Source organism: Peromyscus eremicus, chromosome 4 (genome assembly GCF_949786415.1).
Source record: "Peromyscus eremicus chromosome 4, PerEre_H2_v1, whole genome shotgun sequence".
Lineage (NCBI taxonomy): Eukaryota > Metazoa > Chordata > Mammalia > Rodentia > Cricetidae > Peromyscus > Peromyscus eremicus.
The window spans coordinates 101,164,781-101,304,848 of NC_081419.1; the positions used below are offsets into that span (position 1 = coordinate 101,164,781).

Consider the following 140,068-nt stretch of genomic DNA (forward strand, 5'->3'; position numbering starts at 1 on the left):
CTCTTTTGTTAGCCTGTCCCCTGCAGCTCCTGCTAGCTCTGCAGATCAAACCTTTTCTTCCCCCCGGGTGATCTCATTTCTCCTGGAGTCTCTATGCTCTGGTCCAAAGCTCAAGCCACTGTTTCCTGCTCATTTTCCAAAGACACAGCCCTCTCGCCCATTTTCTGTAGTCGGCACCCTGCTCTGCGTCCATCTGAGTCTTTAGAGGCAGAATGTTCCAGAAACAGCCTTTTAAATTCCCTTCTTGGTCTGTGCATATTCCACAGGGGCTCTTCCCCCCTCAACCAAGCAAGATCCCACCTTTCCCCCAAAACCAACACCCCCAGACCTTCTTGCCCCCTGTGGCTAAGCTCTGGGCTTCGTTGGGAGTGGCCTTGTGCCCACAGAGGAGTCTGATTAGAACTCAGTTCTCAGGATCAGCAGGAGTCACAGATGCACCTGCTGCTACCCCACAGCCAGAGGTTCAGACACTGTGCTACTGGCCACTGGGATACTCAGTAACTCTACAGGGTCATGAGAACAGGGGACACCCTGAGTGTAAAATGAGCAGCTGCTGCCTCCCAAGTCCAAGGCCAAGCTAACAGGACATAGTTTGACTCTATTGCAAAAAAAAAAAACAAAAGCAATGATTGCAAATGATTCACTGGTGTCTTTCTACCATCCCCTGACACCCTCCTAGGGCATGAGTCCACTGGCTGCCTGCCTCTCTTCACAGTCAAAAGAGCCTTGGGATTGCTGCGGTCCCCATGGTTGATCCAGGATAACCTGTCTCTGGGTCTGCACTGTGCGTGTGTGAAGCTGCCATGCTCTCCCACACTACAATGTCCCTCCACATCTGTTTTGTTGTCCTGTTCCTACTAGTCGGATCTTGGAGGTGACTGGTTTGGAGACATGGTTTGTTCTCCCTTCTCTTGCCCTATAGGGTCCTGGAATTCGTATGAGGGTCATGTTAGCAGGAATGGGCCAGAGGCCTGATGGAAAAGGGTGCACTCAAGACCTCACCAAGCCAGTCTAAAACCTGCCCTCAAGGTCCCACACTGCAGAAAGTGATTTTTTCCCTTGAGAGACCAGGTGACAAACACCCGCCAATCAGAACAAGCAGAAGCTTGGGACTTCACAGGCATCTGGGAATGAAAGGGCTCCTTGTGGGGTACATGTTGAAGGCTCTAGAAACAGTGGTGGCTACTTTTGACACCCAGGGACAGCCATCCTGAAATAGCTGACTTGCAGAGGAGTGGAGATTAAAACAAACCTGACTTGCTGAGAACACACTGCAGAGAAACAGTGCCAGCTCCCTCTGCAGTTCTGGTGTCTGGGCAGGCCGACCAGTTCCAGCTCCCTTTATGGGCCAACCCATTTGAACTAGACTTTTTGCTACTTAGAAAATGGAGATCTGAGAGGTCCCAGGGTGAATTTACAATAGTACTTGATCAGAGCATGGAACACTCAGCATCCGTTCCAGCTGGCCACCCCTTGCCTCCAGTTCCGAGGAGCAGGCCCACAAAGGCCAACACCATCCTGATTCCAAAGAGGCCTCCTGCCTCAGCCCTCCCAGTGAGGAGCTGATATCCAGGCTGGCACCAGTCCCAGCTAACCCTTTTACCTAAGGTCTAATTGACTATCCAAGACGGTACTAGGACACATACCTCTCTTAGGAATCTAGGAAAGCACTTTGTCTCCAGAGGGAAGGCTGCTCAGGTGTGGAGAGGATAGAAGCTGGGGGAGCCAGAGGGAGCATACATCTCCCAGGCCTGGGGTGGAGGCCTCCTGAGGGACCACTTTCTTCTTGCCCAGTGGAACTGAAACAAAGAAATCCATCCATAGTCTTTGTTTCCCTAGAGATAACTTGGTGATGTGTTGTAGAATATTATTTTAAGATGTGTTACATTTGTTTATGCTGTGGAACATTTGTTTAATGATGCAAGGATGTGTTGCATTTGATTATGATGCATTTGTTTAACTCTGTGAAGCTGTGTTACTTTGCCTGTCTGAAACACCCGATGGTCTAATAAAGAGCGGGACGGCCAATAGCGAGAGAAAGATAGGTGGGGCTGGCAGGCAGGGAGAATAAATAGAAAGAGAAATCTGGGAGGAAAAGAAGAGCAAGAGAACAAAGAGAGGAAGATGTTAGGGGACAGCCACCCAGCCACCCAGCCACCCAGCCACCCAGCCACCCAGACAGCCATGGAGTAAGAGTGAAAGTTAGACTTACAGAAGTAAGAAAAGGAAAAACCCCAGAGGCAAAAGGTAGACGAGATAAGTTAACAAAAGCTGGCTAGAAATAAGCCAAGCTAAGGCTGGGCATTTATAATTAAGAATAAGCCTCCATTTGTGATTTATTTGGAAGCTGGGTGGCGGGCCCCCTAAAAGAGCAAGAGCAACCAACAACAGTGATGTCCTACCACCTGAGATCAAAGGAGGCTGAAATAAATCCCAGCTCCCACAATACCACAGAGCACACTGCCTCTAATGGACTTTGCACATCTCATGTCCCCAAAGCTTTGATCCTCAGGGCAACACCATTGAGATGCAGAGGGACATTAAAAGGCAGGGGCAGGGTCTGGTCTCTTTGGGTCACTGAGGATGTGTCCTTGAAAGGAGTTGGGGTTCTGGTTTCTCCCCTTTTTTCTTTTCTTCCCCCTGCCCATGAAGGGGGTGGCTTGGTGCTCCTACCTTGCAGACTTGGTTCCACAGTCTCAAAGATGGAAAGTTTGTCCCATTAGCAACTGGGACCTTGGAAATCAAGGCCAAAGACCTTCTCCCTTCTCTAAGCCACCTCAGGGGTTTGTTATGATGACAGAGGGAGAGGCCATATCGTCACCTGGCATTCCTGGGACCCTCATGCAGGGGTTCTATTCTCATCCTGGCCCCAGTGAGACATGGCAGAAAAGAAGTATCCAGAAAGAGGTAGTGTCTGCTAGCTGATGACTCGACCTGAGGCAGCCATCCTGTAATCATGAGGGAAATTGGTCTGAGCTGGTCCACTCGGGAGGGCAACATGGACCCCTGCTGATGTCACTGCAGCACTGGACCAGCCCTGGGCCATCCTACCTCTGGACTGCCTGGCACAGGAGACACATCTCCTTTCTTGTTTAAGCACCTTTGAGTTCGGCTTTCCTGCAGCAGGAAGCATTGTATCCAATCCCCCTATTTCTGCTCTGCTGAGCCTCCGCTCCAGTACACCAGCATGGACTAGCACCCAACTCTGGGGAAAAGCAACACTCCAGCTCCCTTCCACAAGCCCTCAGGAGCTCAGCCTCGTGCGGCTGGCTGTTCGTTACATAACCACTGCAGCCCTAGAGAAGCTGAGGGCTGTGTTCAAAACCCCAGGTTGCAGAGGGCTGGGGAAGCTGTTATGAAAACTGCCTAGACCAGTGGTCCTCAACCTTCCTAATGCCATGACCCTTTAATACAGTTCCTCATGTTGTGGACCCCCAGCCCATAAAATTATTTTTGTTGCTACTGTAATTTTGCTACTGTTATGAATTGTAATGTAAACATCTGTGTTTTCCGATGGTCTTAGATGACCCCTGTGAAAAATTCATTGCGACCCACAGGTTGAGAACTGCTGGCCTAGAGGAGGGTCATTCCCACACCCTCAGAGCCAGTACCCCCTCCCTGCCAATGCCCAGCCCAGCTTGCCTAGTGTTCTAACAAGGTAGGCAAGGGAGGATGGAGGCAGGGACTGGGCTGGGCCAGAAGGCCCTCATGAAGGGAGTAGGCTGTTCTGTGCTACTGCTCACAGGCCCATTGTGGGGCAAAAGCAACAACTGATTATAGATATTTGCTTCTGAGCAAGTGCTCTCTTATAATGCCCCAGGGCCCCATGAAGGCCCTCTCCAGAGTTATTGTGTTTAAAACATACTGCTTTGATCCTGGGTGTTACTAAGGATAAAAACCAAACCAAAAGAACTCCCAGGACCCAAACAATCAAACCTACCCACCCTGCAAGCTTGTTGCTCTCTAGGAAAGGACTGGGGGTCAGGAGAAGGGCCTGGAAGGGAACACTAGGGGCCTGTATCACTGGACCCCAAGGCCACCTTCCACAATGCTAAGTGGAGGGTCCTGGAAGTCCCTAGGACTGTCTTTCCTGAGCTAAGCAGACAAGGAATGTCCTTTGTGTCCTGTCCCACTTCCCCACCCAGAGCTCTTAACTCTGAATGTCTTTCTCAGTGTTGAGTCCTCTGGCTGTGACCCATGTAGAGACACTGGGCATGGTGACATGTGGTCATCATCCCAGTGAAGGGAAGCAGAGATCAGTGGAACCTTGGGGCTCACTGGCCAGTCATCCTGGCTAACTGGGTAAGCTCCAGGCTAGAGATCCTGTCTCAAAATACAAGGAGGGCCTCTCTAGAGGAGCAACACATGAGGTGGATGTTAGGATTCTGCTGTGCTCCAGGTGCATGACCACACATGCGCAGTTCAGGAGTTAAGCAAAAGGTCTTGCATCTTATGTCATCAGTGTACGCTGGTGTGGTCACACAATCAGTGCATGCGTGGTGTAGCTCCGTAAGCCTGCCTGTGCATGTTCACCGGGAACCCTTAAAAGGTCAGACGCAGACCCCACCCTCTCTCTCTGTTCTGCTCTCTCTCTCCCCACCCCACCACCTTTCTCTCTGCTCTCCGAACATGCTCCTTCCCAGGCCCGGTTCTCTTGTACCACCCCCCCTTTCTCCTAATAAAGCTCTGAAACTGATACTGGGTTCTGTCATGACCATGACCTTTCCTCGCGGTAACCAGCGCCAGTAACCAGCGCCATTTATCATTCATTTCAGTGGACTGCTAGCCTCCACACACATTAATAGACATCCACACTTGCACTCACATATGCAGCCACATGAACATGCACAGAACACATACGCACACAGATACACACACAGATTCTCTCTCTCTCTCTCTCTCTCTCTCTCTCTCTCTCTCTCTCTCTCTCTCTCCTTCCCTGCCCCAGCCTCTAAAGAACGAAGTGTGACCAGGAGAAAGTGGCCAGGGTGGTAGACACTATGAGCTGCTCTTGGCATTAATTCTCCCACCCTTTCCCACCAGCACCCAAACTGTTGAGCCCTTCATTCTCATCTATGGATTGCCACAACGTTTAACAAGACCACATGGAATGTTCTGGAATGAAGGAAGGTGTCTACATCATAGAGGCCAAGCCCAAGCAATGGCTACCCCATCAGGGTGGCTGTCCTCAGAGCTCCTGGCATAGGAGCAGAGGAATACATACGTCACATTGTTAGTGAGGTGAAGGTAGGTATACTGATTCAAGACCAGATGGCTGATAAATCCACCCTTCCTCTGCCTCGTCTCAACCCTTGGTGGATCGGGTGGCCTGTGTACATGGGTGAGAGCAACTGTTCTTCCACCTGCTCACACAATGCTCATCTCTTCCAGAAACACCCAAAAGTCAGATGTGAATGTGTGCCCCACCATAGGGAGGGAGGGCCTTTGTCCTTTTGAGCCCTAGGAGTCAGGACCTTTGGGGTAGTACCTATGTCCAGAGAGGGGTTTCCTAAGTTCATTCATGGTTGGGTGACTCCTAGGATCCTGTCAGGCTATCAGTCTGCCTAGCACTTGGCCTGCAGGTCTCACCACACTGGTGTAGCTCTGGATCTGCTACAGACCGCTGACAGGATCTTCAGCACCAAACCCTGGTCCATGTCTACGGTGCATGCGTCTTTCTATGCCCAAATTACAGCTCACAGCCATAGCCACCATGGCCACCCAACCTGTTTATTCCTTCTAAAGCAGCAGTAGAGCTGAGGCCAGAACAAGGACAGAACTCTGCTAGATACAGCCCTGGACCCTCTGCTGTCCCTACCCGAGGAACTTTCCAGTCTGGAGCAGCTAGCTGCCTTGGGCTCTTCCTCCTCAGCATGAGGTCTCTCTAAGAGGGTGAGGGGATGCCTGCAAACAACCATAAAACTCACCTTTCTGTCTGGATGGTGACTCTGGAAGACGTCCAGACCTGCGCCTGGGGCCACTTGCTACTTCTAAATAAAGGGGTTCCCCTTGCTTGCCTTTTTCTTGTTTGTTTTAGAGTCTTGGAGTTGTCTTGCTGTGGCTTGTGCACGTTGACACAAAACAGCAGTTAACACGGGAGCCAGGTACAACTCAAGCTGGTAATCCTGGCACTGAGGAGGCCAAGACAAAAGGATCAGGAGTTCAAGGCCAGCCTCTGCTGCAGTAGCAAATTTGAGGACAGCCTCGGGGGTGGGGGTGGGGGAGACAGGGCACAAATGTACTAGAAGAACATCCATAAACTGGTTGAAGTGAGTGGACACGGATTTAGGCCTCAGAGGACACGAAGTGGCACAAAGGAGGAGGCAGAGTGGCTATGTCCTCAAGGACAGATGGAGGACAGATAAGCAGGAATGGGAGCCAGCTCTCAGGGCCCAGCTGGGCTTCTATGTGGCTTTGCCTCTGTGGCATCCCAGGTTCTGTAACTGGAACCCAGTGAGCCGTCCTGTGGGCTGGGGGTGGGGTGGGGCAGGGAACACCTTCCCCTTATCTATTCAATATTGTACCACCTTTTAAAGTTATTTTAAGATTACGTGTATGTGTGTGGGTAGGTGCCTGTGAGTACAGTCACCTGAGAGGACCAGAAGAGGGTGTTGGATCCCATAGGGTTGGAGTTATGGGCAGCTGTGAGCCACCTGAGGCAGGTGCTGAGCATTGAACTCCGGTTCTCTGGAACTGCTGAGTCACCTTTCCAGTCCTGTGTAGACCTTCCAGCTGTTGGTCTCTTTCTGGGCTGCTGGTGACGATGAAATGGTGATGGAACCCCTATGGTCTCTGTGCCTTGACTGTTCAGAGTTGACCCAAAAGCCGAGAATTACCCAGATGGCCTCATGATGAAGACAGTGGTCACAGGCTGCGTGCGGTCTTTATATACTTTGCCTGTTGCTGCATCCACACACCCGACAGAAAGCAACTTAAGGAAAGACGGTTTGTTTTGGCTCACAGTTGGAGGGGACTGGGAAGGCGTGGCACCAAGAGCATGAGGCAGCTGGCCACACCACATCCAGGAAACAGAGAATCCTAAGTGTTGGTGCTCGGCTGGATTTCTCCTTTAAAAACGTTACATCTGTTTATTTTGTGTGTGTATGTGGAGGTCAGAGGACAAGTTTGGGGAGTTGGTTCATGCCTTTTATTATGGGTCTGGCATTTTGGTTCCCAGCACCCATGAGGGGCTACTGGGGGCTGTAACTCTGGCTGCAGGGGACAGGATGCTCTCTTCTGGCATGCACATTATATATATTATATAATTTGAAACAAGTCTCACTATGTAGTTTGGGCCGATTTGGAACTTGGTATGTAGACCAGGCTGGCCCTGAACTCAAAAAGATCCACTTGCCTCTGCCTTCGGAGCACTGGGATGAGAGGTGTGTGCCACCTCGCTCCTCCCCATTTTTTTAAAGACTCCCTCTCCAGCCCTTGGGTCCTCTGCACCCTTCGCTTCCAGACCGGGAGATCAACAGTGACCCTCAGCACCGCCAGAAAGGCCTCTCCCCACATACTCTTAAACACCGGCATGGGCAGCTGGGATCACGTGGTACAGGCAGCGAGGCAAGCTGCGCGTGCCCGACGTCCAGGGGATGGGGCTTCCGGCCCAGAGTGTCATGATTGGCAGTCGAGGCAGCTTCTGAGGCGCATGCGCAGGCCGGCTCTTCCGGCTTCTCTGGCCCAGTCACGCGGCTGTTTTGGCGGGAGTTGGCGGCGGGTGTGAGGTGAGCTTCGTGGGACCCGGGTGCTGGCTTGGGTCGAGCTCGCTGGGCTGTGCGGGGCTTTGGGTCCGGCAGGGACTGTTATCCCGTGTGGGGAACTCGGGCGGGCGGGCGGGCGGTCCTGTTGCTGGGCCTGTCACCCAGACCGAGCGTCACGGGCACGCGGCCTGCCTGGTGGCTCCGGAGAGGCCCATGTCGCCCTCTGCCTGGCTTCCGGCACCTGAGACCCGGAGGACAGCGGCAGGGATGGACTTCCGGTGCTGCCCCTGAGACAGGCCTTGCCCTCCATCTTGGGTTTGGCCAGGGGCTTCCTTGCAGGCTCCGTAGGGGTAGTGGGCCCCAGGAGTGAAGTTCTGTGGTGCTTAGGAGGGCAGGAATCGTCTACCTTGTGGGGGCGGGTTTGCATTTTAGCCTTTGGGCAAGAGCTACACAGGAGTCAGGCACCAAGTGTCACCTGTGCAGGGCGGGTAGCAGGACTGGCCGAGTGAGTGAAAGGGACAGTGGCCTCTGGGCTCCCTCCCCGCAGCTGAGGCCCTGTGGGGTATTTGCTCCGAGATGCCACCTCTCGAGGTTATTTTTACAGCAGCAGCTGGAAACCCCCGCTCTTTATATAACGAGTTCTCTGCTTTTAAATGTTGGCCTTAACGCTTAACGTTTTAGCACGTCATATAGCCAGTGGGAAGGTACATCATCATATAGCCAGTGGGAAGGTACATGTGAACTGTGTTTGGTCCCGGTGAAGGGTGCTCATCTATGCAGACTGCCAGCGGCCCGCACTTAGGGAAGCTGGGTGCCAGACACATCTGTATCCTGGTGCTGGAGAAACTGAGGAGGGGGATGGAGAATTCAAAGCCAGTCTGGGCAACATAGCCAGACCCTGCTTTAATGAAAGTGAGGCGTGTCCCCAAACTGACCTGGATTGTGCGAGCTGAGTATTTGACTTAACTGGCTCGTGAGAACTGCTCATTGCCTTGTGTTTTACTCTGTTCTTTAGGGCTAGCATCGGGGTCAGAATTTGAGGTTGGGAGTGGTCTGAGGCTGAGGAATATCAACTTCCTTGCGAACGAGGCAGGACCCGTTACGTTGCAGCGTTGATTTGGGGCCTCCCTGTGTTTAGGGTCTGAATGGGCCTGAGAGAACATTTTTCAAAATAGGGAATGTATTTGAAGTGAGTTCTCCAGAGCCTGTGTGTACATGAATCAGGATCCGTTTACTGCTTGGCTTCCTGGTGCTAAAGAGCACCAAGGGGAGAGAAGGAGACCCCGAGGAATTCCTGGGAACTACTGAGTCACGGGCATCGGGCTCTCCAGGTCCTCTCCATGCCCCTGAATTGCTGGGTCTACACATGAATGTTTTGCAGCTCTTGCCTTCAGGACAACTTTCAGATGATACAGAGGAAGTGAGATGGGAACCCTGGAGGCCTCTATGAGGCTGCTTTTCTGGCAGCCTTGGGCCCTGGAACTCACAGAAAAAAAATAATCATGACTTACAGCCCCAGAAGACTTTCTAGGCTCAATAATCAATTAAGAAGGCACTCTCAGGCTGACATGCAGTTAGTGTGACTGAGTGGAAAAAAGAATGTAAATAATTAGGCCAGTCTGCGCATCATGGACATGGTGGGAGATCAGGGTAGGGGGACCTTCTTGGGCAGGAGTCCCTCTTCTATAGACAGATAACAATCTGGTCTTCTGTAAGAGAGCAGCTGAGCAGGACCTGGTGGGTGTGTAGAGAGAGTGTCCTGTTTCTTGTGGCTCCTCTTGCTGGTATAGCCCAGTCCAACCAGTCTTTTCCTTCTGCACCGAGAGTCTTAAATTGCCATTACAACCCAAGTTGGTGTTAGGAGACATTTGGATGTGTGGATGGAAGATGGTTACTCCTCATGTCAGCCTCAGGGAGCCCCTGGTGACGCTGCTGGTGTCAGGGACAGGGACTTGATGGGCCTGAGTCTCCAGTTTCCTGTCACTTGTCCTCATTGCTGCTGGCCTGGCTGTTATCTGTCTTGGGGTGGACTGTGGGTCACCTCACAAGCCCTTGGATTATGGCTCAGATTCCATGTAGTTCCACCTTTTACTCTTTTTTAGGTCAGGTTCATGTGGAGAGAGGCAGAGTGCTTAGTTCACAAATCTCACAGACTTCATGGATACCATGTTGAAATCCAATCCCCAAACCCAGCAGAGGAGTAACCACAGTGATCAGGAGGTAGTGTGGGAATTCTCACACCCTTTGTCCTACTTGCCCTCTTGGGACCTCCACTCCTGATGTGCCCCTCCCTCTGTCAATGACCCTGTGTTCCCTCACCTCTCCTGTGGCCCTTTTCCAGACCAGCCTTTGGTCCTCAGGCTTTGGGATGAAGTTGGAGGCCATCACCCCATTCCTGGGGAAGTATCGCCCCTTTATGGGCCGCTGCTGCCAGACCTGTACTCCTAAGAGCTGGGTAAGTGATGGTAGGGATGGGCTCTCCCTTGCAAAGCTTAGGCTGGCTTAGTTCTGGGAGTGAGGATACTGGGAAACTGCCTCCTTCATGGCTTTCCAAGTTTGATCTTTCAACTGCACCACGCCTTTGCCTTTCAGAGGAATGGATGCACAGGGGTCTGTTGTTGGGATGTGGCTTGGGAGAATTGGGTAGGAAGCCTCAGGAGAGCTAGGCTGGAATATACCTGGGTCTGCACTAGTTCTGTTCAGTTTGGGGACACTGTCCACTCAGACTTCATAGCACTCAGCATCTCTTACATGTCCATATCATGTGCTGCTGCCAAGAGGGCCCAGCATTCTAATGGAGATTCAGGTTACGGTTCTCTGCTCTTGACAAGTGAAAACCCTACTCAGAGGATTTTAATGTGCTTATCTCTAAGGGGGCAACTCCAAACAGGGGGCAGTGGTTTCATTTTAAGCATGAAGCTTTTTTCTTTCTGAGCCAACATTGTGATCTGGGGTCAGACATCTGGGAGATGTACTCTATACTTTCCTTCTGGTAGACTCAAAGGCCATCAGGCAGAGGCTAGATGGGCAGGGTACAGACTTGGCTCTCAAAGACCCTCCGGGACATGCTGTCCTTTCCCTCTTGGGTAGGAGTCCCTCTTCCACAGAAGCATAATGGATCTGGGCTTCTGCAATGTGATCCTTGTGAAGGAAGAGAACACCAGGTAGCCAGAGCTAGGGGTGCAGGGTGGTGGGTTACAAGGGCCCTTTGTGGTGTCATTTTCTTTCTGCAATGGAAAAAAGAAGGGCCTCTGTCCTCTCCTGCAAAACCACAGCAAACTGAGGCAAGCTTTACTCTCCTCAAGTTTCCCCCATAGGCATGTACGGGTTGCCCACTGGCTGTCAAACCACTGTGCCCCCTCAGTGGGGAAGAGGGGTGGGACTAGGGTCCAGATAAGCAAGTGGTCCCCCCCTTTTTTTTCCTCTGTGGTGGAGCTTGGTCCTGGGGCATGAGATGGGTGCAAACCCTTCCTGATGAATAGACCTCTGTAGACCCTGAGGAGGCCTCTCTGAACTGTCTTCCCCCAGGTTTCGGGGCTGGCTGGTTCGCAGGCTCTGCTATTTCCTGTGGTCCCTGGAGCAGCACATACCCACCAGCTCTGATGCATCCCAGAAGATCATGGAAAACACTGGGTGAGGAGGCAGGATCAGAGTCTGGCACTTGTAGGATACTTAAAAGGGTGACAAAGGGTCTGGGTCAGGATGGCCAAGGCTGGCTGAGGCAAGGCTTCTGGAATGTTATCCTGGCTATGCACTGGGGAAGTGACTGGAGAGACCATTGGTATCTAGCCCAACACTGTTCTCCTAACCCCAACAGGGTGCAGAGCCTCCTCGCAGGGAGGGTTCCAGGAGGGTCTGGAGAAGGCCAGGCACCTGACCTACTGATGAAAGAGGCGCAGCGCATCCTGGGCCACATTCAGGCCACACTGTGCCCCTTCCTGCTCAGGTAACGATGGTGAGGGGCATGTCCTTAGATGGAGGCCTCTGCCCCTCTGGAGAGTGGATGTTAGCTGGGCTTGGAAAAGAACCAAATATTATTCCATAGTAGCTGGATGGTAGCCTGCTGCAGCCCCTCCCTGGGTTCATACAGTACAGGTCTGCACATTTAGATACAGGGGATTAGGAGGTGGACAGGGATACAGCTGCTCAAAGAAAGGAACAAGGGCTGAGCCAGAATACCCAAGAAGAGGGTGAGTATTATAGTTGGAGCCAGAAGTAAAGAAAGCCAGCCCTGGAGGGCACAGGAGTAAAAGTGGAACAAACGGTTTCTTTAGAGGGGGGAGCCTGAGTCAGGGTCCTGAGCAGGAGGGGGCCAGTGCACAGAAAATAGTGACATGGTTAGAAGCTGATGGGTGAAGCAGAGAGCAGCTGGAGAAGAATCTGAGGTAAAAGGAACCAGATCAGAGCCATCTAGTTCAGGCTGCTCTAAGGGCAGCAAAACCAGTAGTAAAGTTTCAAGTGTAAAGGGGCAGCATGATGAACTGTGATCAAGAGCAGAGACAGCGTATCTGCAGAGCTGTTAGTGCCATTGAGAGATGATTGACAGGCACTGAGAAGAGACTGGGAGGTTGAGGTAGTAATATTGGGACTCATGAATAGATTGGGTGTTGGGAGGAAAAGAGAAAAAACACAGGAAATCCCTGTTTCTGGCCTGGTATCTGGGGATGTATACAGAGAGGGACAGGCTTGGTCAGAAGGGAATTGGCTCTGGAAAGATGTTTGGATTGAGAGTTCCAGTAACTGACTTGAGGACTTGGTTGTCTGTAGGTCTGGGAGCTCAGAAGAAAGGACATAGATTTGCAGAGCTAGTATACAGTTTATGTTTAAAGCTAGGGGATGAGTTAAGCTGCTGAAGGGGTCTTAGGGTTATGTCAGGCTCAGCTGCTGGTGATCTTGACCAGTCCTCCATTGTGACAGTTCTTGACTCTGCTGAGGCTTTCAGGCCCTTGGCCTTCATGGTGCCCTTGTGTCGAGTCCCAAGCACAAGTCTAGCAGGTTGCCTGCTTCCTCTACGCACCTAAGTAGTCGGGTGGTCTTAGAGCACAGCGTTTATAGGTGTATGGTCTTCCCCAGCGTGCCCACATATCGCTGCTTCTTAGAATTGCCCCCATTTAATGCTTCCATTGGATGTGGACTTGCTGCTTGTCTACACGTTTTCCTCTACCTACTTTGGTAGCAAGATGGTCCCCTACTGGGCAACTGAGCAAATGGAGTGAGCCCTGCTCTCCTTGTATGTCTCTCTTTTCCATTTTTCCTGGTAGGTGGTAAATAGAAGCTGACTGGGTCCTGTCTGGAAAGGGTCTGAGTCCTCTGGTCTCCCTTTAGATGAATAGAGGCAGACACGTGTCTGATGTGAACCAGCTGCATCATGAGGCCATGATGGACGGGTCAGGGCCTCACAGGTGTGGCCTGTGGCATCAGGACCTCTGCAGCTGCAGCACCTTTAGCATTTGCTGTCTGCTGTTAAGCAGGTTGTGACCTCTCCTGATCAGTGTGGGCAGTAAGGCTGCTTGCCTTAGGGTAGTTCTGGGCAACCTGGGGTACTGTGGGGCTGAACCTTGTGGAAGGTGACCCTGCTGCACCTCAAGCTGGCATTGCTTCTAAGGTTGTTCAGCTGGGCACTGCTGTGGTTCCTGAACCGCCTCTTCCTGAATGTGCAGCTTCACAAGGGGCAGATGAAGATGGTCCATAAAGCTGTCCAGGAGGTAAGCCAGACCATACTGGATAGGTTTGGAAGGCCTGAGCAGAGGCAAACCCAGGCCCTATCAGCTGTTAGAAAAATCCACAGCTCTTAGCCTTGCTGCCATGCCTCATAGTCCTGCTCCTACAGGGTTTCCTGCCTTTCCCTCAGTTTCAACAACTGTTACACCTTGCATTACCTTAAAAGTTGTGGGAAGGGCTGGGCTGTGGTGGCACACGCCTTTAATCCCAGCACTTGGGAGGCAGAGATGCGTGGATCTCCATGAGTTTGAGGCCAGCCTGGTCTACAAATCGAGTGCCAGGACAGCCAGGACTGTTACACAGAGAAACCTTGTCTCGAAAAACAAAAAACAAAAAGTTTTAGGCATGCTGCTCTACCTTTGGGAAATGTGCAGGGGAAACACTCCCCCCCCCCCCCCCATGCTGCCCTGGGACTTGGAGGTGCTGGGGTTTGGCTGTGTTTTTATGGTGGGTCTCCTTCTGGCTGTCTCTGGAGCAGGGCTCGCCGCTTGTTTTCCTTTCTACACACAAGTCACTCTTGGATGGGTTCCTGCTGCCTTTTGTACTGTTCTCCCAGGGCCTGGGTGTGGTCCGTGTGGCTTTGGACCCCCGCACCTGCTCTCCTGCTCTCAGGTATGACAGGAGGGAAATCCCAGGCTGGAGCAGGGGGATGGAAGTTACTTTGCCGCCTTAGTCTGTTTTCAGCCATATGACAGGCCAGCTTGTAGACCCGCATGGTTGGCTATGGGTCCCTGGGCCATGGCTGCTTCACGTGTCTAGACGCCTGGGAGGGGCCAGTCTCTCCTCCAGAGCCCCTGCTCACTGTGCTGTCCTGTACTCACAGAGCTCTCCTGAGGAAACTTGGGGGACTTTTCCTGCCCCCCGAGGCCAACCTCTCCTTGGACAGCTCAGACGGCATCCTTGCGAGGACCGTGGTCCGTGCAGTGAGTGTTCTTCCCAGTGGTTGTGTGTGGGGTGGGCCAAGCATACAGGGGTCTGCCTCTGACCCTGCCACCCTTCCTCTCCCCTTCTAGACTGTGGAGCAGCTGCTTGCCAGTGGGCAGCCTCTGCTCATCTTCCTTGAAGAGCCCCCTGGATACCCAGGGCCCAGGCTTTCAGCCCTGGGCCAGGCTTGGCTAGGACTGGTGGTCCAAGTGGTCCAGGAAGGCATCATCCCAGATGCCACACTGGTACCAGTTGCCATTGCCTATGACCTGGTTCCAGATGCACCATGTGACATGAACCACGTGAGACCCTCTTGTTCCTGGGGACCCCAAGTGGACACCACTTCTGGGTGGCACAATATGTTGTATGATCGGACTCCTTTAGGACTGAAGTCAAATTGGGATATGAAGTGTGTAAAGGAACTGTCCCTACAGTCACCATCCTGCAGTATCACCCAAGGTCTTTGCCATCACCAGACCCTACAAGAGAGGTCATGGGTGAAAAGATAGCTTGGAGAAGACCAGTGAGCAGTCTGGAGGGCAAAATGAGTAGCAGCCCTGAGACTTGGCCAAGAATACATGTGCGGCCTCTCCTTTCCTGCAGGACTTGGCTCCCCTGGGGCTATGGACAGGAGCCTTGGCTGTCTTTCGGAAACTCTGTAACTGCTGGGGCTGCAATCGTAGAGCCTGTGTCCGGGTGCACCTTGCCCAGCCATTTTCCCTCCAGGTATAAAAGCAGTTGGGAAAGGCTGGGAAAGTCTCTGTGGTGGTTTGTTTGGCCTTCAAAGCCATTGTAGGGATAGTATTTCCTGTCTTAGATGGTCTGTGTGCAGGTTTCCTGGGGGGCAAGAACAGACCACACGTCTTTATCCTGGGCAGGAATACGCCATCAATGCTAGAAGCTGCTGGGGTAGCAGGCAGACCCTGGAACACTTGTTACAGCCCATTGTGCTAGGTGAATGGTAAGGAGCACAGATGTGTGGGTCTCAGAAGGGAGGCAGGCGGCTCTTCAACTAGAGACCACTCCAGCCATCCCAGAACATCAGCCCCAGACACTCCCTTCCCTATAGTCTAAGTGCAGGATGGCACGTAGGCCTGGGAGGGGAGAGGGTTCTGAGTTCTCCCAGGACTTGGGGGAAACAGCTAGAGCTTTGGAAAGCTTTAGACTGACGTTTTAGTCTGGTTTCATTCTTTGATGTGTCTCTATCCCAGTGGTGTTGTTCCAGACACTGAGAAGGAGCAGGAGTGGACCCCATCAACTGGCCTCCTCTTGACCCTCAAAGAGGAGGACCAGCTCCTGGTCAGAAGACTGAGCCGGCATGTCCTGAGTGGTGAGGGAAACCCAGATCTGCACCTTTGGGGTGTGGTTTATGTGGATTATATAGGGCCAGTTACCAGGACCCCATGGTTTTCAGCACCTGACCTCCGACCTCCTCTGTGGCACACTTAGGACACGGGAAGAGTGGGGTGTTTAGGGAGAGGGGGAGCAGATGAACTCAGTGTCTGAGCCAAAGGCATGTGCAGGAGACCATGTCAGGTCCAACCCAGCCCCACCTCAGATGCCCCTCAGCCGGTGTCCTTAGCTGTAAGTGGGATGTGACTGTGGAGTAGCACCGTGTGCCTGCAGAGGCACCCGCTTAAGTGTCTGTTAATGCCTTCTCAGATGTCACTAGCACTGTTTCGAGTGGGTCTGGTTCACAGCACATGTAATAACTACCTCCTGGAACCTGCTCTCTCCTGCTGGGGTGGAGTTGGGGCTGTGCAGCTGGGAAGATCTGTCAAATGGTAGAGGAGAGATTAAGCCTCTCTAGGCCTGACAGCATCCTACACCTCCACCTTCCCCTCCTCCCCAGCCAGTGTGGCCAGCTCAGCAGTGATGAGCACAGCCATCATGGCAACACTCCTACTGCTGAAGCACCAAAAGGTAGGGTACTGTGTGGTGGGGCCCAAGGAAGGGCAGCGCTTGGCCCTCTGCTCAGGCCTGTTTTGCTGCAGGGTGTGGTCCTGTCACAGCTCCTGGGGGAGTTTTCGTGGCTGACGGAGGAGACACTGCTGCGTGGCTTTGATGTGGGCTTCTCTGGGCAACTGCGGTGCCTGGCCCAACATACACTGAGCCTGCTGAGGGCACACGTGGTTCTGCTGCGTGTCCACCAGGGGGACTTGGTGGTGGTGCCACGGCCTGGCCCAGGCCTCACCCATCTAGCACGTCTGAGTATGGAATTGCTGCCCACCTTCCTGAGCGAAGCTGTGGGTGGTGAGTCAGTGGGCTCTGCAGGGTTGGGATGAATGTGCAGGGGAGAAGGGAATGGTTCCCTCCTTAAGTAGGCCTCCTTCTCTGCCAGCCTGTGCAGTGCGGGGGTTGCTGGCCGGCAGAGTACCACCTGAGGGGCCCTGGGAGCTGCAGGGCATAGAGCTGCTGAGTCAGAATGAACTGTACCGCCAGATCCTACTGTTGCTGCACCTACTACCCCAAGACCTACTGCTGCCCCAGGTCAGATCCCCCAGCTCAGCAGGGCCCTGGGCCTTGTCATCATGACCTCCAACTGCCTCTGGTCAGGAATCTGCCAGCTCCCACCCCCAGTTCTCTGAAGGGCGTTGGTGCTTCTCTTCCTACAGCCCTGCCAGTCTTCCTACTGCTACTGTCAGGAAGTGCTGGACCGGCTCATCCAGTGTGGGCTCCTGGTTGCTGAGGAGGTATGCTCCCACCCTAAGTGCCAATGCCCTGGGCTGCTCCTCTGGCCCAGCACATGGAAGCCTGTCTCCACTACCCTGGGCGTACGTGTGTCATGCCAGTTTGCATGTGTAGCTCTAAGAGTCTCTTCACACCTCCTGCCTCCACATTTCCTAGTATCTTGAGTACTTGGCCCAAGTAGCTCTGGGCATCCTTTTGGGCTTCCCAGACCTACTTTCACCTGCTAGAGCCAGGACCAGGTCTGAGGGTTGTAGAGCTGACTCCTGCCCAGCCTTACCAAGGAAGGGCCAATAACTCTCCCAACTCGTAGACGCCAGGCTCCCGGCCAGCCTGTGACACGGGAAGACAGCACCTGAGTGCAAAGCTGCTGTGGAAACCAAGCGGGGACTTCACTGACAGTGAGAGCGATGACTTTGAGGAGCCAGGGGGCCGGTGCTTCAGGGTGTGTTGGGAGGAGCTACCTGGGGAGGCAGTGGAGGTGGTAAGGTACCTGGGAGCCTACCTTCCTCACTCTGGCCTGCCCCTCTCCAGCTTAGCCAGCAGTCTCGCTGCCCTGACTTCTTCCTCTTCCTCTGCCGCCTGCTCAGTCCGATACTCAAAGCCTTCGCACAGGCTGCCGCCTTCCTCCACTTGGGGCGGCTACCAGATTCAGGTAAGCCTTACCCTTTACCCCCTGGCAGTAAGGAAGTACCCCCTTCAGGGTAAGGCTCAGTCCCACAGAGCTGGGGGCTAGCTCTAATCTCTCCTGCAGAGGTGGGCTACTCGGAGCAGTTGTTCGAGTTTTTACAGGCCTGTGCCCAAGAAGAAGGGATCTTTGGTGAGTTCCAAGCCCCATCCCAGGGTCCCTGGAGGGGACAGGTTTGCTGGTGACTGCTGCCCCCTGCTGGGCAATGGCTGCATGACACCATGGAAGAGAGCTAACATACAGGGGGCTTCAGTTACATGCAAGCCCTAGGTGGTTCTCCTTTAAGAGGAGGAAAGCCCTGCCCAGTGGCTCCTTGGCTTGCCTCAGGGCTTTCACTCTTTCTCTTCCTTCCAGAGTGTGCAGACCCAAACCTTGCTATCAGTGCCATCTGGACGTTCAAAGACCTGGGGGTAAGAGAGGCATTATCACCAGCCTGTCACTGACCCCAGCCCCAAGGGCTGCTAGAACTTCACACTCAGGCGCTGAGGCATCACTACAAGTTTTTTTTTTTTTTTTTTTTTTTGGGGAGGGAGGCAGTGTCCCCTCAGCAAGGGTTACAAGGTGCTTACAGTCCGTCTTGTGGTTTAGGTACTGCAGCAGATGCCTAGCCCTGCAGGACCCCAGCTCCACCTGTCCCCTACATTTGCCAGCCGGGACAACCAGGACAAGCTGGAACAATTTATCCGACAGTTCATCTGCAGTTAGAACCAGAAAGTGGAACCTGGTGGGACTTGTCAGCCTAGAACTTAAGTGTGCCTCCTGATCAGGACACAGCTAACCTGGACTTAGAAAAGCCATGTTTACTCTTCATTTGGTGTGATAAATAAAGACACTAGGTTAGTTTCTTCCCTAAGCCTGAAGTATGTGTCCAATATCTACTCCCTCCTTACTCAGCCCTGTGAAAATGGCGCACCTTCAGGAGCGGGGAAGAGTGTGGGGGGGGGGGGAACTAAAAGACAGGAGAAGCTGAGCTGCAACTCTGAGAAAGTTTATTTCCAAGGTCTACCTAAGAGCACCTCAAGTGGGCAGGGCCAGCGGTGAGCTTTATGGGAGTGAAAGTCCAGTGCTTACAGGCATGCCATCACACCACCTTGTTGATGATGACACCGATGTCTTCAATCTCACACTGGACTTCATCACCCTTCTGTAAGACAGCAGTTCACCAGGATGTCAGCCTTTGGCTCCTGAACAGTCTCTCCCCATTTCACTCCTGTAGGCTGCTCCAAACCTGCCAGGCCTCCCTAGCTCTCTTTCTTACCATTTCCTCTTTTAAACTAACTTACCTTGAGAAAGACGGGAGGTTTCCTAAACACACCAACCCCTGGAGGAGTCCCAGTCAGGATGATGTCCCCCGGATAAAGAGTGACAAACCTAGGGGAAGCAGAGGGCCAGGTAAGACCGTGGGCTGAGAGGGGCTCAGTTTCCAGGTGTGCCATGGTGGGACTGGCCGTGATAGGCTCCACCCACTTACTGGGAAACCCAGGCTATCAGGTCTTCAGTCTTGAACACCATCTGGTTGGTGTTGCTGCTCTGGACTTCCTCCCCATTCACTCGGCAGCAGATCTTTAAATTGTGTGGATCTGGAATTCAAAATAATACTGTGAGGTTATCCACCCCCTACACCCAGCCCCAAAGGAAAGAGGGAACTGTAGGGAGCATGTCTGCCCACCTTGGCTTAGCACTTTACATTGGGACTTCCTGTACAGACTGGAATTCCCTGAATTCCTCCATCAACAGCTGTAGCCCTTTAAGTGAGGAGAGGAGGGACATTCTAGACTCTGAACAGGGAGAAAAACAGCTAAGGAATTTGCCTTTAAAAAATGGGCATGCAGGCCAGGCAAGATGGCTCAGCAGGTAGAGGCACTTACTGCCAAGCCTGGGGGCCTGAGTTTGATCCCTGGAACCCACAGCAGAAGAAGAGAACCAACTCCCGAAAATCTGACCTCTATCTAAGTACCATGGCATGCACATATACATACACAAAAATACATGTAATAAAGTGTTTTAAATAGTGCAGTCATGGTTATCAATTATACTATCTTATCTACATATTTAAAATGGCTCACAATAAAATAAAATAGAAAAAAATCAAAAATAAAAAAAATAAAATAGAAAAAAAGGGCATCAATCCCCAGCAGAGGCTGGTAACTAGATCTGAAATGACTTAACGTCTCCAAAGCAACAGGGATGACAGAGCAGCAGATAATGGGTCTACCCAAACTATCTTACACCCCTCTCAGAGCTGGAATACAGCTTCTGAGGCACTGCTGTGCTGAGGGGCTCACCCACATAGCCATGCCAATCCTCACGGATGAGTGCACAGTGGATGGGCACGGTCCTATGGGTGCTCTCCCATCTCCCTTAGGAAAACCAGGCTTCATTATAGCCACTCTCCACCACGCTCAAGAGCCAGCCTTGCTTCCTTCAGCTTAAGGACTGACTGTTCCAGATAGGGAAGCTGGAGAAGCCCCCACCAAGCACAGTGCTCTCTGCAGTTCTTTCTGTGGATGTAATTTCACAGCAGCTGCGGCTGTGTTCCCTCTAAGGGGTTCTGGAAGAAGTTCCACATGTACTTGTAACCACAGTCCTTGCCGGAGCACTGTTTTCTCCTGACACTCGGGTATTGCACACGGGGGTAAAAGTGGCAAAGACTAGCAACCTACCTGCTATGCTGTCCCTGGTAACCAAGGCAGGGCCCAGGGGGCAGAAAGTATCAAAGGTTTTTCCCAGTAACCACTGCTTTCCATTGCGTCTCATCTGCCAGTCCCGAGCACTCACATCATGAGCCACAGTGAAGCCAGCCACGTGAGCCATGGCATCTGTGGCCTGTTGGGGCAGGAGATTTGGCTAGACAGGTTACATCACAGGTGACAATCCCTAGAACGAAGAATCTCAAAGCCATTATCACACACTAGCACCAGCGCTAGCCAAAGGCAGGGGAGTGAAAGTGCCAAACACGTCCCAGTGTAAGACAGCTGGCACCACCGGAGTGGTCAGTACCAGCAAGGGCAGGGTCGGGACTGTTGCTCCTCCCTGGCCGGGAGCTCCCTTCCACCTCACCTTGATGTGCTTGCCTTTCTTTCCAATGATCACAGCCAGTTCCACCTCCCAGTCCACCTCCTGCAAAGTGGGAGAGGACAAGGAGCTGTGGTGCTGTACGGCAGGCCCCAGCTTCCAGGACCAGGGTGAAGTGAATGCCATGTGGGTGTGACTGGCTGACCCGTAAGCTCTGGGCAGTGACAAGCGGCACCACTGGAGGTGACTAGGAGATCAACAACGTCTGGGGTTTAAAAGTCACCCTTGACACGTGGGATGAAGAGTGATGCCAAGTAGTAACAGCAGTATGTAACTCTGCTGTGTGCCTGACACTACGTATGTGTTATAATGTGTTAACTCGTTTTAATAAGCTTGAGATCCCAGAATAAATTATTTAAGGGCCTTAAATAAGCAATTCACAAGGAAGAAATGCATGTGGCTACAAAACGTGAACTAATGCCAGCCTCTCCCCAGTGAGCAAAATGCAACTGAAAAGAACTTAGAATGTAGTCTTTTCAGCTGTTTTTAATGGTAATGGCAAGACTTGACAGAAGTTCACCTGAACCCAGGTGCTACCCTGAGCTACCGATGCACTAAAAGAAGCAGGCTCCTAGGGAATGGCTGACTAGTGTAGGAGACAACACAAAAGAGCCTTCAGTGAAGGCCACAACGTAAGGACATGCTCAAGTGGGGTGGAAAGCACGAGGATGGTCCGCTGGCCGAAGTGGGTTCCTCCAAACTGAGTAAGAAGAAAAACGAAGACTTCAAGGGAAAACTAAAAGCACAAGGCGGGGCAGGGAGATGGCTCAGCAGGTAAGGGTGCTAGCCACATACGCCTGAAACCCAAGTTCAGTCCCTAGGACACATGTGAGAGGCTGGATGCAGCAGCACACATTTGTAATCCGAGCACTCCTACAGTGAGACAGGAGGCAGAGAGGAGAATCATCTAGAAGCTTAGGAGCCAGCTAGCCTGGTATGCAGCATAGAAACAAGAGGTGAGAGCCAACAGTGTGAGTGAGTGAGTGAGTGAGAGAGAGAGAGAGAGAGAGAGAGAGAGAGAGAGAGAGAGAGAGAGAGAGAGAGAGAGGAAGGGAGGGAGAGATCTACTGACTAGAGGCTGGGCAGGCTGCTCAGTTCTTTCGGGACCCAGCTTTGGTTCCCAGCACCCACATCAGATGCACACAGTATCTGTAACTCTAGTTCCAGGGACTGCTACCTCCTCTTCTGGCCTCCACAGGCCAGCTATGGCTGAGAGAATAAATGACCATCACAAGGAAATAAGGCAAACTGAGCACAGGCACCCTAGGAGGAAACAGTTCTTCAGAAATGTCAGGAAAGGAAACGATGTGGCACCCTCAAATGTGTCAGGGAGAAGACGGATGAAAAGGTGTTCTTGGTGGAGTCCAGGAAAAGGCGCACGTGTGGCAGAAATACAGCTGAACAGGTAACTGGGAAAACGTGCAGCCAAATGGGAACACCAGAGCATGGGCAGCAGTGTACAGACGGCTTTACCTAGACTATTAATACACTTTCACTGCAGAAAATGACCTTTGTGATTGGGAAAAGATGTCAGTTAATTCCTCCTGTCACCCACACTGGGCTGTGTTAGTACAGTACAGTCCTCTCTAGCTTCTGTGTAGGGCACTACTGACTAATGCTGTGACCCTTTAATCCAGTTCCTCATGTTATGATGACCCTCAACCATAAAATTACTTCGTTGCTACTTCATAACTGCAATTTTTCAACTGTTACGAATCGTAATGTGGATATCTGATATGTGATCTCCGTGAAAGAGTCATTTGACCCCAAAGGGGCCGTGACCCACAGGTTGAGAAACATCGCTCTAGGGGCCTGACCCTTATGCTGGACCACAGCCACCCGGGTGGTGGGAAGCACTGACCTCGCTCTCTGGTGGGAGGATGATCTCATCATAGGGCCCCACAATAGAACTGGAGAACTTGCTGAAGATGATGGGTTCCTTGGGCACCCTCACGTTCTGTTCTTTGCAGTGGTCTGCATAATTCATGCCCACACACACCACCTTGTCTGGCCGGGTGACAGGGGCCAGGAAGGTCACCTGCGACCGAGGGAGGATTGGCAGCTGGGTAGCCAGGGCTCTGTAGAGACCAAGCAGGAGAAGGGCTAGCAGGGAACAGATTGGGAATCCCAGGGCAGCTGGGAAGGGCCCACAGCAGTTATGACTTGCTTTTTGTATTTTCTAGATCTTTCACCCATCAGTGTAAGACTCAAAGCCAGCTACATACAGTCCTTTTACAGCAAAGCATGGTGGTACTCATCAAGTGTTTATTTCCTGAGTAATTCTTGTTCATTTAGAAGTATATGAAAGGTACAGGCGGGGTTAAGTGGAAAGGTCTCTCTCACCCCTTCTGGTCACTCATGTCCTTCTCTGGAGACAACTCCTGTGTGTCCTGGATAGCTTGTACCAGCCGCAGTGGAATGCCTGTCTCATGTCATTGTTTTGCGTATGAACGATAGAGTACAATATGGAGTTTAACAATTGGCCATTTGGTGTCCCCTAGAACAGAGTCCCCCCTCCTCATGGCTGCTCTCCTACACTGCTGACACTCTTGGTTCCTAGTAACAGGAAAGGAAGCGGTTCCTCATTTTTAAGAAAATGACCATTTCGAACCATAGTGACCCCGACACTGGGCTGTCAAACATTTCTATTTCTGCCACTCTACTGGGTAAACTCCTTCTTAAAGTACTTTTAATCTACTGCTCTTTGAGCTGGATGGTGGTGGCACACGCCTTTAATCCTGGCACTCGGGAGGCAGAGCCAGGCGGATCTCTGTGAGTTTGAGGCCAGCCTGGGCTACAGAGAGAGATCTAGGACAGGCTCCAAAACTACACAGAGAAACCTTGTTTCGAAAAACCAAAAAATAAATAAATAAAAATAAATAAAATAAAATAAATAAATAAATAATCTACTGTTCTTTGACTCTTAGACCGATTCCATAGCTGGTTTCAGGGCCACTCCCAGTTAATCTAGCACAAACTTGGAATCTCTGTCCTCTGAGGGTCTGAATCACACCCGAATCTTCCCAAGAAGCCTTTCTTGGGACCTTGTTGCAGGCCCCTCCAGTGGGAGGAACTTAGCTTCTCAGGAAGGCAGATAATGAGGTAAGGTCCTAGCTCCACAACCAAATGAATTCATCATCCTCCCTGAGCCTCAGTTTCCCTCTCTGTAAATTGAGGGTGTTGTCATACAAGACTTTCAAGGAGAGAGTTGGGAGGAGGGAGAGGACCAGGTCAACACGGCCTACTGACTTACCTTTTTGCCACTGAGAGGGTAGTCTCTCCCTGCTCCAAGAACTGCATCATTGTCTTGGGGAGTGTGGGGTCAAAAGTGTTTAGGTCTACAAGTCCCCCACCAATCCCTAACTCCAGGCCCAGGTGAGGCTCCTCCAGGTGGGGTGTCTGGAACTGTACCAGTCTCATATCTCTAGAGGGTTGACAAGGCATCTTCTGAACTTGCAGCAGAGCTGAGAACAGCCTCCTCCTACCAGAGCTCAGCATCAAAGCCTAAAAGGAAAGAAACCAGCCCCAGGAGACAGAAGGACTTTAGAACCATTATGAAGATCCCTTAGTTCTTTTGCCCCATCAACCATTCCCAGCATGCCACTTGGGAGGTGCTCACATAGGTCATTTTACCCTGTTATACTTCAAAAAGTCAGAGTACAGATGACCACGCCGGGCTTCAAGCTAGCCCCAGGGATCCCAGCCTTTCCTCAACCAGTGTTTCCTGAGGGGTCCTACTGCTGGCAAGTGGGGGACACAGAAGGCCAACTCGGCCCTGCCATCTTGCATGCTGGGGAGACAGATACCAGCGACTGATGTACGCAAGCCTGATATTGAGAGGATGCTATGAAGATGGCCAGGCCGCCCCTCTACCTAGCTTTGAGAGGAAGCCCTCCAACTGAGGGCTAAAATGTACAGGACTAGGAATCAGCCCCAAATTGGGCAAATAACTACTCCTAGAAATGGTTTCACAGCTGCTTCATGCAACTTTTAAAAGTACTAACTCGATCCTGTTGCCCTCTGACTTAAACACTTTCCACTGCTCATGTGCTCAAGCTAGAACCCCTGCCAGTTTGCTCTAGCCTAGGAGCCCTCCACCTCCCCCAATAGGCACCCGTTTTCTACTGCTGGAGCACAGGGAGACTTGGGGTTACCTAGAGGCTGGAGACCTGGTCTTTCCACATTGCTCAGCTATCTCCCTGGGTTCAACAGCTGTGTCTGTTTCTTTCACTACTGGGCCCAAGTGCTGCTGCTGCTGTATGTGGAGCACAAGCTTGCACTGATCTGTTCAAGGAAGATGCAAGGGGCTTGACTTTGCACTTCCTGGAAGAACCTAGTGATCATCAACTTTGGGAAGTGGCTGGCCATGCCTGCCTTCCTCAGATCCAGATCTCTTGGAAAATAACCAGGTTCAGAGCTTATTTTGAGTTTTAAGCTCCACCTAAAGATAAGTCTCATTCTTATGTTTCTTTTGTTTTTATGATATGGGTGCTAGGCCAGAAGGGCACATGCTAAATTGACCTATACCTCAGCTAAACCACACTCCATCCCCACCCATTCTTATTTTTGTCTTAATCTAGGTCTGGTCTTCATTCCTTATCACACAGTCCTTCTCCTTCAGGGTATCTTGCTTTTAAAACCAGCATGGGGCTAGGAAGCCAGCCCGGCTGGTAAGTGCTTCCCTTGAACGCATGAGTTACATCTCCAGAATCCACGTGAAAGTGTGTACACAGTGGTCCATGCTTGTAATTCCAGTACTGGGGAGGTGGAGACAGGTAGATTCCTGGGCTCGATAGCCAGCCAGTCTAGCCTCACTGTTGAGTTCTAGGCCAACGTAAAATCCTGTCTCAAAAACTAAGGTGATGGCACCTGAGGAACACTCAAGGCCCAAATGTGCATGCCCTGTCTTTATGGGAACAAATGTAGAAGCCGCTCTCTCAGTCCTGGGCTCTTGGTCCTCACCTGGTCAAGTCAACCTACCCTGCTCAGGATCACCACAGTGCCAGCTGGCAAGTCTGGCCAGAAAACCAAAGGCTTTCCATTTTACCCTCTGTTGTCTTATACAAGCACCACCATGCCACACTCCAAAGGCTGTCCCAGCACATGTGGTCAGTCACACGACACACTAAAATGACAGTAACTGTCCCCAGGAAAGGAAAGCCAAGTGTTCCACCTGCGATGTCTGATTTAATTCTCTTGACTATGGCTGGCAGGTACTGCCGGGCAATTTTACAGATGAACAAGCCAAGGCTTAGATAGGGTAAAGGGTTTGCTTACGGTCCAAGGGTCATACAACTAAAAGAAAGCACTAGTGTTTGACTCCATATCTAGATGCTACTGAAGCAAGGTACTTCCCAAGCAAGACAATCAGGTTTCATCTTGCCTAGTCCCCTCAGGCCCTAACTGCTACCAGCCTATGGTTATCATTCATGCCTCAGGGCTGCCAGTGACTGTGACCTTAGAGATAGGGCTGGGCGGCTGCTCTCTGATAACCCCAAACCTCACGGATTGTGCTAGTCCCTCGTGACAGCGCGCTCAGGTTCTTTCCATCTTTGTAACAATCCCCACTGAACAGAAGGCAGCACTGAGGTAAAGCCACCCAGGTGGCGCTGGTGATTTTGTAATCATCACTGTGCCTCACAGCACAAGGGTCCCTTAGCAAACAGCACAGGAATGGGCAGCTTGAAGCGCAGGACCGTGTGTGCGACCCTGCCAATCTCCACTCTCCAGGAACCGAGGTCAGCTGCTTGGTTTCCCAACGCCCGGTCCACCTCCCTCCCGCGCTGGTCTAGCTTCAGCTTACCTGGCTGCTGCAGCCGGACCCGCCCGGCGCCTTACGCTGTCACCTGACACCTGCGAGGCCGCAGGTCAAAAGCAGCAGGCGGAGAAGCCACAGTCACAGCTGCAAGTACCCAGAGGTTAGGGGAACTAGGGACCGCGGTCGCGGTGTGATGGCGTCACTAAATCACCGCCAATGGGAGGACTCCTGCTTCCCCCGGAAGTTCCCAGCTCCGGTTGCTAGGTACTTCTTGTAGCGGGCGCCTAGTGTCTGCGTTTAAGGAGATCCTCGCTGGCTCCAGGGTGATCCCGGGCTTAGCCAGACCCGGAGAGAGCCCATCCGAGCTTTGAGCTTCTGCCTCCGGTCCAGGCACCCCATAGTGGTACAGAAAGCACTCTGGTGAACGGTAACCAACAGTTTTTGTCCTCTGCCCTTGACATCAAGGAGAGGGATGGCTATATTTGTTGTATTCGTGAGGAAAGCCTAAAGGCTGGGAGTGGTTTTGCCCAAGATGACCCTCGTACCGGTAGGAGCAGTCCAGCCACTTAACTGTCCTGGCAGATGTGAAGATACTCTGTAGAAAGACACGTGTCCTCTTCAGCTATGGGGCTTTTCTCCAGGAATCTTGGGCTGGGGGAAGGAAAAAGCTGAAGCCTGTGCCAGCCGGAGGAGGAGTTTGTCTCCCCGGAAGAGATATCACACAGTTCTACCATCAGTCTGGCAACTGGTCAGACTACCTTGTAGTAGAGACTGGAACTGAGGTAATGGTGGATTAGTAATGGGCAGGACCATACCCCGACCAGGACTGCCTAGGTACGCATACCACTTGCCTTCTGCTTGAGAACCTAAACCTCACGGGGAGTCACTGGACATTTTATTTGTTCTTCCTCCCAGTGTGGTCACATTGGAGAAGTCTTACTCCGCATTTCACTGTTACTTGTTTCTTTAATTGACACAGTCAGGGCAGATGGTGGACAACTCTAGCTTGTTAGGCGTGCCAGGGCTCAGGCTCCGACCTTAACAACTCCGGTACCAATTTCACCTTCTCTCAGCAGCACCTTTATCTTCCCATGCCCTGTCAGGAAAAAGAAGGGGGTGGGGTAGGCACGATGGGGTAGTGAGGCATAATCTCAAGTCCCTCGAGCAGGCATTTAGATGGAAATGTTCACACAACCACGCCCCGAGTCCTCTGGCATATGAAGACATAAAAGGCTCTGAGAAAGAGGTTCCTAAATTAATTAAGGTCCAAACAGATCATCAGAGGCTTTAGTTGTCCCAGGAAGAAGTACTATGGGGTTTGTTTTAGTTATGTTTTCTTTACAGATTTTTTTTTCCCACTGAGGCATTTTATTTATATGAAAGTTTTACACCCCCAGAAAAAGAACCTGAGGGTTTTCCTTCCTGTGTGATTTCTTGTCTTGTTTCTTCACAGTCCATGGCGCTGGCTGAGGTTGTCAGTGCAATGGAGCCAAACTGACAGGATGCGAGCAGATTGTTCTGCCATGTTCCAGGTCTTTGAGCTGCACATCAAGTCTGGAGCTGACTACTCCATATTTGTTTAGCCTGCTTGTGAGGCTGACAACATTCCTTCTAGCTCTGTGATCATCATCAATTCCAAATTCTCGGGTATAACCGGGCTCCATCGTCACAGTTAGAAACCAGACAATAACTTGGGAGCATGCTGACAAGGCTCCATCGTCACAGTTAGAAACCAGACAATAACTTGGGAGCATGCTGACAAGGAACTGGCATTAGCTTCTCTCTTCAGGTTGTTGGTGCTCTTTGTTGTGCCCAGATCGCAGGGACCCTCAAAAGATCACCATGGAGACCAAATCTCAAATGTAAAAGCGAAGAGCCTTTATTTCAAGCTCAGAGCTTTGTCTCTCTGTCTGACAAAGCAGTGAGAGCAGAGAGCCCCAAGCCTGGGCAAGGTAGGTTTTTTAATTAATTAATTAATTAATTAATTAATTAATTAATTTATCATAGCAGAGGTTCGGGCGAGGGGATTTCCAGGGTTCAGGACCCTGATTGGCTGACATTTATCTAGGATTATAGAGGGGTGTGCTGGGAATATTTGGAATATCAGGTATTTCCCCTTAGATTCAGGCCCTCCCTGGATGAGGTCAGCATATGGCTTTTCCTGGATCCGGGTGTTACCTGCCAGTAAGCCTGTCACAGAAGCTGTGTCTGGGCCTCTAAGTCTGTCATGGCAGCTGTGTGGTCAAGCTGTTTTGCGCCCCCCCCCTCTTGAATGTATCATCCAGGACATTCATGTGTACTGTTGTGGTGGTATGGAAGAATGGCAGAAAGGGAAGAGGAGGAGGTGGGCAGAGAGATGCTTCACTGGTTAAGAGCAACTACTGCTCTTTCAGCAGACCTGGATTTGAGTTTCCACACCCACACGGTATCTCACGGCCAGCCACCTGTAACTCTGGTTCTGGGAGCTCTGATGCCTTCTCTGCCCTCTCTAGGTACCAAGCATGCATGTAGTGCGTAGACATACAGGCAACCAAAACACCTATAATAGGTTTTCAGCAATGAGATAATAGGTTTCTCCACTGACACAGTGAGCCAGATCAAGCCAACTGAAAAAGTAAAAGAACAGGTTTATTTGATCAAAGCAACTCCTGGGTGAGTCCTCCAGTCCTGAGAAATCACATGCCCGAACTAAAGCAGGGAGCTTATGTACCTTGTTGGTGAGGGGGTGATGACGTGTCCTCCACAAGCTGGGTTTTGCCCACGTATGGTCAAAAGCTGACCACTTTAGGTGGGGTCTTGGGGCTGCTGGCAACTTCAGGGGAACAGCTGCCACAGCCATCAAGAATGAGGAACTGGGCTTTTTGGTGCCTTTGTTGGAGATTCTTTGAGAGGGTGGGTTTGGAGAGAGGAATGGGGCTTTCTGGATCAAGCAGGAGTGAGCTAGAGGTTCCAGCTGAACAACCTACACATGTAAAATAAAATAAAAATAAAAGTCTGCGAAGAGAGACTGGGAGGGATGAGTTCATCGAATGTCCTAGTTGCTTTTCTCACTGCTACAGCAAACTAGCTGACATGAAACTCAGGCAGGAGGGGACACTTTAGATCACCATCTGAGGACACTGGTCACCACGGCGGGGAAAGCACGGTGGCAGAAACCCGAGAAAGCTGGTCACACTGTGTCAGCAATCAAGCAGAGAGATGACGGCGGGTCCTCACCTTGCTTTCTCATTTTTATGTAGTCCAGGGCCTCAGGCCATGGCATGGCATCACCCACAGTTAGAGTGGGTCTAATGACCCTGATTAACTAACTTGATCTTGATAATCCCTGACACACTTGCCAGAAGTTTGTCTTTTCAGTGACTCTAGAGCCTGTCAGACCGACTCTCAAGATCTACCACCCAGGCCTTATCTAAACACACACGGAGCCATTGGAAGGAACTCAGCTGAGGTGTCTCGAGCAGGCTTGCATTGGAGAAATCTGAATCAAGGAAGGTTGTCTGGGCAAGTGTAGAGCAGGGAAGAGCAATGGGGCGGGGCTGTGCTGTGTGGTGGGGACAGCAAGGGTCCAGGAATGTTTGGGAGGAAGAACTGGCAGTCCTCAATGACAAGAAGTCGACCTGAGAGGGAAGACAGTGTCATTCTGATTCTTGGGTTTTAGCTGGTGGAGCCTCTGCCATCTGTGGAGATGCAGCTTCTGTGGGGGCTGGGGTTGGGGAGAGGATGATGAGCCCAGTTTTGGATAGGCTGTCCATCATATACCTGAGGGACACCCAAAGACACTTCAGGATTGTGGTTCAAGACTGGAATCTAGAACAAGGCATTTCAGCCTTTAAGCTTAGCTTAAAGAAGCTAAGCCTAGTTATAAATGGAACCTGTGGAGGTATTTGAGATTGCCTGTGTGAACAGAACCGCATACAAACCTCATACAAACTCTTGGCCCAAAAGATTCTGAAAATACAAACTGCGGAACAGAAGGAAACATTTGCAAATCAAATATCAGACAAAAGCCTTGTCTCCTGACTATACAAAGACCTTTGAAAAGTCAGTGAATGAGAAAAGTCAAATTGAACCAATTATTGGACAAAAGACTTATACAGATAACTTCACCAAAGAGGACACACAGAAAATTAGGATGGAAAAGATATCGAAACACACTGACCATCATGAAAATGTAAAGTACGGTCACAGTATGACATCACCATGCACCTACTAAAATAACCAAGAATCCTTTTCAAGTGTCCACAGGATTTGGAAGGACTGGGACCCTCATGTACTGCTGATGACATTATAAACTCATACAAGATCTCTTTCTGTTTGTTTGAGACAAGCTCTCGCCATGTAATCCTGGCTGTCCTCGAGCTCACAGAGACCCAATTCCCTGAAACTCCCAGTGCTGGCATTAGAGGCATGCACCAGCACACCTTGCTCCATAGAAAGACTTGTGAAGAACACACCTTTTTCCCTCCAGGGTACTCTTGAGGAGTGAAGTGTAAGAGACTTAGATAGAAATATAGAGGGGAGAGAGACAGAAACACAGGATAGCCTCAGGAGGGCCTGGATCCTAATACACGGGCCCTTCTGTCTCTTCTAAAGGACTTTCTAAAGAAATGCCAAGGGGTGGGACAAAAGACCTCCCCTAGCACAGCCAAGTGCAGACCCTTCCAAACACCTAGTAACAATGCATGTGGTCAACCCATCCCCTTATGCAGCCCTGCTGGGTAAAGCAAGCTCAGCTCTCACTAGGAAACCTCTGTGGGCTCCCACACCATCACACTTGAATAAGACTCCCCATGCTCTTGTTTACCTGGGACAAGGGTAGACACAGACCTTCCAGATTCCCATTGCTGCCTCACGGATGATCAGCTGACTCACTTGTCCCTACTGTCAGTCAGAGCAAAATGCCTGGTGGGCCTTGGGTCAGTGCCTCTTCTTCCCCAAACCATCCCCCAGTCCCCAGGAAGGGGGGCCCTGTGCTGCTCCTCCCATTCCTAGCCCCGTGCACCATTTGTGTCCTTTACATTAAGTCAGTAATGTGCTCCCCTCGACTCTGTGAGCCACTCCAGCAAACTGATCAAATCTCAGGAGAGAATCAAGGGTCCTTTGGTCAGCTGTGTAAGTAAAACCAGCTTGGGCTCATGATTAGCATGGGAAGTTAAGAGGGAATTCTTGGGAACCAAGACCCCAACCTCTAGGGTCTGGTGCTATCTTCAGATCGTGTCAGATTGAATGAGGATCCCCTGGATGGTGTCCACTACTGCAAACTTGCTTGCTTGTTCGATGTGTGAGAAGATCCTCCACAGACCAGAAGTGATCTGTGTTGTGTAGCAGGAGAAACTGAATCAGAGTTTCTTTTCTCATGATAACATCAGTCCCCAGAATAGGTTGTTGCCAAAAATATTTCATGAGGTCATAACAGCTTGTATATAAAATCAACGTGGGAAGGAGAGAAGTAAACAGCATCATATCCAAATAAAACATATACTGCAAACAATCCAGCCTCCACCTTCCAGCTGCTGGGATCATAGGTGTACATCGCCACACCTGGTTTATGTGGTGCTGGGGATTGAACTCAGGCCTTTGTGCACACTAGGTAAGCACGCTACCAACTGAGCTACATCCCAAGCCCAGAGATACTATTTTCTTTTAATACATGAATGAAGCAATGTGCCAGAGTGGGACCTGGAGTAATGAGCTCTGCAGTGGAGATGCCTCCTGTTCAACCAATATCCTGTTGCTTTCCCACATATACAGGGACAGAGTGGACAGGGAAATAAGTCTGAGACCTCCACGTCAACCCCCCCCCCCCCCCGCCCAATCTCTCTCTCCTCAAACCCTGCCTCATCTCAGAAAACCCACCTCCCCAGAGATGTTCAAGCCGACTCCCACAGGGTACTTAAACTGCCCCCTAGAAAACAGACACGTGGTTTTTTGGTCTCTCTTCCCTGTCTCCTCTCTGGGGGTCTGGAAAATCATCCGAGAGTGTTTTACCCATCAAACCTGGGCTTTTCTTAATTCCGTTTTATTTGGTCTGACCTTGATTGCTGCATTGGCGGAGAGGCTTACCGGGGTGTAGAAACTTTTCAAGACCAGCCCCCTTCCCTCTGGACCCAGGAGAAACTTCCGCTCAGGGCCGGGAAAGTTTGTCAACAAAGCAGGGGACTCCAGGGCTTCAAAACTCGGTTGGCTGTCAGGAACTAAATGATGATCTGCTCTTCAGGGGCCTTATTTTTAGTTTCTGGAGGTTTTACTGTATTTGGTGATTTTTCAAAACTGGGAAAAAGTGATGCCTCATGAGTGAGCTGTGTACTGGAGAGGAAGGGCAGGGAGGAGGGCTGGACTGGGCTTCCAGGGGAGGGTGCTGAAGCAGCTAAGCCCAGCTGTAGACGCAGCCCACCAGTGGGCTTTCAGACTTGATTCTGCACAACCTCATAGCTAGTCCTATGACCTGAAAACTTCCAGGCCGGAGCAGCTGGGCCTCACCCTGGAACTCTGCCCGGGGCTCCCTGGGCCCAGTGCACAGTGCGGCCTCCCCCCCCCCCCCCCCCCCGCCCAGTCCCACCCCCAAGCTTCAGGTGTGCAGCATTCACTGCCTCTGGGGTGTGTCCACGCCACGCTGGTAGTCCTAGACCCCCCTCCTACTTGTAAGGCATTCCATCAGCAGAATAGCTGGTCTGATCCTCCCCCTCTCGAGTCGGGCTGCAGGAGTCTGGAAAACACATTGACCTTGACATTAGCAGTTGAAAAGTTTCCAGCTAAGAGCTGAACGTCCAGTTCCAAGAGGCTGTGTCGCAGGGTGGGTATTGGGAACACTTTTAGGGGCTTTTATAAGTGGAAAGTCCAGACACTGAGAACAAGCACTGAAGGTACAGTTTGAACTTTACCTCAAAGGGTTAGGCACCCCCTTTCCTTCCTCTCCTCCGCTCCCCCCGGGACAGTACCTCTTTCCTCACGGGCTCCGTTCCCACTGGTGGGAAGATGGAATGGCATGATCCGCTATAGCAATAGCTTCCTTTCCCAGCATTCCAGCTGAGGGTTACCTGGGCCTCAGCAGCTGTGGTCCCTCCAAGCACTCATCCCTCAACCAATCACAACGGCCCAGGAAAGAATGCATTGATTGGCGTAGGCCGGACCTTGTTCTCCCTTGGAACGTGTCCTACAGCGGAAGGGATTCCCCTGTGCTCTGAGCTTGCGCCACAAATACTTCCTGTGCTGAGGGAGGCTCCACTGTCTCTAACTTTGAGCTATTTACTGATTTTATTTTTGTATATACGTGTATGGTGCACGCATCCATGTGCCTGGGGACACCAGTGGTTGGCATCAGGTCTTCCTCTACCACTTTCCATCTTATTTGTGTGTGTGTGTGTGTGTGTGTGTGTGTGTGTGTGTGTGTGTGTGTGTGTAGCTTTGGAGCCTTTCCTGGAACTCACTCTGTAGCCCAGGCTGGCCTCAAACTCAGAGATCTGCCTGGCTCTGCCTCCTGAGTGCTGGGATTAGAGGCGTGCGCCACCACCGCCCGGCAAGTGTTTTTTTTTTTTTTTTTTTCTAACGTACAAGAAATTGGCTGTGTCAAACAAATCAGTGTTCAGGTCCCAGTAACTGGAAAAGCGAAGTGAGAACTCAGGGCTTTCAGCCCTCGAAGTCCACATGCTCTACTCCTGCCCCGTCGCATATGGCCGCTGTGACTGTAATTAAATAAATCTTCATTCAGACAAACGCTCTGACTGAGGCAGGTTATACAATTTTAGAAACCTAAGTTCCAAGCTTCACAAACATGTGAAAAATTTAAATTCCCCTTTTCTTACAGTATTGCTTCAGTGAAACTCCCGGATTACCTGAAAGAGCATGATCCTGGTGCTTGTCACAGAGATGCTTTGCCTGAGGGGAGGGGACAGTCAGAACTTGGTGCCGTTCCTTTTCCCTTTTCCTAGGACTTAGTTGGCCCATCAGGAAACACACTTACGTTTCCTCTCACTTCTGACTTTTAGAGCTGGGTATGCTCAACAGTGGACTTATAAAACTAACACAGTCTCAGTTACAGGATGCTCGTTCTTGGTGGAGGACAAGGGCCATTCACAGAGGAAAGACTGTGGACAGTGTCTTCAGTGTCCTTTAGATGTGTCCTTTTTTAAACATGAAGGTGTTTGTTATATAAATGTCCCAAGCACAAAGATCTGGCAGAATAGTCACTTGAGAATGTGCTCTGCTGGTAGAGAGGTGTATGAATTAGAAGCAAATGGGACGTGAAGTTCCTGGGACATTGTAGTCAAGCAGAGTGATGTCTAAGACCTACGAGGAGGCAGTAGCTGTTATGACTATGGAGAGAATTTTCAAATCAATGTTTATGAGTTAGTTTTGAATATCTAGTTTTATTGGAAATTAGGAAGAGAGAGAATCAAGCACAGTTTCTAGGTGACTTGGTTAAATGTCACGCTGACTGCAAGAGTCCCAAGAGTGACAGAATACCTGAGGACAAGTTTGGGGATCTACTTATTTTTTTGAGACAAGGTCTCGCACTGAACCTGGATCTCACTGATTGGCCAGTGAGCTCTCGCTATCCTCCTGCACTGGGGTCACATGTGTGTGCACCATGACACTTTTTATGTGGGTGTTGGGGATCCGAACCCAGGTCTTCATGTTCGCACAGCAAACTCTTTACCTTTAGAACCATCTTCCGGGTGCCTGCTCTTGTTTAGACATGGCTCTTTGGGAAGGCAGGACTCCTTGGATCCTCCCTCACACTTGTCCTCTCCACCCTGTGGCCCGGGTACCATGCCCATCCCCAGAAGCCTTGCACTTCTTTCCTGCTTTCCGGTCCTGGTGGCAGAGAGTGCAGCGCACTCACCCTGGTTTCCTCAGGCTGTGGCCTCGTTTGTGTGTGTGTGTGTGTGTGTGTGTGTGTGTGTGTGGTCGGGAAACTAGCTCAGTGTCTCCCTTAATTTAGGTTTGGGAACGGCAGCTTGACAGGGCAGGGAAGGAGGCACGGGGAGGAAGGAAGTAGAAGCCAGGCAGAGCAGACCAGCAGTGGAGGGACACAAAGAGCAAGCGGCCCTGCTGCTGCAGAGCCCCTGAGGGTGGCCACGGCGGCCTGGGTTTGGAGGACAAAGGCTGGTGCTGATGTCTCTGAAGGTTCCAGGTCACCGAACAATGTAGATCAGACTCGAGAGTCCTGAGATCGCACAAAGAACTCTGCCTCCAAGGGGGAGCGTGCGGATGTTCTGAAGTTCAGTCCCATGAGAAACGGCCTTTCAGCTCTTCCACACTCCTTCCCAGGGTTCCCGCAGACCTGCCTCCTGAGGCTCATAGGGGGTCAGCTGGCAGCCATGAGGGAGAGTCTTGAGATATTTTTCCCCCAAGGTAAGAGAAGGCCAAGTGGTTTTGTGTGTGAGGGGTTCTCTGTGTCCTGGCTAATAAAACAGGACACAGCTAGGTGTCCCCCCCCCCCCCCCCAGGTTGGTTTACTCTGGGTGCATTTATGGAATTCTTTCTTGATACACTCCATGAGTGGCGCTTTTTATTTTTTTTAAACCCCAAGAAGGATGAAGTAGAAACAGGAAAATGTCTTTGGTCCTTTGAAGGAAATGACAATTTTCCTTCCAAGTCTTCCCCTGGGACCTTGAGTCAGAGCTGTTGAAAAGAGACATGGCGCCGTCTCCCCCTGGTGGTCAGTAGAGGGCACAGCACTAGGATGTGCAACCAGATTGCAGGTTGTGTGAACAATCACCGAGGAGAAGCCCCTAAAAGGCTGACTGGCCATTTCTTTGGGAAGCTGTGTGGCTGAGTGCCATGGGGGTGGGGGATGACGTTCCCCAATACTGTGTTATTAAGGTCATGAGAGGTCTACTTCATGGGCCATGGTGGCAGGGAGGTGACAGGCATCAGAGATTGCTCTGGGCCCTCTTTATGTTGGGGTCATATGGTGGGGTGGGTGGTACAAGGGACCGGACATGTGGATATTAGATCACTGGCTATGGTCTTACTGGTATAGACTTTCTCACCTTAGCAGACTGGGGTGACCAGGGAAACTGGAGACCGTCACAATGTCCTTTATCTGATGACTTATCAGTGTGAGTTGTGCTACTATAGAATGGGAAATAATATACAAAAATGTCAGTGTGTAGGAAGGCCACTGAAGAGGTGGCCAGACTGAGCTACGTAGTGAGACCCTGTCTCAAAAGAGACAGACAACCCTCAATTGCCAAAGTATGAATCAAGGATTTTTTTTTTCCAGATAAGGAAATTGAGGTTCAGTGACATTATATTCAGAATGAGGCAGAAAGTTCCTGAGTGGAAGCATGGGACCTCTGCCCATGACAAAGATGTCAAAGGCCTTCAGAGACATGGTACCGTGTTAGGAATTACTGGAACTGTGTGTTGGAGACATTATCCTTCTCTACTTTCAGGGTAGGCTTGCAGGGATAAGATGCTTTTGTTCAGCGGCCCACAATCACCTCCTTCTTGTCCAAATCCTGTGCTGGCCAGTGAGTGGGGACTGCTACCCAGAGCTGCTTGGGTCAGCCTTGACATCTGTCCCAAGGAGCCGCCAATCCACAGGCTGGTAAGAAACTGGGCAGAGGACAGCCCAACTGAGCCGGAAGGACAGTTTTTGTCTTCCTGTCTGAGACAGGTCTCATTGAATAGCCCAGGCTGACCTGGAAGTCAGTGTAGCCCAGACTGTCCACAGACACGTGGATTAATCCTCTTGTCTCAGCATCCTAGGGGCTGAGATTACATGTGCTAACTAGCACACCCAGAAGGAAGTGCTTAGAGCAGTTGGTTCCTCTAGGGAGTGTGTCCTTCAGAGACAAAGAAGGTCCCACAGGGGCAGGAGGACACAGCTCACGACAGAGGGCAGAGGCAGGGAGGAGCCACATTTCATGGAAGCAGCCTTTGGAGCCCCTGTGTTCCAGCTTACAGAGAGGCCTGAACCCACTGTCAGACTGAACACCCTTGGGCTCGTGTAAGCCTGAACCTGCAGTGCGGCACAGTCTCTGTCTCTGATTCTCTGTCTCTCTGTCTCTCTGACTCTGTCTGTCTCTGTCTCTCTCTTCCTGTGCCGTTTCACGAGGGAGGAAAGTGAAGCACTAAGATTGTGTGACTTGTCCGGGTCATACAACCGACTGACTCTATACCTGTTGTTCCCAATGAATGCCATGGGGTGCTACTGGCTGCCTTGTGTGGTTAAGAACGGCTCAGGACCCTCGGGGATTATCTTACAGTCCTCATCTTGTTCTGCCACCCATTCATCAATCTTCTGTCCAGTGGGGCCACTTGCGAGGCACTATATCGCCCCCCCCCCCCCATCACCTCCCTGCTCCAAGCATCTGGCTTTTCGGTCACAAACAACCACCTGACCACCATGCTCCAACCACCCCCGGGCAGGAGCGAGTCCTCTCTCTGCTATGCTACACACAAATATACAAAGTCTCATGTAGCCCAGGCTGGGCTCAAACTGACCATGCAGCTGATCCTGGATCCTTCTGCCTCTACCTCCTGAGGGCTGGGATTACAAGCATGTGGTACCATGCCCAGTTTGCGTGGTGTTAGGGATCAAATTGAGGGCTCTATGAGTGCCAGGTAAGTGCTCTACAGTCCAAGCTACTGCCATCTCTTTCCTGCTTCCTTTCCACATGACCTGCCTTCCCTTGCCAAAGGACACCCAGGAGTAACTTTCTGGAATTGGGAAGAAAAATGATCTGGAGATGAAATATAAATGACATCGCAGAAAGCCGCTGTGTCCTACAGTCTTTCGTGTTCCCAGCTCCAGCGCTGGAACAGATATCCATCGGAGGTCCCCAGGGTCCTTGGTGTGTGCCTTTTCCCCTCTCCTGATGTCACATTGGGAGTCTGAGGGTTTCTGGATATTTCCTCCCTCAAAGCCATCTGTCAGTGTTCACCATCAAGCTACTGGGCAGGAACTGTAGTTAACAGCAGCAGGGAGGGACCGACTGATTGACAGTTCAGATAAACCCGAAGAGAATCCATCTCCTTTATCAAGTTTATTTTATTAAAATATATAGGACTGGATATTGGTGGGCGCTGAGACAGGAACCACTCTCCCAGGCTGCACCCAAGGGAGACACTTCTGCCATGCAGACATGCGGCCAGTCTATGTCCCTGCCAGGGGGACAGACCCCTCCTAGTTGGGCGTGCAGCCAGAGGCTAGGGGGTGGGGTCAGTTAGAGTGGTAACCTTCTCCTGTGGCCTTGGCTTCTCACCAGCACAGGAACCCCATTGGGAAGGGCCAGGCTGGGGTAGGGGAGGTCCCTGAGCCAGGGAAAGCTGATAGTCTCTAGATGGGGTAATGGGAGCCCCCAGTCAGGATGGAGATGGGGTCAGTGCAGCCCTGAGATGGGGGTCCACCTGTGTATGGGGGCCACTGTCACCCTGCCTTTCCTCTAAGGACCTCCCTTATCCTGGGGCTGGCCTTCTGGGGGAACACCCACTGACTCTCAGAGCTGGGCCTGAGCAGAGACTGGGCTACAGCTGATGGAATGTATTTTGTGGGAATGTTCCATTGGGGGAACATGCTACCTGGGACATGGTCCCTTATGGGGGAGGCCTGGGCAGGCAGGAGCAGCTCTCTCCTCCCGAGGGTCTGTGGACCTGCTGCCTGGTCACAGGTCCCCATCCCTTATGGCTAGCTTCAGCTTAGAGCTGATGGGGGCTCCCATCCCCGGGGTGCAGCCCAGGCGAGCACGGTCCTCGGGTTTGTGCTTTAGAATGTTGGCGAGCCAGGCTGGGAAAGAGCTGTGAGACCCCAAGGCTCTGAGGCACAGGATGGATTCTGAGCGTCTTCCTCAGGCCATTGAGTCAGGGCTGTGGAGACCCAGGCCTCCCCCAACCTGCTTCCCCTTGTGGGCATGGCCTGATCTGTTAGGGTGTTTGTGCTTTTTGTATGGGTTGGGATGAGCCTGTTCAAGGGCCGCCACAGAGCTATGGCCGATCCACTGTGCCAAGGAACCTGGCAAGTGGCCAGGGAAGAGGAGGGGGCTGCCCCCTACTAGGCCTTTCCCATTACAGTCCAGCTCCCTAGTTATCAGTCCCTGAGCCAGGTGACCTCCCCCTAGAACCAAAGAGAACCTTGGAGAGGCCAGCCTGGTGCTGGGAGTTGGGAGACCTCTGTCCACCACATTCCCATTGGCCAGTTGATGGTCTGGTCCATCACCCAATAGTGTGGACAAATTGTTCCCCCAGCTTCTCCAAAAATCTCAACCCTGCCCCGCTCTTAAAGGACATAGCCCAGTGGCCTCTCACGATCTATGCTCACCCCACAATAGGTGGCCTGGCACTGGGGTTCTGGGACCCCAGACGAGCATAGCATGAAGTTGCAGGCTCAGCTTCTATCATTATTTCTCCCCTCCTCAGACCTCTTCTCTCTTGGCCCCTGTAAGGTTTCTGGGAACTTTCTAGGGACGTGGGTCCATGGGCAGTGAGTAGCCTGGTCTCCCAAGTGGTAGAAAGGACACAAAGGACCTTTGCTTTGTAGATCAGGCACTCTTGGACTCTGAGCTCCTTCTGGGTAACATCCAAGGCTGGCCACCCCAGAGGCAGCCTCACCTATTGACCTGGGAATAGCCGAGGGTGCCTTCTGGCTGCCACCTCCTCTGCCAAGCCAGAGGAACCGTGTGTGTGTGTGTGTGTGTGTGTGTGTGTGTGTGTGTGTGTGTGTGTGATGGAGAGACTGTGTCTGTGTGTCTGTCTTGGGAGTAAACTGCTCAGTTTTTGCAAATATATTAGAAAAATGTTTCTCATAGAGGCTGCTCATATGAGGCAGGATTGAGGCTTCTCCAGGCTGAGAAGCAATGACCACCCAGGGTCCCTCCCATATGTCCTAGATGACGTTCTCAAACAGCTGCATGGAGCTCATGATGTTCTCATCCTGTGTGAAGAAAGGAGAGGAGAGGCTGGTCAGGATCTGGGGCAGGGCAGTGGTATTCCCCAACCCTGACTGACTGCAGATTCCTGTCAGGGACTATGTCTCACTAGGTAGATGGAATACCGAGGAGCAGAGAAGTGGGGAGCAGCTGGTCCCAGAGTCCAAGTGGCAGGATGCAGCTTGTCATCCCTAGGGATGGATGGCAGGGTCTGGTCATCACTGATGCACAAAACCCTCCTGGCTCCAAATCAGGTCAGGGACCAGAGCCAAGAAAGCGCTAGGTACCTTTCCCTTAGTGTGATTCTGTCTGGGGGACGGGCACTGGGCTAATCACCCTCCTGCTGACCCCACATTTGCTCTCTGATTGGAGATACCATGAGAAAAGCTGAGAGAGGGGAGTCAGGGCTGGGTGAAGGAGGGGACGCGAGGAGATGGACTCAGGAAAGATGGAAGTTTCCCAGTAAGTGGGGCCTGAGGACAGCTAATGGCATCCACCATGCACCCTGGCAGGAACAGGATCCTGTGTGTGAGGAGGGAGGGAGGGGAAGAGAGAGAAACACACACACACACACACACACACACACACACACACACACACACACAGAGAGAGAGAGAGAGAGAGAGAGAGAGAGAGAGAGAGAGAGAGAGAGAGAGAGAGAGAGAGAGAGACAGACGGGGGGGGAGAGAGAGAGAGAGAGAGAGAGAGAGAGAGAGAGAGAGAGAGAGAGAGACGGAGAGACGGAGAGACACAGAAAGAGACAGAGACAGAGACCACAGCGGCTCCAAGCACAACATCTGAAGCCACCTACCTTCTGACAGGTCTCCAGAAACTCGTCAATGGTCACCACTCCATCCTGGTTCCTGTCCATTTTCTGCAAACCATGTCCAAGGTGAGCCTATCTCCCTTAGGGCCTTCCCCTAGTCCAGCCTGAGCACACTGCGGGGGTGGGGTGAATGCCTTCCTCCAATTCTCCTGGCCCCTCTATTTCCCACCCTTTCCAGGGAACCTTACCCTTGGTGACTCCTCAGGTGGCCTGCTTAGGGGGCTCCCTGCTGGCTCACCTTAGCTTAGCTTCCCAGCATTCCCTCTGTGCCTGCCTAATCCCTCAACTTTGGAACAGAAGCCAGCACTTCAGAGGCACTGGATGACCCCGATAAAATGGAAACCATTGGTTCCTCCAGCCCCTTCAGAACGGAGGCAACTTCAATACTACTCAGGTAGGGTGGGAGGAGGGAGCTTGCTCTAAAACACTGGACCCTGTGTGGGTGCCAGCTGCCTCTGCACCTAGGAGCCCAGAGTGCCTCCTTTTCCAGAGGAAGTTCACTGGGAGAGGGCCTGGGCTTCATTCACTCCCCAAGGGACTCTGACCATCAGCTAAGGTGGGGAGCCCAACCCCATCTCTTCACTGGCATTGGCTGAAGGCTCAACCAGGGTAAGAGGCTCACTAGGGTTGTCCGTCCCCCCCCCATCAAAGATCAGGGCTCACATACCTGGAAGAACCTCTCCACATGCTCCAGGGGCGCGTCTTCCCGCAGGATGGGGTAGGTGTGGCGGCCCATCATGTCGTAGATGGATTTCATGATGGCCAGCATCTCCTGGAGGACAGAGGGATGCATGAGCTGCTTCCACTGCAGGGATGCCTCCCTCCAAGGGCCAAGCTACCACCAGGGCAGTGGTGAGTGCATTTGAGGTGCCTGGGAGCTACAGAGAGTGAGCTGGCTCCTCCTCTCCAGTGACTCCCAAGAGAAACTGGAGATAGATTTTTTTTTTTTTTTTTTAATGCACCTGTCTCCCAAACAAGAAGCTATAGTGACTGTTTAAGGTAAAACTGTTTGGGCCAAACCAGACTGTCTGTGGGACTGGGTGGCAAGGTCACAAGGCAGGGCTGAGAATCACCAGGCTAGTGGCGTCAGGAGAGGAGGGAAAGGCAGATCTGCCAACCCAGTACCTCTTTGGTGATGTAACCATCCTTGTTAATGTCGTAGAGATTGAAGGCCCACTTGAGCTTCTCATGGACTGTCCCTCGGAGCAAGATGGAGAGCCCGACCACAAAGTCCTGTAGAGGAGAGGGAGGGTGAGGAGCAGCGGCCATGGCTGGGGTTCCCTTTCCAGCTCACCATGTGACTCCCACTGAAAGTCACCTTCCTTCAAACGAGGGTCTTCCACAGTCGAGTGGCAGATGTGTCCCTTCAGGTGGTCAGCATGTGGGTGTGTGTGCATGTGTGTGAGGTTGTGTGTCCTTATGTGTGTGAGCACATGCATAACTGTGCCTCTGTGTGTGTGTGTGTGTGTGTGTGTGTGTGTGTGTGTGTGTGTGTGTGCATGGAAGTCAACATTGAGTCAAGCAGAGACTTAACTGTTAGTTTGGTGGCCTGTGCTCATTTCATGTATTTCTGCTGTCTGGGGTGATCCTTCAGCACAGGGGAGTGTTCTACTTTAGTCCACGAAGCGTCTACAAGTCAAAGGTCCTTGAACCCTTTTAGCTTAACAAGCTAAGTGCACAGTGTTCAGTCTGGTTGGCTACTGTCACCTGTGGGATGTGACAGATAACATGACAAGACTCGAATGTTCACACAGTTGCTGTGTACAAATTCCAGCTGGAAGGCATGAGAAGCAAGCCCTCTTCCCCTCCCCACCACGGGGTCCTCTTTGGCTGTTCTGAAAGGAAGGGGATATCCTGGGGAACTGCCAATGGAGGCTGCAGAGGGACAGGGTCGAGCCTCAAAGGACTCGGTCCCCACCCCCAGGTTAGACTCTCTGGCCACAAGGAAGCCCATAGGACAAGGAGAGACCAAGGGAAACAGAATAGCCATTTGTAAGGAACAGAACATTCCAGGAGGAATTAAAAAAAAAAAAAACATAACAAAAACAAGGAGATGCAGAGGTTAGAAACCTGGCATGCCTTACGCAAAAACATAGGACACTGTTTATAAAAGAAGACAGAGGAATAATCCAAGACCAGAAAGAGCTAGCTGGTTGGTTTGAAGGAGCAAGTGGGGTCTTCCAAGAAGTGCACGTGGACACACACACACACACACACACACACACACACACACACACACACAGAGAGAGAGAGAGAGAGAGAGAGAGAGAGAGAGAGAAAGAGAGAGAGAGAGAGATCCCGGGGGACAGTGAGTACCAGGACAGAAACTCCAGGCAGAACCAGAGAAAATGCAGCAAAGTGAGTCAGAGAAATCGGGAAAGATTTCCCAGAAGGCGAAGCTCAGTTCCCAGGCCCCGCCCCCCACGCTTCGAGTGGCACAGTGTGAGATCAGCTACAGCTGAACCCACGGCACAGGAGTTCCTGGGGAAGCTTAGCAAAACTGGCTGCCAAGAGAGGGTTTCCAGAGAGAAACACAAAGCCAACTGGGAGAAACCAATCAATATCAATCATCCATCCATCCATCAATCATCCATCCTTGTCAATAAGGTCCCACACACCTGATCAGAGTCATCTGATGGCTTGTTGAACAGTAGCCCTGGGGGAATGATGCCTGAGAAACACCCTCCCTGGAGTTCTATCCATGCAGCAGGCAAAAGAGAGGAAGGGAAAAAGGTATTTCCGGGGGATACCCAGTGGCTATCACTTCCCACACACTCTTTCCAAGGAGCTGCTGGGAGATGCACCCTTGAAAAGAGAGCAAAGCCAGGGAGAAGTTTAGGGAGTCCCCAGTTCAGGGGGCTTGACCTGGGGAGGGGGAAGAGAAAGCAGGTCCAAGGAGTCTGATGGAGCTGGAGATCTTTCCCTGAGTCACATGACACCTGACTCCTGCAGTCAGGTGTCAAGAGGAGGGGGGAAAAGTGTGTGCTCAGGGAGGCTTAAGACACCAAATCTAAACGAGGGGTTGTGGAAACATGTTACAAGGAGACTTTGGGCCTAAAGCTTTTGGTGTAGGGGGTCACCCAGTTTTCCCAAAGTCTGCCCTGTCAGTCTACTGGCCTTGGAAGTCATGAAAAAAAATTCAAAGGAGAAACGAGGTGGGGTTTCTTACACTCTTAAGCTTGGGAAAGTGTTGGTGTGGTTTACCCAAGCAAGGAAGATCACCTCCACATTGCCCGCTCTACAGGCCTTCCCTCTAGGAGGCTGACGGGTATGGTGTCTAGTTTGGATGCGATCCTTCTCAAGTAGACCACGAGGGGGCGCAATCACTCTATCTTCTAGAAACCTTGCATTTTGCCACACAGCCCGCAGCTAACAGAGGACTGAGAACTGTCCCTGCAAGGCCACCGGAGGGCCTCATTTGTCAAGCAGCATAATTTCACGTGTGATCACCACCAGTCTTAACTCCAGGCTCCAAGGTGTAAACTCCAAAGAGGCACCCAGGACTTACTCAGGTTTCCAAGTCAAGATCCCAAAGATGAACATAAAGAAGCTGCTAAGAAACCTGAGATGACAGTTCACACCATATTAGGGAGGCCAACTTGGTCAGTAACATGGAAGCCGTTATAGGGTTGGGGAGACAGTACAAAGAGGTGGCCCCACCCTCCAGACACGTGATAGCTCCACTTTCCAAACGAGCAGCGTGTCCAATGCCGTTTCCAAGCTGGGTACCTGGGAGTCACCCACAGTTACTGAAGTGTTTGGAAAGCTCTGTACTTCTCTGGTAAGATAAACCAGCTGAATTAGAAAGGGCCTTCGTGGCATGGACTGGTAAGGCACATCCATGTTCAGCACTGTCCACAGCAGGTGGAGGAAGGGCAGGAGGGACCTGGGACCACATCCGCTCGGCTCCGCTGCATCCGCTCGGCTCCGCTGCAGCTTGCCAGTTTTACTGCCTCTGCTGTTGCCCTTCATTTTGTCAAGGGTGGGAAGGTTCTGAGATGTTGAGTTGGGCTAAGTATCTTCCAGAGAGCACTGTCCACCCACCTGAAAGGATCATTCTAGACTCCTGGGATCCTGGCCCCCGGGGGCACACTGAGGATGGAGCAGGATGGAGCAGTAGAAATATGTGCCCCGCCCCCTGCTTCCTGTAGAAAGCTTCCCAGAGCAGAATGCCACAACCAGGAAGTTCCTCGGGGGACTGAAGCCAAAGAGATTCATTTCACACACAGAGAAGTGTGTGGAAGACTCTGGAAGGTATCAGTGCTGAATGACCCGAGAAGGTGCCAGAGGTCCCATCTCAGCCACTGACGTGCCCTGCTTCCCAGACACATCACCTACCCCAAGATCCCTCTCTATGTCATTTAGGAAGGGTCCACAGGGACAGGAAGTGGTGATCACAGGAGGGGGCGGGCACCATGACCTTCCTGGTCCATGGACTCACAAAAGGGTCCTGAAGCTGACCGAATGGTTTGTTGACGGATAGGTAAAACTCCCCTACATGGTCGTGGCTGGGTGCCTCTCACTGGATTCCTTTCCATGCTTCTCCAAGAGGCTCTGGTCCCAGGGCGGAACCTCAGGAACTGGCCACAGGGGAAGCCTGGGGAGGCCACACAGTTCCCGGCTAGCTCCCTGTTCTCCTTGTGTTTTCTTTGTGCAATGACTTCGGTGCCTCAGGTGTTAATGAAAATAAGTGGTAACTATACTGTGTGTATACAGAGGGAATGGCCTTTCTGGTGGGCGTGGGGGCTGTGGTCCCAGAGCTGAGCCCGGGCTCCCAGGCCCATCCGGTGTATCACTGTGGCTGGTGCTGTGTAAAAATAACCCAGTGGCATTATTGACGAGTTATTATTACCCCGGCCTGGCTGTCCACGGCCTTTCGGAGCCGTGTGCTTGCTAGACCGCTTTCCTGCTGGCCGTCCTTGGCCTTGGAAGCCAAGCTGGGGCACGTATCGATCAGGCTGGCTCTCAGTGAGGTCCTCTCTGAAGAGGTTTCAGCTTTTCTCCTGCAACTATTTTTAGGGACCTGGGCTCCACAGATGGGGCCTGTCTCAAATGACTGCATGTGGCCAGCCCTGGGAGGAACCCATGATACCACTGCTCCTGGGGAGCCCAGGCTGTCTGGAGCGATGTGTGGGGTTCTGGCTTCTCCTTCCCCACTCTGAGCAACACTGGCCATCACTCATGGTGTCCTGCTGGGATGACAACCTGGAGGCCTCAAGCCCACTCAACATGTTCTGAGTGTTTCTGACCTGCTTGCTTAGTAATAAGGTCAGGGAACAATGACTTGAAACCCCACTTTGAGCCATTTGAGACCCAGGCGTGGTAGCTCATGGCTGTGTTCCCAGCACTCTGGAGGCTAAGGCAGGAGGATTACGAGTTTGAGGCCAGTCTGGATTGTACAGAGAGGCCTGGTTTCAAAGAAACAAAAACAAGGGCTGGTGAGCTGTTGAAGGCACTTGCCGCCAAGGCTGACAACCTGAGTTCGATCCCCAGGACCCAAATGGTGCATGAAAGCTGACTCGTGAGAGCTGTCCTCTAACCTCCGCACACTTGCTGTGGCGTGTGCCCCTCCCTCCGCACACTTGCTGTGGCGTGTGCCCCTCCCCAAACACATGATAAATACAGTTTTAAAAATCCTTGACCTCAAAGGTGTAGACTTGCGTCCGGTCACTGCTAGCTGAGGGAGTCCTGGCAGCTTCCCTGGCTGGCTAACGAAGTTGGAGGCAAACTCCCAGAATGGAAGAGAAAGCTAGCCAGCTGCCATCGGTCTCCTTGTGTCCTGAGTGACATGTGGAAGGCTCTGCCCAGGATCGAGTCTGACTCACTCAACAGCCCTAAGAAGTTGGTACTGGGGTGAAGGAACCACTCCGAAGACCACGGGGGCAGGACACAGGGGTCAGCGGGGACCTACCTCGAAGTGGATGGCCCCGTTCCCATCCGCATCGAAGGCGTTGAAGAGGAAGTGTGCGTAGGTGGTGGCGTCTGGGGGAGAGAAAGGGCAAGACTAGAGTTGGGTTATCTGGAAGTCTGTTCCAGTCTCACACAGTCCTGCCTGGAGCTTATGCCCAGTGGGGGTTCCTCTCTGATAGGTCAGAAGCAGCATCAGGCCCTCCAAAGAGGAAGGGGTGGCTAGGAAGGTAGAAATGGTCCCAAGGTCCCCTCCCCAGAAAGGGAGCATAGTCAGGGCTTGGAAGCAGTCGGGGAGGCCTGGCCTTGGACTTACCTCCCTGCGGGAAGAACTGTGAGTAAATGAGTTTGAAGGTGTCTTCATCCACCAGGCCCGTGGGGCACTCCTGCAGGGAGAAGTCACCTCTCAGTGGCCTTGGCCACTTCTGGCTCCATGCCTGACTCCACAGGGCTGACCTCTCTCCACCCTCTGGAAGGATGAGGTGCCCACTACCTGAGGCACAATGTGCCCCTCTGAGCCCTGGGCTAGCGAAGCCTTTTGTAGGGCAGGCAGAAGGCAGGGTAGACGGGGTTGCGGGGCCTGCTCCCTTCATGCCGATGCTGTCCCGACTGGTCCAGCATTGGAGACTGTCACAGAAGGGCACGGTGGCTTTCACAACATCCATGCTGAACCCCACCCCCCCAAATAGCTCTTCCATTACATACGAGCCCTGCAAAGACCCCATTTCCTGGGTAGGAAACAGGAAGGTGGGTCGGGATCTCTCTCGAGGCTCTAATGGGGACTGGGGACACAGGGGCACTCACATTCTTGAAGCCTCGGTAAAGGGACTGCAGCTCCTTCTTGGTGAACTTGGTCAGGGCCTGCAGCTGGTCCAAGCCCTCCGGCTGGTGGCGCACTGTGGACAACTCCAGTTCACTGTCACTGCTGTCTGGAGGAGGACAGAGACCCAGCAGGGGGAGAGACATGTGGTGTGGGCAGGAACCAGGACACAGGCAGAAAGAGAGGGTGGGGGACTCTCCTTGTGTGACTCCCCTGTACCGCCATGCTGGCTGTGCTCAGCGGCGGCACAGATGGGGAGGGGAGTGAGAGGGAGACACGGGAAAGATCTCACCGCAAGCTACCGTTTTTTAGACTATCTCTTCCTGTAGCCCTCCTTGACCTCACAGGAATGGGGAAGGCACCAGCCTTGGTCCACCCCAGCCTGAGGAGCTTGCTGGGTAGGGACAGGGTCTTTATTCCCATTTCTGTTCAAGCAAACGAACAAAACGACACACCAGAATATGTGCCAGGGCTGCCTTGGGGGTAGAATGAGACTTCCGGTGACATTTCCTACCGACCAGACCCTCCCCCATACATTTTCTCGGGAGTGGCATGCATCTTGCTCACAGTGCACAGTAAAAGCTCTGGACAGGAGAACTGCAAGTGTCCACCCCTTGTGGGTAACGTTCTCAAAGTGCTTGTCGTCCGCGGACACAGGTGTAGAAGATCCTTTGTACTACAATCACGTCTCTACCAACAAGGTAGGTCGGAAACTGTACACACAGCCTGCCTGGAGGGCCTCGGGGCGGCCTGCACACTCGGGGCGGCCGGCACACTTAGGTGTAGCCTGCACACTCAGAGCGGCCTGCACACTCAGGACAGCCTGGAGGGCCTCGGGCGGCCTGCACACTCGGGGCGGCCTGCACGCTCGGGGCGGCTGGGCCTCAGAAGCACCCGCCGTTTCCCTGGCCAACCACATACCCTGGTCCCAGGTGAAGAGGTTACCTCTTCCTTCTCTATGTTTCTGTGCTTCTGCTTCATCGAGAGCAGCGGTTCTCAGCCTTCCTAAGGCTTCGACCCTTTAACACAGTCCCTCACGCTGTGCTGACCCCCAACCGTAAAATTTTGTTGCTGCTTTATAACCGTAAATTTGCTACTGTTATGAATTATAATGTAAACATCTGTTTTCGGATGGTCTTAGGGGACCCCTGTGAAAGGGTGGTTCCACCCCCAAAGGGGCCATGACCCACGGGTTGAGAGCCACTTATTTAGAGGCTGTACCCAAAGGCAAATTCCCCAAAGTGCTTTCCAGACCATCTACCTGCCTGCCTCCCTGTTGTAGAGTATTATTTTAAGCTGTGTTACTTTGTTGATGTTGCATTTGTTTAACTCTGTGAAGCCGTGTTGCTGTGCCTGTGTAAAACACCTGATGGTCTAATAAAGAGCTGAGCGGCCAATAGTGAGGCAGGAGAGAGGATGGGCGGGGCTGGCAGACGGACAGTATAAATAGAAGGAGAAATCTGGGGAGAGGGATTGAAAAGGAGGAGCCAGAGAGGGAGGAGGACTCCAGGGGCCAGCCACCCAGCTACACAACCAGCAACGGAGTAAGAGTAAGATTTTCAGAAGTAAGAGAACAGGAAGAGGCTAAGGCTAGGTGGTGTTCATAAGGATTCATCTCCGTGAGAATTTTTTTTGAAAGCTGGGTGGCAGGCCCCCCAAAAGAATAAAACAACAACACTTCCCCTCCTGCTCCATGATGTGGCACCCTGTCCCTAGTTAAGGTGATCCCTTCCGTGTGGGCAGTGGGTCCCAGTCCTCAAGCCCAGGTGCTCCTTCTAGTTCTCTTCTCCATGTCTTTTTCCTTCTCTCTGGTCATTCCCATCTTCATATGGACATCCCGGGCTTTTAAATTTTTTGTGATACTGAACCTGAATGCCGCGTGAACATCGAATGGGTGAGCACTCTACCACTAATCTGTACTCAAGCCCTGGACACCTGGTAAATCTGGCTACCTATCCAATGAAGCCCTGACAAGCCACATGTGAGCCTACAATGCCACTCTGGCTGGTGTCCCAAGAGGATTTGTCTCCAGATAGGGCCACCTGTACAAGAATGCTCACAGCAGCAGTGAGGTTTGTTTGTTTCGTTTTTTTAAAATCAGATAGGGAGCTAGAGACATCTTCGTTTCTCATAGTAGGATGGGCAGACAGATGTGGAGGACACACCCCAGGGAGGAGCCTTCTGTGTGAGCTGCCCAGAGCAGCATGGATGCCGGAAGGAAGGGCTTGTCTTCGTGAGGAGGGAGACTTTTTAGACTGGGTTATAAAAATGCCCAGTAACACGCTTTCTACAGAAACGATATCCTGAGTACAGAAGCACAGGACGGGCTAGAATAAAAGGGGGGAGAAAGGATAAGAAACTCAGAAATTCCATGATGAAAAGATTATTTCATCCCAAAGACAGAACAGAACAATACAGAATATACTAAACTACATCACTTAAACATAGCTGTTAAATATCTGAAGCAAAGTAAATAAGTAAATAAAAAAATCAGAACCACAGGAAGGAACAGATACAGCACAACCATAATTGAAGATATAAACATTCTTTTTCTGCAACTGGCGCAAGTAGATATAAAAGATTCAGAAGCCACTATCAACCAATTTCATCTAATTAATATTTATAGAACACTATACAGAGATTGTAGAACATACATTCTTTTCAAAAGCCTACCCTGTGGTTGCCAGGATATACCAGATGCTGGTACATAAAATGGATCTTACCATAGCAGCAATAAGTTAAAATCCAAATAAATGTTTAGAAAAATCTTAAGTGTTTGGAAATGAAACAATACACTTGTAATGAGCCCACAGGTTGGAGAAGGTAAAGTTTGAACTGAGTGATAGTGAAGACATGGGCTGTCAAGATCTGCTGAGTGTGGGTCAAGTTGTGCCCAGAGAGAATATCATAGCCTTTAAATTCTTCTATCAGGCCAGGCATGGTGGCGCACGCCTTTAATCCCAGCACTTGGGAGGCAGAGGCAGGCAGATCTCTGTGAGTTCGAGGACAGCCTGGTCTACAAAGTGAGTTCTAGGACAGCTAGGACTACACAGAGAAACCCTGTCTCGAAAAATCAAGAAGAAAGGAGGAGGAGGATGAAGAAGATAGGTACCCAGGCACAGTGGCTCATGACTGTAATCCCAGCATTCAGGAGACTGAGGCAGGAGGATTGCTATGAGAGTTGCAGGCCATTCTAGGTTACAGAGTAAAATTCGATCGAAGAAGAAGAAGGAGGAGGAGGAGGAGGAGGAGGAAGAGGAGGAGGAGGAAGAGGAGAAGAAGAAAGGAGTTCAAGGCTATCCTGGTCTACAAAGTTAGTTCCAGGACAGCCAAGGCTACACAGAAAATCCTGTCTAAAAAAACAACCAACCAACCAAACAAACAAACAACCAACCAACCAACCAACCAACCAACCAAACAACCAACCAACCAACCAATCAAACAAACAACAACCAAAAGAAGAAGGAGGAGGAGATGGAGAAGAAGGAGAAGAAGGATGAGAAGGAGGAGGAGGAGAAGGAGAAGGAGGAGGAGGAGGAGGAGGAGGAGGAGGAGGAGGAGAAGGAGAAGAGAGTTGAATAAAAAGCAGCGATACAGACTCTTACACCGAAGCCTTTTAGGAGCTGGGAAGGTACCTCAGTTAGTAACACTGTGAAAGCATGAGGACCCGAGCTCCTCCTCAAGGTAAAAACAGATGTGTGGGGCCAGTGAGGGGTCCCCTGGGTACAGACACTTGCAATGCAAACCTGACGACCTAAATTTGGCTCCTGGGAACCCACAGATAAAGTCAGATGTGGTGTAACGTTCTTCTGTAATTCTAGCGCTCCTATGGTGAGGAGGTGGGGTGGTGGTGGAGACAGAACTGCCCGGAAGCCATGAACCTGTGCACTGTCCTGAAGACACAGAGCACAGGAAAACAGGGTGGAAGATGAGAACTGACTCCCACCAATTGTCCTCTGACCTCTCTACATGCACCATGACATGTGTACCCACAAGAACACACACACACACACACACACACACACACACACACACACACACGTATAACAAAATAATTTAGAAATTCAAGGTAAACAGAAGAAAGGCCATTAACAAAAATATAGTAGCACTTGAGCTGAGCCAGGCCTGGTGACTCACAGTCTGTAATCCTAACACTCAGGAGCCTGCTGCAGGGGGATAGTCCCCAGTTCAAAGCCAGACTAGGCTACATTTCCAGACCCCGTCTCCAAACAAACAAACAAACAAACAATAACAACAAAAACAACAAGTGATAATGATAGAGAAAAATAAGAGTAGAGCTCAAGAAACAATTAAACAAATAAATACAAACAAAAACCTATAAAGCCATTAAGAAATCCAGTAGGAAATCATAGGCTGGGAAAACATATTTCTAGTGCATATATCTGATGAGGGCTCATCTCCAGAACATGTAACAAAGTTCTGCAAGCCAACAATAATATAACTGATAACTACACCTTCCCCAAAAGATCTATAAATGGTCAGTACAAGAAGGGCTGCCCTCAGCACCAACCCATCAATCAAAGAAATGCAAATGAGCCAATGTAAATGGTGATTCGTCCAATCATCTGTCATACCCATGAGATGGATGCAGTGAGTGTTGGTGAGGGTGTGAATCTCCTGGGAGCTTGTGTACTGTTATGGCAAGTATATAAAATGGTATACTCAATGGGCCACTGCTTGGCAATTTCTTAGGAAACACTTATCAAACTTATGACCATAATCACATGGGGTAAATGGGGATTCACAAAGTCTACAGGAAGACTTGTGCACGACTATTCAAAGAAGCCTTATTCTTATTAATGTTTTCAGCAACAAAACTGAAAGCCGCCCAGTCAATAAAAGCATGGATATGTGGCCCATTCATTATGAAAGAACAATATTCTTTATTAAAAACAAACAAGGATCTATTTGTCCATAGCAACACAAAGCCATCTCAAAAGGTTAAACTGAGGCAGCTTTTTCTCAACTCCACATTTAGTAACATGACCCAGTATGGGCTGTGAGTCCCAGTTTAAGACAATTTGCTCTAGACCAGTGGTTCTCAACCTGTGGGTCAGATATCCTGTATTCAGATATTTACATTACAATTCATAACGGAACAAAATTATAGTTAAAAAGTAGCTACAAAACAACTTTATGGTTGGGGGGGGGTCACCACAATATGAGGAACTGTATTAAAGGGTCACAGCATCAGGAAGGTTGAGAACCACTGTTTTAGGTCTAAGTAAACACCGATGTTCATGGACAAAGCCTAAAACTAAGTCTGTGAAGACCAAACAGGTCTGGGACGATCTGCCATGTGCCTGTGCATGTGTGTGCCATGTGTGTGCAGGTGCCCACGGAGGCCAGAAAAGGGCCCAGATGCCCCGGAGCTGAAGTCACAGGTGGCTGTGGAGTGGGGGTGGGGGGGTGGGGGGTGGGGGGGTCGGGGAGACAGGGAGGAGAGAGAGAAGAGGCTGAAAATGGACACTTTTTTAAAATGACAAAGCCAGGCATGGTGATGTGGGGGAGAGTGTGCAGTCTGAGGCTGAAGGGTTGTGAAGGCCAACCAGGAAGACAGAGAGTCCGGGGCTAGCTCGGGCTACTCGGCGAGACTGTGTCTAGAGAAACCAGCAGCAGAGGACAAAGTGTCCCTGACCCTGGCACTTTAAAAGCCAAGCAAACAGTCAGTTCTCAGAGGACCACCAGTGATCCTCACACCACCCAACACGGTAATCTTGGTCTCCAAACCTTGTAACAGTGACATTAGGAGGGAAGTCGGATGCCGTTTCACTCCAGAAGACAGATACAGGGTCATGACCCAAATGCTAGCCAGCTGTGCTTCACTGTGGTTTATTTTATGATAAAGTGTATGATAATTAAGATCTGGGGATTATAAGGAGGGAAAATTTATGAAAATCTTACTGATAACCAAATGTAGTGGCGTACACTTGTGATCTCAGCACTTGGGAGGCAGAGACTGGAGGATCAGGAGCTCAGGGCCAGCCTTGGCTACATAGCAAGTCAAGGCCAACCTGAGCTCTGTCAGCCCATGTCAAGAGGACTGAGGAGGATGAGGTGGAAGAGAAGGAGGAGGAAGAAGATGGGGAGGAGGAGGAGGAGATGAATTCCTGAAAAGTCAATAGCAGCCCTCTGCACCAGTAATAGCCACCCCGAAAACACACTGAAAATAAGAGGAAACACCCACAGGAGCAGCACAACCCAAAGACACTGAAGCAGTAAGGGAGACCTAAGGGACCTCTGCAGACAGATGGACGTCCCTGCTGCATAGGGCCACACGATAGTAACATAATATTACAGAGATGGATAATATTACAAACACACCATTTCTCCTTAAAGTCATATATATGCATAGTCAATGAATTCCAATAAAAAAATCCAGGGTGGGGTCTGGGGAGATGGCTCAGTTGGTAAAGTGATTGTTGTGTCCCCAGTACCTGTATAAAGAGATGAGTGAGATGGTTCATGCTTGTACTCCCAGTGCTAGGAGGTGGAGACAGTGGGATTCCTGGGACCCCCTGTCCAGCCAGTCTAACCTACTTGGCTGATAAGAAACCCTATCTCAAAAACAAGGTGGCTGACCCCTGAGGAATAACATCTGAGGTTGACCTCTGGTTTCCATGTACGTGTACACACACACACACACACACACACACACACACACACACACACAGAGAGAAATCCAGTTGGATTTTTCTAGAACCTTGATAAACTCAGTCTGGGTAAGGAGGTTTTCCTATTAGAAATCTACCCTATCTGTGTATGGCACAGCCACTACGAGAACACTGTGTGGCTGTGATATGGGTGAATCCACTAACCAGCTGCCCAGGGAGCGCCGAAGTATTAAGGGGATTTCACAGTTTGTTTAGTAGGGAGCATTAGAAACTGGGCATCCATATACAGAGAACAAAGCTACACACCTCTGGATTCTAGCACACAGCCAGATGACTAAAGACCCAGGGGTAAAAGGGAAGTGACAGAGTTAACATCTGATGGAAATGGACCAGTGGTGTCACTGCACATCTGAAATCAACACTAGTTGAGGCAGAGGCCTGGACCCACATAAGGCAAGGAAAAACTAACTCCTGGAAATTGTCCTCCAGATGTGAAAGCACACACACCACACACACACACACACACACACACACACACAGAGAGAGAGAGAGAGAGAGAGAGAGAGAGAGAGAGAGAGAGAGAGAGAGAGAGAGATGCTCATGCCCTGGTTGACTCCTTCCCTTCTCTTCAGGATCCCAACCACCATTTTATAGTTAGGCTGCTCTGCCTTTGACCATGCAGCTTCTTCTTCTTAGGATGCCAGAGGAAGCTTCTGGAAGCACATTTGCTCCTAACCTGCCTCAAGCCTACTACAAAATCAATTGGTGTCCCCTCCCAGCGTCCCCCAGCTCAGACTTCACCTCTGACATCTCTCTCCTCTCCCTCTCTCCACTCAGCTATACTTTCCCATGTCCATAAAACCTACCAGGCATCCTATCCCCACTGGGCCTCTGCTCATATGCCAGTCACCTTTTCGGAGGGGACAAGCCCACTGCTGTCTACCCCCATCCTGGTCTTACACCTTGGGTTGGCTGTGACTTGCTGGCATATGCCTATTTCTGCTTTCTGTGTATGGACTGAATGCTCTACCCAAGCCCTAATGCTCTATGTGGCTAGATTTGGAGACAGGGTATCCTGGATATCATTGCTGTGATTTGGATGAGTGCCCCCCCCCAAAGGTTTGGTCACAACAAGAAATGTCAAGAAAGAAGCAGTTCCCAGCCACTAGACGGGCCAGGGTAGGAGAGGAAGAGCCTTGAGGTTAGGGTTACTCAGAAGGACAAGCATATAGCTATATGGGTTTTGTGTCGTTCAAACTCCAGTGTCTCTCCCACACTGCCCATCAGTGCATCCACTGATGACCAGAGCCCCAGGACAGCTAGAATCCTCCCAGCAGGCCTCCGTAAACCTCAAGGACCTTCCTGTGTCTGTTCCAACACTGGAACTCATGCTACTCTGCTGAGCTTTGTGCGTTAGGGGACTGAATTCAGGGCCTCATGTCTTCAGGTCAAATACTGCACCAATTTCCCTAGTCCTGAAGCTTTTCTTCATGCTTCCCTCTGTGCATGACCCACTTGTAGAGGCTTGAGAAACATGGCTTAGATCTTGGATTCACTAAGGGGACCTACACAGGGCCTGGGCAAGGGGCCTTCTTGGCCTGCTCCAGTACCTGAACCCACCAAAGCTTCCTTGTTGCTGACACCTCTGAGCAGCTGCCCTGAAGGCCTCCTGTGTCTTGCCACAGTATGAGAGGAGGCAGAAACAAGAGTAGACTGCCCCCTTAAACCTCTGAGTTGGCTGAGGACCCCAGAGTTCTTTCTTTGTAGAAGACTACAGAAGCAATGCGGTACTCACCGGCTCCAGGCCCTGTGAGCTCAACCTTTCCAATACTCTGTCCCCACCTCCTCCCCAGAGCAGCTGAGTTAGGGCCCCTCAGGGTGCAGCAGCACACTCATGCATCCCACAGTCACCATTGTGTCACATTGCCTGGCCAGGGACAGGCAGAACTGGCAGAGAACAGACAAATCACCAGGGACACCTGGCATAGTTAAGATTGAATCCAGCACTTTAAAAACATCTCTGTGGTCATCAAGGGGAGAGCTCCTGGGCTCACTCACACGAGACTGTTGGATACAAAGTTGAATTCCACTTATTTTGGGATGTCCCAGGACCACTAAAGTCCTTAGTGTGGTCCCACACCAGTGACTTTACATCAGCCCAGCCCACCCATGGGCCACGTGAGTTTGAGGGTAACCATGGATGTAGTCCAATACAAACACTGTAAACTGACTTAAAACATGAGATTTTGAAGTTTCAATTTTTTTTCTTATTATAACTCAACATTATATTGTAATGTCAAAATGCTAGACACACCTGTGACCTAGACCCTGTGGTCCCACAGAAGAGTCCCAGTGACATCCGTGGAGGGAGCAGAAGCCACGGGGCAAGACTCCCACTTTAGTCTGAGTTGTCTCTTTTACCTGTAAAGGAACTCAGGACCTTAAGGAAGATTTCTGAGTCTGTTAGCTTCCCATCACTGTAACAAAATACCTGAGGTAAACAGATTGCAGGAAGGAAAGTTTGTTTCCATCAGGGTTTTGGATAGTTCAGTCCATGATCTCCAGGTCCTTTTGTTTTGGAGTAATGTCCACCTAGCACATCACCACAAGAGTACAGGGCCCCAAAAGCCTGCTCATCTCTCTGGGGCTGGGATATGAATAGAGAAAAAGAATCTGGGCTCTCAAGGAGGCTGGGGAGGTAGCTCAGCTAATAAAGTACTTGCCATGCAGACACGAGGACCTGCATCCAATTCCCAATGCCCCTGTAAAAAAGCTGGGTATGGTGGTTTGCTTGTAATTCAGGTACTGGGGAAGCTGAGACAGGAGGATCTCAAGGAATTCACTGGCTGGCCAGCCTTGCTGAATTGACAAGCTCCAAGTTCAGTGAGTGACTCCATCTCCCAAGGGTGAACAGCTCCTGAGGAATGACATGCACACATAGTCCCCTTATGGCCTTCCAGTGACCCAACTTCCTCCCACTAGGCTCCATCTCTTGACAGTTCCAAAACTTCCCAAGAGAACCACAGGTTGCTACCACATGCCTGGCCTCAGCAGCTCTACTCAACAATGGAGGAAGATTCCACAAACCCTTTACTCATGTGTCCTTCTTGACGCTAAATCCAGAACCACAAGGATGACACTGCCAGGTGTGGCTGCCCACTTGGGGTAGAGCCTGATCCCCGAAATTTGCAGCAGCTTTCCTTTACTATTTTGTTTTTTGGAGCATAAAATATTTTTGGTCTTTCCTTTGCACAAGTTGGAAGCTTAGCTGGGTGGGGTCTCTGAAGGCACCCCCATTCTTTATTCCATTTTAGAACAAACCTTTATTTTCTCATCTCTTTCAGCACAAGCCTTGACTCCAACATTAAATTTTCTGCTGCTCTTTTTCACTTTAAACTGTACGTTTTGTATTTCTTTTTGCCTTGCTTGCTCTTTTTCACTGTAGACCTTTGTAACGGTGATTACTAATAACCATGAGACAGAGTCAACGTTAGGCTGTATTGAAATCTCCTCTGCCAGGGAAATCGGTAACAGCCTCAGGCAGATTTTGTTTGTTTGTTTGTTTGTTTTTTCAAGACAGGGGTTCTCTGTGTATCCCTGACTGTCCTGGAACTTGCTCTGTAGACCAGGCTGGCCTCGAACTCAGAGATCCACCTGCTCAGGCAGATTTTTAGGACAAAGGCAGAAACCAGCCACATTCTTTGCCAAAATATCACAAGAATAGTTTCTAGCTCAATTGCTAATATTGTTCCCCTCTGAAACCTCTTGAGCTGGGCCTCCGCAGTCCACATTGTACTGCCTTCCATGCTCCTACTAAGATTTCCCATTAAGCCCTGCTTATAGCACACAACAGCTTTCCTAGTCCAAAGTCCCAAAGTCTTCCACATGCTTCCAAAAGACAGCATGTCAGGTCTGTCACAGCAATGGCCCACTTCCTAGTACCAACTGCTGTCTTAGTTAGTTTTTCATTGCTGTGATAAGACACCATGACCAAGGCAACATATGGAAGAAAGAGTTTATTGAGGGCTTATGGTGTCTAAGGTTAGAGTCCGTAATGGTGGAGCAAGGGCATGGTGTCAGGAACAGCTAAGAGCTTACATCTTGATCCAAAAGTTAGAGGCAGGAGAGAGGGTGATGGTGGTGCAAGTGTTTGGAAACCTCAAAGCCTTCCCCCAGTGACACACCTCCTCCAACAAGGCCACACCTCCTAATCCTTCCCAAACAGTTCTTCAAACTGGGGATCAAGTATTCAAACATATGAGCCTCTGGGGACCATTGCCATTCAAACCACCACAACACCCACAAATATAAAAGAAAACTTAAAATAAAAAATTAAGAGTACTCAAGACTGGATACTTGATGAAGAGATCTAGTTGGCTCCCAATTTTGGTAACTGAAGGATCTAAATGGGATGGCTCCTGGTGAAGGCTTTCTGGATGCATTATGACATGGTGGAAGCCATAGAGATTAGAATCAGACTGGCTTATGTTTGTTTCTATTCTTTTGGGAACTAACCAGGATCCCATCAAAACTGCATTAATCATTTTCAGGCTTCTGCTGGTGAAATTTAATGCCCACGGTAAGAAAGTAGGAACTGAATCCAATCTTGGTATTCTAAGAGGAGATTTTTAGGTGATGATTGGGATTAGATAATGTAGTCAGAATGGAACCCTCATAATGTAATCTTGGTGGCTTTGTAAGGAAGAGACTAAAAGAGAAACACAGGTAAGTTCCTTGACTCTCTCCATATAATGCCTTGCACTGCCTAGGGAATGCTCCCAGCGAGAACCCATTACTAGACAGACCTGAACCTGGAAAGCTCAGAACAGCAGGTAAAGTCAGGCTTCTGTCTTTATAACTTCCCCGGCCTGTGGAACTGTGCTATTGATGACAGACTCTAAACTAATCCACTCAACACCCGCTGTTTGCCAGGTGGTTCTGGGCATGCTGAGGCTCTTAGTGGAGAGCCCACAGTTGTGTGTGGACAGGAACATAGGAACTCTGAAGGTAGTGTCCTTTTAACATAATCCCTGGGGTCATGTGAAGGAAAGGTCAGGGACATTCCCAGGGGAGCTGTGCCCCTCTCTGAAGCCCTCTCTACAGATGAGCTGGCTCAGATCGGAGCATCTCACTGCTGCTCAGTGTTCTTTCTAGAACCACATTTCATCTTATACCCTGCTGCCATCCGGCCAGAGGGTCTGTCCTGTGAGTGGCAGGGTATGTAGTGGCCTCACTCGATGGGAAGCCAGGATCACTGCCAAACCTTGGGGAGGAAAATGGAGGGGGACCAGCTGCTAGTCTAGAACTTAGGAGGTCTGAACTGAGACACAGCATCAATGCCAAGCCCTGGGCCACGGAGGTGGACAAAGGGCAGGGAGTCAGGCTCTGTCAACCTTGCCCCCAAGCCCCCAGGCTAAGGCCCCGGGGACCCTGGCTCTGAGTTCCCACCTCCACTCTTTCAAAACATTTTAAAGCTCGCCCCAGCCCAGTGAACCACACAGGCAAAGAATCTGCCGTGATTCCCATTTCAAAGACCAGCAAACTGAGCCTTGAGGTTAAAGGCACAGCCACACAGCAAGCTAATGAGCCAAGTAGTTAAGAAGGGCTTGGAACCTAGAGAAATACCCAGCCCAGTGCTGTGGGGGTGAGGGTGAGGCGGGGAGGGGGCGGGGGAGGAGTGTGCTCTGGACACCCAGTGTTAGTCCAACATTTTCCCTTCTCTTGGGTTCATACCTGACAGGAAGGCCTTTCTGTGGAGTGGGTGTGTGCATACTAGGCCAGTGTTTCTCTGGGACCTATCAGGCTCCAGGTGCTGGGGAAACACCTCCTCTTCCCCTTCCCAGGAGAAGTCTCTCTCTCCTCAGGGTTTCTGCCCTTCTGTTGGCTTGATCACAGAGCTCTCATTTTATTTCCAGGGCTTAATTGTTGGCTAGAGTACACCTCATGCCCCAGCAAGAACACACTCCTGCCAGCTGGGAGGCTCTAATGCCCAAAACATTTCCAGGAGCTCACAACTGACCCAAGTGGTGGGTCCCAGGTGGAGTTCCAGGTCTAGGAAACAGACTGCTGGAACTCCTCAAATCACAGAGCGGACAGGCCACACCCCTCTTGAGTCAGGGATCTCCAGTGAGGTGCTGAGGCTGTATCAGCTCCACACCGGGATGCCTAGTCTCCTGGACAGGTCTGGTCAGTAGACGACATCCACTGAGAGTCAAGAGTTCTCTGGCTAGGCCAACGGGCAACAGGATGACCGGGACTGAAAGGCAAAGGAGGCGGGGCCGAGCATCTCAGGGACAGTGGGAGGTGCTCCAGCTGGTGATGGGGTGTCATCCACAGATGACAGAGAGCCTCAGATGTACATGCCCACCCCCCATAACCACCTTGTCAGCAGCGTCTGACCTCCCTGCCTCCTCCATTGCTCTGAGCACTGTTCTCCTCTAATCTGTCGATGGCAGCATTCGCGAAGCCCTGGAACCTGATTCCTTATTGCCTCACATCCTTAGTGATGCTCTAGTCTCACACGGCTGTGTCCTTACCACGTGTTGATAGCAAACCTCCCTTCAGGCCACACTGCAGATGGGTGCAACCTCTACCTCCTTCATGATTCCATGTGGGTCTTTCCCACCAGACCCTTGTGCTAGGCAGAATAATAGGTCCAAGATTAATGCCTGGAACCCATGGGTTTATCTGGCCACACAGCAGAAGGGGATTCCAGCTGTAGATGAAGTTAACTAAGGTGGCTGCTCAGCTGACCTTAAGACAGGGATGCACCCTGGATCATGCAGGTGGCTCGGAATAAAGTGGAAGGGAAATTGGAAGAGAGGCCGAGACAGAAGGCTCGGTCTGGTGTTGCCGAAATGGAGGAAGAGGCCATGAACCAATGAGACACCCCAAGAAACAGGTAAAGGCAAGGGAGTATTTGAACTTGTATTTGTAAAAGTACACCTTCACTTGGGTACTCTGGAGGAGAGAGGGATAAGAGATTTAGATAGAAGGATAGAGGGGAGAGAAAAAGACAGAAACACAGGATAGCCTCGGGAGGGCCTGGATCCTTATCCACTGGCTCAGAATTTTATTCAAAAGAGCTTTTTATAACAATGCCAAGGGGCGAGGCAAAAGACCTCCCCCTGCTAGATACAGCCTGGTGCAGACCCTTCCAAACACCTGGTACCCAGGCCCGTGATCCAGTCATCCTCTTATGCAGCCCTGTTGGTAAAGCAAGCTCAGATCTCACTAGGAAACCTCTGTGGGCTCCCACAAGTATTATTCCCAAGAGCCCCCAGGACACCTGTGTCGTCTTAGCAGGGAGACCTGCAAAGCTTACAGAACTGTAATGCAATAACCTTGTGAGGGTTCCAGGTATTTATGATTAAAAAAAATATGCTTTTTCCCCCAAACTTACCCGGTCTGGTTGGAAACACAGAGCATCCCCACAAACCTGTAGCTTCCTCCCTGTATTCCAACCCTCCTACCCCAAGGGTAGACCCTCCTTCCACTCCTTGACCATCTCTTCTCATAGCAAGCTCTAGAAGCCCTGCCTTGGACATAGTTCGAGTCTACCCACTTCCCCCAGTCTCATTGCCCCCCCTCCAGGGTGGCCGCAAATGCCTCCAGGAGGACCCAGTTTACACTTGGAGTCCCAATCCTCCTCCTGTCTGCTCCTGACAAGGAAGCCAGGATTATCACTAAAGTTCCAGGCATCTGCCTATGCCTGGAAATGTCCTTGACTCTGGATGGATGTCAATGTCCCCACAGAAGACCAGCCCCCCCCCCCCCCCCGAGCTGTGTCTTCAAACTGGGGCATGTCACAGTGATCTCTGGAGATGGATAAGAGTCAAGCTGCTGGGTCCCACATCCAGACACCATAAGTCTAGGGAGGACCTCAAGACACAAATGTGTCTGTGTCTGCGTGTTTTACTGGAGATTGAACACAGGGCCTTGCACACACTAGTCAAAACACTCTCCTACCGAGCTGTCTACCCTCAGCCTGTCTTTAACTTTATTTTGAGATAGGTCTCATCAAGTTGCCCAGTCTGGCTTTCAACTGACTCTGTAGCCTTGGCCTCCTCAGAAGCTGAGATACAGGCCTGAACTACCAGGCCTGGCTGGATGTTCATTTCTAATGAGTCCCGGGGAATGTTCCTGCTGCTGGCATGGGGACACACTGAGAAACCCTGAGTACTTGCTTATCCTTGAAGGTCTTACATCTGTGTATTCGGCCCTGCCTGGCCCTGGGTGTCCAGAGTTGGAGTTCCACGCAGAGATTCCAGACCTCTCTGAGAATAAAAGGCCAATATCCCTAAAAGGGAACATGCCTAGAGGCCTCAGGCTTTTGATGCCTGGGGTGGGCATAGTAAGTGTGCTTTTTGAAGCCCCCTTGGATAGTACAATGAACGAGAACCAAGGTCCCATCCAGGCATGGTAGTCAACACACCTGTAATCCCAGCACTAGAGGGGAGGGGGCAGGAAGATCACAAGTTTGGGGTCTGTCTGGGCTACCTAGACGGACACTATTTAACACCTCTCCCTCAAATATCAACAAATGCCCTATATAACTCGACCAGGCCCCCTACACCATGTCCCTTGCTCTCCTTCCCGTCACACCTATCCCCACTGACACTGAAGACACACCATCTTGCAGCCTCTGTCCACTCAGCAGCAGACCCCACTCCTGGCGATCAGAGGCCCCTTCATGCACAATCTTATCAGTATCTCTCCCAAGACCCAGCCTTAGGCTTGGGGGGTGGGGCAGCTGGAGCTGGAGGTAGATAGAAGGCCCCAGTTTTCTCTCCTTGTTGAAAAGATTCCCTCACAGATTCAGAGAATCCTCACCGAGCTGCTGTCTGGTACCAGGCATGGTGCTGTGCTCAGGAACTCTAGCAGGCAGCACATAGCCACGCCCCCACACTGCTAGCACCTGGCCGAGACAAATCATAAACTAACAAAGGAACCCAGACATCCAGCACCTTATGGTGAGTGTGGAGCTGCGGAGAGACCCAGGTGTATGGGAGCTGAGGCTTCTGCAGGGAAAAGGCAAAGAAGGATGTCACATTACCAGTACCTCAGAGACGGCAGAGCTGCAGCACCTGGCGCCCGGCACCCTCCCACTGATCCTCAAGCAAGGGTCAGTGAAGAGCCTGGGGCAAGACTTGGGACTCTCTGTGGAACTAGATGTCAGCCAGCCAGGGAAAGCCACCACCACCCCTGCCATGTTGCTTTAACTGCAGGGGCTTTATGGACTTGCCAGACCCAGAACCCACATGCCAGGCACCAGTTAGAACAAACGCTGGTCCCTCAGCCCAGTCCCTGCTGGGTCCTGGTCCCAATGCCGAGATAGGGTCCCCTTCATAAGCCTCTGAGAAGCTCCAGGCTCTTCAGTTCCCTAAGTCCCAAAGGACTCATAATTCTGGTTTCTTACAAGTGAAAACCACGGAGGCTCAGAGAAGACAAGAGAGATGGCCAGTTTGCACATGCGCACATGTGGCGGGGCCAAGGCCCAGGAACACCAGCCGCTTTTCACCTCGGCAGCATACAGAACAACTCATACCCAGTGGGATGGCTGGACTCGGGCTCCTCATAGCACACCCAACAAACAGTCCCTTAGCCGCTGCTGGCCACTAGGCGCTTCAGGCCCTTAGTTGACACTACTCCCCATCACCACAGAACATCTAGAACTTACAACTCCCCCGCTCTGACACAAGAAGGGGGAGGGGAAAGCTGTCTACACAAGAGAAATGTGTTCAACCCTGAATCACTTCTGTTATTTCTAGTAACCATCCCTTGCTGGGTACTGGTGATAGCAATGGTTCCGGGCGAGCAGGGCACTGACCTTAAAGCCTGTCATAGCACTGGGGTTCAGGAGTTAAATCATCAGCCCCTATTTATAGATGGTGCAGTGGAAACTCCACATGGTTAGGAGGCTTTACAGTTTGTAAGGATGACAGGATCCCCTCTCAGGCCTCACTGGCTCAAGCTGTGTGCTCCCTCACCTGCATCAAGACTCCAGAACTCCCAAAGGCCCCAGTGGGCTGGAAAGGGGGAAGTTCTGCACTGGAAGGAGGCTGGTTAGCAGGTCAGATCATACACTGTCTTAGGAATCCTGTCCACCTCAGAAAGATAGTCCTTCTGAGAACTCACAAAGTCAGCCCTTAGACTGTCCCAGACCTTGGCCGGAGCCACCTTTGTAGTGCTGTGGAAATGAGGCTGACTGGTGCTTCTGGGCATGGGCATGAGTGAGGGTCCAGGAGGGCCTGGGAAACAAGGATTTGCAATGGAATGGTCATGGCTTCCTCAGGCATCACACCTCCTCACACACTCCAGGCTGCCAATGGGAGATGTACAGAAGAAGGTGGGTACAGGAAGTCTTCTGGGGGTATGTGAATCCCTCCCCATACCTGCTCCAACCCCAAGCACCCTCACATTGTTCCCCACCAAGTTCATTGCCAGGGTGCATCTCCAGCCAGGCAAGACCTGGCTTGGGTAACTTTCCTGCCCACTAAGAGCCCAAGGTGGTGGTGATCTAAGCAAGCTTTTTCTCTCTAGTCTTCATTCAGATTTAGAAAAGAGGCGTGAGGGATCCCACGACATCTGTGGGGAGTGTGTGGTTATAAGTTTCAAGGAAAGAGCCAACCCTGGCCTTAGGAGCAGAGTAATGGATGGCCTTGCATCCTGGCCTGCCCTTTCCGACTCTCATGAACCCTTTGCAGGGGTTGGGACCCATCCCTATGTCTAAGAGGATGTTGGACAGCTCAGAGACAGGAGCATCCTCCCTCCCACAGTCTCTGGGTTCCATTCCTGAGAACTGGGGCCTGGCAAGGTCGTTACAATGCTGAAGCAGGCAGGAGGCCCATCCTCCCTTGTAGCAGCTAAGGAACCTAGATGACCCGAAGCCAGCCCCTTTCTCTCAGTTCTGAGAAGCAGGGCTGCCTCTGAACATTTGGAACAGCTGGGGAAGTTATCTCTCTGGTGTTCCCTTCTCTTAGCCCAACTATGTGTCTGGAGGAGACCCCTCCTTCTAACCTGCCCAGAAGTGGGAGGGCCCTGTGGCTGGTATTCATTTCCAAGGATATTGTCAGGGGTCCCAAAGAGATGGATAAGACTGGTTTAAGGGTAGTCTGTTAATATTTTATTAGGACAGAAATGTGGCTGCGGATTTGGTTACTGATCTCAGGGACAGGAGCTTTGCATGAGAACAGGGAACTGGACACCAGATGGAGGGCGAAAGGGACAGTCCCACCATTGACAAAGGTCTCAAACCATTCGCCCGATTACCAGCACCTCGGGTTGTGGGTCTTTCCTTGCACCTTCACACTGGGTCACCTTGTCCCCCAGGCGGCCCAAGCCAGAGGCAGCTCGAACTCGCAGGCCTGGGTCAGCTAGGAATGCTCGTTCAAGATGTCACCCTGCCCATCTCTCCCATCTATGCCAACGCTGCAGTCGGGTTTGGTCTGTTCAGCCCCAGTTCTCTCTGCCCTCCTGGTCCCAGCCCCAGCCCTCCGCAGCCAGGAGGGGGCGGCGTCTAAACGGATGCAGCTATCCTTCCACCGACCCCTGGCCTCCCAGGGAAGAGCCACAGAGGGGCGGGCGGCCACACGTTACCTTCCATGGACATGGGTTCCAAGATGCCGAACTGCTTGAGGACGGCAATGAACAGCAGCACCACCACGGCCATGGCGCACAGCTCCATACCCTGGATGCCCATGGTGAGCGTGGCTGGGACCAGGGCGCACCCTTAGGCCGTGCGCTGCCTGCAGGCGCCCAGGCCGGAGCCTCCCGCCCGGCTTCAGAGGCGGCGGCTCACATGCCCCGGACAGGCGGAGCTACGGGTGTTGGTGGGGCCAGGACCCCGCCGAAGAGAAGGCGACAGTGAGAAGAACTGGCCGTGATGCTGGAGCCCGGGCGCAACTTTCCAAATCAGCCACCAAACTTCGAGGCACAGCGGCGGTTGCAGTGCGGGGCGCAGCTCCCGGCACCCGTGTGAGCCAGCAACGCCCCCATGCCCCGCACAGGGCACCACGACTCTGCCGCCCCCTGTCCTGCCCCGAGGGCTCGGGGCCACACCGGCGGGGGTCCGGGGCGCTCCCGGCCGCCCCAGGCTCCATCGCGGCTCCCCGCGCGCTCATTGGCCTGGGCTCAGCGACCACTCCGGGACTTGTCCCCTGCGGCCCCTCCTTGCCAGCCCGGGAAGAGGTGGGAGGGATGAGGCCCCGCCTTGCATGGTCCAGCTCCAGACTAAGCCTGGCGCGTTGCCACCGCTGCCCCGCCAGCCCTGGGGAGGCCGCGCGGTCTGCGGTTTCCCCACCCGCTGGAGGGAGCCTGGTGCCCAGGAGGAGGGGCGCGGCGGCCGCACTCCCTGCAAGAGAGTCAGCGGGAGGGGCGCAGAGGATCCGGGAAGCTGTTTCTCCGGGCTGTTTCCTGCAACTCTCAGCCCACAGCCTGAGATTCAACTTGATCCCTCTTTGAAGATGGAGAAGTTGGTATCAAGAGTTCTCCAGTTCTGGAAACCTGCTTGCACTCCCGAGGCTTTGTGAGGAAGCTTCGGCTTTGGCATTGGAGCCTACTTAACTGAGTTTCAAGTTCTGACTGCTGTATGACCTTGGTCGTGTCTCGGACTTGCAGCCTTCTCCATAGAAGGCCGATTTGCCTTTCTGGCTGTCGAGAAGATCTAAGCTGTTGCTGAGAGCTGTGCTGATTAGTTTGTGGATGGCTTTCTTCCCTTCGGGGCACTCGGTAGGGCCAAGGAAGTCACGGAAAGAAAGGAGGAGGAGAGGGTGGGGAGTGGCAGGGAGGAGCCGCGGATGATCCAGACTGTGAAGCTCCAGCAGATGCTAGGCGCCGAGGGCTGACTCTCTGCTGCTCTCCAGCTGGTGCAGCGCACCGCGGGAGTCCTCGCCAGACCCAGAGGGACTGGGAGGGAAGCGCTGCCGCCGCCAGTACCAACCTTTCCTGCTAAAATAGCAGGAGAAATTGAGCGCTGCTTCACGCCTAAGAGCCTAAGAAGGCTGTTCCCTCTTTCAGCCCGAACAACCTCAGCTTGCCTTTAGTTCACAAACTACTCGCCCACTCATTCAGAGAGCATTAACGCGGCATTTAGTCCCAGGCACAGCTTTACACTCAGGTGTATGGAAACCGCAGCGGAGACCCCACTCCCACCCCACCTGCGCCGGAGCTCATCTATCTGGGCCATACCTTTGGATATATTTGAAGGGTTCCTCAGGTGGGCATTTCTCATCTCCCGTTTTACACACAAGGAAAGTGAGGCCCAGGGGATGAATTAATGGGGCACAGGTGCAATGCTAGCCCGTTACATTCTGGAACAGCGCTTCAGTGATGGGGGCCGCACAGCCTCCGGCCTCACAGCCTCCGGCCTCACTATTTTCACCTTCTTGGTTAAAAGCCAGAATCTGGGCACTTTTAAGGAGCTGTAAGCACGAGGCTTTAGTTCAGCTGCAGTTTCCACTGACCAAGGCCGGAGGGCTAGGCATAGAGGCCAAGATCACCAGACAGCTCTGCTGGAGAACTCCACATACTGAAACCGTTTAAAAGGCCAGAAGGTCAAAGGTCTCCTGTGACCTATAAATTATACACTCAAGCACCAAGAAATACCCAGCCTAGGTCCCAGTTAGTGTCCATATAGAGTAAAAGTCCTGATGGGCATCCCAATAGTCATAACCTCTGTAAGGCTCAGTTTCCCCATCCATAAAACGGGGATGGTGACTAGCCTTTCCCCGGGCTCATAAAGGATCCAGTGAATCTATGGGTGGCACTTGAGTGGGCTCTGACCCTCCCCACGCCCACCCCCATGATTTACACCCAGCCCAGTTGTGCAGGAAGACAGCTGTACCAGGTGAGCAGAGAACCCAGCATGCATAAGAAACCATCCTTGGGAACGTCTGAGGCTGGCACCCACTGCTGCCTCCCTGCCTCAGTTTCCCTTTGCTCCTGAGCGTTTTCGGATGTCAGTGGGAGCGTCAATGACTGCCTATAAGCAGGGAGCTATAAGCGAGTCATCGATCCCCTGACAGTGCGGCATAAAATATTAACAACGGCTAAATGGATCACAGGCCCAAGAGCGCAGTGGCCCCGCAGTCTGAACAGCCTGGGCTGCAGGCCTAATGCATGGAAGTTGACTCTGCTCACTTGGGCCCTGTCAGCCCCAGGGCTAACCAGGTCCACTGATGTTAGGTGAGGATTCTCTCACATCCTTCCTGCCCAGACTAAGCAGGGAGCCCCCAAAGTCCTCTCTCAGCCAGGAAACGTCGGGCTACACCCTCTTGGCGGCCACGCCCCCAGGGGGGCTGTCTGCTTTGCCTAGCATTCACTCCTCTAGTGTTCCCACTCATGAGGCCACATCCTGGGAAGCAGCAGCAGCTTGCTTGGCCTTTGGGGAAAGGACAGGAGGACTAGGGTACTTGAGGGAAAATCCCTGTAGGGGAAGACGAACAGGAAGGTGCAGAGGACAGCCCATGCTTCCTGGAGCTCAGGTCCTCATTTGCATGTCTCAGGATGCCTGGACACTCAGGGGTATCTGGAAGCCCAGTCTAGGGAGTTATCAGACAAAGCTGGGTCCAGAAAGCTTGCACTTGAAGCCATAGTGTCCTTTTGGCCTAGAGTCTTGAAGCTGCTTCTCGGTGCTGTCTCCAGGAGGCCCACCAAGATTACACCGGTCCTGCTTGGTGGCCTTTCCTGGACTTCCTTTGCTGCATTTCTGACCTGTCTCTGCCTCCTCTATCCATTTGTCTCTTACTTCTCACATAGCCCTGCTGCTGTTAGTTCTTCAAGGCTGGGGACCTGGGAGTTTGACTGACATGGTGTACCATTTGCTGCTCCAGCACCAAGCTAGCCCAGACTCCAAAGATTCTGACTCTATGCAATCTCAGGGACCCACTCCCTGGGAACAGTTCAGCAAGCTGTACTGTCCAGCTCTCTGGGGAACAGGCCTCCCTTGGTTCTAGAGCGTTCTACTGGGCAGAACAGGCATCATTCAATGAACTGTTCTTCTCATGCTTCATAGAAACTAACAAGCTGCCAGGAGTGAGTGGAATCCCACAAAGAAAAAGTACCTCACACCATGTTTCCTGGGTGTCTCACACTCAGCACCCCCAAAGCTGACCTCTCCACCTCCTTCAGCCTGTGCTACCCCCACTCTCCCCCCCCCCTGTCCCACCCTTCCTCCCATCTACCTCCATGGCACTTCTGTGCTCTGGCACCATGCCTCCATCCCTCTCTGCTTGACCATCAGGAGTTCAAGCCACACCCCATCCCTCCCTTCTGGACTCCCAACATAGAGCCCCCAACCCCCTCCCGGCCCCGACTGCTCCATTCAGCCACCATCTCAAGATGAACATGGGATTCTGTCCCTCTGCCTGTGGCTCTGCCTCAACCCAGGCTGTGCTTGGCTGCTCACCATCCCCATCCAGACTTGGTAACTGCACCCCGATCTCTTTTGCTGGGCTCTTTCTTCAGGAGAAGCCACAGGATGGTGGCTTTGGAGATCTGAATGGAACTGGCAAGCAGCCCTGGTTCCACCACTACAGTGGTCAGCTCAGGCTGAGTGTTAGATGGGACCAGGACCATGAGAGCCCTACAGAAGACTTATGGAGTCAGTGGGCACTCAGAGGTGGGCAACAGGGAGCCTGAGAATGCTGTCCCCTCAGGAGATAAGAGGGAAGAGGAGACCAGCTGTAGTTACTGTGTGCCTGGATTCAGCTGTGCCTCACGGCACTTCTAAACAGCTACCTTCCAATTATATGAGCCAGCAAATCCCCTGGTTATTGTTTAAGCCAACAGCTTGAAATGGGTTGCTGTTTCTTGTAACCAAGAGAGTCCTAATGAATACATTATTTATTAGTTATGAAGACTAGACTCCCATAAAAGGGGCCAGCAAGAATACAGAACTAGAGGTCTAGGGCTCAGAGAGAAGAGAGCTGATGCTGAGCTGGCCTCGTCCTCTGTTTTTATTTATTTAGTCAGGGCCTTTGGTGCATAGGATGGTGCTGTCCACACTCAGGGTACATCTCCCCTCCTCAGTTAAGTCTCTGGAAACACACACAGGCACATTCACAGGTGTGTCTCCCAGGTGATTCCCAGTCCAGCCCTGTTGACAATGAGCATGAACCAGTACAGTAGGTGAATCTCCCTCTGAGATTTCCCACTGGCTGGACCCTCACATGTTGAAGAAGGGCCTCAGACATGCAGATCAATCAGGATGAGATCCAGGGGAGGTGAAGACAGAGCCACAAGGGCAGAAAGGATCTCACTAGACAGCTGCATGGGGCAGGGCCCCAGTCACCTGGGATGCTCACTTGAGTGTTCAGATAGAAAAGCCAATACACTGTGTGTGTGTGTGTGTGTGTGTGTGTGTGTGTGTGTGTGTGTAGTGAATCTATGTGTGAGGCTGATGTTAGGTTCCTTCATCCAATGCTCTCCATAGTATTTTTGAGACAGGGCATCTCCCTAAACCTGGAGTTGACTCTTTCAGCTAGATTGACTGTCCAGCAGGCCTCTGGGATCCACCTGTCTCTCTCCACAATGTTGGGGTGATTGTCAACTTTTATGTGGGTGCTGGGGATCCAAACTTAACTCATTATGCTACCACAGCAACAACTTTGCCCAGCAAAGTATCTCCCCAGCAGTCCCCAAATTCATCAGTCTTTATAGGGGAATAATTTAATGCTAGGCCTCTGTAACAAATCACAATGTTCAGCAAGCAACAGAAGATCTCTAGATATGAGAATGAAAAGGTTGCTGGTCATGATGTTGACTCAGAACCTAGAAATGCCCCAGATGTTGGAGCTAAGCAGAAAAACATTTCAAGATAGCAGATTAATATGTTTGTAGTAAGAGCAAATCAGAGCTCTGAAGAACAAACTGGGTTCTGTCTCTGTTTCTGCTATGATGTGAATGTTCCCTAGAGACTCATGTGGCAAAGGCTTGCTCCCCAGCTCACAGTGCTGTTAAATGGTGGAGAGCTGGGGACACAGTTCAATGGTAGAGCACTTGCCTAACATGTGGGTGTTGTGGGTAGCTGTTCTAGCTATGACCCTGAAGCACTGCCCCTAGTGAGGTAGTAGGTAACTGTTACACCTACCTATGACCTTGAAGTATATGCCCCTGAGGTGTGGTCTCTCAGAGACCCTTAAGACCTGGGATGGATGTACTCAGGCTTTCTTCACTCCCTCGTGGTTTTGGATGCTGGGACAGACCAGGCAGATCTCAGGCGGAAGAACAGTATGGGACCATGCCTCACCTTTCCAGGATCCTGCCACAAATTCCTCTCTTCTATCTTGTGAGTTTCCTTTCTCAAATAAATTCCTTTGCCCTTAAAGCAGACTCTGTGGATTTCTCCCTTTATGTGGGAGACCCTGGGTGTTCAATTCCTTATACTTCCCCCCCCCCCCCCGCAACACACATACACCAAGTAGTGGAATCTTTAGGAAGCGGGGCTTAGTAGAAGGAAATTGAGTCACCGGGGGATGGTCATGTCCCTATTTGGATCCTGACACACAGTCTTCCTTTTGTTCCTTGGCTCTCACGAGGCCTCCTCTGCCACAGACTCTGGCCATGACATACAGTGCCACCACAAGCCCCAAATGACAGGGCCTAGTGACCATGGACTCAAATCTCCAAAACTATGAGCCAAAGAAATCTTTTTCCTCATTAAGTCACCACAAGTATGTTGTTACGGTAATGGAAAGCTGACTGACATTTTGTCACTGTCTCTGAGCGTATTGTTCAAAATGCTGAGAATTAAAACTCTGAAAAGAACCCAGACTCGGGAGGCAGAGGCAGGCAGATCTTTGTGAGTTTGAGGCCAGCCTGGTCTACAGATCGAGATCCAGGAAAGGTGCAAAGCTACACAGAGAAACCCTGTCTTGAAAAACCAAAAAAAAAAAAAAAAAAAAAAAAAAAGAACCCAGAAAACACACATGACCTGGAGCAGGAGATGATCTCATAGCTGGACATAGGTCTAGATCACTACTCAACAAAGAATTATAATACATGCCAGGAAACAAGAGAGCATAAACACAAGACAGGGCAGTAAAGGAGGAAGAGAGGGACACCTAAGACATGAAACAAATAGAAAATTTTCAGTTATTGGTCCAACCATTTGAGGGATTACATTAAATGTAAATGGACTAAAATGAGTAGAAGAAAAGTAGAAATGAGTGTAAGACAAAATTTTTAAAGCCTAAAAAATATATAATTGGAGTCTTAGAAGAAAAGGACAAAAAAACCCTAGAAAAATAATATAAAAAATAATAACAGAATTTGAAGAAATTTCCAGAAACAGTTGAAAGATATCAAACAGATTCAATAAGCTGAACAAATCTCAATTGGGAAAAATATGAAGAAAAATCACAATTAAGCACAGAAAAATAAGAAGAAACCAGACTACCATAGATTAACATTTTTTAAAATTCCAAGGAAAGAAAAAATGAATGGTCAACTTAGAATATCTTCCAAGAGGAAGAGGATTTCAAACATGGTGGTGCATGCCTGTAATCTTATCGCTCAGGGAGTTCAAGGTCAGCCTCAGCTATATGAAACCCTTTATCCAAAGGAGAAACAGGAGGGGAATGATGGCCGTTTCCTCATTCCAGCATGTGTCCAAGGATTTCTACAGGGGTAGACAGGGCCAACAGTCCCAGTCTCCTTCAGCATTTCCTCAAGATTAGGAAGGAAGAAATCCTTAAATGAGGAATAAAACAGGAACAGGTGTAGAGACCCACAGAGGTTTCCTAGTGAGAGCTTACTCAGGGTCTGAGAATTGGAACTTGCTTTACCCAGCAGGGCTGCATAAGGGGATGATTTGACCACGGGCATAGTTACCAGGTGTTTGGAAGGGTCTGCACTTGGCTGTGTGGTATGCTTTAATCTAGCAAGGGGGAGGTCTTTTGCCCTGCCCCTTGGCATTGTTATAAAAAAGCCCTTTTGAAGAGGCAGAAGGGCTGTTGGATTTTGATCCAGGTCCTCCCGAAGCTATCCAGTATTTCTGTCTTTCTCCTTTCCACTATCTTTCTATCTGTAAGTTTCTTGTCCCTCTCTCCTCCTCATAGGAACCCTTTAAAAGGTGGGAGCTAGCCTCCCACAAACAGGAACACCCTCATGGACAAGAGACATAGGCTCTTAGAGGCCTTAACTCCATAGAAGCTGTTGTCTTCCTTTGTCAACAATGTACACACCTTGTCATATGGGAAGAACCTGCCAGGTAGCAAGATAACATTATGTGTCTTCAGGGACAAGCTGGCCATTGGTCTATAGATTTGGTGGGAAAAACCCTCTTAGTTCATGAGGAATCTCTTCTAAAGTCATCTTCATGGTTAGAATTTTATTTTATTTTGGTTTTGCCTCAGAAAGTAAGGGATGAGTGCTCCCTAAGTGATTTTGGTCTCCATGCTTCTCATGGCCAAGAAAGACCTGGAAGAAAGTCCTCATGGGAGGACTGAATGACTTGGCCATGTAGGCATATCCCCAAATATCACTGTGCTTCTAGGGCCATCACTGACAGCTTAAGGAAAATCCTCTCATTGTCCAGTGTGCTAGTTAACATTAACTATTAACTTGACACAGCCTAGCATCACCTGAGAAGGTAATCTCAACAGGTGATGGGGGTTTCCTTGATGGTTAATTGAGGTAGGAGGACCTAGTCTTCTGTAGGTGGTGGCATTCCCTAGGCAGGTAGTCCTGAGCTGTACAAGAAAGACATAAGAATGAGCTTGTGAGCATTTCTCCATGGTTTCTGCTTCAGGTTCCTGCCCTGACTTCCCTCAATGATGGACTGTGACCTGGAAGTGTAAGATGAAGTAACCCTTTCCTCTGGAGTTGATTATAAGTCAGAGTGTGTTTATCACAGCAACAGAAAGGAAATGAGAACACCCAGTGTCCTCTCTGACTGTCCCTTGGGCAAGCAGGAGAGGATCGCTTTACATGTCTCCATCCCCAGCAAGACACATCCAGCCTCCATCTGTCTTCATGAGAGCCTAGCATTACTGAACAGGTGATAGGAGGAGTGACACGAAGTCCGTTTGTCCTCCCGGACCCTGTGATGGAGACCCTCCCATCCTCTCTCACTTGAAGGACTTCTCGTGTAGGGCAATGAAGCAGCTCCAACATGACAGGGTCGGAACAGACTCGCTCTTCTCACCAGCTTCCCTTTGAACCGGAGTTTGTCCGATGCTCACCATGTTGGTCTGTGAATTTCCTTTGGTAAATTCTGTCCCTTGGTTGAACTTGGCTTTTCCATCTCTCTGCTGGTTATAGGACACGGTAATGATCAGTCAGGAGATCAGAGCCATGGTGACCTAGGCTAAGCTCCTCATCTCCTTCATCCCCAGCCTCCTCATCTTCAAGGTTGGGGAAGCCCTCCTTAATCCTTTCCACAAGCACCCCTGCCTGTGCCAGAGCTCCATAGAGCAGCAGGCTCCTGCTAACCAGTGCGGTGTTATTTTACCCCCCTTGAATCCAGGCCAGAGCCCTGGGTGCCCAGGAAGTTAGAAGTTCACTGGCTGGCCCAGGGTTAGCTTGTTGCTCCTGGCGTTCATCCTAGTCACACATTGTCATCAATCCTCACGATGACGGCATCGACAGAAAGTGCTCTCAAGTCCCAGCCTTGTGCTGATCTGTGAAGATGTCCAGGGCATAAGCATTTCTTGGTTGGAACTGAAGCCGAGGGCCCAAGGGTGTCTTGGGGAATTTCCATCCTGGATGCTTGGTGCCAGCATCTCCACCCCCGCGGTGTCTTCTGACAGCTCAGTGAGGTATGCCTAGTACAGATGACCTGCCTCAGCTGGAGGCAGCAAGCGACTTGGCAATCAAAACCTCAGGCTCTTATACAGGGAGAAGATGCCAGAGAGCGCACTGGGGGTGAGCAAGCCTTAGGTATGGGTACCACCCCTGGCCCCCAATGAGCTGAGAGGCCTCAGCCAGTGTCCTATCCTCTCTGAACTCAGGGTAGTGTGGAAGACAGACAGTAGCTATAGTGGTGACAGTTCCGTTTTTTTGACTGCCTACTAATTATATGTCCCAGGCGCAGTCCCCAGAATGCACATACAATATATCGGATACCAGCCACAGCCTCATTCATACTCGTTCTAGGACTTGCCCTAAACTGTTCCCAGAAGCATCAGGTTTGGCCCATCATGCTCAGAGAGGTGCCTTAAAAACACCCAGCACACCCCCTTCCTTAGAGCTCCGAGGAGCTGCCAATGGGACTTGAAAGGCCACCAGGAAAGCAGAGAGGCAACAGTTGGTGAATCCAGAGAGGTGGTGGTTTTAGATTCTTCTCTCAGTCTAGAAAGACGTAAGGTTCCAGAATCTTACATCTAAGCACATGCGTGTCTTCCTTTAACCGATATTTGCTGGGCTTCTTCCTAGTGTCCACCAGACATGGCACCGAGGGTGGCAGATCCCGCCCCAGTCCCAGAGGAACGGCTCCGCTCCAGAGGAGACTGACCTTAACCAGTCATACCTGGACATGGTTTGGTTGTGACAGAGAAGGTAGGAGAAGCTGCTCTCCCAAACTGGGGCCTAGAGGAGGTTCATGGAGGGAGCTGGGAAGTTTCCATGCTCAGGACTGAGGGTCAGGGATGGCATAAAGAGGAGCCTAGGTGCACAGGACAGGGACATAGTGAGAGCAGAGCAGGCTGGGGACTGACTGTCTCTAGTACTGAGATCACAAAAGAAAAGGAGGGAAAGGCAGGAATCTTATCCAGAGGTCCAGATGGCTTTATCCCCAGGGCCATGGAGCATTCATATGGTCTAGGCATCTTTCTTTCTTTCTTTCTTTCTCTTTCTTTCTTTCTTTCTTTCTTTCTTTCTTTCTTTCTTTCTTTCTTTCTTTCTTCCTTCCTTCCTTCCTTCCTTCCTTCCTTCCTTCCTTCCTTCCTTCCTTTCTTTCTTTCCTCCCCCCCCCCCACCCCACCGCTGAGACAGGATTCTTTGTGTAGACTTGGCTGTCCTGGAACTTGCTCTGTAGACCAGGCTGGCCTCAAATTCATGATAGACCCACCTGCCTCTGGCTCAGCGTGCTGGGATTAAAGGCGTCAGCCACCCCTGTCCTGCTTTAAGTGTTTCTTATTAACAATCACTCTAATGGCAGTGTGACCAGAGAGGCAGCATCTGCTGTGACTGCCACTTGACTTTCGTAGGCTAGATAGGACAAATGAGCTCCAGCCTGGGCTGTGAGGTCACAGAGCTGCGTAAGAGGGACAAGAAAGAGCCCGAGTCTCTCCACTTTTTAACCAAACCTGTCCCACAGCTGCACTCCAGTCTGACTTGGACATTTAAACAGTACCTGTAGGCAGGGATGGGGCGGTCATGCCCGCAATCCCAGCTCCCACAAGGCTGAGACAGGGTGATTGCCACAGTTTGAGGTCATGCTGCACTGTAACATGAAACTTTAATCTAAAAAGAGACAAAAATAACAAGGCCAGGGCTGCGGCTCAGCTGTAGAGTGCCTGCCACGCATGCGTGAAGCCACATGGCTTCTAAGATATCACCTGATAAACTGAGTGTGGTTGCACACACCTGGAATCTCAGACTGGGGGGGTGGGGTCAGGGCAGGAGGATCAGAAATTCAAGGTCAGGCTAGAGAGATGGCTCAGCTGTGAAAAAAAAAAAAAATCTAGCTCTTCTTGCAGAAGACCTGGGTTGGAGTCCTTAGCACTCACATGTCAACTCAAAGCCATCTGTAACTCCAGGCCCAGGAGAGCCAATGCCTAGTTCTGGCCCCTGCAACGCTGCACACAAGTGGTATACAGGCAAAATACCCCCACACATAAAATAGCCTCAAAATCTTTAAATAAAAAGTAAGTTCAGTATTATCCCTGGCTACATAGCAAGGCTGATGTTAGCTTGGGCTCCACGACATATTGTTTAACCCCACCCACTCAGTATAAGAGACACCAACTTGAGGCATGGGGAGAGAGGGCCTGTGCCATCATAGTCCTGTCCCATGGTGAGGGCGAAGGGCCTCTGACTGCCAGGTGCTGTCCCCTAGGGTTCGGTGACAAGCAACAGTAATGTCCTGGGACTTTTCCTGAGGCAGGTCCTCCATCTCTTCTCACCCCTCACATGCTGAACAAACACACATGCTCTGGAGTTCAGTTGTAAATCATGCATGAGACATTGAGTCTGTGTAGCTGCCCACAGCAGCTGGAAGCAGGATGAGGCTGGATGATTTATTCTCTCTCTCTCTCTCTCTCTCTCTCTCTCTCTCTCTCTCTCTCTCTCTCTCTCTCTCTCCAGAAGATGGTCAGGAATGTAATTGTGATTATAATTCCCATTTTACAGATGTGAAGATTAAGGTCCAGAAGTGCAGTAAGAAAATCTTTCAAACACACAAAGAACCTACAAAAGCTCAGAATTCAGAGCAGAGTGCTTCCGGGCCGGGGGTTTCATGTTTTATCTCTCAAACACTGATGGTTCTGAGAAGCCCTGCTTGTAGAATTTGTCCTGCTACATCCATTGAGAACTGCCAGATCTATCTGACCACAGTGGCCTCCTCATAAAACCCAGCAGTACTCTGGGGCACAGGGCAGAGAGACACTGTTCCAACATCTGTAAAACGCACCTTCTTTGGAAAGAAATTAAGAGGACATTGACCTCCATAAGCTCATATGCACACATGTACCTGCCCATCTGCACATATATGTAGACATGTGAACTAATACACACACACACACACACACACACACAGACACAGACACACACACACACACACACACGTGCACGCACGCACACACGCACGCACACTGTATCTTTCTTACTAAATTTCTGAGACAGTTAAATGAAACACACTCCTATTTTTTTCTGATTTCCCTCACCTGTTTTCTTTTAGACAAATGTTGAAACTGCTTGGCTCTTATCTGTGACTTTAGAATACTATTTATTTAGTTTTAAAGATTTGTTTATTTTCATTTTATGGGTTGTTTCAAGATATTTAATTATACTTTGTAAAGATATGTCACTGTGATTGGTTTAATAAAAAAACTAAATGGCCAATAGCTAGGCAGGATGTTCAGGGCAGAGAGAATGCTGGGAAGAAGAAAACAGAGTTTCCAGCTAGACAGAGAGGAAGCAGTGCATGCAGGAGGACAGGTAAACACCATGAGTCACATGGCAACAAGTAGATGAATAGAAATGGGTTAATTTAAGTTATAAGAACTAGTTAGGAACAAGCCTAAGCTATTGGCCAAGCTTTCATAATTAATAATAAGTCTCCATGTCAGTTATTTGGGAGCTAGCTGGTGAGACAGAAAAATTCACCTACAATGAGTGTTTGCCTGAATGTATGTATGTGCACCACACGTATGCCTGGTTACTGTGGAAGCCATAAAAGGGTGACAGATCCCCTGGAACTAAATGTACAGACAGTTGTGAGCTGCCATGTGGGTGCTGGGAACCAAACCCAGGTCCTTTGCAAGAGCAGCCAGTGCTCTTAACTGCTGAGCCACTTCTCCAGCCCTACCCTTTGACTTCTTCATGTGTATCTGTTGGTATTGCTGCCTTGAGACAAGATCTCACTGTGCAGCACAAGTGGACTCTGAATCTGCCATGTAATTTGTTTTGACCTTGAACTGGTTGGTAATTATTCTGTCCCAGCCTCCTGAGTGCTGGGATTACAGATGTGGTCTACCATGCCTGGATCTTAAATTCTTTTTTATATTTTTGCCTTTATCTTTTAGTATAGAACTTGATGGAATTTCTAGACTATCACAATCAAGGCCATTAATTTACTTTGCATGGTAATAATTCTTCATTACAGCTCATCTATGAAATGTTCTATATTTCAACAAATAGACTGTAACTCCCAATATTGCAGGTTTTTTTTGTTATATGTATAATGTGCTTCTAGGTCTCTAAGGACATTCATATTTATTTCACTCTATAGTCTTTGTATTTATTCTACATTCTTTTGTTTCCGTGACTGCCTCTACGTGTGCCATGTCTTTATTTGACTAAGCCTAAATAGTATTGTTGTTTTAAGACAGGGTGTCTAGCCCAGACTTACTTGGCACCCACAATGTAGCCCAGGCTAGCCCTGAATTCATGACAATCCTCCTGACTTAGCCTCCCAAATGTTGGGCTTAACAGGTATGGCTTTAAAGATTTTTGATACGTTTTTCCTTGGGTGTTGGTGGCTCCTGGATAAGTCTAGGTGTAAAAACGTCCAGTAGCAGGAAATGCAAATCAAACCTACTTTGAGATTCCATCTTACACTTATTAGAATGGTTAAGATCAAATACACAAGTGACAGCTCATGTTAGAGAGGATATGGAGCAAGGGGAACATTTCTCCACTCCTGGTAGGAGTGCAAACTTTATAGCCACTTTGGAAATCAATATGGCATTTTCTCAGAAAATGGGGACTACCTCAAAATCCAGCTATACCATTCCTGAGCATACACCCAGAGGACGCTCCATCGTATCACAAGGACACTTGCTCAACTATGTTCACAGCAACTTTACTTATAAGAGCCAGAAACTGGAAACAATCTAGATGTCCCTCAACTGAAGAACGGATAAAGAAAATTTGGTACATTTACACAATGGAGTACTACTCAGCTACTAAAAACAATAACATTGTGAAATTTGCAGGCAGATGGGTGGAACTTGAAAAAATCATTCTGAGTGAGATAACCCAGACCCAGGAAGACAAACATTGTATGTATTCACTTACAATACATGATATTAACTGTAAAGTGAAAGGTAATCATGCTATGGTCCAGAGACCCAGGGAGGCTAAGTAACAAGGGGTGATTAAGGGGGGATGCAAGGATCTCCCTGGAAAGGGGTAATAGAGAAGATTTTTTGGGTGGACTGGGGGTGGGTGGGGTTGAGAACAGGAGGGGTCAGGCGGTGAGGGAAGGAGAAAATACCAGGAGAAATGACTGGAATTGGGGGGGTATTTCGGAGGCAAGATGGAAATCTAGTGTAATGGAAGCTCCATGGAATATACAAGAGTAACCCTAGCAAAGACTCCTAGTGATGGGGACATGGAGCCTGAACCGGCCAACTTCTGTAACCAGACAAGGCCTCAAGTGGAGGGACTGGGACACCAACCCAGTCACAAAACCTTTGACCTACAGCTTGTCCTGCCTGCAGAATGTTCTGGGACAGGAGCCTGGCAGAATCCTCATCAAAGAGACCAGAGAGACTTTATCCAGCAACTGATAGGTGCAGACATGGAGTCCCACAGACAAATGTTAGGCAGAGCTCAGGGAGTCCTGCGGAGGAAGAGGAGGAAGGATTGGAAGAACCAGAGGGGACAGGGACACCATGAGAACATGGCCCACAGAATCACTGGGGGCTCACAGAGATCAAGGAGCCTTCAAGGTTCTGACCTAGGTCCTCTGCATATATGTTATGGCTAAGTAGCTTGGTGCTCTTGTGGGATTCCTGGGGGCTGTCTCTGATTAATTTGCCTGCTTATGGGGCCTTTTCCCTTATACTGGGCTGCCTCTTACAGTATATGTATATGCCTCATACAGTATATGATGCTATGTGCTGGTATTATCGTAGCATGTTATCCCATGTTTGGTTGATGTCCCTGGGAGGCCTGCTCTTTTCTGGGGGAGGTAGGGGTGGTGGGAAGAGGGGTGTTGATCTAGGGGAGACGGGGAGGCATGGGAGAGAGACTGGGGGGAAGGCAGAGAGGGGAAACTGCAGTTGGGATGTAATATATGAGAGAAGAATAAAAAAATGTCCTGTGGCTCTAAGCTGGCAGAGGGTAGGGGCAGGGTAGATGGGTGAATGGGTGGTATGTGCTGCATGCCCACGGCTTATCTTCTGGGACCTACAAAGATGGAGGCAGGGGACCTCCCACCCACATGCTGACCTTCTGAATCTCTGTCCCTTCTGCTGTCTGTTGTCACCTGCCCACGTTCAAAGGCTGCAGCTTTCTCTGGATACCTTAGATCTGGGTGTCCTGTTCACCATTCAGTGTGACCCCATTATTATTATGATATTATTATTATTATCATTTCACTCAATGGATCTTCTTTTCCATTCTGGCCACAGGGTTGGGGAAGGGCACTTACCCATCTAGTTGTTTGGTCTGTCTTTCCTAGGAGCTGGGAGGTACCCCTGACATTTCCTCCACCCTTCTCCAACTTCCTCACCTAGTCTATGCCCCTTCTCTGGGTGGGCATGCAATATATTCTCAGCAAGTTGAATCACTGAGCTGTGTGTGTGTGTGTGTGTGTGTGTGTGTGTGTGTGTCCCCCAAGCAGAGAAGATGTGACTCTACAGGGCCCTATTGTCCAGTTGGTCCACTTGTGGATCTGGTATACCAAATAATGGTCCTCACAGAAGTTTGAACTTAGAGTTCAATGGGAAGAGAAACACCTCAGACCCAGAACCTCAAATCCCAAACCCACACCCACTGGCTGAGACGTAGTCCTGATCCATAAATCACTGCTTCCCTGAATCACAGAAAAGACCTGGAATTCTCAGTGGGACAATCAGCTAAAAGGGAAAGAAACAAAACAAAACTAAAAACCTCCATGGAGAACCCAAAGAAATACATTTATACATTTTTGGATTAGAATAGCATCTAATTGCCACCATGGCCACATCCATCTGATCTTAGAGGGCACTCACATCACATGCCAACCCTAAGTCTGCTCATGCAATCTGGTGTTGGCTTTAGGAAATCCCAGTTAACCCTCGAACTCCTGGCTGCCTCAGCTCTGAGAATATGTCCTTTCCCATCAGAACAGCTGGATTAGGGGCCACTTCTTGAGCTTGCTCAGTCAAAGGATGCTGTGGGATGTTCTGTATGTCAAATGTGTTGCTCTGATTGGTTGGTAAATAAAACACTGATTGGCCAGTAGTCAGTCAGGTGGAAGTGTAGGCGGGACAAGGAGGAGAATAAAACTGGGAAGTGGAAGGCTGAGTCAGAGACACTGACAGCCGCCACGATGACAAACAGCATGTGAAGATGCCGGTAAGCCACGAGCCATGTGACAAGGTATAGATTAATGGAAATGGATTAATTTAAGCTGTAAGAACAGTTAGCAAGAAGCCTGCCATGGCCATACAGTTTGTAAGCAATATAAGTCTCTGTGTTTACTTGGTTGGATCTGAGAGGCTGTGGGACTGGCAGGTGAGAGAGATTTTCTCTGACCATGGGCCAGGCAGGAAAACTCTAGCTACAAAAGGGGTTTACTAGACTCTAAATCAAGCCATGGTGGGAAGGGGACTGATGTCACCAAAGAGTGAGCCCTAACCATCACCTCTCATACACTGACTTCTTGCTTATTAGTTTCACCCTTCCTCAGTGGAATCTTCTACCCATCTGGAACTTGGGATACCAGACCTGCATGTGGTGCCCTCTTAGCCCACATGGGGCCTACTGCTGTTAAAAAGTTTAAAGTGGAGGGGAGGGGCCTGGAGAAACGGCTCAGTGGTCAAGAGCGCTTGCTGAGCTTGTAGTGGACCAGGGTTCAGCTCCCAGCACACACCTGGGGGCTCACAACTATCTCTAACTCCAGTTCTTGGGGATCCAACACCCTCTTCTGGCCTTGGCAAGCACTGCAATGCACACAGTACACAGACGAACACAAAGGCAAACCACACACATACATAGAATGAAAATAAATCTTTAAAAAAAAAAAGTCTAGGAGGGGACCTCATGGTCCCAGCCCAGCCCAACATGGGAGTGGAGTTTCTGCCATGATGGACAGCCCTTCACAGGGACTGGGGGTCATCACAGTGTGTTATCCTCAGTGTTGGCCTCAGCTAAGCCTGGCCTCTTGGCTATGAAGATTTCACACCTCCCAGGAGCTCTGTAGAAAGCACAAGAGAATCTTCCATGGCACCCCCTGCATTACCCTGCTGGCTGTCTAGACAGGGAAGCAGAGCTCAGAATGGAGCTGTAGATGACCCCTGGTTACCCTGCATCGGGGGCAGGGTTAGGGCACCATGCCATTCCCAGGCCCTTACCCCACGTGGAGATGGGGATAGCCCTTGGAAGGCACTGGAGAGCATCACCCACCACGAGAGTGGCAACATGTACAGCCGTGATGTCAACCCCATTCACCGCCAGGTGTGGCAGGTGTATCATTGGCTGGAGGCCTGGCTCAGTGCCTATTCAGCACTGGCTTCCCTTGTCACCCTAAGGTGCCCCATGTCTTCTCCCTACCTACAGCTATTCACAGTGCCCTGCAGCTAGGACTTCCTGTTGCTGGCTCCTCTGGCTTTGGCCCTGGAGCTCAAGTGTACTCAATTCTCCTCCTGGTTCCAGCACAGTGCAGGGACAACATCAGAACCCACCAGGTCCCAGACCCTTCCCCAGTGTGGCCACAGCCGGGGCCAGGTCCGTAGTAGCAGAGAGGTGAGAGCCTGCAGGGAAGACGGGAGAGGACCAGGGTGGGGACGAAGGCCCTGAGTTGGCATTTTCAAGTTTGCGTTTGGAGACAATTAGGAGCTGAATTATTAAAGCCGCTCAAGGGGAGAAGCTGTTTTTAAGAAAGCATGAGTAAGCAGGGCCATCTCACAGCTGCGCACAGGATCGAAGGCGATCAATTGCCATAATGGCTGTAAATATTTACTCGGTAAAATGTGTGAGCCACCCACATGCTCTACCCAGGGGTCTGTATCCAACCGCCCATCAGGCTTACCAGAGATGCCCAGTTCCAGTTCCTCCCTCTCCCCACCTTGGCGGCCAGACCAGTGCTGTGTGAGACCCGTGAGAAGGGTCCCCGTGATACAAACTCCCTAAGGACTCAGGTGCGGGGTCAGACACAGCTTGTCTGGAGTAGCCTGATTATGGATGGATGGATGGATGGGTGGGCAGATGGATGGGTGGGCGAGTGCATGGATGGATGGATGGGTGGATGGATGGATGGGTGGGCAGATGGATGGGTGGGCGAGTGCATGGATGGATGGATGGAAGGATGGATGGATGGATAGATGGATATTGTTAATCTCCCTTGACCACAGTCTTCACCTATAAAATGGGCTGGTGATGCCCACCTCAGTGCTTGTGAGTAAGCCTGGACATGCAGTAATGTAAGCCATGCTGGCCTGTGGGCTGGCAGGGCCACAGGTGGACACAGATACCTGGCACTCTGGTCTTATCCCAGGTCCTGGGTTTAATTAAAACAGAATCTACTTACATATCTGTAGAGGGGTTCTCTCACTCGGAGCCCCTGGGTATGAGCTGACATGTGTGGACTGCTCTGAGGCTCAGCCTTGACCCAAGAGCTGTGGTGTTTACTGGATGCCTACTGTGAGCAGATCCAGTTATTCGTTTTTATTGTTAACACGACACAGTCAGCTGATAAGAGGGAACCTCAACTGAAGAACTGTTTTCCTCAGAGAGGCTTGTGGCTGTGTCTGAGAGAGGCTGTCTTGATCGATAATGATGTGGGAGCCCCCCCCCCCCTGAGCCCACTGTGGACAGCTCCATCCCTAGGCAGGTGGGCCCTGGGCTGTGGGAGACAGCTGGCAACCCAGTGAGCTAGTCAGTGTTCCTCCACAGCTCCTGCTTGAGTTCCTGTCCTGACTTCCCTCCATGATAGATTGTGACCTGGAAGTGTATGCCGAGTAAACCCTGTCCCCGGGGGAAGGCTGGTTAGAATGTTTTATCACAGGAACAGAAAAGCAAACTCGGACATGTGCCGAGTACCCTGGCTGACTGTTACATCTTAATCCTCCCAGCAGCCAGGGAGTTTGCGCCTTCACAGCCCTCCATCCCAAAGACGAGGAAAGAGAGGCTGAGGGATGAAACTGCTCACTCCGGGTCACCTGGACACAGTTCTAGGACTCTCCAATCCTCTATAGGGACCCTGGGCTAACCCCAGGACCATCCATTCCTACTCTCCAATCCTCTGAGCTCCCCTTCTTTTTCCTCTCAGAGGTAACCCTTCTTTAGTCCACATGCCTGAGGGTCCATCTAAAGACTGGGCGGAAAGGGAGCCTGACCTCCACTTATGCCTGCAAGGTGCTGCCCCACAGCCACCCCGACTCCTGGTACTAAGGGGCCCATACAAGCCAGGTTAGTCCTGTGTCAGGCAGCAGATCTCCAAGGACCCTTCCATCATAGTTGACAATGCTGTCACAGCAGCACCTGGTCACAGGCACACATATCACCAAACCTGTGAAAGTGATGAGCGTGAGCATGAGTGTGTGTGTGTGTGTGTGAGTGTGAGTGTGTGTGTTCTAGTGCACTTGCACATATGACAGTCCTTGTGCATACACACACAAGCTGCGACACCAAGGCTCAGAGAGCTGTTCAGAGGACAGAGCACTGTCCTTGGTGTCCCCGTACATATACACAACCTCAGGCATCTCACATCTCACAGTGCTGCAGGGCTGAGACAAAGGTCCGGGGAGTTGGGAAGGGTGGATGGAGTCGGCTCTCATTGGGCATTTCCCCAGTATCAACGAAGCTTGCAAAGGGCAATGTATAGGGACTTGAGATCCCCACAGAGGGCCAAGGAATAAACTGTACCTAAGTCAACACCTCTGCCTTCCTCTTCCAAGGGGGTTACAAAGGATGGGGGGCCTCTGTCCAGCACAGACGGCAGCAAATTCCCCAACCACAGTAGGTTTCCACACGTATTTTGGGGTGGGAAAGTAACCCGTCTGGTGAAAACTAACCAAGGAAAGGCTTCCCTGGCCCCTTTGCTTTTCTTAACCAGCCTCAAGCCCTACTCTGTGCCAGGCTTTTGTGTAGATGCTACACAAATATGTAGTGGGTGGGTGGGCAGATTGATGGATGAGTGGATACGTGGGTAGGCAAATGTGTGGAGAGATAGATGGGTGGACACATGGCTGCAAAGACAGACTAGCAGGTGGATGGATGAACTGACAGATGCATGGGTGTGTGCATGGAAGGATGGATGGACAGACAGATGGATGAGTGAATGGATGGATCAACGATTTCCTCTCTAAGCCTTAAGCTCTCCCCATGGAAGGTGGCAGTAGTGGTGTCTGGTGGCATGGGTGTGGGCACCAGTGTCTTCTTGGCCCAGAGCAAGCACTCAGCTGGGTCTTCCCACCTTGGTCAGCCCCTCTCTCCAGCCAGGAGAGGTGTTTCAGAGCCAGGAATCTTCCTCTGTGTTGGGGGCAGAAGACAATGGCTTCTTGGGTCCCTAACTCACCCCTTGCCCTGAGATCTTCCCGTGCTCTTAGACAGACCTCAGGCTGCTATTGGCTGGTGCCCTGGTTCCTGCAAATTCATTCTGTCACTGGGCCCTTCTTGAAAGTTAGAGGCAGTGTGGCATGCTCATGGGCTTTCATCCCTGCTGAACCTACTGGAACATCTTCTGCAGCTACCTTCTGTCCATCCTGGCGGAGTTCCAGTGGATCCCTGCCACGATTCTGGTCACTGCTTAGGCCTGGGTCCTCACTCTGTCTTTTTGGGGGAGGGGTGAGGTGGGCATGTGGTGACGGGGGGGGGGGGAGGGGCTATGACTGTCCCCAGCCTAGAAATGCCTTGAGCTCTGCAGAGGCTCGGCTTGTCTTCTGCAGCGCCTGGCCGGGAAAGCTCCCTCATCTTGCCCCAGCTGTTGCCTGTCACTGAATCAGTCCCTGAAGCTCTTTTCAATCTCCTGAACCAGCCTTAACCAGGCAAGGGGCTTGAGCTGTGGTCTCTGGGCTTTCAGAAAGCCCTTCATCATTTCCTTCCATGCTAGAAAAGTCCATAAAAGTGCTTCCTTTGTCTGAGACATGAAGTCACTAAAACTGTTTTTTTGAACCTGGTGTGTGCTGCATGCCAGTACTCGGGAGGCAGAGGCAAGTGGGTCTCTGTGAGTTCGAGGCCAGCCTGATCTAAATAGTGAGTTCCAGGACAGGCAGAGATACATAATAGAGAGTTACTGTCTGAAAACAAACAAACAAACAAACAAACAAACAAAAAAACCCAAACCAAAAAACAAAAACAAAAACAAAATAAAACCCCAGTTACTCACTGTCTTCCACATTATTTCCAAAGAGAGCAAGAGCCAGGCCTTGGGAAGGGAACGTATTTAGTTAACTACTGAAGGACAGTCCTGTTCCTCTCTCCACATTTCACGTCAGCGACCCCTTGGTATAGGGGCTGGAGGTCAGGAGCCCTGGTCTGTGCATCCAGGAAGGATTTGTAAATGTAGATTTTCCTGTGCCCCTCCCTGACACTTTCAGCTCCATTCCCTCTCTGTCACCTGAGCCTGCCCACTTATTCACACTGGAATGGGGAGTACCACAAAAGGAGGCTTTGAAGGCAACATCCTAGGACCCACCTAACCACTGAAGCCTCTGGAGTGTCGCAGGATGAGGCCACTGCCATTCCAAGGAACACAGAGTCCTAGCAGAGATTTCATGGATAACTAGGGGTGGGTGGATGACCAACTGGAGGAGGCACTTGGTCTGTTCTTGGCTCAGTTCAGGAAATTGGGAGCCAGGATGCAGCCTGAAAGAGAGCTAGAAGCCCAGAAATGCCAGGTCCTGGGCCTTTAATCCCCTAAGGTGTGAAATGGATGTGTCGGAAGAAATTAACGGTAAGACCTGTCTTCGAAGGGTAAACCTGCCTACTGCCTCGGCCTCTGCTGCCCCCTGGTGGACAGATGGAGGAATGCCTATTAAGTGAGCTCCTTTGGCAGGAGTTGTGCGTGGTGGTGGTGGTGTGGGGGGGGGCTGGAAGGGCTTGGGAACACTTTCCTCAGAGGTGTCCAGGCTATCTGGACCCAGGCTCCCCTGTCCATGAGCATCCGCCTAGGAACAGTAATTACAGCCACCTCTCTGCCACAGCGCTCCTACCGTTTCCCAGAGCAGCCCCAAACATGTTCTTTTCCATTCTGGAACAATTGAAAGTTGTTCCTGTCTCCCTTTCCTATTATATAAAAGAATCCTCAAAGCCTTTCACCTTGGAGGCAGAGAGACCCGGGCCGCTTAGACCCATACACGCCACGGAGGAGTCGGGCTGGGAAAGTGGTGATGATGCCCAACACATCTTGGTAGAGGATCCCCGCCCATCTCTTCAGTCTGCTCCGGCACGCCCTTCCCATTCTTCCCATTTATCTGGACACACAGAGGGCGGAGGCAGAGTGGGCAGAGGTTGGAGCAGGAAGGATCCCTAACCACTGCAGCCTTATCAGCCTGAAAACCGCCTCTCTCTGAAGAAAGATGGCCGTACTGCTCATGGAAGGCTTTGGGCTCCACCTCACTAGAAAGAGCCTGGGAGAGAGAGTTCTAGCAGGAGCTTCCAGAACGCAGACAGCAGCAGCCAGGGGCAGGGCTACAAAGAGGTGAGAGGTGGGAGGGCAGCCTTCCAGTGAGGGTCTGGAAGCTACAACACACCCAGAACCCGCCCCTCCCCCCCCACCCCTCCCCACCCCCCGCCCAAAACACACACACACACACACACACACACACACAGGCCTTGTGCCCGGGCAAGCAGAATGGGGAGAAGTCACAACTGGTTGACTTTGGAAAGTCATCCTCCATATTCCTGGTTGCAGACAAGGGAACTAACTTGACTGACATACAGAGAGGAAGAAACCTGAGCTCCGGGCCACAAAGTCAGGTCCTAGTACTGCCCGCCCAGCCACTGCTGGGGTCCTTCACAGATGCTGGTGGGGGCCCAAAGAGCATGCTAGTGTGTCCACGTGATGGATGAGTCAACTGAGGGGCCTGCTCAATGTCCAGCATCAGTACAGAACAGAGCCAGGCCAGGAGCCCGCCCGATGACAAGATACAGGCAGAAATCATCCAGGAGTGGCTCCTTCCCCACACCTGACACAACCATCCCAATGACCTCAACTTATATCCATTTCATCCTTCAGATGAAGAAACTGGTGTGAGAGGCTGGAGCTTGGCCTGGCAGATGGGGCTGTGTTCACACACTGTGGAAATAAAGGCTAAGCTGACCGGCCAGAGCAGCAGCCCTGCCTTCAGCATCACCCGACTCGCCAGGGAAAGCTGAGTGGTGCTGTGACTGGTACACAGATGGGCATGTCTAAGAAGCCCCCTCTTTTCACTGACAGAGAAGGTGCCCTCATGGATGGCCGCTCACTGCCTCTGGTCTTCTGTTTCCCATCACGTGTGTATAACTGAGCCGTCTTGCTTGGGCTCTGTGTGTCTGAAGCTCTCCCACCTCCCTGGGTTTCTTACTGATTTGAATTAGCTTTGTCATCCGGCTGGCAGCCGCATTTAGGAATTCAATGGAACCTGGGTATATGCTTGTGTCTATTTGTAGGAGAATATTTTTAGTACATCAAAATGATACTTGGATAAATCAAGCCAGATGGACTTGGTGACAGGGGCAGGGATGGTCTCTGCTGCTTTAAGCTGGCAGCCCTTCCTGGCCTCTGCTCTACACCCACCTTGTCTTGAGGGGCTCTGGGATGGGCGGGGGATTCACAGTGTTAATCTCTCACTCTGTGGGCTCTTTGCGTCTTACCCTTTGTGAACTGGGACTTTTCAAAGGACAACACAAGAGGTATGTCTCTATAGGTCCCACACTGCTCTGGGACCTCCTTACAGTCTAAAAGAGTGTCTTGGGAAAGGATGCGCTGTTTTCTCCCCTACCTTCAGTGACCTGAGTGGGTCCCCTGGAATTTGGGATGTGAGATCAGGGTGAGGGGTCTGACCCACACCTGGAGCAGGCTCAAGGCAATGGCTGTGGCTACCCTGGCTTTCATGGGTATGACCTGGATACCTGCCACCACTCTCCAGCCAGAGGGCATGTGCTACAGAGCCCTTGTGTACCTAGGGGAAGAAAGCCAGGATCCATCTTCCAAGTTTTTCCCACTCCCCTAAACATGGCCTGGAGAGGGAGCAGCTCAACACCTGGAAAGCAGGACCACAGGGCACCACAGATGCCTCTAGAGACGGATTGATGACATTGGTCTGGGGTAAAATTCTATCTACACAGCTTCAGTTCTGCTCTCATACCTAGCCCATTTCTTGCCAGATTTCTCTCTACATTTATCTGCTATCCCCTCTAAGTTCTATCTTAATTCCTTCATCTTAGTTCTGCCCCATCTAGGTTCTCATCCATCTAGTTCTTTCCCATCTTGGCTCCTCTCTCATCTCTTCTCTCTCATCTTGTTCTTCCCCATCTGGCTTTTCCTCATCTTCCATCTTGTTCCTCTAGTCTCTCTTCTAGCCCTTCACTGTTCTTCCCCATCTCAATTCGTTCCTCTCCAGTTCTTACCCATCTAGTTCTTCCATTCTCTTTTTTCTTCTTGTTCATTCCCCCCAAATCTCTGAGGTTTATAGTTATATACCCACACAATAGCAATGCTCTGGCTAAGGCAAGGTCACCAGGCTTGAATTCCCTTAGGGTCAAGAGGAGGTGGCAATGAGATCCACACAAAAGAGCAGTAACTGCCAGCCATCATCTGCAGCCCAAAAGGGAGGTGACTAATGGGGAATAGAATCCACTGAGGGCTAAATTTGGTTAATATCCGAGCAAGGGGGATTTTATGTGCTCAACTATATTCTTAGATGTGGTTAAAGTGTTAGGAGTCTATCAGTGACGAGTGAAAATAAAACTGCCTTATTGCTGGTGGTGGAGGCGCACACCTTTAATCCCAGCACTCGGGAGGCAAAGCCAGGCAGATCTCTGTGAGTTCGAGGCTAGCCTGGTCTATAGAGCGAGATCAAGGACAGGCACCAAAACTACACAGAGAAACCCTGTCTCGAAACGCCCCCCATAACAAACAAACAAACAAACAACAACAACAACAAAAAACCCCAACTGCCTTGTTTTCCTTTGGCCCCTTATCTGTCCAAGCTACCTTGGCTACTGCTTTCTGACAGGGCAGGGGAGTGCACTCGGTGGCTGGGCAGCCTGAGTCAGCTTGATGGACCTGTAAGTAGAACCCTTCAGTTCTGGGTTAATAGTTAAAGGTAGATCTAAAATTAGAGATAAGACTTTTGAAAGGGAGAATGTTAAGCTTAATTAGCACATTCACCAGGCCTTCTCAGACAGAGTCTGGATGCTTACGTCTGTTCTTAGAGAGTGCAGAGGTGTCTCTGATAAGATGCTCTCATCCATCTGGGGATGGTCCTGACCGGATGCTGCTAATGACAATAATGACGAAAAGGCCTGAAATTAGGGATCTTGGCTGCGTTACTGCGCAGAAGGTTATCTAAATATTCCTTTAGTACAGGGGAAATGGTGCCCAGTGAATGATGGAAAAGCTACAATAGCACACGAGAAAGTCATAGTAGCAAACGGCTGATAATCAAAAGCCAATATCACCAAGACTCCCTGAGCCTCAGCTTGACCTCTGGAAGGCCCTTGGTTTCTTCCAGGCATTAGCTTGTCATAATCAGCTGAACTCCTACCTCATGTATTTTTGCGGCTTGCAACATATAAGACTTTGCACTCTCACTAAGAAAAGAGGGAAGGACAGACAGACTTCTAGAGGAGAGAACAAGAGGAGCCTTCTGGTGTATTGAAATGTCTATTGGCAAGGAAGCTGATCGCCTCCTTCTCCCATAGGGCAGGCATTACTGTATGCATTCTGGACACACACACACACACACACACACACACACACACACACACGTCAGATGAGGGGCCAACCAAGTGTAGTCAGGCAAGAGCTCAAAGTCCCTAGACAGCAGGAACAGCGAGGTCCTGAAGCAGGGTCATGGCCAGTGTCTTGGTGGCTTCCATTGTATCCCTCAATCCCGGTCCTGGCTCCCTGGAGTCTCTCCTGGGGCTAGTCTGGTCTTGCCATCTTTAATTCCACCCTCCTCTCAACAGACCTTCTGGAGAGGAAAAGCCACCAGATGACAAGACATGGAAAGATTCCCTTTCTTCTGAAAAATCTAGAAGGCTTGCTAACCCTGGGCTCTTAGGTCTGCCTCCCGGCCCCACGGAGCTGCCTACACCGGCCGGACTCTGACCTCCCTCTGGACCCCTTGATGGTGGCGGACTTCTGTCCTTTCATTTCTCATTGTTCTGGTGTTCTAAGCCATCATTGTCCCATAGATTGGGGGATGGGCAAAGCTACTGCATTTCCTGCCTTTGTTCTTAAAACTTTCTTTGTGGGCGGGGGCGGGGGTGGGGATGGGGGTATCTCTATAGGTAAAGGCCTAGCCACATGAGTCTGGTTCCCGAGTTCTATCCCCAGGTTAAAGTGGAAGGAGGGAGCTGACTCCACAGAGTTGTCCTCTGATCCTTATGCACAAGCCGCAAGACTGTGTGTGCACACACGGCAACAATAAAATGCTGTTTGTTAACCTGACAGAGCTTGGGTGTGCCTGGCTCTCATGTAGGTGCCCCGGACTGGGCAGGAGAGAAGACAGGCAGGCGACAGGGTCCACCCCAGAGAGTGAGGTCGACTGCTCCAGCCTGGCTGCTCACTGCTAGCATGTCACCCCTCTGGGCCGCTGACATCTCCCTGAAGCAGAAGGCTGCTTTGTGTGTCACATGCCTAGGAGGGCTCATCTTCGTTTGATGGATTTAATAATAAGTCTCTTTGGGGAGTCATGTGACTACTTTAGCCTAGGTCCTTTTCTTCCAATAACGGGATAGGACAAAAGAGCCTAGGGGGGGTCCTGAGCTTCAAGGTCTGAAGCTCTCAATACTTCATTTCTCAGGTCCCCATCTGCAGGATTCCCTCCCCTTCTGGGTATGGAAGTGCCCACTGCCAGCCAGCAGACCCTGCCAAGCCTGGATGAGAAGCAGAGGAAGCCACATAGCCACGTCCTACTCTGAAACCTCCCCCACCCCCAGGCCGGATCTAGGCCATAGGCCGGAAGGATCCCCTTGCCTCCTGCCAAGGCTTCCAGATGAGTGGGCTTCTGAGGGGTTGAAGAAGGCTATCATTGATACATAGCTTCTCTACACAGTCTCACACACTGGCTCCCTTTCTTCTCCTCGCTCCCCTCTGCATGACAGGTCCATATTGTCTCTGATGGGAGAGGAGTCCTCAGGGAGGAAGGGAGCTGAGGAGCATTCAGGGTCGGGGGAGCCTTCTTGTGTAAGACAGGGAGGGCTCTCCAGAGCAGTTAGGCAGGCTTGGGTTTGTACCCACTAGGAAGATAAGAATCGTCCCCAGCCAGCCCGTCTCTCTCCAGACTTCTGAGTCCGAGAGCCTTGGCTTGGCCCTCTGAGGGGCAGAGGTCACTATGCAGATGTCCAAGGCTCAGAGACTGATCCTGCTTCCACACCCCCAGTCCTTTTATCACTGCCCCTAGAGGAGGGGCCACAGTCCCCAGCCCCCCCCCCCAATGTCATCTTCCAGCACCTGGGACCCCTGTCCCAGCAAGGCAACCCTCACCTCGAGCCAGGTTCCCGGAGATGAAGCGGAAGAAGAAACTGATGATGTCACCCAGGTGCTTCTTACAGCCATGCTGACACTCCTGCAGTCTCGGGGAGCAGCCCTCTCCACACCCTGACATGGCGCTGCCCGGGTCCTGTTCCTCCTTCCTCTCCCAACTCTCGGCTCAGCACCCTTCTTTTGGGAGGAGCCCCCTCCCCCACTTCTAGCTTGTCTCTCTTTCAGTCTTTTAATGTCTCTCTTGGTCTTAGCCTATCTCTTGGCCTCTCTTGATGTCTCCTGCTCCCAGCAAAGCACCCTAGACTAACAGCCTTTCAGCCCTCGCCCAGGATCTACTACGTCTCCCTGAGCCTGAGCCTGAGTGGTACCTGAGCTTACCCCTTCAGTCCCCAGGACCCAGGAGCTCACTGGTCCCCAGATGAGAGTGTCAGCAGCTGCAGAAAGCCTGGCTGGGGGTGGGCATCTGCTCTGGCACCTTAGGAGGAGGTGGCACCAGTGTGACTCGCAGCTCAGGGTGTGAATCTCACAGGCCCAGGGCTTTTCTGCAGCCTGCTGCCACCCTGCCCCAGCCTTTGGCTTCCTCTTTACTCCTGGCTTCTACTTACCACCCAGGCTCCCATCCTACCTGAGTGTCTGAGAGGAAGACAATGGGGAGAGGAAGTGGTCTCTCTGATGAGGACAGGGGACAATCGAGAGCGTGGCTGGAGCAGGAACTTCTAACTCCCTTTACTGAACACCTACTAAATGCCAGAAGCTTGCTGAGGTCCTCTGGCTACCAAGGAGGCACCCAATCATCCAAATGGCCCTGTGAGCTCTATGTGATCAAGAGTGACGTTCTGCGGGCCTTCTCTTAGCTTTTGCTTATAGACATCAGGATCTGTCAGGAGGAGAAATATGCCCAGTAAGAAACTGCTCTTCTAGGGCTGGGAATGTAGTGCAGTCAGGAATGCTTGGCTGGCATGCGTGAAGCCCTGGGTTCAATCCCCAGCACCGGAAAAAAAAAATAGATGTGGTGGCTCACACCTTTAATCTCATCACTCTGGGATTGGAGACCAGAGGATCAGAAGTTCAAGGTCATCCCCGACTACACAGCAAGTTTGAGGCCAACACCGAATAACTGAGATCCTATCTCAAAGAAAAACAGGAAAACAACAGCGCCATTCTTCCATGTTCCTTGCGGTCTGTGTGGCTTAGGTCTGGCCAATGAATGCAAACAGTCTTCTAGAACTTTCTGCGCTTGTTTTACTTGACTGACACAAGCAGCAGCACTGTCTCCTTCCATGTTTCCTTCCCTTTGCCTGGAATGATGTCATAACTGCGACTGAGTAGGAAACAGCTGAAGAACCAAGCTTGCCAACTTTCGTCACTTCCTAACTCAAAGGGAGCCGCTGTTCCTCAGGGCTTTTGCTACAGACAGATGCAGGCGAGTCAAGTCGCCTCCCGGAAAGTGAAAGGTGAACTGTTGTGTGTTGCACACTCTACCAGGCGAAAAAAAAAAGTGCAGTATTTGGTGACACTTGTGGTGTACCTGGTCATGTATGCTGCTCCGAGCTGTTGACTGAGCACACACAAAGGCTTTGCAGCAGGCCCAGCAGGCAGGTCTAGCCTTGGGTGCATGGACCCAGCATATTCAGTAACTGCAAAAACTGTGTCTAAGGCAAGTTGTGACACCTTCGGGGTCCATGCAGGTCCCAACAGGAGAATGGCATGCGCTCAGTTTTCCAGAAAAACATGTTTCTTTGGCAATATTTTTTTTCCCTTTGCATACAGCTAGTTGCTGGCTACAGGGCTGTTGTAGAGACATATTGAAGGCTGTAGGTGCCAGGGTGCCATGCGCTCTGGCTAACCGCCAGGAACTGGGCATCTACCTCTAGTCTCAGGTCTAGTGGGTTGTGTGTGCATCTCTTTATCACCACGTGTACTGATGTGGTGAGGTCCAAGCCAGGGCAGACTATGCAGGGGGTGGAGAGGACAGGTAGGCAGGCAGCCCAGGCCCCCTGCTGCTTTGCCGATTTCTCACAGGAGTCTCTTAGACTGTTTAAGGAGGGAAATCACATGTTATTGACAGGCAGAGGGGCAGGAAAGGTGCCACCAAGCAGTGAAGCCCCTCAGGGCAAGGGCAATGGAAAGGGACATCTTCCCTCTCTCTGTGGTGGTGGGGAGAATGCTGTGCACAGCTGCTTTGCACACAGCTTCATGCACTGCCTGGAAGGAGAGGTGGCCTGAGAGAGTGTTTGCCATTGATCATGGCCTGTGGTTAACCATGGGGTCAGGTGTCAGGGAGGTAGAAGGGGCATGGTCGGAGAAGGACCCATTCGGGGGATGAATCCTTTCTAAATGCTCTTGAGAGGGTGCCAGGGCTTGGCAGGTGCCTGACAGCCTAGGAGCCAAGTGGCCTCTCCTTCTAGCCACTTCAGCACCTGCACATAAACAAAGTACCATTTATCCCACTTGACTTACATTACTCAGCATTCAAGAGAAGCGCTGCCTCTTCTGGCAGCCGTGGTGGCTGCAGCTGGTGTCATGTGCCCAGTCAGCCAGCAGGGGGCAGCCAAGCTCAGTTGCATCTCTCGATGGTAGACAAGGGGCCATTCTTAAGCCTCGCTAAGGTTGCCTAGCCCCTGGTTACAGACCCTCCAGCACTCCCGCTGCTGTGCATACCACACACAGAGATCACATACATCACTGTCATTGGTCAAGGGGTTTGTTCTGCCATTCTTCCCTGCTCTCCACTCCTGGCACAGCCGGAATAACAGAGGTGCCTACTAAAGACTGGGAATGGCTGGAAGCAGCTGCAAGATTCAGGCATGATGGTGCACAGGATACGGCACTAAACACGATCTACCTCTCTGTCCAGAAGGTGGCACAGGGACCAGGTGAAGCCAGGAGGTGGTCCTTCAATCACCCTACCCACTCAGTACCTCCCTTGTCTCCAATTCTTTGGGTTCTGGGTAAGAGAATTTAGATTCTGGAGGAAGAAGCCCCAAGGGGAGATACCCATGGGGCTGTTGCCCCAGAGGCTGAGATGTTACCTGGCTCCTTTGGGATACTCTAATCAGTTAGAGTGTGTGGGCCAGCTACACAGAGTAACAAGGAGGATAGTGTCTCAGCTCAGTGGCTTCTCTGGGAATCCCAATGACACTCATCGACGGGGATCATAGTAGCTCCCTGGGCAGGGCCAAAGCTGGTGTAGTCTTCTAAGGAGTGAAGCTTGGTTTGCTCTGTTGAGAACTCTGGGACTCTGGAGTGGATTAAAGATGGCCACTTGGTGCTGCCGCTCAAGGAGCAGGGAGTCCATCTGTCCTCTCTTGAAGCTGAACTGACCCTGTGACTTGAATGGCTGATGAGCCTGTGGGCCTACACTCCAGGGGAGAGGTAGGAGCGCGTGAGTTCTCAGTTCTGTGAATGGCGGTGTAGTGCAGCAGGGAAGCAAGCCCTGCTCATCAGGGAGGCATTTCCCATGCTGGCCGCTGGGCCTGAGCTTCACCACACACTGGTTCCCTGCTCCTCCAGAGCTGCTGTGACCTTCCCCAAAACCCAGGGTCTCTGCCTTCTGCTTAACTCAGGCTGCCAGGACCCCAGGCCATTCTGGGAAGGAGTTTATTCTAAGTCAGATAACTGAAGAAACCCAAATCTCGCAGGCCTCCTAGGGAGGCAGACTTGAGGAGCAGGTCTGTCCAGTGGGTGGCATCAGCTACACCTGAAACCATGCCTCAGAAGGCACTCGGCCAGGAAGGGCCACCCACAGAGCAGGCCAGAGTCACAGTTCTGGCACACAGAGGAGGAGATGTCCCTGGGGCTCTGGAGCAGGGATGGGTGCTTCTGGGTGGGAAGGAAGGTCAAGCTGCCTGCCCTACCCCACCCTCTGGGCCCATGAATCTTAGAGACCACTGCTGCTGTCCCCCTCCTAACTCCATCTTGGGCAGTCCCCCTCAGGGCACAGCCATAATTGGACCAGTCCTTGTACCACCACATTGAGGTCCCTGAGTCTTGCCCATTCTGTGTTTAGGTCCCAACTCACTCAAATCTTGGGGACGCTGTGCTGGGCCTTGACCTCCACTCTCGGTCATTTCAGATATCTGTTCTTCTGATCCTACTGCTGAATGGAAAAAAACCAACAACAAGGACAGTGTCTGGGCCACTGGGCTGCCACAGGCACCCGATGCTCAGGATACCGTGGCAGGCCTCCCTGGACATGTGAGGGAGATGCCCTGAATGCCGCTTATTGTTCTGTGCAGCCAGAGCCGAGAAGCCGACTCATCAACCAGAGCACGGCGTTTCACATGCACGTAAAACCTCCAGTGTGGATACACCAATGGCGTCCTCCTTAAGGGATGCAGATAGATGTGTTTAGAGGAGTAACTGAGGCCCGCCCAAGGGAGGCGGGACATATGGGGTCTGTTCCTCAGTCTGTGGTATCCCTGTTCCAATCTCTGGAGAACCCGATGAGCCGTTTAATCTCTTTTAGTACCTGTGGACTCCTAGTAAAATGAGGCAAGAGATGGGCTGCAGGACCTGCTTCCTGTGGCTTGCTTCCCATCCATCATCTCTCCTCTCAGTGCCTAGCAACTTCTGATAAACATGCCCATCCATGCAAACACAGGCTGGGCTGGACTGGTCCATGCTGTCCTGGCCCTACCCTCTAGTGAGTACCTTTGAAGGGAGTGACTGGGAAAAGGCCCTGCCCTTTAAGAAGCCACCCTGAGCCGGGCGGTGGTGCACACCTTTAATCCCAGCACTCAGGAGGCATAGCCAGGTGGATCTCTGTGAGTTCGAGGCCAGCCTGGTCTACAGAGTGAGATCCAGGACAGGGGCCAAAACTACACAGAGAAACCCTGTCTCAAAAAACAAAACAAAAACAAAACAAACAACAAACAAAAAAACAAAAGACCCAAAACTAGAAATTACATATAGGACTAAATAAAAAAAAAACTTAAAAAAAAAAAAGAAGCCACCCTGCCCTTGGAGTGACTGTTCCCATCCTGTGGTGACCATGAACACACCCTGCTTGCTTTCTGACTTCTCCACCCAACTCATCATGCATTGCCATCACAGATGGTGTGTGCACATCTGGATGGTGTGTGCACATCTGGGTGGTGTGCCGCCCCATCCAGAACCGCTACTGCCCAGTAACAGGTCTGTGGGTCGAAGTGGGCATCATGAAGGAAAACAGAGGGTTCCAGCAAGCCCTTGATTCTAACTGTCACTCAGGATGACAGATACTGGGGGGACTCTGAGTTTGAAGGGGACAGAAAGATGAGCCATCTAGGGGAGAGCTGAGTCCCTTGGACACACTCAGAGGCCACACAAAAGTGCCACACTGTGGTGGTGCCCACTGTGGTGGAGGATGGGAAACACTTCACCCCAGTGCAAATCACACAGCACTGTGAGGGTAGACTCAACACATTCTGCTGCCTGCGGGTCCACAAAACAGCTAAGGGGGGGGGCATGAAGTCTCCCCACATGTTCTAGTGCCTTCTGTGGGAAAGGTTCAGGGACAAACGTCAGCTAACAGTGACAGAGAAGCACACAAAGGTTCTTGTGGAATGGAATAGAGCAAAGAGCTACTTGGGGTGGGCTTTGCAGATAAAGATGGAGTCTTAGGACGCAGCAGCCCTGTTCCCCCATGCAGATGCATGTGCAGGCCACTGTGCTTGCTACCTCCATTCTACTCATGAGCACCATCCAACCCGGGAGGCTAGGAACACGGACTGTGCCTATTGTCTGACAAAGAGACTGAGGCTCCCTGGAAATCACACAACAAGAGAGCTGAGTTGTTTAAGAAAATGTAAAGCAGGTCTCCTGGCCAAGCATGTACCTTGTCTCAGTGACAGACTCTCACACATGCATCTGTGCCATCAAAAACACATGTGGTATGGGGAGGGACCTTGCAACTGATCCTGGCATGCTGGTATGGGGCTGCACTTCCACTTGCATGGTGCTTGTACACGTTTGTGTACGCACACTGATGTGTGCAAAGGTGTGAGTGTATATGTATAAGGACTGCAGAGGCTCTGTGAGGTTGTCTCTACATTTTCTGTACTATCACTCCTGGCAAATACCCCAAATAGCCGTGAATAAGCACAGCACAGTTCTTGCTGCCAACCCCATCCCCATACCATGAACACTCCAGAATGCCAACTGCAGTTTCTGGGTACATGGGGCAAGAACTAGATTAAGGTATTTTACAACTCTGCCCTGTGGGTGGGTCCAGAGCCACCCACAGATAGAGAACTTAGAAAGGACGTGTGAGATGTTCAAGCCAGCTCCACAGGTGAGTGCTGGGTGAGGCAGAGCCTGGCTTCATAGCCTCCAGCCTGCCTCCATATCCCAGCCACTCTGAGGAAAACCTGTGTATGATCCCAGCCCTCAGTCTCCATGTGCTGTGGTTCCGCGCTACAGTCCTGCACTAGAGCTCAGTTCTGTGCGGAACAAGGCATCGGTGAGAAGAGGATTTGAATGGACAGAGACACGATTTCCCAACAGAGGTGGAGGCGGTACGGTCCAAGGTGGCCTCTGCGGCCTCAGGAAGGACGGAACTCAGAGCGATCTATATACCCTCTCTCTCTGGACCTGTCATGCTTGTCCTACCTGAGCCTTGTGGGGCAGCACTGGACAGGATCCACTTGATTAAGCAGCAACGCATCAGGGCCTGGCGGGTGAACCGTGGCCTCTGCCACGTGATGCCTTCCTTTTTGCTCAGCGGTATGCGTCCGGGGTCTCCAAGGAGGCTGCCATCTGATGCCTTCATTGCTTCCTGCAGAGGGAATAGACATGGAGGGTTAATACAGGCTCGCCGTGGGGACCTCCAGAGGATCCTGTAGCCCACTCTGATATCCTGGGTGAGGCCAGTCCTAACTCCATCTGGAGCTGGCTCTACGGGGCTACAGCAGTGCTGGTTGGAGGACCCCCTACACACCCACACACACACACATACACCCACACCCACCCACACACACACATACACATACACCCCCACATACACACACCCCCCCCCACATACACACACACACACACACACACACACACACACAGAAGGAGAGAGAGAGAGAGAGAAAGAGAGAGAGAGGGGGGAGGGGAGCTCTGTTGCCCACCATTGCTCCACGGTTTCTTTCCATTCTGCACTCAGGCTCTGGCATAGGGTGGGTCCCCAGGAGAAGGCTCCAGAGAAGTGAGCCCAGACTTGTTCATCTTAAGCTCGCCCCTCCACAAGCTAGGCTGCCAGAGCTGAATAGTTCCTTAGAGAACCGAGAGCAGGTTCACACAGGAGCCACAGTGAGGTCGGTGCACTCCCTTCTCCTAGCAAAGGGCCTTTCGGGGCCTGAGTTTTCACCTGGAAATGAGCTGAGGGTAGATAAAAATCTGTGTGACCACCTGGAACACCCACCAAACTCGAGGACCTAAAGAAGCATGTCCGTGGCCGGCCGTCTGGCCAGCCGATTAGGGGGCCCTGGGGGTTGTTGAGATAGTGGGAACTGAATTTGAATAGGTGTGAATCAGAAAAGGTCAGCCTGGAGCCACTGTGGAGGATTCAGAGCAGGGACATTTGTTTGCCTCGAGCAATACTGCCCTTCAGTCCTGGCTGTCCGTCATCATCAGTCCCTAGTGGTGGCAGGTGGCAGCCGTGACAGCCCCTCTGGGCGTCTGCTTTGCTTTGTCTACGCCCTGTCTCCTGCAATGGGACAGGTATGGTCTTGGCTCATAGCAGTAACCCCATTATACCCTCAGCAACACCCCAACATTCCTCCCCTTCTCCAAGGCTCACTTGGCAGTGAGGAACATTGGTGTGAAGGGAAGGGGGTGCCAGGGAGGGGCAAGGAGGCATCTCCCTACACATATTGTGCTTACACACTTGCATATTCAAACACACGTATATGTACTCATGCACGCATACACAGATCCACACGCAGGCACGTGCTCACACACACACACACCATGCCCTGGCTGGGTCAGAGGCACCTTCTACATTATTAAATATCTCATTCAGGAGAGAAATGGCCTCGATGAATAAAGTCGGTGTGTTGGTCAAGGAGCGGGGGCAGGGTGGGTCGGGCAGCTGGTGTTTCATTATTTCATGAATTCATTGCTCAGGACTCTGCACTGGGGAGGGGAAAAGAAACCGAGATCCTCAAAACCGCTAACAGGGTCACTCTTACTCGTTATAAGCCCCACCCCCCACTCACCCCTGCCCCCACCTGAAGCACTGGCACCTGTAGATTTTTCTCTCAAATCCTAGATAGGTGTGGTGGACCCTGGGATTTCCCCTACAGGGCAGGCTGAGACCCCTCAGTGCATGCTGGGCTGAGCTCAGCTCATCAGGTCGTCACAGCCCGGACAGGTGGCTGGCGCCACATTTTTACAGGCAAGAAAACTAATCCGTGAGGAGATTGGGGACATACCACACTGTAACATGGCATTCTGACTCCAAAGTTTGGGTAATCTTGGCCACAGACTTCCAAAGGTTCATGGGACTAGGTCCCTGGAGAGATTTCAGAAGGTGGGGGTTGGGCTCCCCAAGCTCCCTAATCAGATCTATAGTCTCCAAAAGCAACTGTTTATGAACGCCCTGGGCTAGGGGGTCGTGGTGCCATATTTCTCCCTGGCAGAGAGTCAGAGTGATGTCTGGACACCTGGACTGGATTCCTGTCTGGATGGGTGGCCAGAATTCTTTCTTTGAGCCTCTCTGGACAAGGGCTGTGACAGTTTCCCCTCTTGAGGTAGCAGAGATCTCTGAAGAGAAGGAAGAGCAGAGGAATGGAGCCAGCCTGTCCATACCTCCCCACAGAGGAGTCAAGCCCATGGCCTGGGCCCAGCACACTGTGAGGGAGCCAGGAGCAGGGAGGGGTGAGCACGGGTCATCCTCATGAATATTTGACACTTGTCTGTCTGGGAGAGGGTCTGATTGAGCTGCCCAGGAATGTTAAATAGCTCTTCTGACACCCTCTTCTTGCCTCCCAGGCTCAAAGGCATCGAGGGGAGGGAGGTGACCCCACTGCCCCCTCACCCTCCGGGCTTCTGTGAGGGGAGGGGACAGAGTGAGGGCTGCTGGATCAGTGAGGACAGTGGGGCAGAAGTGAAACATCTGTTTGCCCCCGCTTGGCATCCCTGATGGCTTCCTGTCACTCTGCAGATCAAACCGTGTCATGTGCCTGCCCCCAGCTCACTCTGCTCCTCACAGGCTGCCTCTCTCCACAGCTCTGCATGGGCATCTGCGGATCCCTGCACTGGACACTTGTCCTCTGGATGCTCAAGGCCACACTCAGGGGTCAGGCCCCTGGAGCATTGTTCTAACTAGGTCACTCCCATGTGCCTCCATCTAAGTCTGTTGCTACATCTCCCTGCAGCAACAGAGTATATACGGACTATAGCTTATTATTCTGCCTTCTCCGGTCACTCCAGAAAGGTCAACTCTGAGACTACTCCTGTGTGTGTGTGTGTGTGTGTGTGTGTGTACCTGTGTGTGTGTGTACCTGTGTGTGTGTGTGTGTGTGTACCTGTGTAAATTGTTCTTTCTGTCATAGGGCCTGGTACCCGGAGCCCCTCACTTTATAAACTCCACAGTAAAAGGACAATCCATCCAGAAGAAAAACACACAGGCATGTCACCAAAGGGAACAGAGATGGCACATAGCCCCTGGGGAATGCCATCTTCTGCCGCCAGGGAAATGCCCACTGAAAACCACCAGGAGAGCCAGCAGGACGCTCAGTGGCTCAACCACCTACAGCGCAAGCCTGACGCCCCGAGTTCGATTTCTACAACCCACACAAAGGTGGAAGGAGAGAACAGACTCCACAGATTGTCCTCTGACACCTACTTACACACACACACACATACACACACACACACAAATAAACACAGATTGTCCTCTGACACCTACTTACACACACACACACACACACACACACACACAAATAAACACAGATTGTCCTCTGACACCTACTTACACACACACACACACACACACACACACACACAAATAAACACAGATTGTCCTCTGACACCTACTTACACACACACACACATACACACACACACACACACACACACACACACACAAATAAACACAGATTGTCCTCTGACACCTACTTACACACACACACACACACACACACACAAATAAACACAGATTGTCCTCTGACACCTACTTACACACACACACACACACACACACACACACACACACACACAAATAAACACATTAAAAAATCATGCCTGAAATAAAAAAATAGCGACCACAGCAAGAGCACTGCAGATGGGGACCCTGGGCCACTGCGGCCCGGCCGCTGGGAAAACAGAATGCTTCAGCCGCTCTGCAGAACAGCTCGAAGGTTCTTGGCCAATGGAGCGAACACATAGCCTGGCAATTACACGCTTCGGTGTTTGTCCCAGGTGGTTGAAAATTTATGTTCAAACAAAAACGTCTAACTGAATATTCATGGTAGTCTTATTTGTAAGAGCCCCAAATTGGAAGCAGCCAGATGTCCCTCAGTGGAGGAACGAAGAAACCAAGGTGCTACAGTTGTCCCAGAAATTCCAAACCTTGAGAAGAGAGGACCTGGACACTCATCACAACTCCGATGTAGATTCAGAATTAAGCTAAACAAAAAAGCCAATCCTGAAAGGTCACATGCCACGTGAGTCTATTTACACAGCATTCTGAAGTGACAGCCTGTTAGCAATGGAGAGCAGATTAAAAGGCCAAGAATCGGGTGGGGGAAGGGCAGGGGGAGAAGAAAAGTGTGGTTACAAAAAGGTAAACCAGAAGGACCTCTGGGGACAGAGCTCCCTTGTTGCGTATGTTGTGTACCTTGATGGCAGTGATGGATGGATACATGAACTACAGTTGACAACGTTCTAACAGACACACACACACACACACACACACACACACACACACACACAGGACACTGGGGCGGTTTGAATGACATTGGTGTCTGCATCAGTGTCCATATCACGGGTAGGATATTGTGCTTGTTGGGTTTTGTTTTTTTTTTTAATACGGTCTCACTATTTAGACCTGGCTAGCCCCAAATTCACCGATTCACCTGGCTCTGTCTCTTGAGGATTAAAGGCCTTCAATACACACCCAGCTTGTACTAGTTCTTTTCTTTGTTTTCTTTGTTTCTTTGTTTCTTCCTTCCTTCCTTCCTTTCTTTCTTTCTTTCTTTCTTTCTTTCTTTCTTTCTTTCTTTCTTTCTTTCTTTCTTTCTTTCTTTCTTTCTTTCTTTTTTGCCAGGGTCTCATATATCTCAGGCTGGCATCAAATTCACAGTGTGCTCCTGATCCTTCTGCTTCTACCCTCCAGGTACCGAGATTCTAGACATGTGCCACCAGGCCCAATATGATATTGTGGGAATTTTCTCTAGGAAAACTGGGCAAAGTGGACGTGGGGTCTCTGTCCTTTCTCACTGTGCTTAGCTCAGTAAAAGCTTCCTTTGCTGATGAGACAGCTTAGTGGTGGATGCACTTGTGGCCAATCCTGGGGATTTGGTAAAGAAAAGAAGTGACTTCCAAAGATTGTACCCTGACCTGCGTACCTGTGCATGTGGGATGGAGTGGAGAGGCGAATGCCAGATGTTTAGGATGTAGGCAGTGATGTTAGGATCGGAAACCTGTTCCCATGGAGACAGAGGGAGCAGCATGCCCCTCATGCCTCTATCTACCTTGATGGTGGTCCAGCTAGGCACTAGATATTGTTGTCCCAAGAGTTCTCACCACATCAGCCCCTTGACCCCAATACCCTACTATGTGGGTCCTCACCCTACACAGGTTCCCTGGGTGCCCGTGGGGCAGCTGCCCTGCACACTGCTCATGATTTGCAGGGAACACCTTCTCCTGTGAGGGTCTGTCTAGCAAGAAGATGGAGTCAGACTATTGGGGTGCCCAAAGGTGAGAACTTTGGCAGCTAGTATAGTCCCTGGCCCCAGAGAATTCCAAATATCAGCCTGGGAAAGATTGGTAGAGGCATCCAGTGGGGATATGCTAGCCAAATGCTGCATGGCTAAAGGCTGTGGAGAGTTCTGACACGTTTCTATTAAAATATCTAGCAGTTCTCCAGAGGTATATCTTAGGCATAAATGTGCATGCAAAGTGCATACACACACACACACACACACACACACACACACACACACACCACAAGAGCAAGCACACTGCCTCATGGGTGGAAAGAGCAGTGAGAAGTTTTCTAAAAGCTGGTGCAGAGGCCACACCTTGCTGAGGGGATTGGGGACAGGCTGGAGTTATTTCAGGCAGCGGAGTGCAGAGGGAAGAGGCCCATGGCCAGTCAGCTGGAGACTTGAACGCTGGGCCCCCATGTCCTCACTGGGTGATCCTGGACCAAGTACCCTAAGCCTCGGTTTCTTCATCTGCAGATAGGGATCACGGTATGCCTTCCCAGAGGAAATATAGGTGAGGTAATGCACACAAACAAGCCTCCCCACCCCACCATGGCAATTATCACTGTCTTCCTGGGTCCGAGTTAGGGGCTGTGTTGCTTGTACAAGGCAGCAAAGAGCGACCCCCAAAACCTAAACTCGGGAACATTGTGCCTGGAGAGCTAAATGACCATGCCCACCTGGTCAGGAGGGGTCTGCTGCCTGGGGACTGCATCGACTGGCTGCTCGTTTTTATTAAAAACCAAACAACCCAACCCCCAAACCTCTACTCTGTAAATTAGAAGTGCAGCTAAGGGTTAGAGTACTCATCCCACCAGACAGAAATTCTGGGGCCTTGATAGGGAATGGGTGCTTTCCATGGAGACTGTCCTGAGGCCAGGGTCTGAGACAGATGTGGGGTGAACCTGCACCCCTCCTTTTAGACGGACTGCCTAGATGCATGCTGGCTCACCCAGCACCCACTGGTTGTTTGCTCTATTTCCATCGAATGGGACAGATGGCAGCAAGCAGTGGTGGGTGATGTGTCATGCAGGCCCCCAGGGACGAGGAAGCTCTGAGAGCCTAAGTTCTCCGCCCACTCCTGGGCACAGACAGATGTGAGCCGGGTAGTTCATCCTGGCAGGGGAGGCTGAGACAGTCACATGTCCCTGTAGGTGGGAGGGTGCACATACATACTGGGAGGTACATACCTGCACATGTGCACACATGTGTATGTACAGATCCCTGGGCCTTAGATTCAAGGTGTTGCAGCAGCAGAGGATGGAACTGAGCTGCCCTGGCCTTGTGTCTGGTACCTGCTAACTTGCCAGGACAAGAGCTCCCCCGTCCTTGACAATGAGGACACTCCATTAACTCGGGTTGACCTAAGCTGCTCATTGGTAACCTGTCTCTGTCAGGATGCCTTCCTCGGTTGTACTCCAGCAACCAGACATGCAAGGTCCAGGCTACATGTGTTATTAAAAGATTTTATCCTTCTAGGAGATTGGTGATATGAGAACCTGGGCACAGAGGGGCGAAGTAGCTTGTCTGTGATCACACAGCTGATATATGAAGGAGCTAGAGCTGATCCCAGCCCCATCTGATACAGAGCCAGGGCTTACAGACCACAGGGGCAGGCCTGAGCCCTCACCAAGCCACTTCCTGCAGCCAGGACTCTCTAGTACCAAATAGTGAGGATAGGTGCTGACTGCCCAGTGGCTTTTCTATATACTTATGGGACACTGGACGGAGTTGCAGTATGGTATTCCCAGTTGTCCATAGGACAACACAAAGGCCTGAGCCCATCTGGGGCCCAGGCAGTGGCTATGGGCATAGCCTAGTTCCCAGTGGGAAGTTGGGGGCCCAGAGAAGGGGAAGTTTGCTTCAGTGGCATGTCGACAGAGCCCTAGCTAGAACTGAGTTGCCCGGGACCACTGCCCTGAGAGCCTGTCTGGAGAGAGGCTTTTACCACAAGGCCTGGCATAGGAATGGCACCAGGGGAGAAGATCTCCTCTTTGTCCCAGAAGTCACCCATACACTGGAGGCAGGGAAAGGCAGGGGTGACAGGGCTGGAGATGATGCCTCTGTCTAGTGTCTCTGTCCTGCCTCACGGAGTGTGAGTGGAGCCCAAGTCTGATGGAAGGGCCGCTGGGCAGAGTGCTGTGACAGGCCAGGGTGGGAGAGCTGAGGGACAGGCCCCTCTCGGCTGGCCCCGGCCTTGCCAGCTCCCCCCCCCCCCCCCCGCTCTAGCTTTGGCACTGTCACGTGGCTGCTCTGTGGTGTTCTGGGATGTGGGCTGATCACAGCTGACAGATGCACCTGTTCAAGGGGGGAAACATCAGTCATCTGGGGCTGGGAGCTGGGGGAGCACTCTGAGTCACCCACACCGTGCATACTTCCCGACGACGACGGGGCAGGGCTGGTCAGGGCAGAAGCTCTTCCCCTCCTCCTCCTCTGCCTTGAAAGCCCTCACAGAAGCCATATCTGGGAGCCTGCAACTGCTCCTGAGAATCCCAGTGAGGACCAGGGGGCCGAGGGAGCAGAGGGTGCCCCTAAAGCCAGCCCGAGTGAGCTAAACAGCTCTCCACTTTTGAGGAAGGTGAGGATAAGGAACGGGGACTGGGCTGAGGTGAGCTAAATTGCTAGAACGCTTAATCTGGTGTGGATGAAGCCCTGGGTTTTGGCCCCTGCGTGAACTGGGTACAGTGGCGCACATCTGTAATCCCACTGCTCAGCAGGTAGAGGCAGGGGGATCCAGGAGCTCAAGGTCATCCTCTGGCACATAGCAAAGCCCGCTTGGGCTATAAGAAACAGAAAAGAAAGGAGGAGGGAGGAGAGCTTGGGTTCTTTCATTCACACATCTGGATCCACAGTCCTGAAAGGGAAGGAGGGGCTAATGCAGGTGTGGGTCACGGCTAGGGCAGAGTCGAACTTGTGTCACTAAGTAGCAGGCTAAGGGTACAGACAGGTCACAAACTCTAGAGTCAACCCTCATGGCTGCTTGGATAAAGGCGTGCCCCTCTCCTCTGGAGTCTTTTCCTGCCTCCCACCCCCACCCAGTGCTTAGGGCCTGTGCTGTGGCAGAGTTCGAATCCAGTTCCAACATGAATTGCAGTCTAGGACCCGCTTCTGTTCCTCCCCTGTTGAGTAAGAACAATACCAAGAACTACTTGCTGGGCTGCCTGAGGACACTGGCTTAGAGGGAAGGGCAGCCCTTCAGGGCTACTTCCTTCCTACCCTGTCTGGTTTTCCAGTGATTGCCTTTTCAAACAGGACAAACCAAAGCCCATCTTGCAAGATGCTGGAGAGGCTCCCAGGGCCAAACTGATCCATGAGGACGGCCACCTTGCCACCTCAGAACCTGGATGCTGTTGGCTCACTCCGCCTGACCCAGGGTTTGGCTCAGGAGGCTTGGCATTGTGGTCAGTGCCCACTCTGAGCTTTGGTAGCATTAGAATGAAGATGGCAGTGCCCGATCTGCAGGGCCAAGTGAGTGCCAGTAAAGAAACGGCTGGGGGGTATGTGTGGGGAGAAGGCAGCGGCAGAACTGGAGGGCGGCTATTGGCTTTGACATGTGGGACCAACTCTCAGCCTATGCCAGTTGATGTGCCTTCTGTCACTAGGGATAAAGCTTGTCTCATGATCTCCTACTAGTAAGGGACAGCGGGGACTTCACCCAGGACCACCATCTCTGTGGACCAGGTTACGCATAGGAATCCAGGGGCTGGCATTAGATGATGAGCTACATGGGTTCCCAGGAGCCAATTTGGGGCACAGTACAGGTCACAATGGCCAAGAGAATGGCCAGATGGACTGTGGGACTCTGACCACTGACTCTGCCACTCACTCTGGTAGGGTTAGTGGTAGTTAAGGTCCCAGAGAGGCATCTGGAAATTAAGAGCCAGCTGTGTGCACATCTACGTACACAAGGCTGTAGAAATCCCTGTATCTGTGGACACACAGAGTCCCACTGCCTGGCGCTGGGGGCGGGCGGCAGTCACAGGGTGTATGTGACTGTGCTTACATGTCTGTGAGGTCCGCGCTCACACCAGTGTGTGTGGATGCACACAGCCCGTGCTGCACGCAGTACGCTTGTGATCTGAGTGTGCACACGAGTCTGGAGCAGAGGGCTGTTGACGCCTCTCCCCTGCCAGTCCAGAGGTTACTAGGGACACTTGTGACAAGAAGGACAGTACCTTTCAAGGTGCCCTGCTCTGGGGCTCAAAAGGCTTTGTCTCATCTGCTGATTCTTCTGGGTATCCTGGGCAATGGACCAGACAGGACAGGGATGGTATCCTGGACTCTGGGGCAGTACTGCCTGAAACCAGTCCCCCAGCCCTCTCTGGGCTGCTTGTCCTCATGGGGAGTGGGGGGCAGGAAGCCATCTCTTGGGAAGAGAGACTGCCAGATGCCAGGCCAGTGTCTATTCTTCTTATAAGACCTTGGTTTCCTTATTTGGGATGTTCAACTGGACCTGGATCTGGTCCTTTCTCCTCCTAAGCAAGACCATCCTGGACTTGTGGGCAGCATGCTGGGCTCCAGGCCAGACTCTCTGAGGGTCAGCGCTAAGCTGGGGCACAGCTGATTTTTCTTGGCTCCATCCTTCCCCTCGCCTCGCAACTATTTCATGAACTCTGTGTCTGGTGCCTCTGCCTCCCCTCTCTCTCAGTCTCCCAACAGCCCCATGGAGGTGGAGCTGCTTGTGGCCTTATTGGGGGGGTCTCACGCCGCTTTAAGAAGAAGGGGGTCTTCATTCACTAACTGGAGGATAATGAAATCCTTGAAAGCTGCACTCATTGGCTACCCCCACCCCCCCCCAAAGACACCCCTCTCCATGCTCCTCTGTCTTGTTAAAGACTATGAGGCTAGGTTCAGGGTCAGCGACCCTGGCTCCTCCTCCAGGGACCTACTTGAACAGGACGAGCCACGGAGCTAACCTCAAGCTTCTCTTCTGCCTAAATCATCCAGAGCTTCTTGCATCCAAAAGAGCCACAGGACTCCAGCCTCCCAGCCAGGATGCTCCCAACCATTACTTTCCCTTATTGGGGTCAGCAGGAGTAGGGATCAAGGAAAAAGGCGCTAGAAACACTGTAAAGACACTCCCTAGTCAAGAGCAACACCCAAGCACCAGATTCCCCCAGGTCCAGGCAAGCCCCCAGCCCCTCAGCGCCTACCTTGGCCCTCTGCATCTCCGCTGCTGAAGGGGACTGTCACCAGCCTTCCCGCTTTGCAGCCCGAACAAGCCAGACTGCCTGGTCCGGCTGGCAGCTGCCTCATGTTTGCTTGGACCCAGACGCAATTGTCACTGGAGGCTTCTCCCCCGCCCCCTGCCCACTCCTTTCACCCTCCCTATTTCCCTCCCGGGTCTTAGCTCCACCTCTCTGCCTCTTCTCTCCTCCCTCTTCTCTCCCCTTCCTTCCTCCCTCCCCCTGTCCCTCCATCCCCCAGTTTCTCTTTCTCCAGGGCTCCGAATCCTGGCCTCTCAGCCTCTCAGTGCCCCTGTCTAGAGCTCACTCGGGGTCTGTTCCTGGCTCTCATCTCTCTCTAATACATGGTCCGTTCCCACCCTTCTTAGTCACGGGGGAAGCGGGGAGGTTACCCCCTCACCAGTCTCCGCCCAGGACAAAAAGGGGAGCCCTTGGGATTACATCACTAAAGTGACTCCCAGGGTCCTTCCACTTCTTACTGATCTCTCCCATCCGTAGTCACCTCTGTGAAATCCCTCATAGGCCTTGCGGCATGGAAACCTTCCTAGCCGAAGCAAGCACTTCACACTTCTCCAGTTTTACGGTCCTCTGGCTCTGAGGCTGGGACCAAATTCAGGGATTCTGGGCAGCCACAGGACCTTCCCTAGATCTCTTGGAGTAGGATCTGGGGGTGGAAGAAGGGATCAAGGGTCCTGCGCATCCCCGGGAAGGCTCCTTCCTGCCCTGTAGGAGATAAGCTCTTGAGCTTTTTCTCATCTCTGAGGGAATCCACCAGGAGCCAGGTGCCGAAACCTGCGCCAAGTTTCCCTTTTTGGCGCCCTGAGGAGCCTGCCTGTGCCAGTGGTTCCCATGGAAACAGAGCCTGAGCCAGCCCCTCCTTCCCAGAAAGCCCGGGAGCCCTAGCTTGCCCTTCCTACCCTGTCCCACCCCCTTTTTATTGAGTCAGCCAATTAGCTCCAGCTGTCAGACTCTGGGGGCAAAACCCCTGAGGCTGTTGATCCCCGGAGGCAGGAAGCCTGTCCCCAGAGGGGAGATGACCTTTCTGTCATCTGTGCATCAGGACTTCAGTCTGGTTAAAGGAGGCAGCAGACTGAGGGCTCTCTGGGAAAGGGGATGGCAAGGACCAGAGGCTTCCAGGTCAGGGCCAGTCCTCCCAGCTGTCTTCCCGGCATTAGGCAAGTTTCCCCGAGGAAGGGCAGATTGAGGTCTTGGAGTCACAAGTGGGTTCCTGAGAGGAGGGTCATCATCTCAGTCTGTGTTCACTTACCATCACTGGTAACACTCAGAAAAGCCGAGGCTTCGCCTACCCGACAAACCAGCTACCCAGGCTGTTTCTTCCACTTAGAGCCAGCTCTGGGGAATTTTCTACCCACCCATTATATATGTCCAAGAGTCAGGGGTCGACTTGGACACTGCTTATTACACAGCCCAGGCCATACTCCTGTCACTCTGAGGAGGCAGGGTCTTCTGAGCAGCCCAAGTCTGTACCTCTTTCTGGGGAGCCACAAGTCTCTGCTTGGCACCCTTGGCAAAATTCCACTCCTCTGAGATGCATTCCTTGGGAGTGACAGGCTGTGGCAGAGCAAGCCTAGAACAGAGTCCTCCCCTCCTGGGCCAGCAACCTCCTCCTACAGTCGCTACCCAGCAGGTGCCCCTCATAAAGCACAGGCGTGAGGCATCTGTGCCCTGCCAGGAGCCTGGAGTCACTTGACCCTCTTTGCTCCATGGGCTCTCTTAGGGACTTAATCAGTGCCCCAGACATTTCCAGGGCACTGGGCCAGGGTCTCTGGAAGATGGAGGAATGAAAAAGAGCCAAAGCAGTCCTCTTCAAGTGGACCCCAGTCTTGCTCTGCCACGTGGGCACGGGCTGACTTCCTGGAAGAGATTCTTTGGAGGTCCGTTGGACCCAAAATTGGTTTAGGATGCCGAAGGAGGCCCAGTGTGGTTTGGCAATACTTAGGCTGATGGGTTTTAGCAGTGGCTTCTTCAGATGGGCCCGGAGGTGTGGTGGGGTGTAGTTCGCAGGAGGAAGAGGGAGGGATGATTCCAAGTTTCAGGAGGCTGTTTTCTTCTTTGTATTACACTTGAAGACACAGCCATGGGCCACTTCAGCCAGCCGGGGCCTTTTCCTCCTATCCAGGAGAGAGGTTCACACACACAACTACAATCAAGAACCGTGGCCGGAGTCTTTCGACCCATCCTCAGTTCTTGCTCATGACCCTCTCCATACCAGGCTCAAGTTTAATTCTTTCCTCCCCGGGTCCCTCAGACTTAGCTCTGAGGAGCACCTAGCTTCACATCTTTCCCTCAGGACCCTTTTGTGTCTGGGCCTTGCAGAGGGACTGGGAGAGCAGGTAGGGACATCTCTCAGGCCCCCACTGGGCAGAGGTGGGTCTAGTCTCACAAGAGCTCCAAAAACGTCTATTGCCCTAGAAAAGCCTTCCTCCCATGCTGCAAATCTCTGAAGCGGATGGACCCAGCCTGCAACAGCAAACCCCTGGATTCACTTCCACTGTCTTCCTCAGATCCTTGAAATCTCTTTCGCCACAAGCCACATGGAAACCCGGCAGGCCCAGGACACTTCCTGGGAGGGGAACAGAAGCAGTGCTTGGTCCCTTTAGGCCACACAGCACAGCTGGGCCTCTCCTTTGGCTCACTCAGATCGGCACACCTGCCCTGAAGTGGAGGTCCCTGGGGTCAAACTGAGCTTCCGAAGGCAGGAGGCCTGCTCCCAGGGAGGGTGGGTGGTCAGCCTCCAGCTCAGCTTCTTTCTGGGTTTGGTGGAGTTACGGCTCGTCTTCTTTCTGTCGTGGGCAGCTCCAAGGGTCCCCAGGGCCTAGGGTTCTAGTTCCTAGTTGGCTTTCTGTTGCTGTGACAAACAACCACAACCACAGGCAACTTGTGTGAGGAATGGGTTTATTTCAGCTTACAGTTCACCACGAAGGGAAGTCAGGGCAGGAACTGAAGCAGAAACTAAGAGCAAGCATTGCTTACTGGCTTGCTCTGCCTGCTTTCTTATACAAGCCACACCCACCTGTCCAGGGCTGGCACTGCCCCCAGTGTGCTGGGCCCTCTCACATCAATCATGAATCAAGAAAATGTCCTACAGACTCATACCCAGCCATTGTTGGCGACCTTCCTTCCGACCGCGTCGGCTCTTCCCCAGGGCTGTTATGTGGTTGGGGGATCACGACTAACAAGGAGCGTCCAACACCCAGGGGTAGATGCACCTGCTTTTGCCTGAAGCCTGTTCCTTCGCCAGGCCTGGAACAGGCCAACCAATGTGGTCCCATGCCAACTCTCACAGGAGCCTTCATTTGGACCAGTAGCCCTCCCTCAGCTCGGCCATTTACACGGCCAACAGTGACCCCAAGGAGGAGAGAAGGAAGCATCTGTTCCCTGCATTCCCCACACTTCAGGAACCCCATGAACCCCACTTGCTCTCTTTTTTGAAGGGGTCAGGAAGGGAGCACGGGCCACAGTACACATGTGGTGGGCAAAGGATAACTTGTAGGAGTTGGTTCTCCAACCACGTAGGTCCTAGAGAGCAAATTCAAGTCACCAGGCTTGGCAGCAGGCTCCCTTATCCAGTGAGCCTCCTTGCCGACCTTCTTGGTCTTGTCGATGCCTCTTCCTTCTGGCTTTAGTGCAGGGAAGGCATCCCACCTCACCCTCGGCCTTAGCTAACCTCCCTCAAGTCTCCACCGGCCCTGACTCCTTGGTACCCTCAATTCAGAGGAGGGCTTGGCTGCCTTGACCTTAAATTCCCTATCACCCAGCAGTCAGGACTGGGATTGGTCTCACTCCCCATCACTCCACTTCTGTCCTCACCCAGGTCTACAACTTCATTATTGTCTGTGAGACTGAAGGGTGTGAAGCGCTCCACATGGCGTATCTGAGATACGCAGGGAAGGACTAGTTGCCAGGAGAAAAGGCTTTGTTTCCTCAGGCTGGCTGCCAGCCTCCTCACTCAGTACGTGGCCTGAAGAGGTAAGGAAATGGTTTTGGCCCTTGGACAGTGGGAAGAGCGACACTGTCTATGATCAACCCTGAGCAGGACCTCAGGTTGGACCCAGGGAATTCCGATGGGCACTGGAGTGTCACCAGCCTTGGTAGATTGCTCTGGGTGGATCTTCCCCACACCCAATCTCTGTGCTGTCCTTTTCTAAACCAAGTGCTGAAGGCACGCCTCGCTCTAGACTGATACACAGCGCCTAGCTCACTGAATAAATGTTTGTTCCCTCTGCTCCAGCCCCAGCCACGTGGCCCTTGCTCTGTACCCCCTGAGCTGCCCAGAGCGGCTCACCTGCGACCTCAGATGCCCTAACCCACACGGTGCTTCCTTGGCAGAATCTGCCACCGGGTCCTGTGCTGAGGAACCAGGTGGAGATCTAGCAGAGCTCGCAGGGCCCTCAATCTGTCATCCCTCCTGCCACAGGGACATCAAGGACATCTGACTCAAACCTCCCTGGAGTCAGGGCCTCCCTCCCATGCTCCCACAGGAGATGGAGACCTGCAGAGAATTCAGTAGGACATGTCCAGGGTCAGAACCAGGGGAACTGAATCTAACTCAGATGACCTTGAAGCTGCCAGGTAACTTCCTGGGGCTTCATTAGGCTCAACCACAGATAGCAACTTGACCTCCTCAGAGGCTGTGGTAACAACAGTAACTGCCCGTGTGTGTGTGTGTGTGTGTGGGGGGGGGGGGGGTTGGTTGATTCAGCTCCTATATGGAGCAGCTCCAGTCAGGTACCACCCAGCATTTTAAACTAGAAAAACAGGCATCTGCTTTTCTCTACAGTTATTTCTGTTTCTTAACCACCAGCACCCTCATCCCCGATGACCAGTGCTTACAGCAATAAACTCTGAACTACTTCTCCAAACAGTGTCCAAGAGGCTGTGACGAGGTTTCTGGGTGCTAAACTCGAGGAATAATTCCCAGTTAGACACCACTTACTAAAGAGAATGTGTGATGTATGTGCCTTTTCAGTGTTTGAAATGATATGCCTTTAAGCTGCAGGGAGCAAATGGGCCAGTAAAGAACCACAGAACTGGAATGGAGATGTGGTTCATTTGATAGAATGGTTGCTTAAAGCTCATGAAGTCCTGGGTTCAAATCCCAGTATCACCTAAAGCCAGGCATGGTGGGAAAGGGGGGTTATTTCCATCCTAGGATGTGTTCTAGAAGATGCTGAGCAGAGCTTTAAGTAACATCTGGTTAAAAGCCACGCCATCAAGAGTGGGGCGCCTGGCAAGTCTTCCATGTTGTAGGGGGTGAAGAACTGACATAGGCCCACTCTCCAGGAACTCTGAATTATTTGGTCTCTGTTGGCTGAGTCCTCAGCCACTGCCAGATGTACACAACACCCTTGTGGAAGATGATATCATTCAAGGCCTCCAATTATTATCTGATAGATTTTCAGATACCAGAGTACCAATATTCAACCGACCCTATAGAAGAGGCAAGATGAAACTAAGACAAACAAGGAACACAACAGCCACCAGGAGCAGGTCACCAGGAGCTCCCATCTACACAAAAGACTCAGTTTAAAATAACTTTGCTTAACGTGCTCAGATGTATAATAGATCGGATAAGCAACTCTGACAGAACTGGAAATGATTTTTAATGCTTTTATTTCATTTGTTTAAATCCCATCAATTATATCTAAAAAAATACAGGGTGTCACTTCCTCACCCCCAAGTAACAAGTAACAACCAAAAAACAAACAAACAACAAAACAAAAATCTTCCAACCTCTGGGGAAAGCCAAAAAAAGAAAAAAGAAAAAAGAAAAAACAAAACAAAACAAAACAAAAAAACCACCGAAAAACCAACCAAACAAAAAACCTTGTTTGAGACTGCTTGCAGGAGTCTTAGCTCATCATCAGTACCACTGTCCTAAGTCCTAGCAGCAAAATTGATGCTGGTTCAAAGGATGCAGTTCCACAGAAATATGCTCAAAAACACAGCAGACCACTACAAAGGCCAGACTCTGGCTCTGCCCTCAGCCTAGCTCTCAAATCCTGAGCAGCACTTGCTCAGACCAAGCCCATCAAGGGTTTCCACCCATCACATTTGACTTCCACAACCCTACTACATACAGGCTCTAAGGAGCCTCTCCACTTTATCAGAAAAAGAAATTGCGGATTTGGGGACCTATCTCACATGTTGGAGATGCCCCAGCTAGCAGCATTAGAAGCAGGCTATGAATCACATGATTAGGCAGGCTCTGCTCCCCACACTGAATTGCTGCCCAGTCCCAGGATGCCTGCAGTCAGAGAGGCCTTGCGATTCTTCCCACAGATGCCCATTAAACACAACTGTATACTGAACCTCAGCCTTAGAGACCCAGCCTTAGGGACCCAGAACCAAAGCTTAGGGAAGTGAGAACACGGTAATGGAACAGACACTTGTCTGTATTGTCTCCCTTTTCTTTGTCCTTTCTGGACCCAGTGTCCAGCACATAGGGACCATGCAGAGACAAGTGAGGGGCGATCCCAGGCCATATGTGCAGGATGGAAAGGGGAGTGCAAAACCCTGTTCTCACCACCAGATCCTTCCTGGGAAAGACAGTGGGGACCACCCATGCGACCGTCTGTGAGGCAAAGGGGGAGCCCCAGTGTGGCCCACATCCCTGGTCCTCTCTTAGGAGCCAGTGCTCAGAGAGAAGACAGGGCCAGCTCTGCTATTTCTAACCTGGGATGCAGACAGGACAGTTCAGCCCTCAGACAGGAGATCCAGACTAGAGCCTGCAGAAGGCTCAGGGGTCATAACTTCCACCATGACATCTGCTGCCTACTTGGTTAGGTGGCCAGCAAGCAGGGCCCGGGAGCCAGCAAGATGGCAGTGAGAACATGAGAAAGAGGGGCAATGGGGGGGGCAGGACTACCACGGAGAGAGCAAGCAAAGGGCTGGGGGAGGGAACAGGAAGGAGGTTGAGATGGATGGGGGGATCGAACTCAGACAAGGGGAAAGGGACTTGGACAGGAAGCAGGGAGAAAGAGACGGGGTAAATGGAGGGGCCTGGGTCCCACCTGAGGGCTGGAAAGGAGCTCCCATGGGTGGAGAAGAGGCCCTTCCTGTTGCTGGAATACCACAGCAAGGAGGACAAGGGCTAGAGACCCAGAAGGACCCATTGGCTCTGTAGCGCAGTAAGGGCGGAGTATGATTTGGGTCATGAGGAAAAACATGTAGATGCGGGACCAGGTAAGCTGGAGAAGGGGGGGGGGGCAGGCCAGCACTGGAGGCCAGCCTGGCTCTGTGAAAGCGATTCCAGAAGTCTTCTGGTCCAGGCTGAGACAAGGAAGGAGGGAAGGAAGCCCTGGGATCATCTTGCCCTGTTATAAACTAAAAAGAAAACAAGTGAAGGGGGGGTGGGGTGGGGGGAGGGATGTGTCCCATCCACACTGACCAGTCTGGGTCAACCTTCCCACCCTCCTTCATGCTGAAAACCCCAGATCTGAGCCCCTCAGCTCAGGCACTGAGGGATTATGGGGGGCAGAACTCACCAGGGGGTCCTACAGCTTCAGGGAGGTGACCCTGGGGATGTGGAAAAGCTGTGTCTCCTCAGAGCTGGTGGAGCTGTGACATCACAGGAGTAAAGTGAGTCCCCAGCACAGACCCTCAGCCCTGGCACAGGGACAACTGGAGCTCTGATGTCCCTGCCTCAGGAACCATCCAGAGGATGATTAGTCCCAAGAAGCTATTCCCCGGGTTCAGATGCGGCAGGCTTGTGTGGGAACTTTAGGGCCCCAATGCTCCTCAGAGCTGGGCCAGAAGCTCTCTCTGCATGGGAGGGTTCCGGACAGGGTGTGGCCCAATGGCTGTAAAGAATTCCTGGACATCTGATGCCCACTGTGGTTCTGGCAGCCCCTTACCTGAGGCGTTTCCGGATGGGGCGGAAGTATTTGGAGGTCTTGACTGCGAAGATGATGCTGGGGATGAGGAAGAAGGTGCACCACCCCAAGCAGAACCAGAAGGCATTCTGGATGGGAGCCATGTGGTCAGCTCACCAGGCTGGGCAGTGGTGCCTTCCCACCAGCCCTGTGCCCAGAGGCTCCGCACCGACTCCACACGCCTGGCCTCATGCCCTCCTACTGGCTCTGTATCCATGATAGGCTGGGGACACTCACCCAGGGGTCAGCCATCATGTCACATAGGATTGCATGACCATTGTCCAGGGCTCCAGAGAGGGGCTGGCAGGTGGCGATGTGCTGGGTCACCTGTGGTGCCAACATGAGATAGGTATACGTGAAGACATATTCTGAGGATGAGGCTAAGAGGCACACAGAGAAGCCCAGAGACACAGCTGGGGTCCACCTCACACTTGAACATAGAGTGCCAGGTGCACACACAGACAGAATGGGCATGGGCCCACAGGAAGGATAGGACACTGAACTTCTTGTTCAGCGTAGCTCTGGCCCCTTGCATCTACTCACCAGCCCGTATGTAAGTCCCACTGTGTCCCTCACTATGGTGTTAAGTCATTGTTCCTGGAGAGGCAACGTGTGTGTGCACACACATACCTGCCCTCAAATGCATGTACACATACATACACAGATACTCAAGGATAAACCAAACCCCTGTGAATCCTAGACCGTTCTTAGAAGCTATGGCCCACAGGATGTGCAGGCGGGCTTTGATGGCTGGCCTTAGACAAGCAGGGTAAGGGACCTATCCATGGAAAGGCATGGGGGCAAGGAGTAGATGGAATGTTCTAGAAAGCTATGGCCAACCTAGCCTATGCTTGGGCCTCACAAAGGGGCTAGGGGTAGAAATGAGGGGCGGGCAGGATCCATTTTGTGAACAAGAGTGGCAGATGGCAGGTTTGGGAGTTTGGATCCAATCCCAAAGGCCTAGGGTACCCCCAAAGGGCTCCACAGCTGGTCCACTGGGGTGGGTATACTTTGCGGCTGGGTGGGGTTCTGAGGCCTCACTTACCTCTTCTCTCACCCAGGCCACATACTGAGAGAAGTAGCCCATTTCCCTGGTCAGGAAACACTCAGAGGCCTACAGGAAAGAGAGAAGCCCAGGGTTGGCCGGGGTCCTGCCTCCCCTCTCCCCTCCATGTCTGACGTCATCAGGATGAGCCTGGCTCTCATGGGAGCCACAGTCAGAGATGAGCTGGAGGGGAAGCCTGGGGTAGACACTCCGTGTTTGGCTCAAAGGCAGCACTCTGCCCCCAACTCACATTCCTTATGATGAGGTTGGTCTGGGCAGGCAGCTCTCCTTTTAGATGAGAGACATTAGCAAGGACGTCTGAAGTGTCCACCTGTAGGAGACAATAGCCCAAATCAGCTATCCATCTGTCCACTCACCCGCCAGTCCGTCCATCCATCCTACAATATACCACACATCACCTTAATGGATGAAGGGCAGGCTCTAGGACCCAGAAGCCAAAAAAAGAGGTCCTCAATGATCTTCCCCCTTCCCCCTTCCCCCTTCCCTTTCCAATGGGACAAGACAGAACAGAGATCTCAAGGCAGCCAGGCGTCCTGTTTTCCTCTGCTGCCCACCTGTTCTGACCCGGCCTCCCACTCCCATTAGCCACCTGCAGATTTGGAGCAGAGGATGCCAGGGCCTTGACACTGAGGTTGAGCTTGGCCTGTGGAGGAATCAGGGTTATTACAGGCAAGGATTTAGAGGCAGGAAACGGGAGAATGCGGCCGGCCCCTCCCTCCTTTCACTGCCCTCTCTCCATCCCTCCTCTCCCTCCTGCCCCAGACTCCCTCGAAACTTACCACGAGACTCTGCTGGGGGACAACCTTCTCCCGGTAGAGGCTGCGGAGCTCTATGGCCTCCTCCTGTAGTTGCTGCCTCAGTACGGAGTCATTCTGAGGGCAGACAGACGAAAGGGTTAGAACCGTCCCCATCCCAACAGGAAGAGCAGCCCACCAAGGGGGGCGGAAAGTGCTGGGCTCAGAGAGAAAATCCTCAAACTCAGATTTTCCCTGCTCTAGGTCTGCCCGGAGCTGCTGGATGCTACTAAACGTGCCGCAGCACCATGTAAGCTGAAACCGGGCAACGCTCTCTGCTCTACCCAGAGCCAAGGTGGCTGTGGAGTCTGAGATGTCTTAAAGAGAACGTCAGAAACTGGAGACGTCTGTAAATACAGAGAGTGGCTTCCTGTGCGGAGTGCGCACATCCAGGGGGGGTTCCCCACCGCGTCTGTCCTGGTAGAGCCTGAAGCTGGCCCTGCTGTGCAAGGTTAGGCCAGAAACTTCCTCTGATCAGAGACTGGGACAGTCTGCAGATGCACGGACAGAGGCCCAGAGATTCGAAATGGCCTGCCCAAGGCCACCCAGAGAGATGGCAGCAGTGTCTGAATGAGAACTGGAGCTGCAGGCCCCCCAGGTCCAACAGCAGGGTAGAAAGCCTCAGCACCCACGGCTGGGGCCCTCAGTCTCCAGCCTCCGTCCCCGCCCTCTCTCCAACCCCAGCATTCCTAATCCCTCCCGCCCAGATCTTCTTGATGGCCGTCTGGCTGAAGGGTCTCTGCTCCCTTCTCACTTGAGCCTGGGCCAGTCCTTCCAGCTCCTGCGCCAGCTGCTCCATGTCAGTCTTCACTACAGGCTTCTGGATCTGAGGGAAGACAGGAGACACCAAGAAGGCTGAACTCAGATGTCCCCAGATACCCTCAGCCTCTGAATCCCCAGACTCGTCAAATGTGCCCTGCATCAACTAAGTCTCCCCATTTCCACCCTGCCCCCCATCTCTAGCTCTGTTATCTCAGAGAAAGCCTCATGTAGCATAGGCTGAACCCAAGCTTGCACATCCTCCGCCTTCTACCTCTCAAGTGCTGGGATTCAGTCATGTGTTACCATATCAGGCTTCAAGTAGTACTGGGGATTGAACCCAGGGCTTTGTGCATGCTAGGCAAGCGCTCTACCAACTGAGCCATGTTCCCAGCCCCGGCTAAGTCTATTGTGACGTGAGTCCTGGTGAGTTTGAACTGAAGCTGTGAAGTATTTCAGAGTTTCCAATGGACTAGAAAAACAACCAAGACGTCCTCTAGAGTGATCTGAAGAAAAGCCAATGTCTAGCTGGAGAGATGGCTCAGCAGTTAAAAGCACTGGTTGCTCTTCTGGACGACCCGAGTTGGGAGTTGGATTTCCAGCTCCCACTTGGTGGCTTACAACCATCTAACACTCCAGTCCCATGGTATCAGCTGCCCTCTTTTGGCCTCCACAGGCACTACATGCATGTGGTGCACAGACATACTTGTAGGCAAAACACCCACGTAATGTGAGGAAAAGAATGAAACCCAGTATCACACCACTACCCTCAGCAGCAGTGGGTTCAGGACCATGAACAGCAACACATACTCTTGTTTAAGGGACCTGGGGACGTGTACTAGTTCCTTAACAGGAAGAAGTCCCAGGAGTGGAGAGACTGTGGGGAGCTGGAAAGAAGCAAAACACACAGAGACTGGCCCTTCTGTCAAGTGCCACATCTTGCTGGGGAAGCAGATGTGCCCCTCACCAACCTGTACAAGGAAGTCTCTGTAGTGGATTTTCTCCAGCCCGCTACCCTGCAAAGCCTCCAGGTCCCGGTGGGCAGCAGGGCTCAACAGGTCTAGACCCTTTACATCCAACTTGAAGTTCTGCAGCTCCTGCTGAAGCTTGTGGGTGTACTGGAGGAGAAGACAGGATGAGGCACATTGCTGAGCCTGGTGGCTTGGCTCGGAGCCATCACCTGGTTCTCCAGGTGGACACACCCTCACAGGCTCCCAAGAGACCTCTACTCAGAGTCCCAGGCTGCTTCCAGGGACCACGTGACTACTGGGCTGTGACACAGACTTTCCCTGGCCACCTGATACAAAAACAGCTTTCTGGCCCTCTTCCTCACATCCTCTGTATCAGGTCTTCACAGTACCTCATGCTCTAAGATCCCTTATTCCTGGGCTTGTGGGTAACATCAGCTCAATAGTCCTGGGGACTTTGGCTCTTCTGCTGTAAGCCCCCTCATCTGGAGCGGAGCCTGTCCAGTGGTAGGGGAGTCCAGTTTGTAGACTTGTCAGTGAGTGAGTGAATGGGTGAATGAATGGATGGAGAATGAATGACACGTCCACATTTCCAGGAAAGACACCCAGCATTTGCCTGTTTTGTGGCCATGACATCCAGCTTTGATATCAGAGAAGGCAGCCCATCTCTGGTCGCCTCTCCCCACTCGACGAGGCAACCTTCCTCCAGGGAGAGAGGTCCCCAACTCCCTTAGCAGCGGCATTTCAGGCATCACTGACAGAGATGGGACATGAAGCAGTAGACAGTCTGGTGTCCTGGATGGCACATTTTATCTTTCTGATCTATGCTTATTGGCTTTTTGGTGTCTCTTCTGAGAAGTTTTTTCAAAGTCACCATGCAACTACAAAGAACTGCCTGGTCCCTCAGAACCAGAAGCCTCACTGGTCCACACTCTTCTGTAAGATGGACCCCTCCTCTCTGGGGCTGAGCCCACTTAAGGCTGAGATGGCTTCCAGCCACCAGGGCCAGAGATCCCCTGTGCCCAGGCTGCAGAGCCTCCAGCTGTGGGGCCACTATTAAAGACGCTGGAGGGAAAAGGTACTGCCATTAAGCAAACATCCCTGGCCATGGCTTAAAGTATCGAGTCAGGACTGATCTTGTTTGGTTGTCCCATCCCGTAACTTGGGATGGAGACGAATCTAATGTGTTTCTTAGGAGGATCAAAATGAGCTAGTTTTGTGTGAGCAGCAAGGGTGCTAGCTGGGGTGGGGGAGGGGGAGTGTTTCCTAGGACATGCTTAGAGAAATGGTTCCTCAGGGACCTCTCCCCTCACCTTCCCTAGGGATGGAGAGAGGGAAAAGGGCATGTTTCATACACCGTTAGGACCACATTCTAAGATGTTCGCCCTTTCCTGGTTCTGAAGCTTTCTGTTGTCAGTACTGATGAGTGCCTCTGTTCTCCACCACTTCCACTCTGCCTTTCCACTCACTTCTGCACGGAAGTCCACTCTAACTCCCTGCACCACTTCGGGCAAACGGGCCACCTGAGTCCCGGGAGGACTGACAGCCTGATGCTCCGGGGTCGGGCTGGGGATGGGCGGATAGAATCTGCCATGGCCAACTACTGGCTCTGAGGTGCAGCCAAGACCCCAGAGCACTTTCCATCAGTGTTGCTCGGTGGCTCACTCCTGTTTCACTCCCAGCTAGAACATGCCACCCAGTACCTGTCCTCATCAGGGCACACACCCCTACTCTTACTGTCCCGTCCTCTCCTTCCATAGCCTGTACTGTATTAAGCCTTCTCTGGAGCACATGCTCAGAGGCATTCATGGCAGCCAGCTACTCACACACCCACTCACAGCCCTGGAATCTTCCATAGATCAAGCCCTGGACAGGCCCTGAGTTGGTTGCTAAGACCTCTGGCTTGAGGTCCCTTGATAAGAGATTTTTTTTTTTTAGTTCAGAGATAATGCCCCAGAAGAACAGAAGAAAGGGATGCACAGGAGGGGGGGGGCGCGTCTTAACAGCCATCTAGAACATTCTATCACCTGTTTGATATCCAAGTGCTTATCCAAGTCATAGGAGTCATTGAGCTGTAGAACATTCCAGAGTACTGCCCCTGCCTTACACTGTCTGGGGAAGGAAGATACACATCAATAGAGAGCCCCTAGGGGTGGCAGGTGGGACTGGCATCACTCTGAGGGGATACCCACTTTTGCTCCTCCCTTCAATTCCTCACTCCAGCCCCAATCCCAGGCCTCCCACTCACCGGTAGGCCTGTTGGATGCTGATGTCCTTCCTCAGGCCAAGAAGGTAGGACAGGTTCATGGATGGGGGCAAGTTCCCTGGGGTGTCTGCAAACTGCAGGTGGGCAAGAAGAAAGGGAGCATAGAGAGGTGAGGGGCGAAGCTGCCCTAAAGCTTGGTGCCACACACCCCCGTTACCCCCTCTAATTCAAGTGACTCCAGGCCCTGACTCCTCATGGGGACTTTGCCCGTGAATCTCTGACAGTGATACAAGCAGGACTTTCAGAGTTAGGACAGGGTGTGGGTGCCACCGCCTGGAGTCCTTGATGGGACCCGGGGAGCACCTCAGGGGCTCGGGGCTCACGGGTGTCTCTCTCTCCGCCCCCTCTCTCCCCTGCATCTTATCCCCCTTCCTCCTGTCCCTATCTCCTGTTGGTGCCTCTGGCTCCCACTTCCTCCTGACTCAGTTTCTTGGCCCAGGCTCCCGTCAGCTCCCTCGGAGCTGGATCAGGCCCAGGCCCACCTCGTACAGCTCTCCACTCTCCCAGCTCCGGCACACCAGTGTCTGCACATTGCCGCCCACCAGGAAAGTGGCGAAGACGAGGAGGATGAGGGGAGCTGCGAAGAGGAAGCTGAAGGCCACGCCTCTGGAGGTGAGAGACATGGCTGAAGGAATGTGGAAGCCGACTGCCCTGGACCAGGCTTGTCCCCACCCACATCCTGGGACCAGCACAGGCCATGAGTTGGCAACAAGGCATGCCTCCTGGGCAAAGAAGGCTAATCCAGCACTTCTGGCAGCTCCTTGGCACCCTCACCCCACCCCCACCCAATTGCTGGGTCCTGCTGCCCTGGAAGCCTAGAGGAAGGACACCTGTTTGTTCAAAGAGCCATTTCTGGACTTAGGGTCCATGGAAGTGACCCGTTCCAGTGTTCAACCTTTCTAAGTCGTCACTGGCACAGTGAGACATGAGTCATCTACATAGATAACACTTCAAAGAGACTGCGTGGTAAGGTCCCTTCCACCAGGGCCCCTGACTTACAGAGCCTCTTTGTGAGTGGGCACAGCCCCATGCCAGGCCATGAGGCTTGGAGAGTGACATGTGGGGCGGATTGCAATTCCTCACTATTCCCTTTGACCAGGCACCTTGTCTGATAAACAGCTTGGCCAACTGTATGTGGCAGCCTTGGCCTTAATGGCCATCTAGTTTCAGGAGGACAAGCAGATAATGCCTTTGATGCTGATGATGGCTTTGGGACTGCCTAAAAGCTGAGTTAAGGATTCTGGAGCTGTGTTTGGGCTTGCTGGGCATACTATAGTTACAATGGCTGTTGCTGTCCCTGCATCAGCCCAACCCCCTTAGATAGGGGAGGACACCGAGGCCCAGGGAGACCATTGCTTTACCCAGAGTCACCCAAGGAGTGGGGACCAGGTCAGCACCGAGGTTCATTCCCCTGACTTGCCAGACTCCACTGTACTGGGGGGAATCTGGCAATCCAGCAATGAGAGCCCCTCCCCGGCCCCGGCCCCTTCTTACGCCATGAGGAAGCGGGCTCCAGCCTCGCCTTTGCTTTCTGAGTGGCTGGGGTCCTCCCTGGCGAACAACCCCCAGATGCCTAGGCTGAGGCCCAGCATGTTACAGACCACGACAAGCAGGATGACAGAGCACAGCACGCATCCCAAAATCCACCTGCCACAGAGAGAGTATGGGATTTACTGAGAAGGGAGGCGGCTGGCACCAGAGGGCTGGCCGGGGACTTAGGCTTCTAGGCCCCAGACTGGGTCTTTAGAAGTAGGGGTGCAAACATTTCCTGAGGTCTCATAGCTTTTACAGGGTCCCCAGGCTCAGATCTGGGGGTACACAGCCAGGTGGGACATGGAAGCCATAGGAGTTAGGGTTCTTGGCTTAAAAGAAGGCAGCGGTATTGTCGGGTCGGAAGTGGACAGGGATAGGACGGAGCCTCAACGCGCACTCACCTGTACTTCTCATATTGTTGCACCTCCTTCAAATAGGGGCGGCTGCGCTGTTCCAGCTCCTCCAGTGCCCGGCTCCAGCGCAAAGCGGCCTCTGAACCTGGGAATCCTTGGGCCAGCATCCTCACACCTTCAGGCTGCTCAGCCAGTGCCTTTTTCAGATCTGCCCAAAGCTACAGGGTCTCAGGGGATGCAGAGGGCACCCAGGAGCCAGGGCCAACCCTCTGGGACCCATAGAGAGCCCACCAGGCAGAGAAGACAGCCGTCCCCACCACTCTGCCCAGCTCCTCTCTCAGCAAGCCTCCCTGGAAGGGGTATGGTGGGGGTAGCATGCCAGGAAGGCAGCCAGGCCCCTGAGCAGGGCCTCACCTTTGAGCACACTGGCCATCTCCACTGCAACCAGGAGCGGGAGACTATTGAAGGTGGCGTTCTCCTGCGGGACCAAGCAAGGCTGTGGCTATTGCCCAGTCACCTGGAATTCCACCTTGGGGTCTCCAAGTTAGAGGCCCAGAGGGAGGGTGCTGCTATTCGATGCTCCCAGCCAAGGAAGTGATCCTCTTGTTCTTGCAAACATGGCTTCTCCCGCCTAACTCAGCTCTTCCGCACATGTCACTTATGAGCCCCTACACCCCCTTCTACTCAGTCACCTCCTAGATAGCATTTCATGGCTTTCATCCTCTCGCCGGTCCCCACCCACCCCATCCTAACAACCAGCTCTACTTCAGTCCAGCTCCAACCTTCCATCTCCTTTAGTTCTGGCTTCCTTCTTCCCAGCCTCCCAGCATAGCTGACTCACTGATTCCCCAACTCCAGGCCCTGGGTCACAGGCTCTGACTCACGTGGCACCACCCCCACCGTGGCTGTCTCCACCCAGAGAGCAGGCCTGCCTTTCGGGGTGCAGTCAAAGCACCTGCTCCCTTGTGGCCTGAAGACCCCATCCCTGATGGGAGCCCAACTCCTCTTTCTCAGCTGCAGACCTGCCTCTCCCATCTGACTGCAGTGGGGACAGGCACCATGAGCCTCTAGCCCAGGTAGCTGCAGGGTGAGGTGGACTCAAGTCCTGGATTTAGCTGGGTTCTTTGTTTGATTTTTCGAAAGAATTTCTCTGTGCAGCTCTGGCTGTCCTGGAACTCACCCTGTAGACCAGGGTGGCCTCAAACTCAGAGATCCACCTGCCTCTCCCTCCTGAGTGCTGGGATTAAAGGCATGTGCCACCACCACCGCCTAGCTTGACCAGGTTCTTGTTCCAGAGAGTGAAACTGATGCTCTTTCCTTGTCAGTTCCCAGGCAGGTGGAGCAAAAGACCAAGTGACCAGGACAGGGCTTACCTCCTGGACCATGCTGGAGAAGTTGGCCTCTGGGACATCCTTCAGGCGATGCAGGACATTGTCCACAGGGGGGACCTGAAATGGAGGGTGTCTATGATATGAGAAGGATCCCTATGGGAGGAAGGAGGTGCCTCTGCACTAATATCCTCATATGTAAAATGGGGACCGCAGAGCTCCCCATCACCCTGAGGGGCAGTGAGAGCCTAAGAAGCTAATACACATGAAGCTCGGGGCTATGTGTGTGGCCTATGGAGAGCTTTGGCTCACTCTAAAAACAAAGGGTCATTAACCCTGGGTGCTCTGGAAAGGAAGGCACAGCCTAAGGAAGGTGTTCTCTGAAAGCTGGCCTCATAAAAGCCACCTGACCACTAAGATGCCAGAGGATTCCAAAGGTGCAGGCTAGACCAGCCCTTCCAAGTCCTGCACCTGGCTGAAGTCAGCACTCAGCTGCAGAGCACTGGCCCGGCTCAGGGCCCCCTTGCAGTCCCCCTGGCACCAGCCCTCCTGCAGCAGGGTGAGCAGGCGTTCCCGGTGGGCTTGCACAGGCGGTTCCAGGTGCTGCTGACCCTCCTGCAGCTCCACTGAGGTGGTGTTCAGGGCTCGAAGGTGGTCTATGGAAACCTGCAGGGCTAAGAGAGTCACATGTAGCCTGAGGGTCTCCTCCTCGTTTCCCGGCGTCCTCAGCACCCTAGCAAAAAGAGACACCATATTCCCTCCTCCTGGCTAGAGGGGCATAAACTATCTATAGCCACAGTGGAAACTGCCGCTAGGCACATGCGGCCAGGAAGTAGGCAGGGATGCCCCATACAGGATCCCAGCATAATGGGAAGAAAGACTTTGGGTGGGGCTGGGGTAGTACGTGAAACCCAGGGGTGGGGGATGGGAGAATTGGCTCCTGGAGGACACCTGCCGGACCCACCCACATATAGGGCACTGGTCCAACTCACCCTGGCCCAGGCTGTGCACTGATGCTAGCACCGGGTACACTGTGCTCTTGAGCTGGTTATGAATTATGTTCCCAAGTTTCTCACCAGCACCTGGACAACACAGGACAGTTGACAGGGATGGTCCCCCCAGGAGCTGAGGACATCCCCATTGCCTCCCACGAGCCCTGGGCTCTGCAGGGTGGTGTGGATGGTTGGCTGCTGCACAGGGAGACCCCTTTTGGTGATGTGGTATGCTGGTGAAGTCCAGGTTAAGGAAGCTGAGATGGTTCCCCAAGGCAGGCCAGGACCGAGGGACCTGGAGCTGGCCAGCGGTAACCCTCACCTTCCAGCTCCTTTAAGACTCGCTCCTGGGGCACAGAGAACTGCTCAGCCACGGCCTGAAGCTCCTAGGCAAACATGGGGGGGGGGGGTTGGGGGGGCAGGGGTAAGCCATCTTTCCTGTCCTTCAGCAGCCCCATCCTTCAGGTAGGTATTTCAGGGACTTTTCACCAGGTGGCAGTCACGTGCACACAGGAAGGAACACTCTCCCTGCTTTGCAGGTTTATGGGACACAGAGATGCGGTTCTCTGTGTCGGTCTTGAAGCAGGGTACTCACACACAGATGAGGGAATTGTGTAGTACTTACTTCAGGAACATCAGACACCAGGCCTCTCAGGCTGAGCAGGGTCTCAGGGACAGCTTCCACACTGGGGCCTGTCTGACGGTGTGTGTACTGGTTAGTAGCAAAAGCACAGACCATACCAATCCTGAGGGCCAGAGGCAAGGGTTTGCAGGGTGTCCAGGAGCACAGGGGCCACCAGCCCGTCCTCCCGCTGACCTAGGCCGCCTCTCACAGAAGCATGAGGGTAGTCAACAGCAGGAAGGACATGAGGCTGCCTCGCTCACAGGCCATGGCCTTGTGCTCCGTCTTCACTCTGCCCCCACAGCGCCGGCGGCATCGGCAGCAACAGAAGCAGAGCCCGGTGGTGGGCACCAACAGGAGGTAGAGGCTGGCAATCACAGCACACACCACGTAGCCTGCCTCATACCGAACCACCTGGGCAGGGCAGTGAGGCATGAGGAGGGGGGGGGGTGGGCAGCCCTGCCTTTCCTCTACTCCCGTGCAAGACTGAGGTGGAGAGAATGCCTGTGTGCCTCTGCTTGTACCCTGGTGAACCCGGGCAGGATGCAGGAGGTCAGTGGTGCCCTTGCTATGGTACAGATGAGGCAATCCAGGGTCTAGGGGCATTGGAGATCACTGCAAACTCCACCACCACGAGTAAAAAGAAGACGTGGGGCTTGAACCCGGGAAGGAAAAGGATGGCAAACACTCAGCAAGGTGGGCTGAACTGAGCAGGTGGGGCCCTCCTGCTCACCCTTAACTCCCTCCCCCAGCACCCGTGGCGCAGACCTCACCTCATCCCTCTTCACGGAGGATGGATCATTCAGCAGGGCCTTTACCAACTCTAGGGAAAGGAAGCAAGCTGAGGGTTTGGGGACAGCCACCGCCTTGCCCCTGTGTCTAGACTCTATCGCCAGGCTAAGGGAGGTTCTTAGAAGGCAGTGTCATGTGGCTGTGACACCTTGCCAGGCCTCATCACGCCGCCCGCAGGAGAGGCAGCTGGTAGAAGGCCTGCAAGCAGACCTTCTGGACCCTTCTGGTAGGCCCTGCAGCTGGCCTGGTGGTCCTTTCCCTCCTCCTGCCTCTTGTGGCCCCCCCTGACCCGGCACCATGACCCTGGGACAATGAGCCAGATTTAACATTATGTTCTCGCACCTAGCCCCAGCTCAAGGTCAAACAAGAAGGCTCAGGAGCTGCTCGTGGACTCCCAGAACGTACGGAAGAAGAAGACTGTGTAGTGCCAGAAACCTCACACTGTCAAGTGCTTGTTGACAGGATGTGCACAGATGCTAGCTGGGGGCCCAGTGCCTGCGGAGGTCCGCTAGGGGAGGGGACACTCACCCGACGGGAAGGGGTTGAGCTGAACTACCGAGAGGAATCGTCTCACGGTGCCATAGAGGGAGTCCAGGGGCCCCGGTGCGCGGACACGAGGGGTCAGCCATCGCGTCCTGGCTACCGGATGGAATGCCAGATGCTCTGCCCCTGCCAAGGCCCCGCAGTCGGCTGCTACAGGTCCAGGCAGGCTCAGGGCCAGTCCCAGGCCCAGGCCCAGCAAGGGTACCACGAGGCCGGGCGAGCGCGTCATGAGTTCGGGCGGGTGGGCAGCACAGGCTCGGGCGGCGGACAGTGCGGGCCAGCACCGGGCAGGCCGTGCATCCTTCTGCAGCCTTCTTCCCTCGGTCCCCGTGGCTCTACAAACCGGCCCGACAGGTTTGGGCTCTGGAGCTACCAGGTCGCCCGCCGGGAGCGTAGGAAGGGCAGGGGCGGAGGCCGGATAGGGGGCTGGGCCTGGCCCAGCCGCCCTTGGCGATCTCAATGAAGCCTGTGCCTCTCCCTCCTCCCCATATGCTGGGCAAGGACAGCCTGGAGCCCGGCCAGGGGTACCCCAGAGTCTCTGGATTATCTAAGGTAGCCCAATTTCAAACAATTTTCCACACTCAAACCCCAGCAGCCCAACCTAAGGGCAGGTTAAACATGGCCACTGAATGAAACCCTTAGGACCCCAAAGAAGGGGTCTTAAGACCAGAGCCACAAACCAGGAACTAGCCTGGCTCCTCCTGCTTCCTCTGGAGCCTGTTTTGACTCCAGGAGTGACCTCTGCCAGGCCAATCTGGAGCAGACACTATCCTTAGGGAGAGAAGAGGGTTGCCCTTTGGTCCAGCCATGCCCATTGGTCATCAGCGACAAGAACTGATAGAAACTATGCTCGGAGATGTGTCTCCGAAGGTCTGTGATTTGTGAAGGATTGAACACTCAGGACCCTGTAACTAAGCAAGTGATGGAGAAATACTCCTGATGGATGGAGGATACTTCTAGCAGCATTCTTCATGCCACCAGAAACAACCTGGAAGACTGAGGAACTGGGGAGAGAAACACCCTCCAGAACACACTGGGCAGTCATCACAGTGAACTGAAAATGCCCCTTTGGTCTAGATAGACCCTCATGCATTAATTAAGCACAAACAGTTATCACAGAACAGTCTGTGGCGTGAAGACACACACAACAATGATCCTTTCCAGTAGAATCATGGGCAATATATATAAAATATATATGTTATATGATATACACACATAAATATATTTAACTAACTTTAAAAATTACTCGATCTCTCTCTGTGCATGAGTGGAGGAGTGCCATAGTATGTGAGTGTGGAGGTAAGGGGACAATTTTACCAAGCCACCTCGTTGAGAAGCAAGGTTTCTTGCAGTTTCTGCAATTAATGCTTTCTCTGGGCTAGAGTGCCTTAGGGCTTCTGGGTAGTTCTGTCTTATCCTCCCATCTTAGGAGTGTTGGGATTGATTCTTGCCACCACATCTGGCTTTCAATTGTTTTATTATGTTTATTTATTTACTGTGTGTGTGTGTGTGTGTGTGTGTGTGTGTGTGTGTGTGTGGTAGTTAAAGGACAACTTGAAGAAGTTGGTTCTTTCCTTCCATTGTTTGCGTCCTGGGGATCAAACTCAGGTCATCAGGGTTGGCACCATCACTGGTGGTGCATTACCCTCTCTGGGTTATAAGAGCTAGTTATAAACAAGCCTAAGCTGTCAGCCGATCTTTTATAATTAATAATGAGTCTCTGTGTCATTATTGGGGAGCTGATGGTCCAATGAAAAAATCTGTCTACATATGGCAAAAAAGGGAAACTCCTGAAAGTTAGGGCTGGGGTAGGGTTTTGGTTTTTTTCTTTCCAGGAAAACAAAAGCATCCAACTAAGGAATCTGAAGACCACTGGATAAATGAGACATCTAAAGAAGGAGGATGAATCATCCAGAGAAAATGCCCTAAGAAAAACAGTAAATTGGCCTAGTGGTATAGCACACTTCCAATGGGATAAAATCTCATAGATCTTACCAAATGTTTGTTTATAATGTCCTCTACAGACATATAAGGCAAATAATCTTTTTGTAGTCCTAATTCAATTAAAAATTAAAGCTGGCTTTGGAGTTGGAGCATGGCTCTCTACTCTAAATCCATGCTTGTTAAAGGAAAATCCAAAATCTTGTCTCATGTCAGAAGAGCCACGTGGTATGGGACAGAAGAAAAACCAAAATTAGGGACTATTCTATTGCTACCAATCTCAAAATCCTTTGGTTTTATTTTGACTCTTTAAAACTTTTCTTAAGGTATCAATGTTATCTCAAAATTTATAAGATTAAGACATGTATATATATTTAAACTTTATGTTGTAATAGTAATGGCCGTACAGAGTAATAACTAATTCTAGATTTAGGCTTCATCTAGCTTCCTGTATGTGATTTTAGGCTTATATCTGAAGCAGGTATTAAGAATTAAGCCTGCGTGTCCTGGGTGTATTTAATAGATTACTGTCTTTTGACCTCTGAGATCTGTTGTAGATGACATTTAAAACATTCAAGTTTTCTTCAGTAAACCATGAACATTCCTAACAGCTACCTTTGAAGTCTCTGAAAAGATGATGGGGCCCCACAATGATGATTCCATCTGGATTGTAATAATGACACTAAGCTGACAAACACCACCCAAAGATTAGCTCTGGACTACAAGCTGCTCAGGAAGATTTCAAGGCAGTTAGCTAAGATGGTCCAGCCTCATAGACTACTCCAGCCAGGACTTCAGATCAGCCTTGCATTATCCCATCAAACCAAGACTAGACAACAATTAGTGCCCCCAGGACTTGACTGTTATCTTAATTTTTTCAGGGTCCCCTAAAGATGCTGTCACCCCCAGACAACAGGAAGTAATTTTAAGAACATGACACCCACATTCCCAAGAGGCAGGGTGAGTGGTTTTTGGTCATTGGATGGATGTTTGTCACCACTTAGGGGAGTTGGTCACAAGCTGTTATTGGTCATAGTCAGGGAGGATACTAAGCAAAGGAAGTTAGATTCAGGGATCTCATTCTGAAAAGAAAAGGGGGAATATAGAGGGGATAAAAGGGTAGATTATTGTATCTACCTTCAAACTAAAACAGCAACTACTAGTCTCAAATATTTTACATTACTATGGATTTTTGTATATTGATACAAATTTAAGGTTATTTTTGTTATACCGCATATATGTTTCTATTCTTGTTTAAGATATTGTACCTATGCAGTGCATACAAAATGTAATGTAAAGTTTTAGTCCTTGAAAGCTATTTAGGATAATAAAGAAATACAGGGCTGGGTGGTGGTGGTGCATGCCTTCAATCCCAGTACTCAGGAGGCAGAGCCAGGCAGATCTCTGTGAGTTCAAGGCCAGCCTTGAAAAACTGTCTTGAAAAACATAAATAAATAAATAAATAAATAAATAAATAAATAAATACAGGTTATTAGTTTGTAATCTATAACAATCAAACTTATAGTCATGTTAGGTATGTTTTCAAGGTCACACAAAGATATATTTTAGACAGATAGGTGATCTTCAAACACTTCAAAGACCTACAGAATATGGCATTTAAAATGTTTTAGTAACCTAAGGCTTTTCATGACTGAAACAAGTTTGCTCTTGGCAGCACAAATTTACTTCAAAAAAGGATGATGGGCATTGAAGAACCTCCATATGGAGTTTGCTTTCTTTGTGGCAAAAGCTAGCCACTGGGCAAAAAAACTGCCCTTGCCTCAACTGCTGATGCATGCTATCCAAACTGGACAAGCAGGACCCACACAAAGAAGTGACTACTGAACTTTGACAAGACAAGGTAGAACAGTCCTTCAAAATTCCTGCTTTACAGAAAAGTCTGTCAGATATTCTAGGCCTGTCAGTCAAAGATGGATGCCCCAACATTACAGAAGAACCTTGGGTGACTGTCCAACTATAGAAACTATCATTTCTATAGTTTTAGAAGTTGTTTGTTCTGCACTTCCTGTTTACTCAAATAATATTTTATCCTTCTTGGGTCTCTGATGGATACTGAAGACTAGATAATTATAGTTTTATAGTTTTCCTTGTTACCAAATTCAGAAAAGAAACTTACATAAGAGATAATAAAGTTTATAGGTTGAGAGACATAAAAGCTTAAATTGTTTATCTAAAAAATGTTTTGAGGTCTAAAGAAGCAGTGTTAAGATGGTAATACAAATTACAATAAAAAATGTTTTAGGTACAAAACTTTAATTCATCAAGATAAGATAGAAAATACAGTATTTTCTCTGGATATGCCAAAAACAAATAGACTGGACATTATAAATGTAATTCTTATATGATAATTGTTCTTGTATATAGTTTCATTTGCTAAAGTTAATACCTTTCCTTTCTATTTAGACAATACCTGATAATTTTCTTATTGTATATAGTTTTACTATGTTAGAGTTAAAAACCTTTCCTTTTTATTTAGACAAAAAGGGAGAAACATTGTGGAATAGTCTTTTAGTACCCTGTGAAGATGTGTGACTCTGATTGGTTTAATAAAAAGCTGAATGGCCAAAAGTGAGGCAGAATTTTCAGGGCAGAGAGTACTCTGGGAAGAAGAACCTAGAGAAACCAGAAGCTGCAGAGAAAGCAGGATGGGCAATATGGGGATGAGGTAATAAAGCCATGAGGCAAAAAGTAAATGGATAGAAATAGGTCAATTTAAGTTATAAGAGCTAGTTAGAAACAAGCCTAAGCTATTGGCTGAGCTTTCATAATTAATAACATGTCTCCATGTCATTATTGGAGAGCCAATGGTTCCGATGAAAAATCTGCCTACAGTCACCCCCACAGTTCTCAGATTGGGGGACAATAGTTCACAGACATGGAAGAAATGGTACACTTAATAATGGGGTGCAGACTGAAAAGGGACCTCATTACAGGATGATTCAGAGATGAAGATCAAGGCTGTGGTGAGGAGTGGGTTGCAGGCAGTGTACCAGACCAACATGTCCCCTGGGGCCCAGCCCTGGTATATGGAGGAGACACCTGACTAATCTGGCCCCCAACTGCTGAAAAGCAAAATGTAGGCTGCTCCCACCCAGCTAGCCTACTGTCCTCCCTGCTAGCCCACCTCTCCTTTCCCCCTCGCCCTAGGTTCTGGCTGTTAGAATGATTTCGGAGCTATCACAATCTCACTCTAGCCCCATACCAACAGGATGGAAATAGCTTTTCACCAAACCTAATATAATCCACTACTAGGCAAATAGAAACTGCCACTGAAGATTTTAAAAAGAGGTGTGTGTGTGTGTGTGTGTGTGTGTGTGTGTGTGTGTGTGTGTGTACTGATTTGGATGAATTAGTGATGTAGGAGTTTATGCCCAAGCTCTGGGGTTGTGGGGAAGAGCAGGGAAGACTGAACTCTTTGAGGACTTGCTAAACAAGCAGATCTTTTTCTACCCACTCACTCTCTCTCTCTCTTTCTCTCTCTCCTTAATTATCATAATTAAGACAATCACTGCCTGCCACCATTGTTTTCATAAATGTCTGTAATAAAAATGCAGCACTTTGAAGATGAGATTTCCCCAGGAAAAACAAAACATACAGGCCTCTTCCTCAACCTGGGGGCAGGAAGGCTGCTAAAGATAAGGCACTTATTTGGCAGGTAGAGAAATTGAGGCAGGGAAGGGACTTTCCTGAGTCAGTCTCCAGATCAGGAGCCAATGCCACAACCAAGCCAGATCTTAGTGGAACAATCTATTATCAGGCCGACTTAGCCCTACTTCCTCCACCCAGCATACATGGATGGGATAGCTGGGGTGCACATGTCAAGGGGATGAGGTTCTGAGCATTTAAGGTAGTCTATGGCTGGGAAAAACATCTAGTACAAAGCCTGGCTGTCCTGGAACTCGATTTGTAGACCAGGCTGGCCTTGAACTCAGAGATTCACCTGCCTCTGCCTCCTGAGTGCTGGGATTAAAAGTGTGCACAACCACCACCCAGCTACAGCCCGTTTTAAAAGACTTGTTGTTGTTGTTTTTTGAGAGAGGGTCTCACTATGTAGCCCTGGCAGGCCAGAAACTCTCTATGTAGACCACACTGGCCTTGAACTCACAGAGATTTATCTACTTCTGCCTCCCAAGTGCAGGTTAAAGGTATATGCCATCACACCTGCCTAAGATTTATTTTTATTATTTTTAATTATATGTGTGGGGGGGGAGCGGTATAAGCACATGAGTAGACCACAGAGGCATCAGATCCTCTGGAGCTGGAGTTACAGGTGGTTGTGAACCACCTGGTATGGTGCTAGGAGCTAAACTCAGGTCCTCTGCAAGAGCAGAACATGCTATTAACTGAGGAGCCATCTCTCTACCTCCCTAACTTTTAAAGATTACATTTATTTGGGTGGGCAATGTAAACACATGCGGAGGTCAAAAGACAAATTTTGGGAGTTGGTTCTCTTCTACCATGTGGATCCTAGGGATCGAACTCAGGTCATCTGGGTTGGTGGCAAGTGCCTTTACCTGCTGAGCCTCCTTTATAAAGCAGTGTTGAATGTTTCATATAATTTGCTAAATACTGAAAGTGGGAAAAACAGGATGGCTGTATGGGTACCCTTACACATTGTCTTAGCATTAAAAACTTCTGTCAAACCATTTTGGAATGAAGGACTGTCTTATCTTTGTATAGAATGTGAATTGGGAACAGATGGAAAAGTCAGCTGGTGGTGCATGTCTACACAGGCGATTCCAACACATGGGAGGCTGAGGTAGAAGGATGGTACATTAGAAGGCAGCCTGGGATACACTCTGGTGGGGGGCAGGGAGCTGGATATAGACATACACCTGTGTCATTTTGGCTACTAGGAATTCTGAGGCAGGAGGATCACCTGAGCCCAGGAGTTTGAGATCAGCCTGGGTATAATAGTAAGATCCCTTCAAAACAAACAAACAAACATAATTTAAAAATAAATAAATCAAACAATTGGGCAAGCCCCAGACTAAAGTTCTGTATGAAAGAGAGAGCCTGTGAGGAAGAGGCCAAGTTTGGGGGGTGGTGGTGGGGGTGAGGGGTGGTGGTGTTGGTGGAGCAGGGATGGAGGAGGCTCTTCCATAAGCAGCTATCCCTGGGGATAAGCAGCTATCCCTGGGAATGTCTTCATATCGCCACCAGGCAGTAAGGAGAAAGTGGTCCAAAGAGAGGCCACTGGGCTCAGGACCGTGCTTTAGAGTCCCTGCCAATGACTACAGACTAGGCGTGGCTTCAGTGCAGCTACTGAGCGTGTGCTGGAAGGTGTTGGATATGCAGGGGCCATAGCAGCTTAGAGTGGCCAGAATAGGGAGCCAGGGCCCAGGCAGGTAGAGATGGCTGAGTTTCAGTTACTCGTGGCAGGGTAAGCTTCTAGAAGTAGCAACTGAATATTAAACAGATCTCTCAGATGACCGTGGAGGCCTCAGGCCAGCTAAAACTTCAGTTCTGCAGCACAAGATCACTGGGTAGGCTCTGTACTCTCTGCATGGCCACACGAGCCCCTAGGATATGAAAGTCAGGCACCACGTTCTAAAAACCATGTCAGAAGGGGAGAACAGCACCTTCTGGCCTGAGCAAGATCTCCTCAGGGTTGTTGGCCTGGGAACACATCCTTCTGGTCACTCAGAGCCTCCTCTGCTGCCTCTGTTCTCAGTCATGAGAGGGCTTGGCTCATTATCAGGGCTTAGGCCACATTTTATACCAATGTCAGGCCTTCCTCCTCTCACGGCACTGCCACCACGGCCTCTGTGGAAGAAGACAGAAATGGAAGTCCGTTTTGTACAGCCTTGAAGTTGAGGGGCCATATGCTGTCCAGTAGCTCTCCAGGAGCTCCTCTGTGAATCCAAGAGAGATAATGAATACCTGTTAGAGATGAGCCACTGGGCCCATTCCAACTTTGTCTTAGCTAATTTGGGGTTGCCATTACAAATTACCTGAAGCTGAATAATTTATGAAGAAAAGAGGTTTACTCCACTTACAGTTCTGGAAGTCCATGAGCCCGGTGCTAGCATCTGCTTGGCTCTAGTAAGGGCCTCTCAACAGCTGGCACCACAATGGCGGAAGCTCATGCATAAGAGATCTCACGGAGAGAGAGGAAATGAGAGACTCAAGAGATACCAGGCATTCTTTTATAAAAATCTGCTCTTGAAAGAACTAACTCCATGAGATCAGCCTTAATTCATCCAAGGATGTCAATGCTTGAATCTGAAATGTAACCAGCTGGCTTGTGCTTTCAACCTGAGAAACATGCTTCTCAGGTGACGCTATTTTGAGAGGCCGCGGAACCTCTGAGGTAGGGCCTAGCTGGTGGGATGTCGATGCCTGTTTCCTATCCTGCTTTCTGGTCCATCACATTGTGAACAGCCTTCACCACATGCTCACTCACCTTGAGCGGAGCTGCCCTGCCATGATGGGCTGAAACCCTCTGAAACTGAGCTGAAGGGGCTCTCATCAGACACAGTCCCATAGAAGGTCTGCGATGTCACAGCCATCACTCTACAGCTGTGACGCTCCGTGACGGTGGCCTGACCTACAGAGATGGCTTTCTCACCAGTGTTGGACCTCACGTTTGGGTTGACTTTATGTCTTCAGCAGAGACACATTTCCAGAGGATACTGTGAGCTGAGACTGTGTAAAGCTGGGCCTTCCTGCTCAGGGAGAAGTCATCCAAGTCAAGCGGCCTGATGGTGAATTCTGGGGCCAAGTGTCTTGGATCAGTTGTGTGAATGTACCAGCCTGAGTCTAAAGATGGATCCCAGGGAGCAATAAAGAGAGGAGACACATATACTTTAGAGGAGTTGACCAAGAGGGTACAGGCAGGCACAGCCTCTGACATGTGATCTGAAGATACCTTTTATGGGGCAGACATGATCCACGGGGGAGGAGGAGGCACAGTGCTGAGCTCCAGGCTCAGAAAAGTACATGGATGACCCTGGGTGTCATACTTTCTCAAAGTTCTTTCCAGAAGTGTTGGAGGAGACAGTGGTTGACACACTACAGTCACAGCGCAGCTTAGACCAGAAGAGGAAAGACAAAGGACCAGCTTGGGGGTTATGCTCGTGTTTTCCTGGGTTGGGGTGTCTGGGTGTGCCTTTGGCAGTGGTCATAGATCAGGCTTCCAGAGCCGGTGACCAAACAAACGGAACAGACTGATCAGTTGCCTCTCTCATCTGGTCGTCCTTCAGCCATTTGTTTGATCCCAAAGCTTTTTTTTGAAGTGAAGGGAAACAATGAACGAACTATT

The 140,068-nt window shown here is 51.4% G+C and overlaps 4 protein-coding genes and 1 long non-coding RNA gene across 14 annotated transcripts; 2 read left to right on the forward strand and 3 right to left on the reverse strand.

The window, feature by feature from the left end:
* Positions 1–5,067: 5,067 nt before the first annotated feature.
* LOC131908525 (uncharacterized) lies at positions 5,068–6,012 on the forward strand. The gene is made up of 2 exons (XR_009378614.1): positions 5,068–5,247; positions 5,746–6,012. It is a non-coding gene; the product is annotated as an uncharacterized LOC131908525 (long non-coding RNA).
* Positions 6,013–7,618: 1,606 nt separating this feature from the next.
* On the forward strand, positions 7,619–18,573 carry Gpat2 (glycerol-3-phosphate acyltransferase 2, mitochondrial). 7 transcript variants are annotated; one of them, XM_059261352.1, is made up of 22 exons: positions 7,619–7,727; positions 9,806–9,923; positions 10,045–10,158; positions 10,794–10,867; positions 11,232–11,336; positions 11,521–11,649; positions 13,309–13,408; positions 13,903–14,036; positions 14,248–14,347; positions 14,438–14,650; positions 14,952–15,074; positions 15,227–15,309; positions 15,560–15,678; positions 16,201–16,271; positions 16,343–16,601; positions 16,690–16,838; positions 16,964–17,041; positions 17,350–17,481; positions 17,571–17,691; positions 17,791–17,856; positions 18,079–18,134; positions 18,313–18,573. In XM_059261352.1, exons 2-22 carry the CDS (start codon positions 9,861–9,863, stop codon positions 18,427–18,429), a joined length of 2,406 nt encoding a protein of 801 aa, XP_059117335.1. In that variant the 5' UTR covers positions 7,619–7,727; positions 9,806–9,860; the 3' UTR covers positions 18,430–18,573. The 7 variants fall into 7 exon arrangements, with proteins under 7 accessions (XP_059117335.1, XP_059117340.1, XP_059117341.1 ...); XM_059261357.1 differs by having other exon boundaries at positions 16,361–16,601; XM_059261358.1 differs by having other exon boundaries at positions 13,936–14,036.
* A 123-nt stretch (positions 18,574–18,696) lies between these two features.
* Positions 18,697–26,855, reverse strand: LOC131909622 (fumarylacetoacetate hydrolase domain-containing protein 2A). The gene is made up of 8 exons (XM_059261361.1): positions 26,603–26,855; positions 24,053–24,303; positions 22,661–22,877; positions 20,785–20,844; positions 20,388–20,550; positions 19,196–19,304; positions 19,008–19,095; positions 18,697–18,868 (listed from the first exon to the last, which is right to left on the reverse strand). The coding sequence occupies exons 2-8, from the start codon at positions 24,295–24,297 to the stop codon at positions 18,806–18,808; spliced, it is 945 nt and encodes a 314-aa protein (XP_059117344.1). The 5' UTR covers positions 24,298–24,303; positions 26,603–26,855; the 3' UTR covers positions 18,697–18,805.
* Positions 26,856–38,540: 11,685 nt separating this feature from the next.
* Positions 38,541–112,691, reverse strand: Kcnip3 (potassium voltage-gated channel interacting protein 3). 4 transcript variants are annotated; one of them, XM_059261362.1, is made up of 9 exons: positions 112,420–112,691; positions 100,440–100,605; positions 47,969–48,093; positions 47,481–47,550; positions 47,169–47,239; positions 42,383–42,490; positions 41,925–42,029; positions 41,243–41,305; positions 38,541–40,436 (listed from the first exon to the last, which is right to left on the reverse strand). In XM_059261362.1, the coding sequence occupies exons 1-9, from the start codon at positions 112,588–112,590 to the stop codon at positions 40,389–40,391; spliced, it is 927 nt and encodes a 308-aa protein (XP_059117345.1). In that variant the 5' UTR covers positions 112,591–112,691; the 3' UTR covers positions 38,541–40,388. The 4 variants fall into 4 exon arrangements, with proteins under 4 accessions (XP_059117345.1, XP_059117346.1, XP_059117347.1 ...); XM_059261363.1 differs by lacking the exon at positions 112,420–112,691 and adding an exon at positions 110,899–111,046 and having other exon boundaries at positions 47,969–48,089; XM_059261364.1 differs by lacking the exon at positions 112,420–112,691 and adding an exon at positions 110,899–111,027.
* Positions 112,692–116,548: 3,857 nt separating this feature from the next.
* Positions 116,549–131,214, reverse strand: Prom2 (prominin 2). Its single transcript, XM_059261366.1, has 24 exons — positions 130,828–131,214; positions 130,281–130,330; positions 129,719–129,921; positions 129,511–129,631; positions 129,208–129,271; positions 128,886–128,975; positions 128,365–128,567; positions 127,939–128,013; positions 126,980–127,043; positions 126,614–126,773; positions 126,174–126,326; positions 125,162–125,285; positions 124,662–124,753; positions 124,441–124,525; positions 122,417–122,563; positions 121,441–121,512; positions 120,672–120,764; positions 120,482–120,535; positions 120,122–120,202; positions 119,872–119,940; positions 119,064–119,153; positions 118,809–118,915; positions 118,440–118,512; positions 116,549–118,278 (listed from the first exon to the last, which is right to left on the reverse strand). The coding sequence occupies exons 1-23, from the start codon at positions 131,069–131,071 to the stop codon at positions 118,449–118,451; spliced, it is 2,505 nt and encodes an 834-aa protein (XP_059117349.1). The 5' UTR covers positions 131,072–131,214; the 3' UTR covers positions 116,549–118,278; positions 118,440–118,448.
* Positions 131,215–140,068: the final 8,854 nt, after the last annotated feature.

What these genes read in the sequence shown, in the direction of transcription:
- Gpat2 (XM_059261352.1), top strand. Translation starts at nt 9,861, where the DNA reads ATGGATACCATGTTGAAATCCAATCCCCAAACCCAGCAGAGGAGTAAC. An exon ending in CCCATTGTGCTAGGTGAATG is followed by an intron (nt 15,310 to 15,559) that starts GTAAGGAGCACA and finishes TCTCTATCCCAG; the next exon opens with TGGTGTTGTTCCAGACACTG. An exon ending in GAGCCGGCATGTCCTGAGTG is followed by an intron (nt 15,679 to 16,200) that starts GTGAGGGAAACC and finishes CCTCCTCCCCAG; the next exon opens with CCAGTGTGGCCAGCTCAGCA.
- LOC131909622 (XM_059261361.1), bottom strand. Translation starts at nt 24,297, where the DNA reads ATGCTGAGCTCTGGTAGGAGGAGGCTGTTCTCAGCTCTGCTGCAAGTT. An exon ending in TCCTCCCACCAGAGAGCGAG is followed by an intron (nt 20,845 to 22,660) that starts GTCAGTGCTTCC and finishes CCCACTTTGCAG; the next exon opens with GAGGTGGACTGGGAGGTGGA. An exon ending in AGAAAGGCAAGCACATCAAG is followed by an intron (nt 20,551 to 20,784) that starts GTGAGGTGGAAG and finishes CTGCCCCAACAG; the next exon opens with GCCACAGATGCCATGGCTCA.
- Kcnip3 (XM_059261362.1), bottom strand. Translation starts at nt 112,590, where the DNA reads ATGAGGGGCACCTGCTGGGTAGCGACTGTAGGAGGAGGTTGCTGGCCC. An exon ending in ACAGTTCTTCCCGCAGGGAG is followed by an intron (nt 47,240 to 47,480) that starts GTAAGTCCAAGG and finishes TCTCTCCCCCAG; the next exon opens with ACGCCACCACCTACGCACAC. An exon ending in ACGGGGCCATCCACTTCGAG is followed by an intron (nt 42,491 to 47,168) that starts GTAGGTCCCCGC and finishes TCTCCTCTACAG; the next exon opens with GACTTTGTGGTCGGGCTCTC.
- Prom2 (XM_059261366.1), bottom strand. Translation starts at nt 131,071, where the DNA reads ATGACGCGCTCGCCCGGCCTCGTGGTACCCTTGCTGGGCCTGGGCCTG. An exon ending in TGGTGTCTGATGTTCCTGAA is followed by an intron (nt 129,272 to 129,510) that starts GTAAGTACTACA and finishes ATGTTTGCCTAG; the next exon opens with GAGCTTCAGGCCGTGGCTGA. An exon ending in AGTCTTAAAGGAGCTGGAAG is followed by an intron (nt 128,976 to 129,207) that starts GTGAGGGTTACC and finishes TGTGTTGTCCAG; the next exon opens with GTGCTGGTGAGAAACTTGGG.